Here is a 125,348-nt window from a genome sequence, read left to right on the forward strand (position 1 = left end):
GCGAATCACTCCCAGAGAGAATCCATCCAGGTGCGCGCGCCCGCGCTCCTGTCCCACAGTAGGAGAGGAGGAGCGCGCACCGTGCCAGTTTAAAGGGACAGATGAATGTATCGCTTCGCCAAGTAGATCACCACCATCCACAGAAAATGCAGGTGTCATTTTTGACCAGCCAAAAACCGCACAATTCAAGTGAACGTAAATTGCATTTTTTTAAAAGAAAATCGAAAAAGATTTTTAAAAGTTAGTGAAAAAAATTGCTACTCAACAACACCCTATTGAAAGTTGCATTTAACAAAACAACTATTTAGAATAATTTTTTAGACAATATTTAAGATATTAAATACATTCAAATGTGTTAAACAGTTTATAATAGACATTTTGGAGAAGTAATTGCATAAAGTTATAATAAATGCACTTTCTAATGTAAATTAATCACACAAGGTTGTTTTTTTCTCACACTGGTCATAAATGCGACCACTGATAAGTTTACATGTATTTTGAGCATGATTTATATGAGGCATGAGATAGATAGAGCAATCTTAATACACTAATAACAGACCCTTTAAATATATGTTCCAGAAATGGTAGTTGTATATATTATATGTTTCCTTTTATGGAATTTTGACATGGGCATGTGGGCACAAAGGCATGTGAAAATGAAAATGAAATATAGTTGTCAACAACTCTTTTTGCATCATTCAAACACAAATGTGGATGGATGGATGAATGGATGATTTTGGACCAGGAAAAATAAGAATATCAACAGACCACTTAGGTAACACAATGTAATTTGTTGTAAATACAGAATATTATGCTGCAGCGGATGATAAGAATAGCCTTTCTTCAGCTTTGGCCAGTTTTGTATAAAAAAAATGTAATGTTTCTTTTTGTTATATGCACTCGTGTAGAGAGTGTTTGTTTACAACAACCTTGCAGACAAATTCAAATAAAAACTCAGCGGTGTCTCTTGTGTAAACACTCACACTGAGTCCAAGCAGCAGCTCAGGCAAACATATCTCCTCAGCATTCATGGCTACTGTCTGAGCTCAGATGATTTTCTGCTCCAGTTGGAACCAGCTGTGGCCTCCGTGAGGGTCTGTGTCACTTTTCTCTCACGCCATTGCATGTTATTCTGTATCATTCGGTACATGGTAAAAACTTCACTGGATAACAAAAACATGGTCACATGTTCTGATACACATCAGAACTCTCAGTTGGAATCAAAAATGCACTGATACAATCAGAAAACAACATTGCAATAGCAAAGTTATGTGAAGTCTACGTTGGCATTATTGCACTTGGCATTATGCTTTAATGGTTGCTGACTCACATTCTGTGCTTATTAGCTTGCTTCATCCACACTGCATGTCTGCATGCATCTGAACATAGACTGCTGTCTTTAGAAGACAGCAAAACAGACTGGAAAATGACTTAAATATTCATACACTCCTTTAAATAATGCATCTCAGCCTCCATTTGCACACTTCCCTGACTTCACTGTCACCACCTGTCAGATCAGCAGAGCCACAGTCATGTTGAGTTAACACACTAAAAATATCTCAAAGTCCTGAGAAATGAATACAGCAATAATACAGTCCTAAACCGCAGCAAGAAGGATTGGTGATTAAAGTACTGAAAAGGTGAAAAGGCCCCCTTCTGCATTGCAGATGCATGCTTTGTATTTTTATTTACTAGTGTAGTGTTAAAAGCAGTCATGTGGAAGCACAGAAAAAAAACATTGTTTTAACAGATTCTCTTTTCTAGTGTTATTTTATGGTTTTATAACACCGTGTATTTAGCATAGTATTAAAAAAAGACTGATTATCTTGATTGTCAAACTGTTAATAAAAAGTTCATGTTCATGTTAGTTCACACTAGCTAATGTTACCAGACGCAACTTTCGGTACAAATATATTATTACATAACATTTACAAATATTCGTAAATGTTGAAATTAACATTGACTAAGATTAATCAGTAACACTTTACAATAAGGTTCATTAGTTAACATTAGTTAATGTATTAACTAACATGAACTAACAATGAGCAATACATTTGTTACAGTATTTATTCATCTTTGTTAATGTTAGTTAATAAAAACACAGCTGTTCATTGTTTGTTCATGTTAGTTCACAGTGCATTAACTAATGTTAACAAATACAACCTTTGGTTTTAATAATGTATTAGTAAATGTTGAAACTAATATTAACTAAGATTAATAAATGCTGTAGAAGTATTGTTTATTCTTAGTTCATGTTAACTAAGGTAGTTAACTAATGTTAACTAATTAAGCTTATTGTTAAGTGTACCGATTAATAAATGCAGTAGTAATACTGTTCGTGGTTAGTTCAAGTGAACAAATGAAACCGTATTGTAAAGTGTTACCAAATTACCTGAAGAGATTTTTCCTTGCCCTTATGACTAAAGATAAATGAATTATATGCATACAACACATCAGCAGTAAAATATACGTAAATGAAAGCGCAAACATTACACAATTTTGTATGGTTTTAATTTACTTTTCTCAATATATCACATAATCATCATAATAAAATGACATGATAATTTTATGTTAAGCACTCATCAGTAATTCCAACGACAGCACGTTCAAAAATCTGTCTGTAAATCTGTCAATCAAAATGCTATTGCAAGAAGCTGCCTATGTAACTTTTAAACCAATCTAACAGTATAATGGGGGGGGGGGGGTCTTGAAAATGTGTGTTAAAGAATGGTACATGCATGTGTGTACAGGTGTGAAATCTATGTTCCAGTAAACAGCTTATTATTATTATTATTATTATTATTATTATTATTATAGCCACGTCGCTATTGAGCTAGGATTGACTTTTTTTTTAATACAGTATATACTGTAGTCTTGATGCATCAAAGCATCTTAAACAGGTTTCAAGTCTATAATGAGTTCCTCATCCTGCACATGAACATTTCTGAGAATTACTGAAAATTAGAATACGTTTCAGAAAAACAGTTTTGATAAATCGAGTCAAGAGGAGTGTTGGTTTGGAGCCATTTTGGGATTTGGGGAGTTATTTTCTATGAGAGGTTAGAGAATGCTGAGGCCTCTAGGGCTAAATGTTGTGGATGAATGACAGCTCTGAAGGGTTTTTGAGTTCGGGTCAGTGTTAGAGGCAGATAAATATTCAGTGTGTGTCCAGTATTGTGCTCTGACTCAACGCCATCTAAGAACTTTGTGTCATTGTGCATTGAATGGTACACAGAGCTTAACGCTTCATGAAATGTGTCAGGTTTGAAGTCCATTGTTCGGTTTGCTACAGTATTTAATAAAATAAGCAGGATGTCATGTCAAGTTCATGATAAGTCTGGGTTGTGCACTGAAAATAAACATATGTGGGTTGGGTTGAAGCTGGTCTGACTTTATGTGATCTACAAATCATCAGTGGCAGGTGTGTTATAGCTCTTGAAGAGCGGCTGCGTAAAGAGGCCGAGGGTTCCTGTAACACACACTAAAACAAAGATCCAGAGAAACAGACGGTCAATCACCATAGCCACGTATTTCCAGTCCTCGACAATCTGTGAGAAAGATAGAATATGCACTGATTAATTTGAATTCATTTGTGAAATATATGTATCTGAAAAACTCAAAAGAAATTATCTGTATTGTTTAGTAGTGCCCATGTTATAGCGTTATATATACAGTATATCCAAACAGATGAATATATATATATATATATAGTATATATATATACTGTATATTATACATATAAACAGATTAATATACACTCACCGGCCACTTTATTAGGTACACCTGTCCAACTGCTCGTTAACACTTAATTTCTAAGCAGCCAATCACATGGCGGCAACTCAGTGCATTTAGGCATGTAGACATGGTCAAGACAATCTCCTGCAGTTCAAACCAAGCATCAGTATGGGGAAGAAAGTTGATTTGAGTGACTTTGAACGTGGCATAATTGTTGGTGCCAGAAGGGCTGGTCTGAGTATTTCAGAAACTGCTAATCTACTGGGATTTTCACGCACAACCATCTCTAGGGTTTACAGAGAATGGTCCGAAAAAGAAAAAACATCCAGTGAGCGGCAGTTCTGTGGGCGGAAATGCCTTGTTGATGCCAGAGGTCAGAGGAGAATGGCCAGACTGGTTCAAGCTGATAGAAGGGCAACAGTGACTGAAATAACCACTCGTTACAACCGAGGTATGCAGCAAAGCATTTGTGAAGCCACAACACGCACAACCTTGAGGCGGATGGGCTACAACAGCAGAAGACTCCACCGGGTACCACTCATCTCCACTACAAATAGGAAAAAGAGGCTACAATTTGCAAGAGCTCACCAAAATTGAACAGTTGAAGACTGGAAAAATGTTGCCTGGTCTGATGAGTCTCGATTTCTGTTGAGACATTCAGATGTTAGAGTCAGAATTTGGCGTAAACAGAATGAGAACATGAAACCATCATGCCTTGTTACCACTGTGCAGGCTGGTGGTGGTGGTGTAATGGTGTGTTTTCCTGGCACACTTTAGGCCCCTTAGTGCCAATTGGGCATCGTTTAAATGCCACGGCCTACCTGAGCATTGTTTCTGACCATGTCCATCCCTTTATGGCCACCATGTACCCATCCTCTGATGGCTACTTCCACCATGTCACAAAGCTCTAATCATTTCAAATTGGTTTCTTGAACATGACAATGAGTTCACTGTACTAAAATGGCCTCCACAGTCACCAGATCTCAACCCAATAGAGCATCTTTGGGATGTGGTGGAACGGGAGATTCGCATCATGGATGTGCAGCCGACAAATCTGTGGCAACTGTGTGATGCCATCATGTCAATATGGACCAAACTCCCTGAGGAATGCTTCCAGCACCTTGTTGAATCTATGCCACGAAGAATTGAGGCAGTTCTGAAGGCAAAAGGGGGTCCAACCCGTTACTAGCATGGGGTACCTAATAAAGTGGCCGGTGAGTGTATATATGTTTGTGTGTATATATATATATATATACACATACATGATATAATATAGAGAATAAAAAAATAGAATATATTGTTAAAAATATATTTTTATTTTACACATAAAATAATATATATATATATATATATATATATATATATATATATATATATATATATAAAGCGTGTGTATACATACATATATATTATTATTATTAGTTTAAATCGCTGAGAACAGATGTCCTCAATTTAATTTGGTCAATTGATCCTTTTTTTCTGTATATTTGAGTGAAAACCAATCCAGCACTCACCCCTTCATCATCATCCTCACTCTTCATCTTGTCAGCAATGTATCGGACTCCCTTCACAGCCTCCTCTATGTCCACAGGGCACTTTACTGCCATTCGCTTACGAAACTCTATGTTTTCCTGCAACTCTCCAGGTCTCCAACCAATGTGTTTGGCAGAATCTTCATTGACAAAGAAGGTAGAATCAGTCTCATCAGTCTCACTTTTTGCTGGGAGATCAGATGAAGAGCACTGCTCGTGCTTCATGCGAAATTTCTCTCGTTTGTTGGACTCTCCTGGTCGTCGCATGAAGAGGAAATCAGGCAAACGGCTCAGGAAGTAGTATTTGACCCACTTGGGCATATTGTGTGTGCTTGGGGACCGATGGTGCACATTTAGCACACACACACTTGTAACAATTGAAAAAGTCACCAACACCATTGCAAACATCAAGTACTTTCCAATGAGGGGCACAGCGAGTGAGGTCGGAGGTACGATTTTGGAAATCAGTAAGAGGAACACAGTTAAGGCCAGAAGAACAGAAATACACAAAGTCATTTTCTCCCCACAGTCTGATGGTAGGTAAAAAACTAAGATGGCCAGTGAAGTGATAAGAACACAGGGGATGATTAGGTTAATTGTGTAGAACAGAGGTTTGCGTCTGATGATAAAATCGTAAGTTATATCCAAATACGTGATGTCATTAGGGTCTTCGTTTTTGCGACCAGGCAAGGAGACAATATCCCACTCACCGCTTGGCTTGAAGTCATCTCGGCTGGCAAAGTCTGACAGCAAGATGAGGTCGATTTCTGTGTGGTCATAAGTCCATGAGCGGAACTTGAGTGTGCAGTTTTGCTGGTCAAAGGGAAAGTCCCGGACCTCAATTTTACAGGCACTCTTATAAATGGCTGGTGGTAGCCAGGCAACCTCACCGTTATTTGACACGACTGCATTGGAGTAGAAAGACACTTCATATGTCCCATCAGCACTAAAAATGACAAACACTTTGTTTTAAATTTGTTGTTTTAAATAAAAATAAAAAAAAGCTAAGTATCCTATTTTGCCTTTGTGAATGATAAAGTGCATAATAAAGGTGAAACTCAAAGCTGATACTATTATCCCGAGTGCCAGCTCATCATCATGCAAAAAACTCTGTCATTCTAATCTCTGTCTCAGTTCCTGAGATTAAAGCAATAACTGTCCTTGGAAAAAATTAAACCCTGCCCAAATCCTGCGTCAATACAGCATTGTAAAAATATTACAAAATAAATCACCTGCTGCCACCTGTATTTTTTTATAAGGATTCAACCTTTGCATAAATAAAACCTCTTCTAAATTATTTAAAGAGATAGTTCAGCAGCACACAACAGATGTTTTGAAAATGACTTCTTTTTTTTTTGCCCAAACAAATGAAAGTCAATGAGGTCCAGTGTGGTTTTTGACCCCACTGACTTTAGGGGTTTTCACAATTTAAATAGTTAACCCTGGGTCTATAAAGGTAAGAATGAAACGGTCTCTTCTTCAGTCCAATTGTCATGTTTTCTGTCGCCATTTTTCCCCTCAAACTACTGTTTATGCAGCATGCTATGTTTCCCTGACTGTCCACAGCACATGAATAACACCACAAAAGCAGTGCTAACACTACTTTGGAGCAGGGTTTCATAACCCAGGGTAAAAAGCGGTGCTAACCCCATTTCTAAATTACAATTGTGAAACGTTATACTTTATCCGGGCTTAAAGGCAGTTTATAAACCAACAATAACTCGGGATCAAGTGCCATGTGAAAAAATTTCAACAGTTTGTTTTTCACAGAAGAAACTCATTCAGGTTTGGAATGACATGAGTGTAAAGTAAATTTCATTTTTGGGTGAATTGTCCCTCTAACCCTTTAAGTGCTAGAAAGTTTCTCACTTGTTGTACAGGACAATGTCAGGCAGCCATATATGCTGGGAAGGAAGGCGGACTTTCCTGATCCCTTCATACTCCTCTGGATCCCACATCAACCGGTAATCATTCCATACCTGCAAAAGACACACGCCTTAGAAAGACTTTTATTTTGAAAAACAAATACTACCCAAACACAAAAAGTTCCACTGCTTATACCTGAGTTAGCCAACAGTTGGTGGTCATGATCTGCTCTCTTTCATTCTGAAATACAAACATTAACATATGGTATAACATTGATATAATCAAATAAGCAATGTGAGGCAGCTTTTCACGTTTCAACCCACCACACTGATGAGCTGGGCAAGAGACACTTGGATTGCAATGGTGACCTGCTGGCTCTTGTTGATCGCCGGCCGTATCAGCTTGTTGTATCGGTCAGGGGAGAGTAAATAGTTTATCAACCGCTCCTCCACCTCTGCACAGCATACAGCTGAAAATCACAGACATAAACCGTTTTTTTTTTTTATGTTTTTCTAAAAGAGGTGTTGAATTTGAAATGTAAATAATTGTTTATTTGGGATTTATCTAAATAACCTACACATACGCATGTAATAACCACAGAATTTCAAACACCATCAATATATTATACTCTACCGGTATAAGATTAAGATTTTTTTCTATATTTTTAATCACAATAAAAACAAAAACAAAAAACTCCAAATAACAGCAAATTAAATTCATGGTCATATGTATAGAATTATAATTTAGGGAAATAATATGAAAAATAGTTTGATGGCAAATAAAAACTTATGACTGATAGATTTTCTAAATGTACCCATTATTAGCAGATGTACCAAAAGGGTCATTTTAAACACTATGTTACACTTTATTTTAAGGTGTTCTTGTTACAGTGTAATTATCCATTTAAAGTCCCACTGCAGTCAATAATTTTATCCCATAAAACTCCAACACCAAAATTACATATTTAAAAGTTTTTACCTTGGAAAAAAAAATCTTCATGCTTTAAAATAACTCTACACCCCTTGCCTAATTTAGTACGCAGTTCTATGAATATGCAAATTAACCAGCTTGGAGATCACCTCGTTGACGATCACACATGGATGTGATTGGTTAAAAGGTCATTTGCGACGTCAAAATTTTGAGTATGTACTGTCTTTGGTTCACTGCAGTTTTAAGGAGAAAATACTCCGCAATGGTGTTGAGTTGTGAATTTGTAACAATGGTTTGTCTTAAAGGATATTAAAAACACCACATAGACATATAAACAACATTAAAAGCTTGATTTTCACCACAGGGGGACTTTAAGTACTAAATACTCATTAAAGGTGCCCTAGAATGTGTTGAAATAATATTTTAATTTTGTCTCTGATATCTACATAGAGGGTGTGGCTTATTTAAGGGCATTTCAAATGTCCAGATATGGTTTTACAGGTCCATTTTCAACTCTAGAAATTGGTCTGTTTTTACCTTATTTGGAGGGGTCATGAATAGTAATGAGGAAACAGTGAAACAAATGGACTAATGTTAGATGCCGTGTCAAATAAATATAGCTTCAACTTATGTGGTGGAGAATGTGACGTTAGCTAGAAGGATCAAGCGAGCTAACACTATCGGTGAGCAACTAAACTAACATAGTTAGCCCCTGACGTATTGTTGATGAAAGACGAAAGTAAAATTATTTGACAAAAGGGAATTTACATATGTATCTACAGTATTATTTTGTAGATTTATATGAAAACACAGGCAAGAAATATTAACCTCAGCATAAATACTTTGTCATACTATTTAGTTATGTATGCTCGTTACTTGGAGTTTGCTATTTGTTACTGATCTTGCGCTGGATCTAGATAACACAGTGTAAATTACCGATAATAAAATCACTAGTTTACCGCTTGCGGGAATATAGTTGGAATTGCCCCCTTCTTCAGTATGAGACGCTGAGAGAAGCCTGCTTGATATTGTCCCAGGTTAGAAAATAAGTCCGTGGTGAAATGGGCAGAGCAAACTAACAACTTCGAATTAAACTGTTGCGGTAACGTTATCCGATCAACCACGCCTGTTGACATTCCTTTTCTGTGGGAAGGGTATGAAAAGTCCTCACATCCCCTGCACAGCCTGGAACATAACATTTGTTTCCATGATCTGCTATTTTCCCTAAGATCCTCGCTTGTTTCTTCACCTGCAGAACTTCAGATGATTCGGCTGTGCAGTTTCGCCTGGCATTGAACATGGGCTGGCATATGCAAATTTTTGGAGGCGTACATACTAATGATCCCGACTGTTGCGTCACAGTCGATGTTATGTGGAGATTCGCCTATTTTTTCATGCATTTTTTCATGCATTTACTATAGGCCCTAGGATTAGACTAGGTTTGGATTAGGGCTAGTTGCTTGCAATTATGCATTATTTACATGTAACGTGTAACAAAGACTGTAAAATAAAATAAAAATGTTACCGGACACTATATGCACATCAAAATAGGGAGGCCAAAAAGTAAGTTTCAGAAAGAAGCAAAAGAGAACGCCCAAAACTCTACTGGTGTTGCTGTACCACTGTCTCTAAGGGACAGCAAGTCAGGACAAATGACATCACTCTGCGGACAAGCAGTGCGCTGTGGGGACAACGAGTACAGACACTACAAGATTAAAGTTGACAGAAGAAGCACTGGGGCAGCAGTCAGCATTCAACACACAATCACCCAGCCTGTGCTCAGCGAGACATACTCCATCTGACTAATAGCTCAACAAGTACAGCTGAAACATGCGAGAAATTAAATGAACACCATAGGCAATTTTGGGAGCCATGTGCAAACGAAGCAGAACCTCTGAAACTCTCCTAGAATATCTCAAAAATGAGAGTAAAAATGATCTTAGTCAACCATCTTTTGAGAACACTTTTTTTATGTTGTTGAAATGCCAAAGGCCCCAGACTGCATATGTTCAGATAAATTAACTATTTTAACCCTTGGCTTTCACACGTAAGTTTAAAATATTCGAACTGACCCCCCAGCGTGAGTTTTCAAGGCGACCGTTATTTAGAACTTGTCACTTTAATGTTTCCATGGTGACGCGTCATTGCTTGTCACGTGACACAGCGCAACACAACACAGAATGAATGATGATCTGCTTTTATGTCATTTTTCCTTTTTTATTAAAAATATTCACAAATGTATTAGCTATAGCATGAAACACTGATATTCCGATTGTCAAATATGTGCAAGTGGATGGGTTTTGTTGTTTAAACATCTGTATAACGATCGCGTTAGTTGAGCTGTATGCACAATGGGCGGCGCCATTTTAGTTTGTTTTACAGTTCAGAGAATCGGATCTGTTGGATTTACAGCACGTCAATTCCTCCACTTCTCACAAAACACATGAAAGTAAGTGGCCGGTGAACTGGGAGAAGAATAGGGTCAAATGTAAAGCTATTTACACAATGTGTATCTGATATGAATAAAACGTGTGGTCTTATTATAATGGAAAGGATTATTATTGCCGCTTCCATAGACATCAGTGTGTATTTTACAAACTCAAAATCATTGTTTTCCTAGTACTTATGTGTATTTAAATCTCTGAAACCTAAAATAAACATTATGTGGTTGAAAACACTCAATAGTTGTCATATATATCAGCACAGAGGGCGTCTATCTCTGGCTCAGCGCCAGCCAACGCGCGAAAGCACCTTTGAATTTAGCAGTTGATCACGTGATGCACTGACCGTTCTAATCACACCGGTGTGATCGTACACGTGAAAGGGTTAACTACTAAAGACACAATATTTTTTTCAATGCTTTATGGCTTGTCTTAAAGCCAGGGATACTCTACTGGTTTTTCATATTAAACTATGTTATTCCCTTAACTAAGACGAGTTGATACGTAACCTCTCTCATCTCAGTGTGTGCACTACATCGCTGTCTTGCGGCGAAACTTTGTTAGATCTTATCTCAGCCCTGTTCATTCAATACGTGCCAAGAAGAGAAGCGACCAAACACCTCCACGTTTTCCCTATTTAAAAACAGTTACTAGAGTAGTGTAACTCGACCAAGAACGGTGAAACAAAATAAAACGTTGTGCTTTTCTAAGCGTGTAAAATGGATAATGTATGGCAGAATACCATAAAGTGCTTGGGAGCACTTCGACTCGGCGCAGTGATATCATCACTTGTGAAAAATCCTCTCCCCCCGCTCCCTCTCCTCCTCCCTCTCATTTCAACGGGAGCGGACTTTTCACGAGTGATGATATTACTACTTCTCTTCTTGGCACGTATTGAATGAACAGGGCTGAGATAAGATCTAACGAAGTTTCGCCGCAAGACAGCGATGTAGTGCACGCACTGAGACGAGAGAGGTATGTATCAACTCGTCTTAGTTAAGGGAATAACACTTTAATATGAAAAACCAGTAGAGTATCCCTTTAATAATGTATTTAGCTTCTGTATTTCTTCTCAGCAAATAGTGACATATGAAATGATTATATACATGGGCCGATGGGCGTCAGTTTGGTTTGAAATGTGCTGGGGTTTTGGTTCCGGTTTGTTGTCAGTTGAGGTCATGGGTCGGTAGGGAATTTTTTTTTTTTTTTTTTTTTTTTTTTTTTTTTTTCAGTGGCAGCAAGGGATAGGTAGGAAATTATTCAGGGCTCGACCTTAAGCCTTTTCATGTGCTTGCCCTCCGAACAAGTAAATCTGTCATTCACATCAAAAAAGTTGCTTGTCCAGATTTTTTTTAATTTTATTTATTTATTCTGAAGCAATATTCTCATCAGTGTTCAATCAGCTTTGATATTTAAATTGGCATATTGTAATATCTGCACCTTTGAAGGGCATCCCCTCCCCCAATCTTATTAAATGCCCTATAGTGTCGTCTTATTCTAAATAATTGAATTTATTGATCAAATTTAGGAATTTAAAATGAAAGATGAAGCATACTGTTACCCTAGGTAGGGCTGATCAAATTAAATAATTTACACTGAAAAATTACAATTGCATAAAATAATGTTATGAAATTGATTTAAATGTACAAATAAGAAACATTGGAAAGAAGTAGGCTACTTATAAACATAACAATAAACTGCCAATAGGTGGCGGCAGGCGGCCGTATTAATGAGTGAGTCATTGATTCATTCATTCAAATGATTCGTTTAAACGGTTGATTCATTCAAGAATGAGACAGATGTTAATGAATGGGTCATTGAATCTCTGACTCAACCGATTCGGTCAAAATGCTGAATCATTCAGTAATGAAAACAGGTCGAGTGTTCCTGTGATGTGCCGTGGTTCTGCTGTGATTTTTGTTTGGAACTATTTTCGCTGCTGAAACAGAACAAAAACAGCCAATATTCATTGCATCTAAAATGTAAGTGACTTATTTTAACTGTTTATTGAACTGTTGTAGGAAATCAATGTCACATTTTCAATCGTGATATGGTATTCGGGAAAAATAATTGAGGCTGCTTAAAATATAGAAAGTCCAGATTTTTTAGAGGCAGTATGTTGTTAACTGTGTGTGTGTGTGTGTGTGTGTGTGTGTGTGTGTGTGTGTGTGTGTGTGTGTGTGTGTGTGTGTGTGTGTGTGTGTGTGTGTGTGTGTGTGTGTGTGTGTGTGTGTGGCCTGGTAAACCCTACGTTATGGGGACAAAATGTCCCCACAAGGATGGCAATATCCGAAATCCTTGTTCGTGTGGGGACATTTTTTGGTCCCCATGAGGAAATCAGCTTATAAATCATACTAAGTGATGTTGTTTGAAAATGTAAAAATGCAGAATCTTTCCTGTGATGGGTAGGTTTAGGGATAGGGGCAGTGTAAGGGAATAGAATATACAGTCTGTACAGTATAAAAATCATTATGTCTATTGTGTGTGTGTGTGTGCTGCGCTCATGTGTGTAGATTTCTCCTCGAGAGGCTGCGCGAGCGTCAACAGCGCAACCTCACCGTCAGCATGATCGCAACTTACAATAAATGTAATAAAATCAGAATCATTCTCTCGGTTTAGTGATTCCCTAGTTATTTTTTTGTTTGTTATTGTTGTTCTAATCAGGCTACTTGTCCGTTCGGGCAATTAAAATTCTCTTTTACTTGTCCTTCTAAAATCCATTTGTCCCGGACAAGCGGACAAGTTAGACGGGCTCTGGAGATACGAAGTGCGGCAGGTTAGAGTGTTTTGGATTGCATAAAATAATAAAAGAAACGAACAAATACATGGCGAAAGAAGTGGTAGACAGCAGAAGAGGGTATTGGGATTTGGGATGATTTTTAATGAAACTCGGGAGGCGGATGGAGGTTACTCTTTAACGCATCATGTGGTGTGTGCGTGCCTATGAATGCATACATTTGTATGTGTGCGTAATGCGTATATGAATAAAAGTGTCCTAAATGACACCAAAAAAAAAAGACTTGTGTATGTATTATTGTTCAGTTTGACGAACGATGTGTGAACGACCATGTAGCTGCCTCGTTTGTTTTGCTGGAGGACAAGCATCTTGCATCGCGTGCTATAAAAATACGGTGCTGTACAAAAACGTAAATTATAGTTCGCCTCAAAGTTTTGTATTTGTGTATTTATTTAATTTTTATTATTTCTTCCCCAAGCTCATAAAATAAATTTGGGTCGCACATAAATTGACAGGGTCGGTCGGAAACCGGAACGAAACTAAAAAAAGTTTCGTTCCGGTTTCCGACCGGAACGAAACCCCCCCCCCCCCCCCTAACTTTGATGATCCAAAAAATAGGCTACTTGTAAAAACAACCCGCAAGCTTCTCAAAACAGTGAACTAAACGATTCATTTACCAAAAGTGAACAATTTAATTTTTATTAAAGCCCCTCCCCCCTGCCCCTCAAATAGTACGTTCCTGATTCAAACGTACAGAGCGGCGTTCGCTCAGTCTGGCTCACACACACAGCGAGTCTGCTTCGGTGCGCTGGCCCTGCAACCCGACTGGAGAGACTGAGGTGCCTCAGAGCCTCTGAAGGTGAAGTGAGTTTCCCCAGGTGTAGTTAAACACACGTTTAACTTAAAGTTACATTTGTTATGAATGTATTGTAGGCCTATGCTAAAGACGATTCAGTATCAGCAAAAACAGCGAGTCTGTTACGTTAGCCAAAATCAGCGGTCAAATCGCTCCCTCGTGATTTGTAAGAGCACTCCCTTTGATTAGCCTAATTTTGATTTTAGTAAAGACAAGAACAGCTTAATAAAAAATATAAATTGTTTGTATCCATAACGTTTACTGAAGGGCGCCGTTATGCCGACGTTACGTTACAACACACAATACAGTGCCGGAGATAGATCATTTGATTAGCTAAGCAAATCCAATTCCTCTCAGGTAACACAGCAATGAAATCAGTCTTACAACTGGAGAAATAACAAATACAATTAGGATTATTATATTAAGTAGCCTACTCTAAACATAACTGGTCTGTGTGTATGTGATAAATCTTTCTGATTTTATATTTGTTATATAGGCTACTTGTAATGTAATACAAGGATAACCAGAGGTTTTCACATATTTACTTTTGCAGGCAAGAGTAGTTGAAGAAAGTAGCTGAAGCCTAACCATTAAAAGTCCTTGGACACAATTATTGTACTTTTTTATATTTTCATTTTGCTTTTTATACTTGGTAACAATTTACTTGAAGGGGTGTGCATAAGACTGACATGACACCTTCATAATCATGACATGACACAAGTCATGAATATGAAGTAGGGTTTATGCATGTTTATGACAACTGTCATTAAGTGTCTTTCGCTCAATAATGACATTTTGAATGCAAATATGACATTGTTTAAGATGTCTTTGTAATGACATCTTGACATAACCATAACATCATAACCTAGTGTCTTTGTCATGACAACTTGACATTAAATTAAGTTAGACTGTCATGTGGTTGGTTTTGACATTGGCTGTCATGAGGCCATTATAACTGTGTCATGAATATTTTTCGTGACCTCAACTACCAACTACAGTGGTACAAATTGAATTTGTCATTAAAAAGTTATAATGGCTTCATGACAGCCTATGTCAAAACCAACCGCCTGACAGTTTAATGTAATGTTAACCATAAAGTGGTTTCTTAAGTTTGATAATTAATCTGCTATGTCATGTTTATGACAGGTTGTGTTGTCTAAGTAATGTCAGGTTGTCATGACAAAGACACTGACAGGTTATGATGTATTGGTTTATGTCAAGGTGTCATAACAAAGACATCTCAAACAATCTCATATTTGCATTAAAAATGTCATAATTGAGCGAATGACACTTAATGACAGTTGTCATAAACATGCATAAAACTTCCTTCATATTCATAACATGTGTCATGTCATGATTATGAAGGTGTCATGTCAGTCTTATGCACACCCCTTCAAGTAAAGTGTTACCCTAAAAACCTTTGTAGTGTGTAAGGGCATGATTAAACTAACTACTGTGTTTTTGTGTTTGTAAGGGATTCCCACCGTCTACCCCTGCCACCCTGCCAAGACCTCTTGCCACCTCTTTGCCCCCCCCCCCCCCCCCCATGTAAAATTTTCTAGATCCGCCACTGCAAAGAAGTGATGATGTCCGACCAAAAATGTGATGGGTGGGGGGGTTAAATAGTAGACTATACTTTGGGTTTAATTGGTCGTACAATGAGATCTAATATGTTGTTAGTGTCAATGTATGTATGTACTGTAATGGTCCAGTGGGAGAATTTTTGCCAAGCGTGTCGGAGGTTCTGGGTTCTAATCCGCACTCGAATAGTTTTTTTTTCCCCTCATAAAAACCGATAATGTTTATCAGTGGTTGTATATCAAGCAGGGACGCGTTTGTTTGCATTTTGTTTTGCGATTTCACCGGAACGAATAGAGAATCTCCGGATTGAAGCGCGCGTCCGAGTGAAGACATTGCGGCGCGTGCGCGAGCCACAACAGAACACTGTATCCGCGCCACTGATCACAGAGGCAACAAGCACATGATCACTTGATTAAAAAACAACACATGTTAGCGCTAGATCGCCTCTTATTTAACAAACGAACGAAACGAATGCTCTGCTATTTAACTGGAGATGTTTTACTTGTATTGGTACATCCGTACCACGAGATGTTTCAAAAGTGGTGGGGACAAAATCGACCCTGGCAAATAGTGGTGGGGACATGTCCCCCCCGTCCCCCCGTAAATGACGCCTATGATTATATAATTAATTATCAATTGACAGCTCTATTAGAAACATATCTCCAAAAACAAGGCAATAACAATCTGTTTTATGAATCTCTCTAAGCGCATGTTGATGCTACCTGTGATAAATGTCTCTTTAAAATGTCAAATTACATTACCCCCTCAAAAGAACTGACACATCCAATATGAATCCAGACAGTTACATAATGAGCCCCATTCATTTGTAAATAAGATGCACAGAAGCAACAATCCTTGTGATTCATGGACAGCTTGCAGAGGGTCATAGAAGCCCTATGCCACATCACTCATTAAGACCCTATGGGGACGACCATTCTTTAATGCCAAACATGAGTCAGCAGTTCAGCCCATCACTGCCCCATCAGCACACATTCTCTTTATCACAAGCTCTCATATTACAGCATATGAAAGCAGAGTCTGACAGTAATTATCATAATGAGGGGTTAGTGAGCAAAATGGCATGACCATAAATGAACACTACAAACAAAGCAGTAACCATGTTAGTTTTTGTTTTCAGTTGCATCATCTTATGCATTATGGGAAACATACTGGAACAGCTTAGTCAATAGTAAATATCAGATTACTATAAGATATTTAAATATTTTTTTTAAAGTTTTGAAGTAAGTGACATCAAGTAAAAGATTTTCATTGTGAATTTGAATGTAAATCAATACCTTCTCTTAATTGTTTTGTGTTTGTTTGTTTGTTTGTTTGTTTACTTATCTTGCATCAAAATATAAATATAATATAACCTAATAAGCCTTAGTGTAGTCCAAAATATTGATATTTCGATATGTATCGATACTGAAATATCTGAAACGGTTCCAATACTCCTTTTCTGCAGTATCGATACACAGATACGAGCAGCGCATTCTCACCCTCTCTTCTCTCAAACGCGAATAGACACAAAACCGCCTCCTCTCCCTCACTCGTCTCATTCACTCCAGTTGAATTGTGCTTGTAGTGCACATAATTTTAGTCATTCTCGCAGGTTTCACGCTTAAACCAAAAGTGCATGCACCACTGATCTACGTATATACAAGTGGAGATCTCATAAAGCCACCTTTCGAACAGCTCACGGGTACCAAATTGACTACGGTCAAATTACTTAAACATTCAAATACACTGAACAAAATTATAAACGCAACACTTTTGTTTTTGCCCCCATTTTTCATGAGCTGAACTCAAAGATCTAAGACTTTTTCTATGTACACAAAAGACCTATTTCTCTCAAATATTGTTCACAAATCTGTCTAAATCGGTGTTAGTGAGCACTTCTCCTTTGCCGAGATTATCCATCCACCTCACAGGTGTGGCATATCAAGATGCTGATTAGACAGCATGATTATTGCACAGGTGTGCCTTAGGCTGGCCACAATAAAAGGCCACTCTAAAATGTGCAGTTTTACTGTATTTGGGGGGGTCCGAAAACCATTTGCCTCACGCAGTGCAATACATCTCCTTCACATAGAGTTGATCAGGTTGTTGATTGTGGCCTGTGGAATGTTGGTCCACTCCTCTTCAATGGCAGTGCGAAGTTGCTGGATATTGGCAGGACCTGGAACACCCTGTCGTATACGCCGATCCAGAGCATCCCAAACATGCTCAATGGGTGACATGTCCGGTGAGTATGCTGGCCATGCAAGAACTGGGATGTTTTCAGCTTCCAGGAATTGTGTACAGATCCTTGCAAAATGGGGCCATGCATTATCATGCTGCAACATGAGGTGATGGTCGTGGATGAATGGCACAACAATGGGCCTCAGGATCTCGTCACGGTATCTCTGTGCATTCAAAATGCCACCAATAAAATGCACCTGTGTTCGTTGTCCATAGCATACGCCTGCCCATACCATAACCCCACCGCCACTATGGGCCACTCGATTCACAACGTTGACATCAGCAAACCGCTCACCCACACGACGCCATACACGCTGTCTGCCATCTGTCCTGTGCAGTGAAAACCGAGATTCATCCGTGAGAGAACACCTCTCCAAAGTGCCAGATACCATTGAATATGAGCATTTGCCCACTTAAGTCGGTTATGACGACAGACTGCAGTCAGGTCGAGACCCCGATGAGGTCGACGAGCATGCAGATGAGCTTCCCTGAGACGGCTTTTAGAGTGGCCTTTTATTGTGGCCAGCCTGAGGCACACCTGTGCAATAATCATGCTGTCTAATTAGCATCGTGATATGCCACACCTGTGAGGTGGATGGATTATCTCAGCAAAGGAGAAGTGCTCACTAACACAGATTTAGACAGATTTGTGAACAATATTTGAGAGAAATAGGTATTTTGTGTACATAGAAAAAGTCTTAGTCAAAAAGTCAGTTCTTCAGCTACCCAGATCTGAAGGGGGTTTAGCTCTGCCAAATTTTCGATACTACTTTTGGGCATGTAACATTCACAAATTACTATATTGGGTTGGCCTTAAAAGTTGTGCCTGGGTGCATATAGAGATATCTTCCTTTTGTTATTTACTTTCTAATATCTGCTCCCAGCTTCCCCTTGGGGTACACAGAATCTAGAGCAATCCAATAGTTATTAATACTATTAAGATTTGGCATCAATTAAGAAAACAATTTGGTCTACATAGAGCATCGATTCATATGCCAATTTCAAATAATCACTTATTTTCCCCGTCCCTTGCAGACAGTTTCTTTGATATTTGGGCAGCTAAGGGTCTCTCTACTCTAAACGACCTGTATGAAAACGAAGTCTTCTCCTCTTTCTCTTCTTTATCAGCTAAATTTAACCTTCCTAATTGTCATATTTTGTTTTTTTTCCAAGTGAGGCACTTTATTCAAAAGTTATTTTCCCAATCGTCCACCCAAATCAAAAATCAGAAATTGATTCAATTCTCACTTTCGACTCTGGTCAAAGACGACTGATTTCAACCATTTATGGTAAAAAAAAAATCTCCTTAACCCCTTCTCCGATTGACTCCCTTAAGCTAACGTGGAAGCAAGATTTGGGCATTGACATTTCCGAGGACCAGTGGAAAAACATTCTCAGTTTAGTTCACTCTTCATCTATTTGTGCTAGACATGCCCTAATACAATGTAAAGTGCTTCACAGAGCCCATTTCACTAATGCCAGACTGGCTAAAAATGTTACTAACAGAAGTGATGCCTGTAACAGATGCAGACAATCCCCAGCCGATCATATTTACATGTTCTGGTCGTGCCCGGTGCTATCAGACTATTGGTCCGACATTTTCAGGCTCTCACAGGCCCTCAATTACACTTTTGTCCCTAATTCCTTGACTGTCCTGTTCGGCCTTTCCCCAATCACATGTATACCAGCTACAGCGCACCGTCATTGCCTTTACTACTTTGCTGGCCAGGTGTGCCATCCTCCTTAAATGGAAGCATGCTTCTCCTCAATCACATGACGGTTGGATAAGAGAGGTATTGCAATGCATCCACCTTGAAAAAATTAGACATTCTCTTAAAGGTTCGCTGAGATCATTTCATAAAACTTGGCGCCCTGTACTGACTACTATTGAAGGCCTTATCGGGATGTCAGGACCTCCTGGTCAGACTTCTGTGGGGAGGGGGAGACTTTTCTTCTTTTGTTTACTGTCTTATAATTTTTTTTTATTTATCTACTTTGAGGTGATTGGTGAGGGTCTATATTGATGTTTGGAACTGTTCTGTTGATTTTCTTTTTCTTTCAGACACCCTGTTTCATTTTACATCTTTTGTAACACCCTTTATATGTCTGCAGAAAACTTTAAAAAAAGAAATTAGAAAAAGTCTTAGATCTTTGAGTTCAGCTCATGAAAAATGGGGGCAAAAACAAAAGTGTTGCGTTTATAATTTTGTTCAGTGTACATACAAAATTGTGTCAAAATGCCCGTCTTGCCGAGTATTCATGTAAATACAGTCAGTTTTGGAATGGAAATAGTTGAGAGGAAACGCATGTTGTGTAACAGTATATTGGATCTGTGCATATTATAAGCTATTAAAGTTATAACAACTTCAACTCTTCATAAAATGGTTGAATCATTATAACAAGGGGAGTTGACTATTGTTTCCTTTTACTCTTGATCAAAACCACTTCACAAAAGCAGCATGATTGCAAAGACAGCAAAGTCCCCAAAAAACATTGTATTGAAAATATAAAGGCAACTTAGACGCACACAAAAACATAACATAAAGCTGTTGACTCTTTGTATAAAACTCAAAGAAAATAGTCCATATAGAGAAAGTTCAAGAGTAGTAAGTCCGTGCAAGCAAAATATAAATAACAAAGACAATACTCAACAGTCCTGTCTCAGTCCTTTTCTGCTTTGGGGTAGGTAGGCAAATTAAAGTCCGGATAAAAAAAACAATGTCCCCAAAAAGAGGAAAAAGTATAAATCCACTGGTTCAAGGCCCCACAAAAAAACAGGTTATCCTCCACCTGGAAAAAAGTCCCCAAAGTATAGTCCACCACGTATATCCCAGACCAGAGCGTGCGCAGATGAAACAGTTCCAACGTCTAATACACCAAGACACTCCTTTTTGGGCCACCTTTTAGTGAGCTAGGTTAGCCCAAAAAGATAACCTGCCACCTCATCAAAAAAACACCTTTCAAAATGGCCACCCCTTCCTTTACCCTAGGCTCCTCATAATAAGAGTCCAACAAAAGTTCCCCCTATTCCCCCTCCAACAAAAAAACATAGGCAAATGCTCAAAATCAACATACAGGCAAATTAGAAAAAATAAAAGATAAACATTTTGGCATGGCACATATACATACAGTTTACAATATATATATTATATATATTAACTTAAAGCAACACCAAGGAACTTTTCCTCAGCGGTCGCCCTACAGGTTGGAAGCGGAATTGTCCATTACCGCTGTCGTAAATAATTTAGCCTACCGCAGCCTACGGTCGCACGCGCACGCTCGCTGTTTATCCAGCACCGGCTTTGGAATCAACAATGGCAGACATCCCAACCTGCAAGAAGTCATTTCAGGGAGGTATATCTTGACTGGATTGTTGACGGGGGGGGCGGCGGGTGACGGGTGGCGGGTTGACTAGCTTTCGTGAGGCACACTCGCAAGGTCTCTCGCTCTCTCCCTCTCTGCCGTACTCGCGCTATATATGTTATGCGCGCAGTATGTTTTGTCTCGCATGCGCGCTCTAGATTACGGGAGATTTGAACTAATTTTCGGGCATCAGGGAGATGCTATCAATATACGGGAGACTCCCGGGAGACTTGGGATGTCTGCAATGGCCACAGACAATTTGAGGAAGTGGTGGGGGAAGTGACGTATGCCATAAAGCAGTCGAATTTTGTAGTTCTTTTTGTGCACGGGTTCCTACCCGAAACCCGAAGTTACATAGTGCCAGTAAAAGCGATACAGACCATCAGGCTATGGCAGACGTGTCATTTAACTTATTTTAAGTCGATGAACCATCACAAGGGTCTTGGAAATATATTATGAAGGTTGAAAAACTACTTAGTGTTACTTTAAGTGAGCATCGTGCAGGGCTTTACTGTGGCAGTGTCACAGAGTGACAGCAGCCTAATAAACCTGCTGACATCTGTCATGTTAATCAAAGAACAAAAGACAACGAGAAAATCACTGCGCTTGACTGAATAACTTTTGTAACTTTAATTGTAAGCATTAATCTGCATTTAATTTTGATAATGGAAACTATCCAGTTTTATTTTATATTTGATTACTTTAGTATTTCTTACCGGAATACTGTTTGACCCACCTGAAAAACTTAAAGCCATGTTTATTTCATTGGTCTCTTTATTCTATTATATATATTTGTGCTATCGTTTGCAATTTGTTTATTTATTCTTATTTTATTACTGACTGTTTACTTGTCTTTTTTTTTTGTATTGTAGTTCAACGATAGTAGTTAAAGCTTCCCTGTGCTGTGTGTAAGTTATTACAAACAATTAGGGCTGGGCGGTATGACGGTATATCGTTACCGCGGTAGAAAATGTCAACAGTAACAGATTTTTTTATTACGTGTATACCGACATGTAAATAAGTGGGCGTGGTTAACTCGCGTGAAGCGTGCGTGAGACTGAGACACTGAGATTTGTCAAAGAAACATGGAGAAAGCAGATCAAGAGGATCCACAAAGGAATTACATTTTCTAAAGGGTTGTTGTTTAATACAAACTTGCCAACCTTGAGACCTCAGAATTAGGGAGATATTCAAAAGAACGGGGGGGGGGGGGATATGTAATTCATTCATTTATTTTACAAATTCAATTCCTTAAGGCCTCTCCTCAGGAGGTTAGACCCTTTTTTTTAACAATATTTTTTGTATATATATATATATATATATATATATGTATTGTATTATGGTCTTATAAAATAATTATGAGTTACAATTTGCAAATAATTTTACTTTTAAATTTAAATTTTTTAAAATATTTAAAATTCTTAAATATAACGTTGACGTTAGAATATAATGCTCGCATGAGCAATCGTCGATTAAAATAGTGTATAGACGCTTATACAACAAAGTTATGAAGATTAATATGATTATTTTACCAACTTATAGTTGTTAAAATGTATGCGTTTTATATTAGAAATGACTCCTCCTTAACTGTCCGAAACACAGTGAGTAGAAGGAAGGCATCCCCAGAGACAGACGAGCCAATCAGGTTTATCTTTCCGCGGAATGATATCTTACGGGACGTTTTACTGTGCAAAGTGTCCGGAATACAGTGAGTCTACGTTAGCAATATTGTTGACCGGGTGGAAATCGTGAGAAATTCAGGAGAAAGGTCGGTCCGGGAGATTTTCGGGAGGGGCTTTGAAATTCGGGAGTCTCCCGGAAAAATCGGGAGGGTTGGCATGTGTGGTTTAATATATTTAGCTATCAAAATAGTTTACCAAAGAAACAATTTACCAAATAAGAGAAAAAGAAAACAATGTGAAGTACGTGAATTAGAATTTTGGCCATACCACCCACCCCTACAAACAATTACCCAAATGATAAAAAAATTATGAGATAACAAATTATCTGTAAGGCGGTATATATCCATGGTATCGAAAATGGTATTGAATATCAATATTTTTCAAGGTATCGTATCGAAATTGTAAATTCCAGTATCGTGACAACACTAAGTAATGTAACAGTTAGAGATTACACCATCCTCAGCATAAATACAATAACTTGACATGACTATTCATTGTGGATGATGCTGTCTACAGTGGTGACTAATATCTATGGAAAACCCTATGAAAAAAGTGTTACAAAAACACTTGACTTGCTCAGACAAGCCCCGTGTCCTGCTTCAGGGCTCTTCCCAAAAATACACACACTCCTAAACAACCGAGGCAGGACAGGCCATGGCCTTGGAAAGAAACACAAACTTGCACCATTTTAAGATTATACAAAACACACACACACACAGTTGCATGCACTGAGCTTTTCCACCCTGGTGCACTTCAGCTTCGTGAATAATTCAGCTGCACTAAAATAAAACCTGCCTCATCACACAGACAGCAACAACAGATACACACACCAACACAGACAAACGCACACAGACCTAGTCTAACTCTCAGAATACTTTACTGGGCATAGCATAGCATTCACATAATGCGCATAAACACTTCCCAATCTGAGTTAAAAAAAATACAGTTCAATACAGTGCTCTATGACAGGGTGGTGCTTAACCAGTGTGTATCAGCAAATGTGTTATTGTTTGAATGGCATAAATATCCACCAACTAAATTATTAAAAGCTACTCCATCTTTACTGCATCAAACAACTTACACGTGCATTTATACACATATTCAGTAGCTGTGGCCCTACAGTTGCCCTAGTGCCGCAGTTTATGGAAGTGGCTTGGGCAGTGTGTGAGTGTCAATTCCACTTCATGCTACCCTTTAACTCTAAAAGAGAGCGTTTTGAGCTTTCTCTCACTCTCGATCAGACGCTTTCTTTCTGCTGAAGGCTTTTCCCCACATTTCAGTTTACATTAAGAATCTGAGTCTATGTGGGGGTTTAAGTATGTGTCACACATTTTCTGCAATAACAGAATATATTTTCTCAATTCCAACAGATAAGAGATTATAACCTGACCAAATTGTAGAAAACCTGGTTCAGGTAACCTGACTTCCATTTATTGGGCAAAGCATGTGGTTTCAAGCCTTTCTAAGGTGTTAATAGACTAATTGACAGGTCATTGTTGCATTAAAAACAACTTTAGATGACTAGTAAAAGGAATTTCCCTACATGACAGCCAAACAAAATGTTTTTATATTTTATATAATATATTGTTGTTATTATCACTTTATCTTTTTAACTACCATAATAACTACACTTTTACAACTAATGTTTGGCATATATATATATATATATATATATATATATATATATATATATATATATACACAGTATATAAGTCAACATTTGAAGTGGATCAAAAAAGTTCATCAATCCTCCTAAGGCAAGAACGGGTATTGTTCAAAACCCATGTATAACTTTGATGAAAGGTTTTGATCCACTTCAAATGTTGAATACTGTATGTGTATATAATATACACACTAAAATTCAAAGTATGAGGTCACTAAGTCTTTTTTTTTTCAAAAGGGATTAATACATTAAAATGATAAAAGTGATAGTAAATACATTGAATCTGTTAAAAACATTACTATATATAAATGCTGTTTGTTTAAACTTTCTCTTCATCAAAGAATTCTGAAAAATTGTTGGTTTCCACAAAAATATTAAGCAGCACAACGGTTTTCAACAGTTAATAATAAGAATGTTTTGAGCACCAAATCAATATATGATCCTTCCGAATCAGAAATCATTCTATTGTGACTGAAGACCGGAGTAATGGCTGCTGAAATTCAGCTGTGACGTCACAGAAATAAATGACATATAAAAATATATGAATTCTTAAAATATTTGAAACTACTTTATATATAAAAATATATTTTTTTTAAACATATGTATTAATGCATGTGTGCGTTTTCTCATATCATGACCTTGATAGCCTCTGTGTAATTGACCCACTGCTTAATGAGTGGAAATACTTCAGCAATAAAAATCATTAATGGGAGCACTGATACAGTGATCAATACTGCTAATGGCAATCACAACAGATGGAAATGGAGCCCAGTCCTTATCCATAGCTTATGCAAGGGCTTAGTTTACTTTTTGTTAGAATGCAATGCCTAATACATAATTAATCATTATTAGAGTTCAGTTAAGACACTGCCTCTTCACCATCACCACAAAAAAAAACATCTCTTCTTAGTTCAGCCAGTCAAAATAACAGTGTGTACAACTGTGGGGTTTGATCATACAAGCCCAAATCAAGAAAAGTTGGGACATTTGGTAAAATGCAATAAAATCTGTGATTTGTTAATTCTTTCAACTTTATTTAACTGACAAAAGTAAGAAAAGATTTCCAATGTTTTTACTGAACAACTTAACTGTATTTTGTAAATATGAAAGTTTTTTCTTTATTTTGATGGCTGCAACACACTCCAAAAAAGTTGTGACAGAGGCATGTTTACCACTGTGTCTCATCACCTTTCCTTTTAATTACACCATTTAATATTTTGGGAATTAGGGATACTAATTGTTGCAGTTTTACAAGTGGATTTTTTGCACAATATCGCCTGATAAGACGAAGTCACCCATTGCATTTGCACTATACATCCCCATTCCGTTACAGAGGCTTGCTTATACCTGTCGCTGATGAAAGTCTGGATGGTCACTTTCGACTTTGAGACTGAAAACTCAATATCTGTTTTTCCCCAAAAACAGCTGAAACGTGAACTCATCTGACCACAGCACACTGTGTCACACTGTTTCCACTGTGTTTTGGATCATCTGAGATGAACTCAGGCACAGAGAACTCGTCGGCATCTCTGCATAAAACTGATGTATAGATTTCTCCTTGCGTAACAGATTCAAGAGGCATTTCTTGATGCAGCGTCAGACTGTGTTCAGTGACAGCAGTTATTCAAAGTCCTCCTGAGCACATGTGGCTGTATTTAACAGAGCAGCATGATGGTTTCTCATGCAATGCCATGTGACGACTAAAACGGTCAAGCACATTCATCAGAGGTCTCCTGCATTGCACAGACTGAGATTGGTAGATGGTGAAAGACCTAAATTCGTTGCAATCTTCCATTGAGAAATGTGATTTTTGAATTGACAATTCTCTCATGATATTTGGCACAAAGTGATGAGCCATGACCATCTTTGCTTGCAAAGACTGAGATGCTCCTTTTACACTCAATCACAATCCCCTCACAATTCAGCTGCTTATTGTGGACGGTTTCAAAAAAGTTTAACTTGGATATTCTATAAGCTTTTCACTTTTATTTTCCCTCTATCCCATCTTTTTTAGAGTGTGTAGCAGCCATCATATATATATATATATATATATATATATATATATATATATATATATATATATATATTTACAAAATACAATAAAGCTGTTCAGTGAAAACATCGGAAATGTTTTCTTTATACTTTAATCAGTTAAAGTTGAAAGAGAATTAACAACTCACAGATTCTTGATTTTATTTTACAAAATGTCCCAACTTTTCTGGATTTGGGGTTGTACATGGAATGTTTAAGCAATAAAGCAAGTCAATTCAGGCATTTAATGACAAAATACATTCAAAGAAGTTTTGTTCATAGTGCATGTGGAAAGAAAGCAGCGCAAGAAATGCATTCAAAACAAGCGGTCCACAGAAACAAGCTGTTCTGAAGTTCTGTTCTCTATGTGTGTGTACGCGCATTCATGAACACGTTTAAGAGACCCTCTGCAACTCTGACTCACTGAGCAAAAGATCTAATCAGAGTTATGACAGAGTTAGCATGCCTCAAGAACCAAAACACACACACACACACACACATATACACATGCTATTACCATGCATGCCCTGAAACTGCCTGAAAAAGACACTCTAATACTGAATTGTACATTTGCTCAAGTTTACCTGCACTATTGTGGATCATGCAAATGCATGATGACCATGTAATCTTTTGGTGGCAACCTAACTGTAAATAATCATTATTTAATGTTCAGTGTGAGCCTGATCGATGATTTTAAATGATTAAAAGTCAAGACTTCATCATTCGTACTCGATGAAACATGATGCACTCACAAAAGACTGCTGTGTGGGCACTGTGATACCTTTCACAGTTGGAAACGGATATGTGAGTGAACTGAGTATGGGGCACAGAGAACGTGTGGACTGACCCAATTTAACCCCTTTAATCCCACTGTTTACAGATCTAAAGACACTTGCTGATTTAATTTGCAAAGAGTTGTCAACTATAAATGAAAGCAGACTGTTTTGAAAAGTCATGTGAATCTTTTACATGTCTGGTGTAAATAGTCACAAACCCAGAGCCATTTAATTCTTGTTTTCCCTTCTGAAAAAAATATGTCTGTCAAAACTTCACAAAAGAAAGCAATACCTACCTGTCCTGCCAACTAGCGTCATATAATATTATGTAAGGTCTATTATTAATTCAATATAAAAATAGATCTATATTCGTCATGCCCATAATACATACAAATTTCATTTCACTATTTGTGACAAGTGGGAAAACAGTCAACTGAGTGATTCTTTTTTGCATTTTCCACATAGTTGCTTGTTATAAAATATATTTAAATATTACAAAATAATGTGCTAAATTATTGTTCTCAATTCTCTTATGGGCAATTTTTGACCGACAAATTTTGACCAGAAAAAAAAAACACGCTTTCACTAACCATATTAAAAAACTTAAATACAAAAAATGTTGCACATTTAAAACTTCATCGTAACCATATAAAATAGAGGTTACGAGCGTACATTTTAATGATAATGCATTTGACCATTGAAAGTAACACACACCAATGGAAAAAAGAGCTGCTTGCTTACTCGCCACGGTGAGCGCGACAAACCAAAGTCCTGAAGCCATCGGAACTGCCATCTCACGAGCCTCCCCGTCCACACTTACGTCAACTGACAGACAAAGATCGTGCCTTTTAAAGATCCATTTTCCCCGTACACTACACGACAGTCCCTCCGAACAGATTTGGATACGAGACAATGAGGAATCCAGGCTTGTTATGCGCTCAGAGTGGCGCTTCTTACGCCGGAAGAGTTGTCCTGTTCCTTTTCAGTGATAATCGCCCACAAACACGTGCGTAATGATAAAAGATCTTTGGGATTTTCTTTTCTGCACGCGAACTGACTCACGCGCTCTCGGCAGACTGTGCGCTTCTCTTGCGCGCGCGGGAGACTTGACATCCGCAAACGCAATCAAGTCATGAACTTATGAGATAACAAGGCTTCTAAAACTTAAATACATTTCACAGTCCGTTTGTTTTCCCCATATGTCCAATGTCATTGATTTTAATGTCGTTTTAAATATTATAGCCAAGCATTTAGAGAGAGAGAGCAAGTGTTGGTGGCCTGGTGCGGTAATATAAGTTATGGTAATTACTCAACTGCACATGTTAAAAGGACTATAAATTGCCATGGTGTCTTGCATGGGCAATTGGCTAAGTGTGCGTCACGGGGGAGGAGAGTTTACTGGTTGTGTGTTCTGCACCATGAAGCATAAGACAACACTTCATTAAATAGCCTACATATAGTTGGTTGTTCACTTTGTCACATTATGGAAGACACTGGCATCCAAACTTTCCAATATCATATTTTTTTGCTATATCTGCTGAGTAAACAGGAAAAACCATAAACCCACAATGTCATACATTCAGACAGGAGTCAACTAAACAAGGTAGGCCTACTTCTATGAGCAGTTTGTCACACGAGTTTTATAAGTTGCAGGTCAAAACATTCGTTCAATATTTTTCACTGTTATTTTTGCCGTTTCATTCTGCATTTCATAATTGTTTTCCTTTTTAAATGTTGCTGAATTGCCTATAATAGACTGTTTAATAGCAGGTTGTTATAGTGACAACTTACCCCATGTAGTGTGACGCTAGTCAACATGTCAAATAAACAGCATCATTTTGGTGGCCAATAACGAAGGAAATAATCCCAAAAATTGTAGTCAAGACTTTAATATGCCACTACAGAAACTGACTTTCAGTTTGCAGCTAAATTAAAGTTTTATTTGCAAGTACTGATAGTGTGCGGGAGTTCCTGTTTGTAGAATTAAACCTAAGAAATCACTGTAAAAGAGTGATTGCCCAATTCTTGCCAGTCACTTTTTTGTGTCTCTGGTTAATTGTTGTCTTCATCCATAGACGAGAGCTTAGTGTCAAGTTCCGAATGAGGAGAGCTTATTGCAGTTTACTGCAGTTTTTCATAAAATAGCTGCTCTCTTCAAAGGATAAATATATAGCTAGACAAGCATTGTTTCCTTAATTAACTTTCGATGAACTTAATTAACCATGAAAACCCCAATCACGCAGGCAAATTAATCTCTCACACATAAAATCTCACGGGGAAAGACATCACACAAAACGGCGCAAAGCAGTGGACCCTTGAAGCGAGATATAAGGCAGAGACCTGACGTTATAGTCCTAGCACAGGACAAAATAGGACTCCTGTTTTCCCACAAACCCTGTGCAGTGTGAGAGAAATCAAGAAAGCATGAGAAGAATGAGGGAAAGGACAAGGGAGATTTGTTTGTGTGGAGGCAAAAGGAGGCTTTAAGGACAGTGTTTCTACAAAGTGCATGGCTATGATCTTTAAACTCCCTAGCCGTGCATGCATGCACAAACACATACTTCAAGGCTCTCTCACTCAGCCATGACCAAATGTTACAGCCATCAGTGTTGGGCAAATGGCTGTTAATTTAATTTAGTCTGAGTGAAAGAGGATCTCACATAATGTTACCTGATACAAACAGAAATAATTAAATACACAAACAATGCACAGCCTTTCTTTTGTTTAAGGACATATATCAGAGATGTATTTTCTGGGACCGACAGTAACAATGTAAAACAGCTTCTCGAACAAGAACAAGAAAATGTAGGGCTAGACTTGATTTTCTCCTATGGGAATTGATTGGATCGTTGTGGTTTACTATTGCTGTCATATAATGTGAGTGACAGGTTGTAAATGCATGTGTCTGCATACACATAAATATACCTACACAGACATTCACTGCTATATTGCCCTTTACTGACTGTCTGCAGCACTGTGTGGTTAGCCATCCCGCTCATGCTCCAATTCCCCCATTGGAAGGTGTTTGGGGACTGAAGCAGACTGCAGTATAAAGATTTAAACGCTAAACTGACATTAGCTCACCATTCTGATGCCTTATGTTTACACATCAAAAGCACTCATCCATGGACTTTCAACATGTTCCAACTTCCAACACAGCATTTACTATACCACATATCCAAGATAAACCACTTTACTCTTCAGCATCTGTTGGCTGATGGTTACTCACTTCAGTCATCTGATCTCCAGTGGGTGAAATTTGCTCCATTCATTCTCTGCTTGGGCTGAAATACTAGCCAAACGTATCAGTCTGAGAAGAAAAAAAATATATTTAAAATAGTCTCTACATAATATTAAAATGAATTGCACACAAACCTTTCAAACACAGTGTAAACAAATATTGTTGGTTTAACTTAAGTTAATACAACGAAGGAGATTAGTTTAATCAACAGAAACTCAAAAGATATGATCTGAACCACATTAATTATCTAAGTTGATTTGACAAAAGAAAAAAAGTGATAAATCATGAAGATATATTTTTTTTTACAGTGTAGCCACATGAAATAAACAAATAAATACTCACTTACATATACTTGCTTGTTTGAAAATCGAACTGAACAATGTAGGCTACAATGATGATTGCAGTTTAAAGTTCATTCCTCACTTTTAGTCTTGGAGGCTTACACATTCTTGCCAATAACCAGGCCAAACATTTACCAGCCGTAGATCACTATTCAATCAAAACAATCTTAGCAACTATCATTGTAAGAAATCTAATGCTAGCCTCTAACCCTTTTGTAACAGGTCAACTATTTTTTAGTTGGGAGCTAAAAACATACCAAGTGTAAGATCTGCTAATAATAACCAAACCATGACATGTGAATAATGTGCCTGATTTGGAAGACTGCTACAGGCAATTATGAAAGACACGGGGGAAAGAAAAATCTACCTAAAGCGTGATAAAACAACATAATATGGATTTTTACGAAGAAGACGAATTTCTGCACAATCATAAGCAATTAATTTAACTTGCACGCGGTCACATCATTGCGTGGCACATTCACGTCTTTGTCTTATAGCGCCACCTTGTGGTGAAACGTTGTTACACTGTCCCTGACCAAAACTTCCTTCCAACGAATTGAACGAAAAAAATATTATTATTATTTTTTAATTCTTCATTTCCCAGACAGTGAGGATAAACAAGGATTTAGATTTTGTTCTTAACATCCTGCTGCTGTCACTTGGGAAGTTTTTAGATACGTGCAGATGCTTTGAATTTAAGCCCAACTTTAACCAGTGGGAGAGTTAGCCTAACTTAGTAAAATCACTGAAACTTATTAAAGACGAGAAAGCCCTTAAGTTGATTTCACTTTTGGATAAGTATAAGCTCATTTGAAAATGGGCCACCATTTATTTATTTGTTTGTTTGTTTGTTTGTCCTTCAACATATTTCAACCGGATAGAGATGATTTATTTATATTTTAGATGTAGCATGCATTTGTTTGTTAATTTTTAAAGAATTTGATTTAAAACAAAATAATTCCAATCAAATATTTAACATTAAAAACTATTCAAGTAACAATAAATACTACCTCCATTGATAAAACTCTTTTTGCTATGCTGTTATGCGTATACTTTGTTTTATTGCTTGTTCCACAATGACTTTTGTTTAGCCTACTGCGTGAACCCTTTAGAGTAATTTGCAAGTATTTAAGTTTTATCAGAATCAATTCAAACGGACTAAACGGAGAACAATATTTTTTCCTCTATTTTTTTTTTTTTTTTTACTTTTATATATGTATGTCCATTTAAATGTTATATTTATAGCTTTCCCAGACTAGATGCCAGTCCTTTATCTTGGTATCGGGACTTCCTGTCGGGAAAAGACTCCACTGCACCATCCTCACCCTTCAGTTCACAAAACTTTGCCAACTCGCAGTCTCGCACTCCAATCAGCAACTTTTCCTTCAGCACTCTACATCGAAAAATCCTGTCGCCAGCCAGATCCGCTGGGAAAACAAAAGCAGAAATGTCCCCTCCATCCGAACGTTTGCAAACCAAACCCGTGATAACGTGTCTGAAGACATTTCTCATCTCGTACAGTCTTATTTTCTGGGTGAGTTTGTGTTTTCATCAGCTTTGCGTTAGCTTGAGGCGGCTACATCTGCACAGCTAACGTTAACTCTGAACAATGGGCTCAGCCAACTAACAAGTCTTACTCTTAGTTTGATCCTAATTTAGACTTTAACTAGATACGTTTTTCTTTTACAAAAACAAGATGCCATTCTAGGTTTTAATTAGTTGTTTATTTACTTCTGATTAGCAAAAGACTTTGCATAAATCCAGTCGACGACCTTTTATTGTTTACCGGCTTGTTTAAGATGTGTCGATTAATTGTATGTTTTTCCTGCATTTTACATTTTATATATCAAAAGTATAGAGTAAAACATAATTTTAGGAAACAAGTTATAATTTATTCCAGAGGAAGATCTATGAAACTTCAGCCTTTTTGTACTTTGGGAAGTAACGTAACGTTAACGGTCACAGCTGTTTTGATCGATCTTCAAATATATTGATCTATTAAAATGTTCAATAAGGAAACTGATACAAATAATAGTTAATCAAACGTGTCCCAAATGGGTGCGAACTAGTCCGATGCAGCACTTTTATCTCGCCTATTTATTGCTTATCACGGTGATTTTCAGCAGGCAGGGGACAGATGGTCATGTTTACAACCCCCGCTGAGAAAGGAAAGTGGATAAAGAAAAGTAGACGCAATCAGTTGCTTACGGTCGAAAATTTAACCCCATTTTTTTCTATGCATTATAAAACTATATTTTTAGCCAAATACATAAAGTGTATTCACGTTAAGAAACTATATACTAACAAATCTCAAGTGCTTGATTGTTTATAATCGCAAAATGTAAACTTTATCACACAGCACTCTATATAAGGTTGGGTATAAAAGTTTACCCACACACAATATATGTACATAACGCAATGTATAGCAAATCTCGACGGCTTGATTTGTTTATAGTGTTGCAAAATGTATAACTATTATAGGCAAGCTCTAATCTGCTAAATGTGACATTAATACCAACATCATGATTTTTATCAAGAAAAGCACTACCCAATACATTTTTACTTTACTTGGCTTTTATTTATTTTGACCAGTTTCTAAATAGGTCAAGGAGGCTTATATTTGCTAACAACAGTTGTCAGGGATCTTGAGCATTCCCAGATTCCCTGTTTTTATTTAATTAAGCTGAAATTACAAGGTTGCAAGGGTGTTATCAAGAATCAGGATGTGCAAGACACAGTGCCGTAATCCCTCGGGCAAATCCATAAACACGTTTTGAATATGTCTAAGAGTTTTTAACTTTATTTGTAGTTCACAGGAGTGATCCTGTTGGCTGTTGGAGTATGGGGAAAGGTTAATTTGGAGTTCGACCTCCTGCTGAGTTCAGACAAGGGCACTAATGCACCATATGTCCTCATTGGGACCGGAGCCATCATCATTATCTTCGGATTGTTCGGTTGCTTCGCGACCTGCCGTGGAAGTCCATGGATGCTAAAGCTGGTACGTTCTAAAATAAATAAAACAAGTTTCATATATGTGAAAAAAGTTGGAGCACATTTTATGAATAGGGTACACTTTGATGGCTTAAGTGATAATTCTCTTATATGACATAAAATTGACCTACCAAGAAAAATGCACGTAATGTCCCCTTTAAATGGTCACTTCAACCTACAAACCTGTTAAAAAAAACTTTTTTCTTTTTTTATTACTGCCTGCAGACCATAGACTGAAGAAAAGAAAAACTTCCACTTCCTTCCACTATAGAAAAATGAAGCCAAAACATTCCATAAATAACCGTTGACATGTTGCACTGATTACATCATTTGGAGCCTGAGTCTGCGCAGTAGTGATCCTGAGGTGGAGCCGCGGTATCAAGGTCCCGCACATACTCCCCCTCCCACAGATTCAATCACAAGCACAGCTGTAAATTGTTACACCTGGTTTTTATAACATTACTTACTAAATCGAACACTTGAACATGCGTCAGCGTGATACTACCTAAAATGACAGAAACCGTCTTTAGAAGAAAATATTTGAAGTGTAAATATTTTTTTTTGGTCTCATTCAATTACATGGAGAGGGCTGGGTTTATGACCTATATTGCAGCCAACCACCAGAGGGCGATCAAAATGTTTTGGCTTCACTTTTCCAGATGTGTGCAGAGACCAACATTTTTTTTTTTTACAGTCTATGGTGGGTGAACGTGATTTCACCAAGTACCACATGTTCCGGGATCAACATCTTTGTTGATCCTGGATCAACTTTCCAATCAACCAAGCAGATTTGAGGGACAAGTTTACAGTTTATGTCAAGTTTAGGCTTAGAACCCGGGTGAAGTACTTAAACATCAGTGCTATTCACCTTTCATTACCCTCTGATTTTAGGGAAAAGTTATGGGTAGGGTTAGGTTTAGGGGTAGGGATTGGGTAAGGACTACATTTTGGGACAGGAATGTTGATCCAGGATCAACAAAATATGTTGATCCAGGACCATGTCTTACTTGGCAAAATCACGGTGACTGTCTAGGGTGCAGACCAACATTTGGTCACAGACTAGCTAGCCCTACTGAGTGACAGCTTAATTTAGTGTTTATATATATATATATATAAATTATGGTTTTGTCTGTCCTGAGACCCTGCGGCCTCTTATGAGGACATTACATTTTTGCCTCTTGACACAATGATAGTCAAATTTGTAAATCTTAGACATGTTGGCCACATTTAGGGGCACTGCCCACACCATCTTGTAGTGATATCACAACATTACACCAATGTCAGTGAGAAGAAAATGACCCTAACCCTAACACTTCTACACCAGTTCCCGAAAGAAAAATGACCCAGGTAAAAAATCTATTCAAATTATATGAATGAAACAAATGTATCTATGTACAATACTGTCTCTATCATCATATGGGGATTAAAATTTGACATATTTTAGTAATAGTAGCACTCTAGGACATCAGTGAATATGAAGTACTCGTTTGAGGACATTGGGACTATATTACGTTATCCCCTTAAGTTAAGTGTCACCGTCCCACGTGGGACGTTTGCCCATATATATTTAGAACAATAATATCTTAGTAAAAACCTAAAGTAATATTGACAAACTAAATATCATTTGAAAGCTTACAATCTCTAGTTTTCATATTTGGTGGCTGTTTTTTAAAATAAATTACAGAATAGCAGTAATTTATCAATTTGCAACAAGAATATTTCATATTCATTAGGCGTGTTTAGGCCTTTATTTTGAAATAGAAAAAAAAACATGAAAAATCATGAAAGATTGGTAGAAACCTCAGTTTGTTTTCATGCCAAGAGTTCAAAAGATAACACTAATTAAATGTTATGAGAAAAAAAGGTCTGAATTTTTAGAATATAAAGAAATATATTACGATTTCTCGATTTGTGATGCAGCAGCGAGCTATAATGCACATATGTGCTCTTTTTATGTTTATTAGAGGTTGAAATCAAATCAAATACTGCCAAAACACCCATACTATTTCTGAATAGGATGTATACTTAATAAATTGTATGAAATTATGGAAAGACATGGTTCAGATCACTCAAAACATATGAAAATGGAGACACCCTTATATGGTCAGTAAGGAAGCTGGCTGTCCATCTAGTGAAAAAGTTTGGTACTACGCCCAAATAAAATCTTACTGAAAGCTCATTTTCTGAGATATCAACCTAAAATTTGGAACACAACTTGTTTAGATTTTTGGCTTTAATTTTCTAGCAGTTTTAGAGTAAAATATATTTTATAATATATATATTTTATATAAAATATAAATAATTATATTTTTACATTCTATATTTTCATAAACTCAAACTTATATAACTTTTTTTCTGTTTCACTTTCATAATTTATTTCACTTCTACAATAATCTGGCAAATGTCTTCTTAAAAACAAGACCAACCATATGTCTATATTCCAAAGCATTCTTGAATTACAACCATTTTACAACCACAAGTTTTTTTTTTTATTGCTAGTACTGTGTCCTCACACGAGGACATCATATGGTAAATCATAGACCCACTGTCCTCACATGAGGACATCATTTTCTGCAAAAACTACTTCCTGTACAAAAACAAATTTTAGTTATTATATTTATTAGGTCCTACTTATCCCAAATAGCAAGAACAATTATAAAATGCACACCAGGCAAACTCTCGGGTCTCAGGAGGTTAACTTTGGTAAAAGAGGTGGAAAAATTTCAAGCCTCGTATAAAATGAATAGAAATCAAAACGGTGTATTTAGTTTGACGATTGACATTTTCTGAAAGATCTGAATATTTTTAGATATCCAGGCTGTATTTTGTTGAAATTCTATTTATTGAAAGTGCATTGTGTTTTCAATCAACATTATTGTTAATTGTTTTTAAGCATGTTCCCTTTCTCCCTCCTCTCTTGTAGTATGCTATGTTCCTGATTCTTGTGTTCTTAGCCGAAATAGTGGCAGGTATATCTGGCTTTATTTTCAGACATGAGGTAATTAATTTTTTTTACCTTTACATATTCATATGCCATCTGTTATCTACAGCCAAATAATTTTTGTACTCTTTTTAGATTAAAGCAGTGCTTAAAGATGGCTATAAACGTGCTGAATTAACCTACACTGGTAAAGACACTGAAGATCTGGACCGGATCCAGAGAACAGTAAGCATGTATTACTGGAAGCAGTACAAAATTAGGAATTGTTCGATACCACTTTTTCATGTAACCATGAGTATAGATGCCTATCTCATACCAGTACTATATATATATGTGTGTGTGAGAGATATAAAGTCATAACAAAAAATAGTTCACAATTACCTATCATACCTATTAATGTGATTTAAAATAAAATCACATTAAGCTATATCTGATTTGTTTATTTTTTTAAACTTATTGCTTATTGTTTATTGTTTATTGTTCCAGTGAAAATCTTATATCCAGCAATAATCTTGTACAATAAAAATTAAGTGAATGTGAGTTTACATTTTTACATGTGGTAAAAATCTTAATTTAAAAAAAAAAAATACTATTACAAATTCAAATTACTATTTGTGCTACATGTATGAAAAATCCTATGAACAATTTATTTGTGATGGTTATTACTACATGAATTTACATATTATAAAAAGCATTTCTTTGGAATGTATGGCACAGAAATAAGACAACAGACATGATAGAACCAATATATGGGCTACACATGAACAAATATATAGGCTACACATGAAAGTCTTCAATGCAGAGCGGCACAAAATCACTTTTGTGCATTCTGGCCTCATGATGATGCTTAAAGCAAACCTAAGTGTACATACATGTACCATTTACGGTGAAAGCATGTAAAAGCACATTTATGGTGCTTTTATAATACTTACAACCAAAACAGTAACAACCATTATGCACAGTATTGAATTTGGATTGGTCCCATGGTCTGACCGATACCCGATTCAACAAAAAAAAAAGGTCTGTGTCAGATTGGCACGTCTCTATACAAAACATCAGGACTAACATAAAACTTCCCTAATCTGCTTAAATGTTTTGAGGAGCGTAATTCAACATTTTGTTCTTCGTAGCTGCAATGCTGTGGAGAGAAGAACTACACCAGCTGGGAAAACACTGATTACTTCAAAATACACGGCATCCCCAAAAGCTGCTGTAACGTGACTGCTGGTGTAAACTGTACATCTGCAGAACTTACAGATCTTAAAACAGCTGCATCAGTGGTATATCAGCGGGTAAGAACTGTTTCTGAATACTCCTAAATCAACAAAATCATTAGCCTTATTTGCAATTCTGGAATAAAAAAAAATGCCTCCTGTTGTTAGGGCTGCTTCGCTCTGATGACTACAACGATGGAGGCCAATCTTGGTATTATTGCTGGAATTTCTTTTGGAATTGCATTCTTCCAGGTACTAGACAAGCCCAGTTATTGTTTTAAATGTTTCTGGTCTGTAATGCACCTAATAATGTCTTTTATGTGACATTCAATTCCTCAGCTCATTGGGATATTCTTGGCATGCTGCCTGTCTCGCTATATCACCAACAACCAATATGAGATGGTGTAGCGATTCTCCTCCACAGGTACATTTTCTTACTCTTCCCTGTAGGGTGTTCTTTTTGAAATGCCACAATTTTGTGTTCTATTACATGTCATTTTAGTAATTATTATTATTGAACAAAATGCATTACTAGGTTATTATCTAGGGGTTCTTATTCTCACTTCTGTCTGTTTACAGGGTATCATCTGCAGATCACAGAGGGCTGAACATGACACAAAGGGAAACCATTTAGTTTCAGTGTTTTGTATGTGTGCCTTAGCTAAACATTTCATTTTAGAGGATTTGTGACTGCTTTTTAAAGAATATTTCTTGTTGGTTATTACATTGAAGGGAAATGACCCATTCCAAAGGGATAAGATTGTTTTGCATTTGTGTTGCCCGAGTGTAAATGTAATAGTGTTTAGATATACAGATGTTTGTAGAAAGTGCATATGTTTTAAACCAGTGTTAAACCAGGAACACACAGTCAGTTATGAAGTAAACAGTGTGTTGTACACCTTGACTTTTGTTTCATTGGAATTAACACATGCTAAAACTTTGCATCTAGTAAACACATTTGTAACCTTTCTTGCATACAACCTTAAAGTTCAACATTTTCCAAAAAGGATGTTTTGAAAATGACCTGATAGTAATTTGGGTCATTAAGGTGTTATCCACTTCACATGTTACATATGGAGTTCTGTTTATCATCACCAGTTCATTTTCAAGAACTAGTTTTAATACATGTATGTCCATTTCTATTTGGACTGCTTTGAAAATTATGTGTTTTTTTGCAATTTCTTTGCTGTCTTTATTAATGTAGCAGTGATAGTGTTTATTATAAGGTTGTTGAAAGTCATGGCTGTAATGCGCTGAACAGAAAATGTGGAGTGTCTCTTTAACTTTGTCTGTGAAATGTGAAATCTGTTGTCGCTCTGGTTGATCAGGTAACAATATTTAACATGTACATAAAAGGCTACTACAACTATCAAAATTATCCATGCCAGGGTTGAAAAGTATTTAAATCATCCTTGCATTTGTAAGGAAAGTAAGGTAATGTATAATCCAGATTATGTTTGGAACTATTCTTTTCTCAGCATATGTCAGCATATTCATGCTCATTCATTTTTGTCATAAGTCAGAGAAACCACCCTCTGCGCTTTGTCAGTTAGTGGATTTATTTTTGAGCATGTGCACGTCAAATACTAAAGATATTTATATCTTTGTAAGACAACATTTTCAACAGCCTTTTCGTATGTTTGTTTTTTTATTTTTCATTTTTGCAAAGCAAACTGTATAATGCATAGGAATAATAAACTCTTTTTATATGCGCATAGGCTTCAGACGTAGAGTCACTAGATGACGCTATTGGTTTGTTTTTTTAACCTGTACTCTGCATGCATGGTTCAGAAGAACAGAGGAAGACTTTAATATAAAGAAATGTTAGTAGCTAGCTAGCCTATTACTATCACTAATAATGAAAACACAGCAAAGTTACTGTAGTAGAAATAGTATTTTTAAAAGAAGGTCGCATTCTTGATGAACGACTATACTGGGGAAATATTAGTTTGTGGGTTATCTCACTATTTCTTTAATCACCACGAGCAATTTTAAATTAAAACTGTTCACTGCGTTAAGAGTACTACATGTAAAGAGGTTGTATTTTGTAAAAGATAACGACAAACATGGATGTGGATGAAAAGCAGGCGCTTGATTGGTTCGATGCCCTGTCAATCACTTGCATCGCGGTATAATCATTGGACATGAGGCTTCCCCGCCTGACGTCAACAGTATAAAGTTTGTCGGTCTCCCCCTGCACCCGCAGAAGAAGGGAACTTTCTTCTCTATTGGAACGATATAAAGCGTTGGGAACTTAGTCAGTCTTTTGTAGTTTATTATTGGGCTATACCAGTCAATTACCAGGTTTCAATCAGGTAAGTCAATTGCATCCTTTTTTAGATTTATTGTCTTTGCAAGGTCGGTGAAGCGATGCTTGTCTCCTGTAACGTTAAAATTTGAAACGCAAGGTTCTTTAGTAGTGTTGCGTTGTTCTGTACTAACTTACCGGTTTAATATCTGAAAATCTACAATATCAATGCAATATGTCCATCTGCACTAGCGACGCGAATAACTAAAACTAATTTTTATTTAGAGAACGAATCGTTCATTTTAGATCGCTGTTTTACAATGACTCGATTGAACCGCTTAAACCCGGAACGAAATGGTCGCTCTGAATCTTTCTGCGTGGTTCTCTGGTGAAAATACGCCGAGTTGGTTTCATTTAAATCGCGCTTTATTCAAACGTTTTAACGCCTTTCTACTGAAACGTAAATTAATTCGTGTTTAAAATAAATGCAAATTAGATTTCATATTTCGAGCTGCATCATGGCTGCAACAAACTGAACTAGGGCCCGTTAAACTACAATAAACTGCTTTATTGTACTGTTTTAGAGCATTTAATGGGCAATACTGGTATGTCAGGGACAATGTCATGCCGTAACTTTATGACCTAAAAGAATCAGTTTATCACACGTCGATTTATAATGGTTTTAGTTGCAAGAGATTATAGCATTGAGTTTACACTTCGTGCATCGCAATGCGTTTTGAAGTTCTGAATGTTTCACCTTTTAATTTCAGCTTTGCCATGATGCAGCTCAGCAACGACACACACTGCAACAAGCACTCGCTGCTCAACGTCATGAACCGGTTCATCGCCGCTGCCAACAACATGGACGAGACCATCATGGTGCCAAGCTTACTGCGGGACGTGCCTCTGGAGGACCAGGACAGCCAAGCCTCTGTTAGCCACAACAACAACGACCCCCCTTTCCCCAGCAAACAGAGGGATATGTATGAGCACTACCTGCTGGTGAAGTCTCTTAAGAACGACATGGAATGGGGCCTGCTGAAGAGGGAGATGGGTGGTGGTGCCAGCTTTCTAGAGATGGCAGTGAAGCAAGAAGAGCCACCACAGGTGAACGGAGGAGCCGCGGAGGAGGGCTCCGATCTGGAGGGCCAGTTCCACTACCACCTCCATGGACTGTTTGCTGTTCTGTCCAAGCTCACGGTCCAGGCTGACCATCTCACAAGTCGTTACAAGAGAGAAATTGGCGGAGGTAGCCTTTTGCGATAGGATTGATTCGTTAACATCTAATGGACAATTTATGAACTGTTGGACTGGGAAGTGAATGTGCAGCAGAGGACTTAAAGGGCTCTAGATTCCCCTCTGCCATCAAAAGGGGTTTTACCCAAATTAGTTGTCACGTTGCTTGTTTTGGCAGTCTCTGGTGCTTTCAGGAAGTTTCCACTGGAAGTTAAAGGGCTATGAGAGTAAGGTTGTTTTTTTTGTTTGTTTTTGTTTTTTAACTTAACATTTCAGCATCGTGAATCTATTCCAGCTAGTTTTGGGTTTCGTTTTTTTTAAATCTCTGTATGCCAAGTCAGAAAGCCCTTGACATTTGTCATTTTGAAGCTGTAGAAGAATGTGAATGCTGGTAATTCAGTTCTTCATATTAGCCAATTTGCCTTTTTAATGAGGGGGGTTTTATGCATTGATGCTGCTCTTGTGCACTTGTCCATGTGTCATGGCGTGCCTTCTGTCTTCACTTCCCACTTGTGCTGTTCAAGTATGTGTGCTTGTCATGCATTGTTTCCTTTTGAACAGGACCTATTTGAGTCCGTAATGCCACTGGTTTTGTTTTTTGTTCTAAAAGATTTCAAGTTTTATATTGTGCTGTTCTGTAATATAGTGACTTATAAATAAAGTATTAACTTAAACTGTCTCAATGCACTGTCTTCCTCCGTGGCTTCTCTCAAGTGCAATAAGATGCCAACATTTACCAGCGGGCTGGGTCAAATATCTAATCCTGAATGGAGTTAGTGAGTGTCTGCTAATCTGGTTTCGTAAGAGTTGCATTGTGTGACGACTGTTTTGCAAAGGCAGGTTTGAGCTTGATTTCATTAAAGGTGTTCTCTTGTTTGTAACGTCTTGAGGGGGTGGTAAATTCTGCTACTCAAATTTGCAAAAGGAGTGTAAACCAACAGTTTTTGGTTACTGACTTTTTGTCTGTATGGATATTACCAAAATTTCTCAAGTTCTATAGAAGTCAAACAAGTTTATAACTAAATGAATGTGAGTGATAATTCATTTTTGGCCAAAGTATCTTATTCTCCATTCTCAACCGTTTTGACTCCCCTTAAAATACATGAAAACCAGTGTCGTAAACGCTAATGCAGACAATTCCTTGAGACATGACATAATTCTTATTGGTTCAAAGTGTATTAGACCCATATAAAAATGTCTGATTGAGCTTATCAGTTCATGACCTTAATCGAATTAGGAATGTATATCTAGTCCTTTAAGACAGTTTTAATCTTCAGTTCTCATATGTTTTGAGTGTTTGAAACTCAATTACATCTCAAAAGATGTAAGCCTTGGTTTCACAGGCAGGGCTTCGATTAAGCCAGGATTAGGCCTTAGTTCAATTATGACATTTAGGTAGCATGTCTTTGAAAAAGAAACCATTACTGGTGTCCATCTTGAGACAAAACAATGGCACTGACATGTTTTAAGATATGTCTGTGCAAGTTGCTTTTAGTTAAAACAGCTCAAATATGTGTTTTAGACTGGGGCTAGGCCTAGGCATAAGCCTTGTCTGAAACCTAGGGGGTGATGTTTAAGAAGTTATTTTTGCATTTCCCTATCATGCATTTTATATTCCTGACTTTATCCTTTGTGATTGGATATTGACTTTCTGATTTTGAAAACCCTCTCACCTTTCTTAACCAAAGTTGTGTTTTCATCTTATACTAAACATTCACTGAGCCATGAACAATACAATAATCTAACCGCCCAAGCCACAATCATGGTAGCACCCATCCTTTGAAGTAATGTAGGTGCATAGAAACAAAGAATAGACAAAAGCAAAGCAAATCTGAGAATCGCCGTATATATTAAATATCAAAATGGCTGCTGTAGCTACAGAGGGGCATTATGGTATGTCAGACCAAGTGTAGTCCAACGATCTGACCATTCATGTGAAATAGGTCAGCGTGAGATGCGCAAACTGCCAGGCGGTCAAAGGAACAAATCTGCATGATGCATAAACTAGCAACTAAATAAGGGATTTGCAGTTGTCTTAAAATGTCATTTTGAGGCTTGAACGAACATGTAACATTTTTTAAAAAGGCATTTATGTCGTTTCATCCACCCAGAGAGCATATTTACAGGATCCACATACTCATGTATAATAGAGAATGTAAAGGTTATTATGCTGTGGAAAAACGTTATCTAGCCTATATATGATAGTGCTGTCAAAGCAATTAATCGTATCTAACTTAAAAGTTTGTGTTTATATAATATGTGTGTATATATATATGTGTGTGTGTATATACTGTACATATACACACACATGTATTATATAAACAGAATTTTTATATATATATATATATATATATATATATATATGTTAAATTTGCTTAAACAAGATTTCCTTTTTGATGTGCACAAACTGTTTTATCAGGGATATGCAACCGTGACAGACTGGCATGACGATAAAACCATCATAAATCATAAAGGGACTCGTAAAAGCATAAATCAGTTTCTAAATGTTTGGCTGGATCAGCTCTTCCCCATGCCATGGTGCATTGAGCGACTACGTGATAAGGCAATCCAGACTTGGCCGGGCACATCCAGTCTTCTGGATGATATCTAGCAGCTGCCCTTTTACGTGGTCCAGAGCGTCTTGGAACCCGCAAGGGAACGTTGCTAAACAAATCTAATGCTGGTGATCAGATTTATGGTATGGGTCAAACTGATTTAAACAGATTATTTATATATATATATATTTATTTAAAGGCTGACAAGCTAAAAACTTGAATCAATCAAAATTGATATTAAAATGATAATAAAATTAAATAATACATTTAAACCTTTCCCGTATGAGAGAGAACCACTTGGGACGAACCGATTCAGTGGAATGAATCAGACTTGTAATTGTACACGTAAGAGAGGACCGTTTATGATGAACCAATTCACTAGAATTAATCAAACTTTTCAACAAGAGATCGAGGTTAATTTAGATGAGCATGTCTACTTGTTACAGCTATACACTTTTAAGGCCAATTCACACTGCACAGACAAACGCCAACAAATCAGGTTTTGTCGGATCAGTGTGTTACCCCTATCGGCGTCTGTTGCCGTTGGTCGGGGTTTGTTTTCACCTGACTGAACATGTTCAATCAGCATTTGTCTCTTCCTGTTGGCGCAGTGTGAACATGACAGTTCTTTTTCAAAAAATTCTAAATCCAATGGCCAACTTGTTTGTTGGCGTTTGTCTGTGCCGTGTGAATTGGCCTTTAAAAATAAAGGTTCTTTTTTTGGCATTTAAGGTTCCATGAAGAACCTTTAGAATCCATGGAACCTTTCCATTGCAAAAGGTTCTTTAGAGTGGAAATGGGTTCTTTAGATTATTAAAATGTTCTCTACACTAAGAAAAAAATGGGCTTTTTAAGAACCTTTCACTGAAAAGGTATTTGGGGAACTAAAAATGGTTCTTCTATGGCATAGCTGAGAAAACCCCTTTTTGGAACCTTCATTTTTAAGAATGTAGCATTTAATCAAGCTACTCAATGAAAAAAGAAGCATGTTACTTGACAAGGTACACTAAACAGTTTAAATGAATAGTTCAGCCATGAAACTCTATTCGATTTCTCTATTTGATTTTCCACAGACAGACAAACAATTTTACATATCTATTACTACTTCCCTTTATAACCACGATGTATCCAAAAGAATGCACTCTGCAGGCTATGCAAATTCTTGTTCTAGTCCTCCGCCTCCCCAGCACCACCTGCCTAGATCTGCTATGGGGGTCCCCCTCTCTCTAGCAGCAGGAGCTTGTTTCCATTCATTTTATGTTCTGAGCATTTAGCGGAAGCAAGCTGTACTTGCTCTGCAACAGCAGTACAATAGCTATAGTCCACCAAGACCAAATCTATGTACATTCCATTTAAATTAATAAAATGTTTATAAAGAGAGTCATGAAAAAACTACTGTCGTAAGTGAAAGGCGTAGTAACTGTACAGTTGTAGTCAAAATTATTCAACCCCCATTGCGAATCAGGCTTATTGGCAAAATTTACAGACTTTCAGTTGTTTGCAATGAACAAATCAAACAAAAGTCATTAAAATAGCTCAACACAACAAATGCCTCAAGTGGTTTGCCCAAATTCAACTGAAAATGCTACTTTTAATGACTTCTGCAGGTTAAAAATTATTCAACCCCTTCATGGCAAGCATCTTTAGTACTTAGTAGAACACCCTTTTGCTATTATGACCTGCTGCAAACGAGATGTATAAGCAGACACCAGCTTCTGACAGCGTTTCTGAGGAATCTTAGCCCATTTCTCATGAGCAATGGCCTCCAGCTCAGTAATATTCTTGAGTTTGCGTGCGGCACCCGCCCACCTTCAAAACCCACCAGAGATTTTCTATGGGGTTCAAGTCAGGTGACTGTGATGGCCACTGTAGTATCTTCCAGGACTTCTTCTGCAATCAAACCTTGGTGGAATTTGAGGTATGCTTGGGGTCATTGTCCTGTTGGAAGGTCCAATGATGCCCAAGCTTCCGCATTCCTCACTGACTGCAGGACGTTTTCTCCTAGGATTTCCTGATATAGAAAAATTAACCCATCTTGCTGCAGGTTTCCGGTGCCAGAGGATGCAAAGCAGCCCCAGAGCATCACAGAGCCACCATGCTTAAGGCCGCGTGTCCACCAAAGCGTTTTTTTATGCGCCTGGTGTATTTTTTTCAATAGTTTTTAATGGGAGCGCCGCGTTTTTAAAACGCCATGAGCGTAATGAGGCGCTGAGCATTTTTTTCACGCTGAAGCTCTGAGCGCTGTATGAAACAGTAAGTATGAAACAAATTATCTGTGAAATCAGTTACAAGTAAACTGTACTGCGGATATTCTGCATCATAGCAAAGAAGCATCTCAACTGAAACGCTGCGCTGCCAAAACGCTCTCAAGCGCTCACAGCTAGGCGTTTTCAGCTGGCTAAAAACGCTTTGGTGGACACACGGCTAACTGTAGGCAGAGTGTTCTTTTCAGCATATGCTTCATTCTTCTTCCTCCAGACATACCGCTGATCCATAGGGCTGAAAAGTTCCACGTTTTGTTTCATCGCTCCACAGAACAGAATCCCCACTTCTGTGACTTATTTATATGATTTTGAGCAAATTGGAGCCAACTTTTCTTGTGCTTTTGGCTCAGTAGTGGTGTACGTCTTGGAGTTCTGGCATGGAAACTGCATGCGTTTAGTACGCGCCTTACTGTGCAAGCTGAAACCTCAGTGCCTGTTGCCACCAAGTCTTGCTGCAGGTCTTTTGCAGTCACTCGAGGGTTTTTCTGAACCTGCCTAAATCTGGTTGCAGCCGTTGAATAGTTTCCTTTTTCTGCCCCGTCCAAGTGTAACTGCTGTCTCTTTAACTTTGAACTTGCAAACTATCCTTCCAATGGTGTCTCTAGGAGCATTTAGTGCCTTTGCTATCTTTTTGTATCCTGTTGCTTGTTTGTGAAGGGAGATAATATCTTCTCTTAAAAAATTTTTGGACTATTCTTTTTACTTTAGCCATATTTCTAACATGCAGTCAAACGTGACTCAACAAACCTAGCCAGTTCAGATATTTCATGTGTTCTAGCTCAAGCACATCTGGTGCAACTAATGAAGCCCTTGATGAAGACCTGTTTTGCAGATTTGTGCTGTTGTGAGAGATTCTGTCCAGGGGGTTGAATAATTTTGAGACTGCATAAGTGATTAAAAGTTGAATTTTCAGTTGAATTTGGGGAAACCACTTGAAACATTTGTTGTGTTGAGCTATTTCGATTACTTTTGTTTGATTTGTTCATTGCAAACAGCTGAAAGTCTGTAAATTTTGCCAATAAACCTGATTTGCTACGGGAGTTGAATAGTTTTGATTACAACTGTACGTTAATAATGTCGCTACACTACTATTCAATGTTGTGGTCCTGGATAATTTGTTAATGGCATAATGTTGGGTGGCTGATAGCTGTTAGTGATGCTATGGTTAGATGATCAGCTGGGTAAGGAGATGCTCACCCCACTCAGCCTTACAATACTAAGCCTTGTGTTATATAATGAGAGCCTGTGTGCTCCATTAAAGCATTACCAATCTCTCTCTGTTTGCGACCTCTCAGTGCTAGAGGCCGAGCTTTCACACCATTCACGTAGCACAAAATTCAGCTAGGGATATGCCTTATGGTACTGTTTTTTCATTGTGATTTTTAGGAGATGCATGACAGTTGTGTGGCAATATCTCTTGTGTCTGCAAGTAGCATGTCCCTGACAGAGCAATAGAGGTATGATTTCATAAAAATGCAATAAAGCAACAGTTCCTAAGCAATAGTTCCGTTTTTATTGTGCCCTATTTCTTAAGAAGTCAGTGTAAAATCAGAGTTGGTAGATAAACTCTTAGGTGTGATGCGTTGCTCTGTAATTTGAGTAGCCTATGTAAAATACACAGCATTATGTTTCTATGGAAGCCCATTTCTGAGTTGGAACACAATATAAATGTTTATTGTGACTCTAAATCTCACACTGATTGGAGTGAAAGCCAATGTCATTAGGTTCTATGGAAGCCCATTCATTCCATGGGTTCTATGGAAGCCCCAAATATTGTATTGTTTATATATTAATATAATATGTATTCATTATATGAGTTATAGCTTTTATTTTGATATACAGTGTTCAGTTTAAGTCATTGTCATTTTCATTTTTTTTTTATATATATATTTCTATTTACAGTAGCTTTATTTTTATTTACATTTTAGTTTTAGTAATCAACGCTGTCTCACAGTTGTGACTTTATTTATTACTTTAAACTCTATCTCACTACTATATATATATTTTTTTTAATTGTCTGAAGAAGAAACAGGCTTCCATGCGTTTCCCACCTTATATCTTAATATATTTATGAGCAGTGCTAAAACAAGTTTCATGACACTTTAACTAATTCGGATGCTTATATAATGACCTTCAGACTGCAGACTATTTTTTTTCCTCTGATATATTTATCGAGTTTTTTTGTGCATGCATGGTGCAAGGCTGAAGTGCAAACCCTTCCTCTATCTTTCACAGGAAACAGAGCCTGCAGAAAGTGCAAAGGTGTATGTTAACAAACAATCAGCAAAGAATAAGTGTTTAGTGACCCTTAAAAACTTCTAATGTTGACATTGCATTGAATGCAAGCTATCTTATCATGGAATGTTTGTTCTCTTCGTGCCGCACTGCAACACTGCAAATGAAAGATTATGTGAAAAAATATTAGACATGCTGTCATTCAACAGAGTCAGAGAGGGCAAAGAATTCATCCTGCAGCTGTCTTGGTGTACATGATCAGCTCATGCAGACAGGGTGCTCTGTGGAAAACGTGGAGCTGTAAGAATGTTCAGGGCAGCTGAGGTTACATAACACGGTAGGTGTGGCGCTTAGCTGGAACGTTTTCAACCTGACAGGGAGTGTTGCATTGGTTCCCTCCACCCATACAGCCAATAACTCATGCAGATCTGCTATTACTTAGAATAATCAGCATATCTGTTAAGTTCACTCTCTGGTAAAATGAGTGTGCTCACCCATTCACTGGAACACATTCCTTTTTTGTGATTATTCTTTGTCTGTTGGGATTTTGGGAAATGCATTTCTTGTGCATTTATACAAAATATTCAAGAAAAAGATTGACTATTTACTCTTCTCAGCCTGTTATCCTCATAAATTGAATGGTATGTCATCAGAAAGGGTCGAGCTGACTCCTTCACTTGCTTTAATCTAATCTGAAAGACAAGAGGAACATTAGGTATTGTCAGTCATGTCCTACAATGCTACGTTATATGAAACTTTTAATTCAAGGATTCAACTTTTAATAATTGAACTCAAGCACTGAAATTGTATCTCTTTAAAATACATGTGTATACACACCCTATGCTGCTATATGGCTGCCATATATTTCCCACTTTTATGTCCCAGGGGTTTATTATTATTTTCGTTTTATTATTTTATTTTATTTTATTTTGTTTATTTTTTTGTTATATGAGGGTCACATTAAAACTGTCTTGGAAAAATGTTATTATGCTTTTGTAATTTATTTTTGCTTTATTTCAAATGACTTTAATGTATAGATTTGATTGCTTTACTCTAGTCCCAAACTCAGACTTTATGAAACCATTATAAAAATAGAAATTATCGTGTGATTAAAACTACACTCATCGGCCACTTTATTAGGTACCCCATGCTAGTAACGGGTTGGACCCCCTTTTGCCTTCAGAACTGCCTCAATTCTTCGTGGCATAGATTCAACAAGGTGCTGGAAGCATTCCTCAGGGAGTTTGGTCCATATTGACATGATGGCATCACACAGTTGCCGCAGATTTGTCGGCTGCACATCCATGATGCGAATCTCCCGTTCCACCACATCCCAAAGATGCTCTATTGGGTTGAGATCTGGTGACTGTGGAGGCCATTTTAGTACAGTGAACTCATTGTCATGTTCAAGAAACCAATTTGAAATGATTAGAGCTTTGTGACATGGTGGAAGTAGCCATCAGAGGATGGGTACATGGTGGCCATAAAGGGATGGACATGGTCAGAAACAATGCTCAGGTAGGCCGTGGCATTTAAACAATGCCCAATTGGCACTAAGGGGCCTAAAGTGTGCCAGGAAAACATCCCCCACACCATTACACCACCACCACCAGCCTGCACAGTGGTAACAAGGCATGATGGTTCCATGTTCTCATTCTGTTTACGCCAAATTCTGACTCTAACATCTGAATGTCTCAACAGAAATCGAGACTCATCAGACCAGGCAACATTTTTCCAGTCTTCAACTGTTCAATTTTGGTGAGCTCTTGCAAATTGTAGCCTCTTTTTCCTATTTGTAGTGGAGATGAGTGGTACCCGGTGGAGTCTTCTGCTGTTGTAGCCCATCCGCCTCAAGGTTGTGCGTGTTGTGGCTTCACAAATGCTTTGCTGCATACCTCGGTTGTAACGAGTGGTTATTTCAGTCACTGTTGCCCTTCTATCAGCTCGAACCAGTCTGGCCATTCTCCTCTGACCTCTGGCATCAACAAGGCATTTCCGCCCACAGAACTGCCGCTCACTGGATGTTTTTTCTTTTTCGGACCATTCTCTGTAAACCCTAGAGATGGTTGTGCGTGAAAATCCCAGTAGATTAGCAGTTTCTGAAATACTCAGACCAGCCCTTCTGGCACCAACAATCATGCCACGTTCAAAGTCACTCAAATCAACTTTCTTCCCCATACTGATGCTCGGTTTGAACTGCAGGAGATTGTCTTGACCATGTCTACATGCCTAAATGCACTGAGTTGCCGCCATGTGATTGGCTGCTTAGAAATTAAGTGTTAACGAGCAGTTGGACAGGTGTACCTAATAAAGTGGCCGGTGAGTGTATAAGATAACATAAACAAGGAGTGGCATCAACACAGTACATTTCAATATTGTTTAAAATATATGTGCTTATTTTTATTTTATAGATTCAATATTTCCACACACAAAAAGCTGTCCCTAGTTGTTAGTTTCCACAACAAACATTTTTACCAAGGAGTTAACAATGTCAATATGGAGCGTATTTGAGATTAAATTAGAGATTTGTCAAGAAAATAAAGTAAACTCAAGTTAAATATCAATATTTTTATTGTGCATCATTTCCAAACAAGCTCTAATTTTGTGAACGTATGCAAAGAATATGAAAATAATATTGTGGATTTAGGATAAATATCTAGGATGCTAGGTTTGAAATCTGCCATTTTTATAGCATAATTGAGGAAACACCTGTATATTGCACCAAACCTCGTGAACTGGCAGTGTGAAAGTTTGCACATGGTCACACTATTCATGTGTGTGATCTGTGCGTGATCAGTGATCTTGATTCACAAGGGCAACATGTCATGATGTTTGAATGACACTCTATACTTAACATCCAGGAATATTTGTCCCTGGCAGAGATGAGTCAATTCAGAATAGCAACAGATTAAGGAGCCATGCAAGGCTATAAATAATTATAAAGAATGGAATTAGCAGCACTGATCAGTGACGGTATTGCTCAGTCATTACTCAGCATGTCTGGAGAGCTAAACTAATACCAGGTCAGCTCTAACATCTGTTTAAGATACATAAGAACAGAGTGTTCCTAAGTGAATAGATCTCTGCGCATTGCTTTAAAATACTGTAAACCCTGATGAAACTGAATCTGGGTTAACCAGGGCAAGGAGAAAGGGTATCTTAATTAACATGTAAGCAGTGCCCGCAGGTTGTCTGGCTTCTCTAACTGTTGCTGTTTCTCTATAAAAGTAGAATGCTAAAAGGGAAGTTCCCTGGTGGTGTTTCAGAGAAGCAAAGCTGGCAGGACCGCCTCTTTGTGGGAAAGCTCTTACATAATCTCAGTTTGAACAAAGGCGAAAACTTCTTGTCCCCCTGTACGCAGATATTTAAGATGGGAGGATAAACCACTAATGTAATCAAGTGACTTTTAGACTGTAGTGTTGGTCAGTTGTTTCAAGGTTTATCTGATGAGTAACTTTGCCATTAGCTCACTCCAGCTGAGTTTAGCTGATATTTAGTCAATGCATTTAGTCAAAGACGTGGATTATTTTATTATTTTAATAAATAATACTGTATTAGGGAAAAATAAATACCGCATTAGGCTGGTTTGAAACAATTTTCCTTTAGTTATGTTATTTTTAACACTGCAGTTACTTTCATATGTCCGCATGTGCATACATAACTGTCAGTATGTCTTGTCAAGACGTGCCCTAGATTTAGACCAATCACGGTTTAGCTCCAAAAGGGCCAACCAATGGCAGGTAGTAGATCTTGTGGGTTTGGTAAAGGAGTGGCTCTGAAATCTGAGTCCACATATGATGCAATTGGGCTTGTAAGAGAAAAAGACATGACTGGTCATTTTGGTTAATTCTAACACACTTTAATATCATGTCAATAAGCCAAGGTTTGGAACGATAAAGTGGAAGTCGGTTTTATAATAACTATGTGTGACACCAGTGAACTGTAGTAACCTCCAGTAGTTAATTTGCTTTGCTTTGTAAAGCAATCCCAGAAGGTTTGCATGCATGTTTTTGTGAACTAAAACTATTAAAAATCATTTTAGGTAACTGAAATAAATCTGAAATGAAATAAAATATAAATATGAGAAATTAGAAAATTATAAACTTAAACTTGAAAAACTTAAATTAAAAAAATAATAAAGGTTGCCTTGGCAACTAACTGAAATAAATAGCCTATGTTTAAAGGTACAATGAATATTTTTTTTATGGAATATTGTAGAGTTTAGTATACACGATGTACACGTGCACATCATTATTTTAAAAAAAACATGTACCTTCTTAATCTTTACTCAAAATAACTCTTGATTACGACTCTTCTCTGATGACGAGTCTTCTGACGCGAGGGCAGGACAACGTGTCTCTCACAGCAATAGCAAACTACAATGAGCCAACAATCTAATCAAATTGATGGACAAAAAAGCCAGCCCTGCCCTAAGAAAAGACTATAGGCTTGTTCAACTTCGTACAGCGCTGCGCAGACCGATCAGTGTCTGAAATTTTGTCTGATTTGAGACAGTGCCGATGGCACGACTGTGACGTATGGCATCAAAGTACCACTAGAGCGATTCGAGAGCAGACGGTTGACTCAGCCGCCGCAGCTTCTCAAGAGCCGCACAAGCTCTGATGACGACACAACACAGCCGTTTCACGATTGGCTGGATTCACCGCATGAGAACGATCACGTGTTTCGTGTTCATTCAGTTCACCCTCAGTTGCTCAATTATCTGCATTTTTTATAACATGCAGTAAAAGCTCTTTTCATGTGGTCACAATGTTATATTGTGTCATGTTTATCAAAATAAAACTGAAAAAAACGTGACTCCACTTCATTGGTAGACTATTTAAATAGAATAGGCTTATGTAGAACTTTATTCTTGTACAAACAGATGCTGTATCAAGCAGTAGGCCTACATAAAGAATTCAATGAAAACGTCTCTGAAACTTCTGTGTATTTGATAATTATTGCATTTATTCCACTTTAGCTGTGATAAAGTATGCAAACAGCGCAAGCGTCACTATGGGAAGCAGAAAGTGTCCGACTTCACGTCTCTGTTTTCAGCTCCTCGCCCGATGGGTTACATCCAGCTGTAGACGATGTCGAATGCACCTTTCGTTTAGTAGACACCCAGCGAGGATGAGTGAATGTAATTTGGGCCTAATGGGTGGAGCTAGAATATTCACACACCCTAACCCTACCCACAACTCTATCCTTCCAGCCCGCGAACTTCAGGCGTGTGCATGTGATTGTAACGTGCGCGAGGGGTGGCGTGTGCCCGATCTGTGATTGACAGTCAGATGATCTCACACCCCCCTGCGCTGATTGGACATGATGAACCGGGAGCTGTGGATTTTTGCAAAACAAATAACACGCTCCAGGTGGAGTAGCTCGGGTTTTTTTCTAAAACCACTTTATTTATGTTGTTCTGTCAGATTATAGTGTCGATTTCACTGAATATGATCAAAAAAAATTTGCCGACGGCAGCTTTAAAGGCACACTGTGGAACTTTTCAACCTTTATAATATATTACCAAAACCCATTGAGATGGTACATCGACTTACAATAGGTTGAATGACACGTCTGCCGAAGCCTGAAGGTGTCTGTATCGCTTTTACCAGCACTATGTAACTTCGGGTTTCGGGTAGGAACCCGAGCACAAAAAGAACTACAAAATTCGACCGCTTTACGGCATACGTCACTTCCCCCACCACCCCAACTTCCTAACGTGAGAGCTCAACTCGCGTTTGATTGCCGGCGTCTGTATGTTGTCGTCATGGCTGAATCAACAGCTACTCGGAAGAAAGCGAAGAAAGCAAAGATTTTGTCAGAGGAGACCAAAAAAAGAAAAAGGGAGAGTTTAAAATAAACATCGGCATAAAAGTGTATATATAATGTAATATTTACTGCGAATTCGTGTAACAAAACTGATATAAGTCACAACATACTGCCGTATACAAATGTAAATGTTTTTTTTTTCCTTTCAGCTCATATATGTTTGTATTTGTGTAAAAGGAAAAACAAACTGAAGACTACAAATAACAGAAATATGTAGTGAGTTATATCAGTTTTGTTACACGATTTCCCGACTACTCGATTTCATCTCCAACCCATTGCAAAGAGATCCTGAAGACGTTAATTGTTTGCTTCAGGTGTGTTTAATTAGGGTTGGAGATGAAGTGTGCAGGACAGACGATCGGCAGGAGCAGGATTGGGCAACCCGGATGTTTTTTCCCTCAAAGCTACGGAGAGCAGTCGGTGTTTGTGTTTGAAAGCTCCGTCGAATCAATTCATTAATCCTTGATTTTCTTTTTTACCACTCATTTATAAACAAGCACTTTCTATTTTTATATCATGGGAACTTATCCTCGATACTATTCCTTATAAAAAACAATCGGATTGCTTTGATATCGCTACTTAGACCCAACTTTGCGAATCTCGGCTACTAGCCTTTAGTCCGCTAGCATTTCACGCGTGGCCTCGCGCCTATTGACCGTCTGATTTTACACCCGTTTCACTGAAAGGATACAGGTTATATCCAGCATTTCAGTCCTAAATTACTAGTGATATTGGTAGTATCACTACTAATCTACTGTTCATCTGTTATGGCGAACATATCAGATGTGTGTCTAACGTTACCTCTGAGTGCAGGTGAGGACACATTCGAACTCATTTCGGTACGATTGGAGCTTGAATCAGTGGAGAAACAGATCCGTGGTCTGCTAGAGAGGCAAGCCGAGCTGCGGGATCGGCGATCAGCGCTTGAAACGTCACGCGCCGATGCACACAAGTCAGTGGTTAGTAACTTTTTGACTCCGACTTCGTCCACTCCGTGCGTTTCTCTGCCCAGGAGGACGCGATCATCTCTGGCATCATTCACTCCGGCACCAACCCAACACAATGGACCCTGGGTGATCCCACAGCGGAAGACACGAGCCAGGACCAGAGCAAGAACCTCTCCGCCCCTCCCGGTCTTCGAGATCTCCACCCGGAACCGCTTCTCCCCTCTTCGCGAGTCGGAACGCGACGACGCCGTGATCATCGGCACTTCCATGGTCCGTCATGTCCGCGCTACCTCAGGTAAGGGTAAGGTGCGCACTCACTGCCTTCCTGGTGCTCGTGTTCTTGATGTCGCCGCACAGGTTCCCGAAATCCTGAACGGTGACGAGCGCGTCGGAGCTGTGGTGCTTCACGCTGGAACAAACGATATCAGGCTGCGGCAGACGGAGGTTCTGAAGAAGGACTACAGGAGCCTGATCGAAACGGTACGCAGCACAGCGCCTGAGGCAACGATCATCGTGTCTGGACCGCTTCCCACGTACCGACAAGGACAGGAAAGGTTCAGTAGATTATTTGCACTTAATGAATGGTTAATGTCATTGTGTAATGAACAAAAACTGCTCTTTGTAAATAATTGGAATCTGTTCTGGGAGCGACCTAGGCTCTACCGTGCTGATGGCCTGCACCCCAGCAGAGCCGGAGCGGCTGTTCTGTCGGACAATATCTCCAAGACGTTACACACCGTATGACTAGAAAATCAAATTCCAAATCACAGTCTTTGCTGTGCCAATTTAATTGATATAAGTAGTGTAGAATATTATATAGAAACTGTGTCTATTCCTCGTTTAGTGAGGCCAAATAATAAATCCACTGTAGGATCCAGGAAAAATCTTATTGTAATTAAACCTGAAAATCTAAATATCAGTGAACAAAAACAATTTCTAAAACTAGGTCTTCTAAACATTAGATCGCTCACACCGAAGGCGGTTATTGTAAATGAAATGGTCACAGATAATAGCTTCGATGTACTTTGCCTTACTGAAACCTGGCTTAAACCAAACGAGTATTTCGGTCTAAATGAGTCTACTCCACCAGGATACTGTTATAAGCATGAGCCCCGTCTGATCGGTCGTGGCGGCGGTGTTGCAACAATCTATAGAGATATTCTTAATGTAACTCAGAAAACAGGTCACAGGTTTAATTCCTTTGAGGTACTTGTGCTAAACGTTGCGCTCTTAGATGTAAGAAATAAATCCCTATTATCTCTAGCCTTGGCTACTGTATATAGACCTCCAGGACCATATGCTGATTTCCTAAAAGAGTTTGCAGACTTTCTCTCAGATCTATTGGTCAATGCCGATAAAGCAATAATTGTTGGAGATTTTAACATACACGTAGATAACACAAACGATGCGTTAGGGACTGCGTTTACAGATTTATTAAACTCCTTTGGGGTCAAGCAGAATGTCAGTGGTCCCACTCATCGTCTAAATCATACACTAGATTTAATTATATCATACGGAACCAATCCAACCGATATAGATATTATACCGCAAAGTGACGATCTCACCGATCATCACATGGTAACTTGTATAATACGCACTGCTGAAATTTGTCATGTTGCGCCACGTTATAGACCAGGCAGAACAATCCTTCCAACCACTATAGATAGATTCTCAAATAGCTTACCTGATCTATCTCAGCTGCTCAGTGAACCCAAACAAACAGATGAACTAGAGGAAATGACTAGCAGTTTGAGCACCATTTTCTCTAGTACATTAGATATTGTTGCACCAATTAGATCAAAAAAGGTTAGAGAGAAAACTAAAGCACCATGGTACAACAGTGCTACGCATGCTATCAAGAGAGAAACTCGTAACCTAGAGCGTAAATGGAAACAAACTAATTTAGAGGTCTTTAGAATCGCGTGGAAAGACAGTATGTCTCGTTATAAAAAAGCTCTAAAAGCAGCCAGGGCTGAGCATCTCCGCAAACTAATAGAAAATAACCAAAATAATCCAAGGTTTTTATTTAACACCGTGGCTAGACTAACAAATAAACAGACATCACCCGAGCAAATTATTCCGTTACAGTATAGCTGTAATGATTTTATGAACTACTTCAATGAGAAAATAGAAAGCATCCGAAACACAATTGTAAATGTACAATCCTCTATGGTGTCTTATGATTCAGCCTCAACTATCGCCCCTCAAGAACAACTACACCGCTTTACAACTATAGGACAGGAAGAGCTAAATAAACTTATCATTGCATCTAAACCAACAACATGTTTATTAGATCCAATACCAACTAAATTTCTGAAAGAAGTGTTACCTGTAGTGGAAGAGCCTCTTCTTAATATTATTAACTCGTCTTTATCTTTAGGTCATGTTCCAAAAATATTCAAGCTGGCAGTAATAAAACCTCTCATTAAGAAACCGCAATTAGATCCAAATAACTTAGCAAATTACAGACCGATTTCAAATCTTCCATTTATGTCTAAAATACTAGAAAAGACTGTGTCCGCTCAATTGTGCTCTTTCATGCAAGAAAATGAGATATATGAAAAATTTCAGTCAGGATTCAGACCGCATCATAGCACAGAAACTGCGCTAGTTAAAATTACAAATGATTTACTTTTAGCTTCTGACCAAGGCTGTATCTCAATACTAGTTCTACTCGATCTTAGTGCTGCGTTTGACACTATCGATCATAAAATACTCTTGGATCGACTACAAAACTACACTGGTGTTCAGGGACAGGCATTAAGCTGGTTCAGATCGTATTTATCAGACCGTTACCATTTTGTTTGTTTAAATGGGGAAAAATCGAAGATAACGTCAGTAGACTATGGAGTGCCGCAAGGATCGGTGTTAGGCCCTCTGCTATTCTCAATATATATGCTGCCACTTGGTAATATTATAAGAAAACATGGAATTAATTTCCACTGTTATGCCGATGACACTCAATTATATATTTCATCACGGCCAGATGAAAACACTAACTCATCAAAATTGACAGAGTGTCTTAAAGATATAAAATGCTGGATGACGCATAATTTCCTGCTACTAAATCCAGATAAAACGGAGGTATTACTTGTTGGTCCAAAAAACTATCCACAAAACCACTTACAATACAACTTTAATATAGAAGGATGTCCTGTTACTTTATCCTCTACGGTAAAAGACCTGGGAGTTATACTAGACCACAACTTGTCTTTCGAAAATCATATTTCATATGTTACAAGAACGGCCTTTTTCCATCTTAGAAACATTGCTAAATTACGTAACATGCTATCTGTTTCCGATGCAGAAAAGTTAGTTCATGCATTCATGACCTCGAGACTAGATTACTGTAATGCTTTATTAGCCGGTTGTCCTGCATCCTCAATAAACAAGCTACAGTTAGTGCAAAATGCAGCTGCTAGAGTTCTTACTAGGTCAAGAAAATATGATCATATAACACCAATTTTATCATCTCTACACTGGTTACCTATCAAGTTCCGTATCAATTACAAAGTACTATTACTGACCTATAAAGCCCTAAATGGTCTAGCTCCTGTGTATTTAATGGACCTTCTATCGCCCTACAATCCATCGCGTTCTTTAAGATCACTAAATTCGAGGCTTCTAGTCATTCCTAGGATATCTAAGTCCACTAAAGGAGGGAGGGCGTTCTCACATTTAGCTCCTAAACTCTGGAATAGCCTTCCTGATATTGTTCGAGGCTCTGACTCGCTGTCCCAGTTTAAAACTAGATTAAAGACGCATCTTTTTAGCCAAGCATTTACATAATGCTTACCTTTTATTATACTGCTGAATCAGGTCAAATGCATTTAATACTATAAAACTTGAAGAGACTGTAGGTTATCTGTATAGGTTGCATAGTATTTGCAGTCATTACGTTCCTGTGTATATTGCGTGAATGACGGGTGGTTGGGCAGATATTGTGTTGCGGTAGGTAGTATGCCATACGGAACCGTTGTCCACTGAAACTGCCTATTCACGCACCAGTGGGGCTCGACAGCCTTAGTCAACGGGTTGGCGCGTATGGTTGGGTTGCGGAGAGATTGTGAGATTGTGGTTAGGTCTCAGCAGCAGGAGGGACGTAGAGGTCAGTAAGCTGGGCTGAGTTGAGTGGGGGACGGAGGGGGGTGATTTTGGGACGCAAGAGTCACTGTATTCATGTTTTGTCTTTTACGCCTGTGTTATGGAAATCATCATTATGAACAGCAGCTACGCTAATTATTTTCCCTTTGCTTTTCTGCTGTTATCTCGGGACGCGAGTCCCGAGAAAATGGCGTTCGTCAGCTCCAGTTTGTATCCAGCCTCTCACGGAGACTTCAGATGCTCCAATCACAAAGCCTATGAAGTGACGACTTAACACGGGCGATATGGACTCTCTATGGTGGACGCCACTGATCCTCAACAACTCGTCTTAAGACCGGCGTGCATACTTGGACTTCCAAAAAATACTCTAAATGTTCCGATCCAATCTGACTTGTAATGCTGCCCGAATCATGCACTGTTCCTTCGTTGGCCAGAGGAGAACTGGCCCCCCGACTGAGTCTGGTTTCTCCCAAGGTTTTTTTCTCCATTCTGTCACCTGATGGAGTTTTGGTTCCTTGCCACTGTTGCCTTGGCTTTTGGCTTGCTTAGTTGGGGACATTTAACATTTAATATTCAATAATATTATTGATCTGCCTTACTTAAGGTGGACGTTGACGCAATTTCTTTTAGAAACAAACTTTGTTATATTGTTATATTGTTTTTGTTATATTGTTTTCATGTTATCACTGTGAAGCGCTTTGATACAATCTGTATTGTAAAAAGCGCTATATAAATAAAGGTGACTTGACTTGACTTGACTTGTCAATGCGACTTACCTGATCAGACATTGTTTTCTGCGTATGGTACTTTTATTCAATTTGTTTTCTTTATAGGATTTATATTATTCATCTTATATTTATATTATTATTTTGGTCAGTAGTGAATCGATTAACTTTCTCCAACATACAAATCAAATGCCGTCTGCACACAAATAAAGACACTGGAGGTTGACCGGTTGACTGTTTGTTGACTTCTGCGACAATGCTGCGGCGCTTGTGGCCTCTAGGGGCACTAGACGTGAAAATTACAGGTCGAGCGCACCCTAGTGGCCAAAAATTCCACAGTGTGCCTTTAAGTTGCAGTTAATTAAAATAAAGATGATCTGAATAGAAATTAAAAAAGGAAAATTACAAAAGTATAACAAAAAAAATGTATTAACTTAAATGAAAGCTGAAAATCTAAAACTAAAGATAATGATGCATATTCATTAATATATAATAAATAGCAGCCTATAAATAACATTTTTTATTATTATTATTTAAGATTACAGAACAGTAGGCCTACAAATCTGTTAAGTGACTTAAGGATTCTGAAGAAATCTGACTGACTGACTGACTGAATGAATGAATGGACGTTTCGTTTTCCATGAGGCGCCGATACAGAGTTACAGTCGAGGTGTTAATTGAAGCATGTCGTCATTTCGTTGCATTCTGCTTTAATTCGGTCTCAGCCTGTCCCCAGCGGCATCCTTAACTCATCTTCCTCATGATGACTCTCCCACACACCTCACCGGTGTACCGTGCTGCGATTTCTATTCGCTCTTTTGCATATAAATGGCCCCCAGCCACTCAGCATTCTCTTCCATCCCACTGCTTCAATTCAGCACCAGGCAACCAAACGAACCGACAGCTGAGTTAGGCTACGCAGTTGCGCATGTTATTTAGCATTTTCTGTGGTTTTTAAAGGTGAGGGCATATAAAGAAGCACTGATACATTCCAAACTTACCGACTCATAAGCTGAGAAATATATGAGGGTGAACGAAGTTATTTTATGGAGGATTGACTTGAAATTAATCAAGCTAAACATGGCATTCGACTTAATTTGTGTGATTCATTTAGGCATGCTGCCTGCGACTGCGTTATCTGTTAACTCTCGGATATAAAACGTAGATAGCGTAAGAGAGGTAATATTACAGGACTGTTTTATTATTTAATTACTTTTTATAACAGTAAAGCATGTGGCCCTGCTGCAGAAAAGCCTGACTCAAGAATTATCTGACTTCCTCACCTCAGCATAACCCGGTCTCCTGAGGCCATAGTCTACGCAGACAACTCTCATTTCTAAATGCTGTCTCGTCTCTTTCCCCATGAGTAGGCTACTACAGTGCACTAGTTTCTCAACAAATTGATTGTCCCTTCCTCCAAAAACCAGCATCACCTACTTTGACTGACCTTTTACCGCAGCGAACTGCCCTCCAAACATTTGAATTGCGTGTAGGCAACTTGAAAGAAATCTTTTGCTCACATAGAGTGAATACAGTAAACCTACAGTAAAACATTGTGAATATTAGCCTATAATTTTAAATAATTGTTTCTACTTATCTTTTAAAATGTAGGCTAATTTATTCCTGTGATGGCAAAGCTGAATTTTCAGCATCATTACACTCTTCAGTGTCACACGATCCTTCAGAAATCATTGATTTGGTGCTCAAGAAACATTTTCTTATTATTCTCAATGTTGAAAACAGTTGTGCTGCTTAGTATTTGTGTGGAAAACGTGATTCAAAGAATTCAAATGATTAAAATGTTTTTTATTTGAGATATACATCTTTTGTAGCCTTCTTTTGATCAATTTAATGCATCCATGCTGAATAATGAATTCCTTTTAAGAAACGGTCCCAGAAACGTAGTGCATCGTGTTAAAATAGGTAAATATATAGCTTATTTCATATTTATGTAATAATTTAAACGATTTAATTAAACAAAATCAATTAAAATTAAATGAATCTTCAGTTTAAAACGTGCACTTTGATTCCCCTCTCAGATCATAGCGCGTTTAAGTAATGTTGTTAGTAACTAGTGCCCCCTTGAGGACAGTGCTCTTTTTGATATCGATGTTTTCTTTTCCAAAATGATTAAATTACATATTAATGGTTGGCGACATAATTTCTAATATGCAGTGTGGGTAAAATCTATATGAATGATTTTTATTAATATAGATTAATACAGAATTTGACTGTAAAAAGCTAAACATCACTTCTGATTTGTATTAATACATTAAATTACTGATATTTGTCATCTTTCATCATATTGGTCTTAAATCATAATGCAAAACATGCAAACTTACTACAAGTAAGAGTGGAAACTTCACCTTATCCGGTGTTACAAACACACAGCAGATCACAAGCAAGACTTGACAATCATGCTTTATTCTGGTTGATTTCTTAAAAAAAAAGAATCAAATAAACAGCTCTCCTCTTTGAACAGAGATCACTGAAGCAATATGCCTTCTTTAATCAAAACCCAAGTACTTTCTTCATGTCTCGTGGTATTTCCATAAGTAGTGAAACTAAACTCTATCTTTACATCTCTGTCTCTTCATTTAAATATTTATTGGTTTCAGTTCAAACAAAACTTCATTGATTGTCAACACAAAATCTAGCTTAGCACCAGTACAATAAAACTGTACTTTAGCCTGTTAAAATACTGTTCGCAGTGTGGGAAAACAAAACAACCTCAGGATAAAGGGATCATTATTTGTACACTGTCAAATAAAGCACCAACCATACAAAGCAATTTTCATATATCATTTGTCTGATACACACAAAAAAGGTCAAATATATTAATGACTATTAAATTAAGCACAAACAACAATCAGTGTAAATAAAACACACCACGCGCCACAAAGCACGCTGGAATCTGGTACACCAGGAAAACCTTGGAGAGGACCCCTTCCAGAAGCACTGGAAAGCAGTTCAAGACGGATTCTAGAAAAACAGCTCTAGAAAAACCTTTTAAAAAAACACACTCCACAGGCTCTTTTTTTGTTTACCACTTAACTGTCAAGGTTGATATCGGCTGATTCTGCTGATATCTTAAAATAAATAAACCAGCGGATAAAACCAACAGCTCATTAACCTGCCGATTTCCAAAGCAAAAAACGAAGCGACGTCGGATGTCACAGGAACACAATCCCGTGCCTGCTACGTCACAAACGAAATAAAGAGAAGGTGTAATGGTCCTGGCAGAGTAATGGCAGAGCTGCAGTGGTGCTGAGGTAAAGAGGGCCGGGGATGAGGAACATATGCTGTAGGTTAGGGGGCTTCTGGGAGCCGAGAGAGGCTCGATGGTTTACACAGGAACCATCTGGCCCAAAGGCATTCCTGCCACTGTTAGCTTGATGTAAGCCTCTTAGCTACACACATGTATTTTACCAAGATAAAAAAAGACTCGGATTACCACTCCTTCTAAAGGACAGTCAATAATAAGTGAACATAAAAACATGTTAATGATAAGTTACAACCAGTTGCGTTCACCCTGATGTCAAGATATACATATATATTTACTTATACATATAGGTTTATTTAAAAAAAAAAAAAAAAAAATTTGAATACTGAAAAAACAAAACCCTACAGAGGGAACCTGAAAGCTGCTTCCCAGTGGAGTCAGTCCCCAGCCTTTCTCCCTGGGGTGAGGGCATGGAAAAGTCGCTCCCTAGGGCCCCTTTCACTGCTCAGGGCGTCTGTGAGAAGAGTGTCTGTGAGGAAATAGGACCTTTCTGGCTGATTCTGAACATACAAAGTGCTGGTACTGGTAACAGGCCATCGGTTGCAATGGACCTCGCACGACTGCGGACGGCACCTCGCTGTAGGGCAGGAGTCGCTATCGACTGCAGGGTCTGGTGTTGACCTCTGAATTGTCGTCATCATCTTCTTGAAGGATCTGTATGGTGGAGCCTAGCTGCCCCTGTAACTCTGGCACGCAGCGCACCAGCTCCACGGTCTCCTCTCCGTCTTCATCGTCGCCCGGCTGGAGCTCGTCCGAAGCGGTGCACGTTTGACTGACGGAGATCTGCTTCCACAGCTCTGCCTGAGCGATGCTGGCCACCTCGAACTGAGGGTATCGAGCCCGGAAAATGCGTGCCGACATCTTTAGGCGCTTCAGCACGTCTGCCAGCAAGAACCAGTTACAAAAACTGTGGAGAGGAAACAAATAGATTAGGTGTTGTCATGATCATGTTGAAAAAACTATTTCCGCTGCCACTTACCCCTGCGTTAGTGATACTTGGACATGGTAGCAGGGTAGGAGGGGCTCAGAGGAAAACTCGAACAGAAGACAGTCAGTGTCAGCGTCTCTCTCCTTCACCTGCTCGCTCAAGCTGTCCCCACCTTCTTCCTCACGCTGAGACAACAGGAAGTCCCAGCAAGGTTCCTTTTCTGTCTCTGTATAAGTTTATAACAAATAGAGACAAAAGCCAACCTCTAGTCACAAGACCTCACCACAGCGTGTTTATAGTGCTTCTGCTACCCTCTAGTGGACAGCTACGTCACTGAAAACCTGGATCACTTCCAGCTTGAATTAGGGGACGCTTGGACAATCGATTGTGCTTACTTGTTACACCACCATTATTGAGCGATTTTGAGAAAAGATTATTAAAAAATTAAATACAATAATGTCTGAGACCATATTAAAATCTGGGATCCAAAATTGAAACTAAAATTACATTTATTTATTTATTTTTTCTTGATATTATGTATTGTGAATAAGAAATATTTAATATGCTGCATTATTCATTGGTACTAATCAAAACTATTGCTGGACATTGAACAAAATAGGTCAGATTTTCTTGTTTCTATTCTCAAATCATCAGAGCGATACCAGTTAAAGCCAATACTGAACCAAACTGATGTAAATTTTTCAAATAAACTTTACTTACATTTTTATGCTGCTGATGGTAACAAAAAAAATATTTTTGCAAATTAAATCGCAAAAATGAAATAAAAGCTTTTCACGAGTGGTCTCTGACTTTAAATCCACTACACATTACCATTCAAAAATACAATTAAATTCAAATAAATTAAATTCGACTTTTTTAATTGTTTTTGAAAGAAGTCTCTCATGCTCGCCAAGGCTGCATTTATTTGATCACAAATACAGTAAAAATACAGTTTAATGTTTTATATTTTAAAACTATTTATTCCTGTGATGCAAAGCTGTATTTTCAGCATCATTAATCCAGTCTTCAGTGTCACGTGATCCTTCAGGAATCCTATTAACATGCTGATATGGTGCTCAAGAAACTTTTCTTATGTTGTAAACAGTGCTGATTAATATTTTTGTGGAAACCATGATACTTTTTTTTCAGGTTCTTGAACCGAATGTTCAAAAGAAAAGCATTTATTTGCAATTTAATTTTATTCTGCAATTTAGATTGTTAGACCAAATGTTCAAAATACTAGTTTATTTTATTTTTACTTACTAACCCCAAACTTTTGAACAGTAGTGTATTTAATTTGAATTTCTTACCAAATACAGAGCTACTGTAGAAATCCCAATGTAGACTAGGATCTTGGTCTACCCGTCCCTCTAAATCAGAGAAGTACTCTGTGGATAAACAATCACAAAGACAGTTTAAATCTAAACAATGTTCCAGAAGGATTTTTGAGATAATGCTGCAAAAATTGTTTGAAAATGAAGCGGCTTTACCTTTGAGGAACGTTTTCATCCCGGGACTCTGGGCTAGTTTAACTGCGGTCTGACCAGAGTAGGTTGCCAGTGTGGGATCTGCTCCATGATTTAACAGCATCCAGACTGCTGCCAGATTGTCAGCTGCTACAGCATCATGAATTGGGCTACAAAGGTTTGAAAGACAAGTCAGTACATAATATACTGAATTCCCTATCTAAAATTAAGCTTATTGTTACTGCAGATGGGCTGCCATGATGAAGAAAGCATGGAAAAGCAAACTCGGACATGGCAAAACTCTTAGAGGAAGTGGTAGGAGGAAGCATAGTTTCATACAGTATGGTTATTGGACACAGTTTGTTGGACACATTGTAGCTGTGGGTGGACAAATATAATCTTAGTTTGTAGAGTCTGATTCTAAAAATACTCTCCCAAATCTGACATGGCCCATTAGCTACCTATCTCAAAACTGTCATTATACAACTAAAAAAGGAGTAGCCCAAAGCTGAATTTGGTGCCCTTCAGTGGCATTAGGTACTTTTAATGAATATTTCAAGCAATAAATAAAGCGCTGATTCTATCTGTATCATCCTATCATATCCTGACTGTAACCTGCTGCTCACCGCGTTCCGTCCTGTGCGCTGCAGTTAACATCTGCGCCGTGCTTCAGCAGCACCTGCACAATGTGCGTCCAGCCACGTGCACAGGCCTCATGCAGTGCCGTGTATCCCGCATTGTCACGACGGTTCACCTCTCGCACATCCTTTTCCAAGCAATATAAAACCACATCCTGAAAATAAACATTTATATAAATAATGATTGATTGATCCAAAATTCATATTTTTAGGGATGTAAAGCAAATTATTTACATAAGCGTTTCCCAAACTGTGACCTGCAAGGGGTTTATGAACTGATGAAAAGCTAATAATTAATTAAATCATAAAAATGTAAAATTAAAATAAACATTTAAAAATAACAAAAAATAAGAAATAAAACAATTACTAAAAAGGTAAATGTGTTTATCTGCATGTCACGTGACCATAAATCGACATCAGCGAACAGTCAACTTGCAAATTTGTTGTTAAATTACTGAAATATTAACTTAAAATAAGTTCGGCTCACAAAAAATGAATTGAATATAATGAATTGAATCACACTGGATTCACTTTTTTAATTGATAGAACTTTTCTGAAATTTACAATAAATATGAATATATTTAATAATAAACATTACAATGTCAGCTAACAACCAAAAGGGTTGCTTTACCTGGTAACCTAATCTAGCAGCTCTCTGCAACAGCGTCTCTCCTGCATTCTTATTCACAATCAATCGACGGACTTCTGGAGGCACTGGACGGCTTGGAGTAGTTTCAGGGATTCCTGTTTTCCCAGCTGTTCCTTTTTTACCAGACAGTGGAGAGTTTGACTGCTTGGGAGTAGTATAAGAAAGAGTTGGGGTTTTCTTGGCGGCTGGACTGTCCTCATCTGGCATGAGGGGCCCTGTGCGTTTGCCCAAGCTGCCTTTCTTAGTCTTGAGCTGAAACAAAGACATAAAGACAAAGAGAGTCATGCATGAGGGATGTGACATTGTGGGGAGGGCAACAGTTACATGGTCCCAATAAAAACAGCTGCTGTAGGAAAGTGCTTTAGTGACTCAAAATGCCACTAGGGGGCAGCATAAGACTAATTGAAAATAGGTATACCTTTGCAATGGAAAAAAAAAAACCTTGATATCACAATTTTCAGTTGAATTGGTCTAGTTTCAAAATGCTTCAAAGTTTGATAAGATGCTTCAGCTAACCTTTTTCTGCTCGTCTGTGTCACATAAGTGTTTACTTTTGAACTTCCTCTTCCCTGAGGGTTTGTCATTAGTATGTGTGGCGGGAGGACACTCTTGAGGTCGTGCCGAGCCAGAACGTGTGAATTGGGTCCGCTTAGGGCTGATGTCTGGACTGGGCACTTCGCTGGTCAGCGTGGCACTGAGACAAGGGTACACACCCATCTTCTCATCTGCAATGGCATAGACTGACATTTTTATTACATAATTCCTAAAGCAGTATAGATAAACAAAGTCTATCCAAATTGTGACATATCCGAGTGAACCGACTTCTCGAATGAGAAAAAAAAGCCAGGGCAGGACTTGATTTTGTCCTTCGGGAATTGATTGGATCGTTGTCATTTGCTATTGCTGCGATCTCATGTGAGTGACAGGTTGCTGGAGAGGAGAGGTTTTTGTCCTGCCCTCGTGCTAGTGAACACATCATCAGAGCAGAGATGTCGTAGTAAGGGGAAGTGGATGGTATATTTATTAAATATTATGTTGGCACATGAATAAAAAAAAATGAGGATGTGCAAGGGAAAAAAATTACAATAAACATTCCAATATTTCATAAAAAAACAAGAATTGTCCATTTTGATTTTGTGGTAACTTTAAATAAATCGCTTTCAATAATAAGCAATTATCAAAAATAAACTTTAGCTAAATAACCAAAACATGCCTACCTCAGCCCTATTCAAACAGGACTATTTTTTTTTCCTGAGAAGGTCAGGTAAATTTGTAATTCACAGACATACAGACCTTTGGTAACGCCCACATTCAGACATTGGACACTCCTATTTTAGTAATAGCTACACCGATCTATCTTATTCCCAGTACGTGAACATCTTCACATTCAATAACAGTCAATAATTGTAACTTAAAGGTTTTTTTGAAAGTTTGAATCATGCTAGGTATTGCTCCCCAACGGAATTTCTTTTTGACATTTTAATTATGCTACCCTCAGCTGCAGCCCATGGACTAAATATCAAGACCAGGGAAATTACAGAATGACGTTCTCAGCAAAATGTTCACCAAGCCTCAGACATCTTTACTCAATAGTGGCCTTACCATCTTCCACGCCCAGCTTCTCCTCCTCTCCATCTGCCACCTTATCCTTCTCTGTGATGTATTCCCCGTTCTGATATTTACGATTCTTGCAGCGTTTCCTTTTCTTTATTGAAGAGGTGTCTCCACCCTCAGTGGGCCTGTCCTTGTCCGCATCCACCTCCTCAGGCAGAGGATTGATTCGAGGCCTGCCGCGCGGCCGGCGGACTGGTACAGTGGGTGGTGGGGTAGGGGGTGGTGTAGAGGGGGGATCGAGAGGGGGAGGAGTAGGTGGAGTAGCAAAGCTCCAGTCTCGGAGCAACGCTTCATCAGTCCGTCTGCGCCCTCGCCTCAGCCGTGGAGAGGCCTCCTCTTGGGAGTCTGATTCCTTACTAGGCCAGGCCGGACTGCTGAAAGAGCCCGAATCTCTGTCAACCTGAGGACTTCTGCATGGACTGCTCTCTGATTCGGTGATAAACCCTGGTGACAATTCACAATTATCCATGAGAAATACTTTGGTATCTGAAAAACCATCCCACTGTCTTAAATATGACAAAAGAGCAAAAACATCTTTTTAAGTATTAAATCACCCCAAAATGTCGATTCAGTCATTTCTTACTCACTCTTGTCATTTCAAACCTGTATGTTGTTATATTGTGGTGGAATCTTTAACACAGGTCTTTTCCATACATGTTTATAGTGACCACAGCTTTTGCTAAGCTTTAAAAAATGACAATACAAAAAACACCAATTTTTACACTAGTTGTTCACTGTATTCCAGATCTTATGCAGCCGATCGAGTTAGAAAGTAGAACTAGATCAGTGCATTAATTGTTCTTTTGAGCTGGTTCTTGTCAATGATCTAGTTGATCCAGCTCACACATCGGGCTGAAAAATTTATTTATTTCTCTTGTCACTTAACAGCCAAGGTCACCATCACTGTTAGAAAAATATCATTTTCTTTAATACAGAAGATAGGCCTAGGTATGGAAAGACATAAGAGTGAGTAAATGATGACGAGGTGCCCCATGGGTGAACTACCCTTTAACTACGAGCTGGGTCAGTACCTATTTTGTTTGGATCCGAGTGTTCCATATTAGCTGGACAGATTTTCCCTTTGCGAGTCTTTCCCCCTACTTTGGGGGCTGCGCCTGTTCCATCTTTCAGCACATATTTTCCCACTCCAGGCAATGCATCTTTCTTCTGATAAAGTACAACACAATGGTTTAAAAAAAAAAATCATAAAGCATTTTGTCTGTCAATAACACATGCATATTTGTAATTTAGATTAATGGCTATTTAAACAAAGCAAAAATGTAATTGTCTATAAACCCATCACTGGCTCATAATGGTAATGCTATCATCTCTCAGCTTTCACAGGGCTTAGACACATGCAGCTCATTTGCCCAGCAGAACACACGTCACTAGGCTACTCCCGCAATAATCTCACGAGAACTATTTTAATTTCCTTCCAGAATTCCCCCAAAATGTTCTTTGATGTAGCTGAATTGTGTAGGTCTAAATTTTGGGGGAAACCTGATTTGGATTGATACCCTGGTTTTGATTGAGGTAAAATATTGTTTTAAAAAATGTTCAAAAAACATACATAATTATTTTAGATCATGAATATGCTTTCACTCTGTCACTGACTAGATATATTTAAAATAATGTAGGGCACTTTTTCTGGTAACAGAAGACATTTGGCATTATCAGGACACAAATATTCCCCCATTGCATTTATTATGCATTATATTCAACATTATATATAGTTGTTTAATGTAGTGCTGACACTAAAACGTTGTAAACTTGGAATTTTTTCCTCACACTGTAATTATCATTTTGGGTGAACTATAGAACACATATTACAAAACAAAGTATAACCACAAAACTTTAACATTGTATGATAAAATTGCTTACTAAACTCCAGTTGTGACCATATACCACAGACTGTCTACATGGGGAAAGAACACCCATAGGAATTACATTGTAACTCATGATGAGAATAACACCACCAGTACAATTTAGACAGATCAAATGAAAAAAAGAATAATTAATATAAACTCTTATAATTAACTAAACCACAAGCTTCCTATTTATGTTTTAAAATCCTCTAAGATGTCTTGTCAACTCTAAAAGCCCGTTTACACCAAGAACAATAACTACAAAGATTACAATAACCATAACTGTATTAGTGTTCACACCAGCGGGCGATATAGTTCTGTTTATTAGAAGCACCGCTGGAGTTTTGTCATCTGCCACTTTAAATGTTGGTGCTCTTAAAACAGAATGGATTTTGATTGGTGATTCCAACGATATAATTTCTCAGTGCCATTATCGTTATAGTTGTGGTGTGGATTTCACTATTTTTTTATATTTAGAACAATTTTTAGAACTATATCTTTATCGTTATAGTTGTTGTTCTTGATGTGAACAGGCCTTACGAAAAAACTGACTGACAAATCAAAATGATTTTGTTAATACATATTAATTTATTTTGAACACAAAACAATCCTAAAGGAGAGTTGACTCAATTTTTACTATGAAGGGTCAAAAAATAGAATTTGACCGAGGACCATGGGCTGAAAGTAAATGTTGCATTATCTCAAACTTTATTATTTTAACAATTACATTTAAAAAAAATCTAATTTACTTATATTCTCTACATTTCAATGCAAACATAAAACAAAAAGTTAAAACAAAAAGATGAGTCTTTTGTTTTGAACTCAAATGTTAATTAAAGTTGTTTTTCATTGACACAGTTTGCATCTTTTCCATCAAGGTTCAAATAAAAAGAGAAAATAATCAAATGAGATAAAGCACATTTCATTTTTCAAGTATTTAATTTACTAGATGATAAACCGACATTATCACATGTTTTTAAACCATTCTTGGCTGAATGTCTAGCAGAAATGACTATTTTGTCATATACTTTTCTTGCGACAAAATCACTAATGCTGTAATATCAGATTTTGCTCATACTCTCACCCTTAAGGTCCTTTCACACTGGACGCGATTTTGACGCACGAATAATTCGCGCGATGGTTTTATTTTTTGATCAGCTGTTTGTGTAATGAGTGCTTCCACACCGAACACGAATGTGCTGCGGCGGGAAAACGACTTTTATTTTTTTCGCTTCGATGTTGATTTTTTTTTTACTTTTGCGGCGACAGAAAAGGCTTGAGCCAATCACACACAAGGAAACAAAGGTGACGTCACAGCAACAATGACGCATCTTCTTCTTACTAATGGATTGTTTATTTTATTGCAATGTAAACGTAGCCCCTGATGATTTTAAGAGGACAGCTCACTACTGTACGTTCACACCGCCGCCGACTTGAGCGGCAAAGAAGCTCTGGCCGCTCTGTCGAGGACGCTTGTCAAAAAGTACGGGGAAGCTTGTTGACGCTTTGGCCTCTCTGACATAGCAGCATTATGTTCGAGAGAAGAGAAGTGTCACAACATGAAATGTAAACAAAAAACAAGCAATACATTGAAACTAGAAACCTTTTATAATGACATCATTTTTATATTGCCTATTCCGCATCTCAACGCACGCATAAAGCTTGCCACAAAAAACCAGCCAAAGTAAGGATTATGCATTAAACATTTGAATTGTTTATTAATAAACTAGGGTTTTTTGTCAGTTTTCGGTTCATTTATGGGACACTCCAGTTCACGCGCCGACGCCTCCGTGTCCTAATTATATTGTATACTATATTTAATTATTATTTATTAATCCAGGCAATTTGTTGACGAAACATTGTTTAAAATTAAGATACAGTTTATACAAAACGAAATTCACTTTAAAGAAAGGCTTTCTACAAAACAAAACTTAAAAAGTGGTCAAAATTATGTCTGACCCATTCCAAATGTTTTCGATATATTGGTCATCTTATGATCCTATCTTTCTCATCTCATGCGGTTCCCTTTTCATATAGGTAATCAATGAAATAAAAAAAATAACATTATATTATTTAAACATATATATGAAACGTATGTTTAAGTTTTTTAACTTATATTTAAGCGTCACACTGCTCTGCTTTACTCACATGCTCTGGTGTGTGGCCTATACATGCATGCAAAAATAATATGAAACACAACCATGAATGTTGAAAATATTCTAAATCAATTATTTCCCTAGTCAAAAATATTATAAATCATCAGCACACACTTCATCAACTCAACAGAGACACCAACTATCCCAGCTATTTTATCCCATGCCTCGTTCTTTTGTAACTGGTCAAACGTCATGTCATAGGCTAAATGATAGGAAAAGCCAGCTTCCCTTCCAATGAAAATGTATGACTTCCGGTAGCTTTGGAAGCTCAAGTCAGCGGCGGTGTGAACATACAGTAAGCAGACTGCCAGACGCTGCTCCGGATCGATTGGTTCCCTGAAGTTTGTGTCTGAAGCCAAGAGCTCCCCAAATTGTCCCACAGACATCCGAAAGTAAGTGCGGAAAAAACGCCATGACAAAGTTTTAACTCCTGTACAAGATTAGCATACTCCCCTTCAGACTCTCTGTTCTTTAAGATTGGGTGCACCCAACCTTCTTTTCTGTCTTTTAAAGAAAATGAAAAGCTCGTCTTCACTGGATGATGATGATGAAGTGTCCATGTTTTCTCAGCTGTCGACACGAAAGTTTTGGAATGTTGAAGCTCTGAACGTCGCAAATTCGCGTCGCGCATGATGTGAATGGTTTTGACGCGAACTATTCGCTTTTTCGTTACGCGTGCGCGTGCGGTGTGAAAGGGCCTTTAGACTGAATTAAGGGGATAATTCACCCAAATATGAAAATCCTTTCACTCACAAAAATTCATAGAGGCTAATAACAACTTGAGGGTGAGTAAATTATGACATACGACAGAATTTAAATTTTTGAGTGAACTATCCCTTTAAGGTACATTTTAACGTAATCACTAATCAGTCATGGGTTATGCAATTGTTGACAATATTACACACACGAGCTATAATAAAAATGAACCACTAAATTGATCAGAGTAAAATAAATCTTACCTTTTTATGGTAGGGACCTTGCTTGACTGATGGTCTGTCTTTATCTTTTTGCTTTTTAGTTACTGTAATAGTCTTTTTTTGAGCTTCAGAAGGTGTCTTCTCCTTGGCAGGCTTTTTCAGCTTCTTCTGTTTGGTGGTGGATACTTTGCCTTTGGAAGGTATCTCCTCTTTGGCTCCATTCATTTTTGCCTCTCCTTCTGCTTCTACAGTCTGGCTCTGAAGGAGGGAAAAGGCTTTTCCTTCTACCTTAACATGAGAAGCCTTCCTCTCTGATGCTTTCTCCTCTTTTGTCGTCTCATCCTCTAACTGTTGAGACAATTTCCTTTTAAAACTGGGAGCAGTCCTTTTACTAGGGGTAGTAGATTTCTTTTTTTGTCTACCATCAGACACTAGATTTTCTGTCTCTTTTGCCTTTTTTTCTCGTCCCTTATTCTTGGTCACAGGAGCGGTTGTGATCTCCGGTCTGCTCAGAGCTGCTGTAGCATCTGTTTGTGGAGAGGTTCTGTCTGACTTGTTGACCTGTTCTTCTATGGCCCTAAATGGAGAACCAGTTGTAAGAGTCTGCTGCAACGTGGAGTCCTGACACCTGTTCTGCATGCTGGCTACCTCAGGTCTCTTGGATCCCACACAAGACAGATTACAGTAGTTCTCACCAGTAAGTGCAGTGGTCTCAAGAGTTTTCTGCTTCACTATCGACTCCAGGTTGGACAGGGGGGATTTGGCTTTCTCCCACTTTTCATCCTCTACTTTAATTGGGCTTAAATGGGACTTATGGAACAGGGCTCTCTCACAACCAAGGGTGCTCTTAGTCTTTGGGACCTGAGTCTGACTTGGCCTCTTCTGCAGAGATGATCCTTGGGAAAGAACACAAGGTGGCTGCCACAAGGATTTAACAGGAGGTGTAAACAGGGTCCCTTCTTTTCCACCAACAGACTTTCGGTGGGCCTGTGAATTTGCTGTAGTAGATAATTGGGTAGATAAAAAACCTTGTTGAGTTCCTGTCGAGAGCTTGCCTCCCTTATTATGCTTATCCTTATTAACAACAAATGGTGCTTTCCTCTCTCTACAAACCGGCTGTTCTCCTTGGTCAATGATGGAGATGGTTTCCTGTTTGGCAAACGTCTGAAAATCTTCAACAAAAGCAGCACTTTTTCCATCTTTGCTACGTAAAGTAGATGCTAGAATGGGGCTTGCCACTCCAACATATGTACCAGGGAGAATATTTAAGGAACCAGGAGATGAGCCTTTGGCCCAGGATGTGTTGGGTTCCAAAGCATGGTGATTCGTTAGTTTTGAAGATGATTTTTGTGTTGCACCATTTCTATGGGTGTCATATGTACTGGATGACCCAAAAGAAGCAGAATTAATTTTTTTAGAACCAGCAACGTTTTTCTGATGAGAGTCAGCAGAATGCTGTTCCGTGGCCAATGATGGGTGGTTCTGGGTATCTTTAATGTTTTTTTGTCGCTTGGACTTTGCAGACAGATCAAGGGGCACATCCCTTGACTCAACGGGGCAGGAAACATTATGCTCCTCTGGAGTGGACAGAGTTTTTGGTTTCAGATACGCTAAAGAGGTCTTTTCAGCACCTCGGTACGTCGAACCTTTTTCTACAAGGCTAAGCAGCCGACTTTGAGTGGTGATATTTGCCAGAGCTGGGCTGCAGCAGATGGCAGCAGAGGGAGAAATGGTATAATGGGTTTGTGGAGCTGAGCCCTGTGTGGCTTGCTGTACTGGAAGGGCTAGAGCTGGGGCAGCTACAGAAGACATTGTGGCTTTATGCTCAGATCCACCTTGAAAGCCCTTGGACAAAGAGTCACACCTGACTTTGGATCCTGAAGACTGAGGCTTCTTCTCAACGCCGGGTCCTCTCCCTACCGAAAAGTGATACGGGTATGTTTTAAGCATAGGTGTCGTGCTCGAACAAGAGCTTTGCGCTGGGCAGTCCTTTTGAAACTGGCTAGCAGTGGCTTCTCGCAGTGCTGCAATCTGACCTAACCCTGGTGGCAGTGTGATCTTACAGAGAGGAGAAGAAAAATTGGAAGGGGGAAGGAAAGCAACAGGCTGGCCGGGTTTAAACAGCGTGGAGCACTGGAACCCTAAAGGAACGCTTATCACAGGCTGGGTGGGTGCTGGTGCGTTAGTCTTCTTGTTTAGGTTTATACTAGAATGAACAGAGTTCACAGGGTCCTCTGCGGTGACCTTTTTATCACAAGGCCACTGATGAGTCGAGTAGATGCCAGCACTGTCAACCTTGCCTTTGGAAACCTCAGTCCGATCAGGCAACGGTGTGCTCACGGGATCAGTGCTAAACACATTGCTGTGGGGTTGAACTTGGGGACAATGATTTGAATTGCTGGATTCTGAGCAGACGTCGGGTGTTTTACAGTCTGTGGTCGCCCTCAACTTGTTCTGCTGACTTTGAGGTATGTCACCTCTAAGTTCAAGAGGCAGTGTCTGCTGTGGATTTCCCACCATGCTCTCAGACACGTGGGTAGGGGCACTGCTCTCTCTGCTCACCGTCCCTCCATCCCCTACATTCATTGGTGAGGGATCCACCTGAGCAAAGAAACAGGAAAGAAAGTTTGACTTAGGGGGAAAGTGAAAAAACAAAAAACATGAAAGAGACAGAGGGGAGACTATAACAATGAAATATATGTTACCTGCATAGGCGTTTTCTCAACACATTACTCAGTGTGTGTGGACAAGTGACTCTTTATGGGATTCTCCTCTGGGTAGTTTGCAGTTCTGTAGTAGAATTAGATCATTTAAAAAACAGCTTTAAAAAGTGCACAAATTGAGTATGTAAAATTATATCAAATGAAAAGTTACAATTTGGAACATAAAAAATAGCACTTTTTTAAAATAAAGATAAATCATTCATTGATCAGTTAATAATCTGCTGCTATTGGACAACATTCTGACCCTTTCAAATTATGTTTGCTTCATCAGACAGAAAAAGTATAGCTAAGCCATACTGTTGATTTTTCACTCATTTTCACTTCATTCTTTTTTTTAATGTACCTATAACTGATTGCAGAGGATAAATGTTGTGTAGTTCAGCCAAGGTCAACTCAGACCTCATTAACTAAAGCAAATGTAAAATAGATCACTGCACTCTCTACATTACACATTGGAAACAGGGATTTGAACTATAAGGCAACTAAACTCTTGTTAGCACATTCATTAAAAATGGTTTAGCCTAGTTGGTTATACTTTCCCCTAACATTCTTACAACTGTTACACCCTATTAGTAGTGCAGAACTACATGTATCATGCACATTACTTTCAAGAACTTTTCAATTATTTTGAGAGATATGAAATATTTCTAGTCATCCTTCTCATTTGTCAGAAATAAAATAAAAGCAAGCAACTCCACTCAAAATGACTAAAATAAACACTTCTATAATTTTAACAAAAGATGGACATGGATTAGCTTTAATGTTTTAAGTCTCTTTCCCTGTAATCCGAAAAAAATGACACTCTAACCATGAGGCCACAACATCACTTCTCTTGTTACTGTCAGTGATATGAGACAGGCTGGAAACTTCCTGTGAGTAACAGAGGTTTCCTTAGTCAAGATGTCACAATTTCCTTAAGACCACGGCTTGAGGAGGAATAGATATTAAACTTATAGCATTCAGATTTAAATAATGGATTTGAAAAGAATGCAATGATCTCTGAACTGTCTACCAGCGATTTACATTTTTAATTATAAGTTTGCAAATACATGGTCATCTTCTGCTGTAGGAGAGACCAATGAGATGAAAAACGCTGAGTTTGACCCATTTGACTCTCTCTGAGATTGTGAGCAAATCAATTTCAAGTACACAAACATAAACACCAAAAACTCAGTTGAAACAGAGAAGAGTAAAAACCTCAGCTTCCACAGCTGAGGGGACAGTTTTTACTGCAACAACATCCTCTTAACCCACATTGCACATGGTCTAAGTCTGCATCCTCTAATTACCCCCTTTTTAAAGAAGCAAAGCACCCTACTGATCAGATCCCAAACCCTCACACAGCTCAATGGAGGGGAATGGTCGAGTGCACGACAGGCCACAAATGCCAGGGGTTGAGGATAAAGGATGCAGGGCCATGCGATAGTTGATGCAGGTTTTACTGCCTCATTACCTCAGTGGGACAAACTGCAGTAGATCAAGACAACATCAACAGTGCAGATAGAACAGAGCAACCATTAATGTGACGCTGTGCCTAACACAGGCGCTTTACTCTTTACAGGCATTAGATAAAGGCGAAGCAACTCATGTCCACAGTCACAGAGTGTGCATTACTAAAATGTTTACTCATAATGAGGTGGTCAAGCTGTGATTGAATCTAATTCTAACAGTGCTGTGGGGCCTTGCAAAACTCCTATCAGAGCCCAACAGTTCAAATCAATATAGGGTTCCCTTCCCACACTTTTTGACAAATTCATTTAAGTAACCTTTTCAGTTATGCATAATTAGTGAATAGGGATTTTTAAATCATTTTAAAAACTGTGATGGTAGATTTCGATTTCTACTTCACATAATAGCTTTTCAAATTATCATAATTATTTGTCTCTATAACAAAACGGTAAATTCTGGTTTTACTAAATATAAAGGCAATGCAATATAGAGCAGAGCATAAAATGGATTTTTGGATTTCCATGCAGGTGGGAATCAAACCGAATGTTGTGAGCTCGAAATGAAGTTGCACCTTGTTGCATTCGAGACGAAATCATCCAAATCTATCTCTCGAGGTTGTGTTGTTAATTGAAAAAAAAAAAGCCATGAATAAGACCGGATATTACTTAGGAAAATCAAACGACATACATAACCACCACAAATAACCAAAACAAAACACCGGAGTAGTCCCATATGCAAACAACATGAACGCCGTAAACTCGCATCAGAATGCAGGTGAGCGCAGCAGTCGCACCACGTTGACGATACAGGTGACAGCTGTCTTAAAATATGAACTGCTTATCTTTCTGACTTAAAATGAGATCAAACTGATGTCGGTAACTTGCACTTAAAGTGTCTCTATGGCATAACCAAGCCGTATAGGCCTTTAGCAAAAGTCTGATAATTGGAAAGTTTATGATGTGTTTTATGCGTGATTATATCTGCTGCTAAAGATAGAACCGATCATTTTCGTTGGGACATTTTTCATCTTAAGGCATCTCAATTATTGAAAACACAGGATCAGTGGGAGCGGGAGCCCGTGTTTTCTTCAGCCCTCGTTCTTTTGAATGGGGTTACCAGCGCAATGATAAACGGAGACGAGGAAATAAGCATCGTCTCTCCTCTCTAGACTGGAGCTCAGCACACTCGCGGTCTCCCGGTCAGTCCGTCGTCGGAGCTCCGCAGCCCGGAGCTTAACGTTATAGATGCACAAAGGATGATGCAGAAAAGCAGTCGATGATCAGCCAATGTCACGTATCCACAGCCAGCTTAATATTAGGGCAGAGCATCGTCCTAAAACAGACCAAAATATTTGTTTCTCTGGCCAACCCACTCGCTCGTTCTAGCTGGAGCTAACGTACTAAAAACCGTATCACACAATACAAGAGACTCTCAGGTGACACGAAGCGCCTCGCGTGCTGAAATGGGAGTCAGTGATAAATAACGCCGCTGTTTAAACACAAAAACAACAAAATGTTGGTCCCGCGAGCTGGGATTAGCCGAAAAAGACGTTTCCTTCGGATAAAGAATCGAAAGCCTACACAGTTCGTGTGGCCACAATGTAGCCCAACTAACCGACGCGTTCGTACTGGCCGAATCCTGTCAAACTATAAAGTGACCGTTGGTTTTTCGCTAAGCGCGAGCCGAGCTATGACGTCTGAATTAGAACTCGACAAAAAATACACGGGCAAAGAAATGTCACGCGCACATTTAGGTTGGATGATATATCCTTCACGAGGAAACATCGTACTTTGGCTGTCTCTCTCCACATTGCCCTCGAAAGAGTGTTTGGAAACTAATAGGGTCACCGAGTTTTCCATTCGCTCCTTATTATTATCGTCACTTGTGCTGCGTGACACGCGGGGAGAGCGTTATTTAGTACGGAGCAAGGTGTACGAAACTGAAGGAGCGATTTTCAGATCCCTGCGCAGCGAAGTCTCCCCTCTAACAACTCGGTCTGCATTACTCTGCCACCGTACGACATGAAATGTTTCCATTGCGAAGCAGCTCCAACAATCAAAGTGTTATGACATGCCACAGCCCCAGAACCGACTCCTTCGTCTATACAACCCTGAATAATTCCAAAAGGCAATTAGCGAGCCAAATAACGATGTCAGATTGTACAAACGTGCACCAACCCGTTTGACCGACATTTGGAAGATGTTTGCGCATCAAGATAAGGGCTTTAATCCGGTCTTCCGTTCTTGTCTCTCGCAGTTCACTAATCTCGACGATTTTCGGTTCTGAAAGTCCGGGGGGTTCGTACCGTATCTCTCTGTCTCTGGTCTGGTGGGAGAGAGAGAGGGGCAGATGGAGTCGAGCTCGTGTGGGAGTTGTAGTGCTCCGACATCCACGCCCTGACCGCGTTCGCCCTGAGAAGGGAGGAGCGAGGACTGCAGGTCCCAGCATGCACCGCGAGAATCCAGCCGCTCAAGGGGAAAGGGGATCGCAACGGTGCGCTAAACTGCAAACCATACCCGAGCAACAAAGTGAAAATACACCCTCTCTCTCAATTATACCGTTGTTCTCGGACGCAACACGCGAGGGTCGCGGAGTAGCACTTGCATGTTTGTATAATCTCGTTTTCAGATTCGCACACGTGGGCCGTCACAAAAAGAGTTGAGACAAACATTGCAGCGGAATTAATAAAAACCCTGCTGGGTCTCGAACTATTTCAGTAGAGCCACGAGACCGATGTCTACTACCGGACACCCAGGGAACGATCATCAATAGTAGAGGCACGTGAAGATCCACACTGATGTGTTTATTTATATGTTCAACCTAAATGAAACAGATTCTTCTCAGTAGGCTACGAGAAACCTTTTTTTTTTTTTTTTGTAAAAACATGCTGCGCAATTAGGCTACATCCCCATGCCTAAGAGCTTTTACACGCAAGTTAAATAAAACACCATCATGAGGCCTAACCAAATCTCTTTTAGGTGAACAGGAATCATGCTTAAAGAATTAAAACTGGGATCCTCAGGTGGATTTACCCTTCTTAATTTCTAAAAAAAAAAAAAAAAAAAGCCCACCACTGACCTTAACATTTTAGTTTTTTTTTTTTTTAGTTTTTTTTTTTTGCCAGGTGACAACTAGCATCAGCTGTTGCAAAATATCTCTGAAGCTTCACTTTATGTTTCAACTGTGCTGGACTGTTACTAGGTTACTCTTCAGTTGCTGTTGAACAAAATATATTGCTATTTTTATTGAATCTGCGAATCCAGCTGAGCAATTTCCCTCATTTGAAGGCTAAATCATGTCACTTATAAGATCAAGCAGTAAAGTTTTTCTGTTTCAGGGATTTAATGCAAACAAGACCTGGAGACGATACAAAAACAACCTTGTCATTAGATTTGGTGCAGCTCATTACAATGGCTATCTATTTTGACATTAAAACAGGAGGAATTCAAAAGGAATTTAGCATTATTATGCCATTCTTTAATAATTCATGTTTAATGAAGTGTTTGGAAACAAGAAAACTGGTCATATTTGTTTTCCTGTAAGAATATGATGATAACTAAATAATACAAACATACAATTCTCCTGTGAATCTAAAGTCTGTTCTCGCCATATTTTTTTAATTGGGTGAATGCTTATTTTTTCTGCCTGTCATGTTTATCTTTAAATAATCAGTCACTTTTTCAGCAGTGAGACAAACAATCTGGGGTTATCTTCCTTGTATCAAGACAAGAAAATGATGATAGCTAAATCAGGTCCATCAGCTGTCCAGTATCCATTCGCTGTATGGCTTCTTTGATCTCAGGTTTAACAAGCAACCCTTACTTTTCAGCCTCAGACACTGTGCATTGTAAACATGTCAGCCAAACACTCTTTATTACATCCTAACAGCCTGCTATTCAACATTATCGCAAAATCTTCACTCTTTTTTAATGCACCAACATCATGAACCTGCAAACATATACCACAATTTGACCTTATCTACCACCAAACGAAACAATAACATCTCTCCAACAGGTTGAAGCATCACTGACTTAAGAGTCTTCATTATTTGTGGTACAACTTTTTTTCTGTTTTTGCCTGATCTTCTGTAAATCACAATGACCATTTAGACATCATGCTCAGCAACCACTGTATAAAAAATATCTCAAGACCAAATCAGTGTCACTGTCCCATTCAGCCATTTCTTCAGATGAAGTCTTACGGAGTAGACCAGCACAAGATCACACACTGACACACATTGTGTATTCATATAAGTTGGGACGCTCATACTTTTGATGATTAGCGATATAGGCTTTTATTCCGACAGAAAAATGACACTGCATCATCATCATCGGACGATATGCAATATCGCACAAATTTCCCGTTTTGTCCCTCCTGAAAAACATCAACGTAAACAGAAATGTAACATCTTTGAGCCGGTGACCTATTTTTGTCATAACTGCTCCGATGCAAACTGACCCCATAGACTGCGCTGAGAGCATCACGTCTTCTCAAAGCTCTAACACTGATGCTGCCGTAAAAATACATATAGCAGGGTATTAACTGTGACTGCACCAGATACGAGTACAACAATCATATCAGACAGACAGTCACTGCAACGAGGACTAACTGCATTATTAAAAGCTAAAATATCACAAACCAGACGAACGTGCCACAATGCTCATCTACACGTGAACCCATCTATCTATCTATCTATCTATCTATCTATCTATCTATCTATCTATCTATCTATCTATCTATCTATCTATCTATCTATCTATCTATCTATCAGCATGAAGGCTGGCTGACACATTATTACGTTAACTGTAAGAAAGGAGATTCTGGAAAGTTTGACTTGATAGTGTCAAATCGCCACCATTAGCCTAAACAGGCCTGAGGTGGCTGCAAATGAGCGTCACCGCTTGGGCAACATTTACAACTTAGTTTCAAAACACAATTAAAAAGAACTGGCAAGGGAAATGACAACAGAAAGGCCGTGCAACAGTGCAAACTGAGGTGTCTGACCGGTGCATGCTCCACTGCATGATGACTGAGGTAATGTCGCAAGGGTGGAAGTGGGCAGGTTGAGGGGATGCAAACGATATCCAAACTTATTGCACCGTGAATTAACGCGCATTTGCGCGATGCATCACTTTCCTAGGCCGTAACGCACGTGATGACATTGGCTCTTGTGATCGCGTGCGGTCAGTTTAGGACACAACATTATCCATATATTTTCAAATGTTGCCGCATGTTGTCTTTGCACTGTATTAATACATCCAACCGTTTCAGATAGTTAGATCTCGTCATGACATGATGTTAGGACTTTGATGCACTCATGTACAAGTGCAAAGTTTAGAGAGTTGACTGTCGCCCTCCATTGCGTTGTGCAATGCCCCCTTTAATGCCCCCTCGCTCGCCAGTAGGCTATAGCGCCTTTGTTATTAATCGCATGGAATCGCGCCGCCTTACCTTAACGGCCCCAAACTGTTTTCCTATGCATCTGAACTTGACGTATGCATCCACATGCAAGAGGAAGTGTCTGTGCCTGTTGTTTTCGTTACCGTCCGATAGTATGATTCAGTGGAGGATTTAACACTGTGAATTTTGGGTTTCTCCTCGCGATCTTCCCTCATCGCCGCAGCAGCTGGAGAGGAAAATCGCGCACGCTGGGTCCTAAAGCCGGCTGCGTTCCCACAGGTGACCAGGCTCCGTTGCCGCGTGCATTGGTTACAAGCCACGCTCTCCTTCCTCCGAAGTCCTACCTGGTCGGAGCTCGTGCAGATAGGTGAGCAGACTGAGATACAAGGCTAGACAAGATTTTTGGGTTATACTGCGTACGATTTTCATGTGCATCTATTTGTAAAATAATAAAGGCTTTCATGTTTGGTTTGGTCCCTTTTGTTCGTTTAACCAACGGATGCTGTAGATTGTGTACTGGGCCAACGGGCCCCAGGCTGTCAGGGGCCTCCAGCTGAGCTATGTAGAAATACAACACATAGACAATGTGAAATAAATATGTTCACTTTATTGTAGCTTTGATGTTATCGTGTTATTGTTGTCTCTTTTGTAATATTATATATTATGCGTTCATTTTGCAGCTTTATTTCTCACATTTGCAGTGTAATTTCACATTATTTGGAAATTAGCTACATCTTGGAACTGCAACAAGAGGGGGCTTCCACAGAGATTTGTTATAATGGAAGGGGTGTTTCCTCCGAGGAGGCATGGGAGACAGGGCCTCCTCCGAAATTTGGATGAGAAAATAATCCATTTTGCAAAAATAAAAATGCATTACAAAATGTGACATTAAAAAGTGTATTTTTCTATTAGAAAATAACAAAAAGCTGGTTTCAAGATTGGAACCTATGGACGTATGCAAGCATTCAAGAACCATTCATCAATACATTAAACAAAAATGGGAGAAAGAGTCTGACTCACAAATAACAGATGAAGACTGGACAGATATATGTGATACGGGCAAATAAATTCAAGATCCTGGAGGGAGTTTGGATGGAAGAATTTAGTAAGATTTTTTACTATCTCCCAAATTAACAGCACTCACACAGAGCCGTGGCTTTTGCTGGAGGCAATGTAAAACTCCGATGGCTAATCGTTACCATATTTTCTGGGCCTGCCCAAAAATAAAATTCTTTTGGCAAGAAGTAGTGGCCGAGATTGGGAAAATAATGGGAGTAGAGGTTGATTTTTCGTTCACTACATTATATTTAGGTAAAATACCAGGAAATGTTTTAGACAAGGATATACTTATTAAAAATATTGTTAGCAAAATCAATAACCTGTAAATGGTTGCAGGTTGACCCTCCAACAAAGGATCAATGGCTATAGGGATCGTAAATGAAATATACAGTATGGAGAGACTTACATTTATATTAAGGCTCAAATTTGAAAAATGTAACAAGGTTTGGAAAAAATGGATTATGTAGGCTACATAAACCATTGAGGAAAGTGGGATATTGTATATCAATATGTTGGAAATATTTTGTGTACTGATATTGTAGCATCCATGATAACTCTGTGTTCTTTGTTCCAATAAAGAAAAAGTAAAAAATAAAATTACAGGTTTTCTCAGTCGCTTTGGTACATTTCTCAGATCAGAATTGAAATTCTCAAAACTACCTGTTCAATCTTCACAGCACTTGTGCACATCAAAAAAGCTGTTTCTCATTTCTTTGAACAAGTTGCATATGCTTTGGTACATCCATGCAAATGATTACATAATTCTCTGCTGTTTCTTACATTATCAATTGCTTATGTCATGTTGATCAAAATGTATTATAATGGGTCTCTGTTGAATAGTCTCACCCCCCACAACATTTAGGCATTAGTTCATAGCATAAGTCTTTACATACAAAATGATCGAACAAGTTGTCATAATATGCATGTACAGTTTTCCCTATAAGGAGATGTTCACATTTCCACTTTTTTTTTCTTTGTGCTATGCAGTGCTTTCTTTCCTTTCTGTATTGCAATGACATGGTCTGTCAACAAATTACAGTACAAACAGTAAAAGCGTAAATGTGAATCTTGTCCAGTCTCTTGCAATCAAACTCCCACATAGACTAAGGTGTAACCTACAATTTACAATAATTGTCATCAAAACTTTATCCACAGTTTACATCAGAACATCCCTCCAGAGTGCACTGTTATATTGACAACATGACTAAGCAATTTGACTGTCTTATCCGTACACAATGACACAAGGACTTGCCATTCTGATGGCACTGACATGTTCATTGACAGATATTTACTTCTGAGAGATGAACTAAGGATTTTGAGCAAGAGACTGGCTTTTGCAGGTAATCCATGGTGTTTTGCTATTTGTACGAATTGTTTTGAGAAATGCACTTACTGTTTTGCAAATTTCGAGGATGATTCGAGAAATGTGCCAAAGCAACTGAGAAAAACTGTAAAAAAAAGTGTATTTTTCTAAAGTAACACTATCCAACAGAGACACTAAGGTAAAGTTACAGCAGGACACCCCCTCTCTCTTGCCTCCCCTGAGCCCTGTCAGTTTTAACAGACCCCCTAAAGTGTGCGCTGGGTTTGATGGGGGTTAACTGAGAATGAATGGAAAGTCAGGTGAGAGGAAGTAATGCCTCCATGGCGCTGTGATTAGATATGATTGGGTTGTGCGAAAAATCCCGCCTCTTGTTTTCATGCTCTTGCGAATTGGTGTGAATTAACAAAATTATGTCCTTAAGGGGAAGTTAAAAAGTAGGCGAAGTAAACAACTCTGCCACTTAGATATAACCGCTTTATGCCTCGTCAAAATAATAACATGATGACTGTGGGTTTTTTTTAGTGAGCAATCAGCTTGGTGAAATTAAAGGTATAAGCTACGTGTTTACCAGACTAATAAAAATAAGTTAACTATTAAAAAGAACAGGTGAACATCAGTTAACAAATGAAATATATTGTTTAAATTGCTATTGCCTGTAGTTACTATTTTGGAATAAATGTTTAAAATGCTTAACACTTTGATGACATTTATACTTGGTAATAAAAAAGAACATTAATTACATAGTATAGCCTATGAATACAAAATAGAATTGTATTTGTGTGTTTTTTATGCAATGTTTATTTAACCAGGAAATATGACAACATTAGTGTAAGTGTAACTGGGACTTGAATTTACATTTGACGTATATTTTTAAAAAAAAAAAACGAAACTGCGAGGACCTCCTCATTTCAGAACACCACTGCACACCACTGAACTTTACCTGCTGTTGAAGAGGTTATACATAAACCCCAGTACCAATTAAAACAATGCAGTTATTTACTTATAATTAACAATGGTAGAGACTTAACTTACAGGGGGGAGCAATTACTGAGAGCATTCAGAGAGCATTATAGGGAGTGAAACCAAGGAGAAAACTTTGCACATTACAGGTGGTAAAAAATGCTGGGTTATTTCGACCCATATTTGACCCAAATATGGAAACAACCCAGCATTTTCTAAAGTGTAATTGCTTTCAGAAACTGAGAGACGTTAAAGAATTCAAACACTACGTTAAAGAAATTGCCTTGACAGTGACTGTCTTTTCTTCACTCTGGTCTACCAAGCTTTTCACAAAAGCTTGGTAACATGAGGAACTGTGATGTGATTTTAATTAAAAAGTGCATCAAGCTTTATGCACCCATTTTGCCTGAAGCAATATAATGAAGAGAATATATTGAGATGTTAACCTGCACACTGTCTCTGAAAAATACATCATATCTGTATATTTTTATATAAACTGATATTTTCACTTACTGATTCATCCTGATAGATAGACAGACAGACAGACAGACAGACAGACAGGCAGATAAACAGACAGACAGGCAGATAAACAGACAGACAGGCGGATAAACAGACAGACAGATAGATAGACAGACAAGACAGACAGACAGACAGACAGACAGACAGATAGACAGACAGACAGACAGACAGATAGATAGACAGATAGATAGATAGATAGATAGATAGATAGATAGATAGATAGATAGATAGATAGATAGATAGATAGATAGATAGATAGATAGATAGATAGATAGATAGATAGAAACAAAGATCTTTTAAATGCGATGTGTAATCCAGCCAATTTGTCGGCCTGTCTGTTTTGTGTTGCTCTCACGAGCAATGCGCTTACAAGTGGTTCCATAGTGTAGTGGTTATCACGTCTGCTTTACACGCAGAAGGTCCTGGGTTCGAGCCCCAGTGGAACCAAGCATTTTACGTGTGACAGAATGCAAAAATGTGCCCCTCTGAGTTTGAACGACGTCGCGGCTTCTATAAACCAACGTAGTGTTTCCTGGTGAACTGTGGTTTCGAACAACAACAATATATGCTGCAAATTCCAGGCTGTTTGAATAAGGCCGGTGGAAATCAGAGTGCTATACATAATATTAGTATCATTTGGTGGAAAAATTAATCAAATGGCAACGCCATTAGCTCAACTGTAAATAAAATCCTTTGGTAATGACGGCGACAGGCGACATACTAGCGGCGTGCTAGCGTGAAGTCAAGAATAGTGTTTGTGCGACCCCTACTGTTAACTTTAATGATAGCCCAGCATCACACATTTGTGCTTGACTTTCCTACACATTCAGCCACCGATGAATTAATGCAACTTGCCCCAGTGCTACACTTATAACTTAACTTGTAGGGCATGGTGCTAGCTAGCAATGCCATTATCATAGGTTTTAATCAGGGAAAAATACAAACTGATCAAATATAGGCTATGAATGCACTGTAAGATACTTTGGATAAAAGTGTCCGACAACAAGCCTCTGTTTATATTTTCAACAGAGTGAGACCATTTTGGCAGTTTATTGTTGTACCAGGAAAACCAGGAAATCCTAAAAATGCAATTTCCTGCCTGGAAAAGTTAGAAAAATTAATTAATCTTTTTTTAAAGCATGTTTAAAATGGTTTAGTATAGTGAACATAAATAGCCTTGCTAAATTGTTATGCTCAGCTCTAAAATGTGTTATCAGCTGAAAATCTCTAATAACCACTGGGGGGAAATGGCTGGAAATAAAATCATGGAAATTAATTGGCGGAGATGATTGTTTAATTCTGAATGCACAGGCAAATGCACATTCACTTACATTTATATAAATACATTTTTATTTTATTAGTACTAATGACATACAATGAACATGAAGCTGATACTGAATATTTGTAATGCCAAAGTTGAGTTTGTTCAAATGACCTTGTATGCTATGTGCATTCATTTACAGTAGACGAATATGAATCCTTCTACATGTGTCAATTCGCAACTGACAAAAAGCTTTCTGGCAAGAAATTTCTGGCAAATGAGGCTTGTCTTGTTCCAGACGTCTTTTATGCCAAAAAATAAGCTAAAGTAAACAATCTAACATGCAGATATCACTTCTGGAAAGAGGTTAGGCTACTCTAATCCACATTTGTAGGCACTACAGCTATAAATGTTGTCATAAATTCATATATAATAATATCAAATTTCCACTCTCTATAATGATGCGCAAAATAAACGGTGAACCATAAACAATTTTCTGCCTTTCATTTGTACTTTATAGAATAAAGAGGACATAAGGTTGACCTCACTGAACAGATTTACTGAAATATAGTTAAATATAGCTTATCATGTCATTGCAATACTTGATTTAATGTCAGCGTTGGAGCTGTCCAAGGTTCTGAAGGAACATATTACATGATTTACTATAAATAATAAACAAAACAACTATCATCATGCTCTTGATTAATTGATCTTTTATAAGATAAATTGTTTTAAAAAATTAGCTGATTCTAATTAACTAGAACTGTGTGAACTCACACAAAACACAAGACTCCCAAAGGCTGTTTGATGCTCACAATCGAATGTCTAAATTTACAGTATTACAAGAACCAATCAAAATTCTCGGTCACAACATAAATGCAAGTAGTGTGATTCATTTTTCATTTCACAAACAATATTTAACGGAGAGTTTTAACTAGTTCATCAGTATCAGATTTATTTAATGTTGGTTTCTTTTTTTTAAAAAGCACCCAAAAAATAAAATAAAAAATAAAATAGATTCTTTATTTCAGTGCCTCTCAAACAGAGTGCATGCCATGATTCACTGATTCACATGATTCACTCAGTAACCATCGAAAGGGGCCATAGGATGTCTCAGAGAGAAAGTTTAACCACAAAATAAAATTCTGACATTATGGAAGTAAACTCATTTTCCTGACTTCTTTTGTGCAACACAAAAGGAGATGTTTTGAATTTTGTTTTGAATTTCTGCTATTTCATTAAACTGAAATTAGGAACCAGGGGCTGTCAGGCTGCAAAAAGAATACAACAGTATTATAAAAGCATTATTAAGAGAAGACTCATGGACTATATTCCAAGTCTTCTGATGAAAATAAAATAAAAATGAAAAGAAATATAGTGTCAAACAACCCCTCAGTGGGCAAGCTAAAGGCTTGAGAAAAATCTAAGATAAAAACCCTAAGATATTTAGGTTGATAAATTGTCTGTGAAAACATTTGTACTGACATTATGAGGTTTTTCTCACGCTTAAGAGATAATATTCATGTTGTGTTTTCTTTAAAAAGTACTTGGTTTTCTGCATTCAATGAACCTGTGGCATCAAGAATCGGCTGTTTCATATTTTGTTTTCATTCACTAAAATTGAACAATTCTTGCATGTAAAAAAAAACATAACAAAAAAAAACCTTTTAGGCTATTAGAAGACCCACACCCGAGGACATCACAAATTCTATTTTAAGGAAGATTTTTTTAAAAATCGGATTAATTGAATTCATGTTAGTATGGGCTAAATTACATAAACCCCAACCAGGCACATTGGTATTAGAGATTCTATAAATAAAAAAGCCCTAAATAATTGATTGTGAGTTTTACAAAGTTTTTTATTTTAATCATTTATGTAGCCTAGTAGTCTACTTTATACTGTATGCATTTCTACTTTATATGCTATGCATTTTTGTCTTCATTTTTTCACACTATTTTTTTGTTTCTTTCTCTTGATCGTTTATGATGTTGGTATCTTATTGCGAAGGGGAAAAGGCGCATGCTCGGACTCTTATTTTGAAATATCAATGTATCGGTTGTGTAGCACCATCTATATTTTCCCCACATGGTCTCCGGCTTCTCATCGGTCTATTCTGATGCTTTGGTCGTGTTTACTGTGACTTTATCATTGAACATATGGCGAATTTAGCACTTGCCGCCGCAGCAGCCGCAGCTGCCAGGGATCCTGCCGTGGACCGCTCGTTGCGTTCGGTTTTCGGTATGTGTGAAGAGATTGGATTAGTTTGTTTCTTGTATTTACCATTCTGTTTCATTAGCCGCTAAGCTAAACCTCACTAACGTTAACCTACAACCTGTCTTAAATTATGTACCACTTTATCTGACTGTCTGCTAGACTCCTACATTATTATTAGAATTCATATTGTTGCATACATGTTCACGTATACACATAATTAGTTGTAAAACTACTGCATGCATATCATACGCTCCCTCTACTGTTTTGCACTGGACGGAATGAGTCAATGGTGTAAGAGGTAAAAAGGGATAAAACATAAATTGAACAGATGCTGCAACAGTAAACCAGTGTGCATGTGCAACATGATTTCTTATTTCCCTCGTTTTTTTTGTTTTTTCGTTTTTTCTTTTGACAGTGGGAAACATCCCATATGAGGCCACAGAGGAGCAACTGAAAGACATCTTCTCAGAGGTTGGACTTGTCGTCAGTTTTAGGTATGCACAATAAAGCTTGAAACAACAACATGCTCTGGTCACTTTGAGGAAACCTGGCGCTGATCTAGAATAAAAAATAAAAAACATCTTGCAGGTTGGTGTATGACAGAGAAACAGGTAAGCCAAAGGGATATGGCTTTTGTGAGTACCAGGATCAGGAGACGGCGCTCAGTGCCATGCGCAACCTGAACGGCAGAGAGTTCAGTGGCAGAGCCCTCCGCGTCGACAATGCTGCTAGTGAGAAGAATAAAGAGGAGCTCAAAAGTAAGTTTCAGTACTTTTTAAGTGTAATATTCCACCCAAACAGAGTTTGGACTTTTGATTAATAAATCTTGAGTAATAAAAATGGCTATTTTGTTTAAGCTGCATGCTTGTTTCCTCAGGTTTGGGTACTGGTGCCCCTATTATTGAGTCCCCTTATGGAGACGGCTGCACAACAGAAGAAGCTCCAGAGTCCATCAGCAGGGCAGTAGCCAGCCTGCCCCCTGAGCAGATGTTTGAGCTTATGAAACAGATGAAGGTGACTTTTGGAAAGTGGCCTGTTGAATTTAAAGGGCTCCTATGATGCTATTTTAAAAGATCATTATTTAGTTTTTTGGGTGTAATAGAAAAGGTTAACATGCTTTAATGTCTGTCTGAAACGTGCTGATTTCTCCAAAGCCCCTCGTTACTAAAAGTTCGTAGTGCTTTGATTGGCCAGCAGACCCAGTGCGTTGCGATTGGCCAAACACCTCAAGCGTGTGTCGGAAATGTAACTTCACCATAATCCCAAGCTTCAGCTTTTTTTTCCATATGCCAGCATTGGGTGGTCATTATGCTAATATTTCACATTGTGACGTAGACGTTTAAGAAAGTAATATCAGTACTTTGATCGAGGCGTTTTGGATCTGTTAGATCCCTTTGTGGGAGAGCAAAAACTTTGCAACTTTGTGGATCATATTCATGCACAAACAGATACATTACAAACTAAAGAAAAAGGAAAACATTAAAAAGTATCATATGACCCCTTTAAGAGTGATGTTTCAGATAAAATGGGTCTAAAAATAGCTGGAGAAAGCAAGTTACTTAAATGAAGAGTTCACCCAAGAATTAAAATTCTGTAATTTACTCATGTCATTCTAAATTTATAAGACTTTTGTTCATCTTCAAAACATAAATATTTTTAATGAAGTCTGAGAGATCCATTCCAGCAAAATGTTGACGTTTCAGAAAGTTCATAAATATATCAATAAACATTGATCAACACAGAGATATATATATATATATATATATATATATATATATATATATATATATATATATATAAATATAATTTTTTTTTTTTTTTTTTTTTTTTTTTTTTTTAAGCCTAAAGTAAATCTTTTTATCTTAAAAATCTAATGTTTCTTTTCGGAAGAGTTGGATTAGACCGGATTAAATTTATGTGGATTAACTTTACTGTGTATTTATAAACTTTTTGAAGTGCGAAATTTATGGACTTCCAATGAAGGGACAGATATCTCTCAGGTTTCATTAAAAATATCTTCATTTGTATTTCGAAAATTAGCCAAAGTCATACAGGTTTGAACGACATAAGGGGCGACTGATTTTTTTTTCCGAGAGAACCATTTAATTGCTATTTATTATATATTTAATTTTATTGTTACAAGTAATTTGATTTAAAATGAATTGTTGTTTGAAGTGATTGTTATAATTCTGATCCTGTTTTTGCTTGTACAGCTCTGTGTGCAGAACAGTCCCCAGGAGGCCAGGAACATGCTCTTGCAGAACCCTCAGCTAGCTTATGCCTTGCTGCAGGCTCAGGTGGTCATGAGGATTGTGGATCCGGAAATCGCTCTGGTAAGATCATTAAAGAGGAGTGAGCTACATAGAAGAATGGAAAGTGTCTTAGTACATGGATTGGACAGACTTGGGAATGTCTTAATAACCTTCTTAAATAAGCACTCTTATAAATATCAAGGAATTTGAAAGTGTTTTTACCCAAATGTTTAGTATGTGTCATTTTGAAATATATGATAATCAATAGAAAAATCATCTCTTACAGAAAATGCTTCACCGTCCGGCTGTGGTTCAGCCTATAAACCCGAGCCCTCAGCCTGGGCCGGTGCCGGTACCTAACCAGCCCCTCCCTCAGCCCAATGTCCCTGTCTCTCAGCCACAACCAATGGTCAGTATTACATCTTTCACCGCTTTCTGAACACTTGTATCACGAGATACATTAAATCGTAGTGCTTGTCTGTTATGATACACTACCATTCAAAGTTTGGGGGTTTTAATGCTTAAAAAAAAAGAAAAGGTTATTATGCTCATCAAGGTTGCATTTTAATCGAAAGTAAAAAATTGTAATACTGTGCAATATTACAATAAAAAACTTTTTCTATTTTAATGTATTTTAAATTAATTTATTCCTGTGATTGATTTCATATCACATGATACTTCAGAAATCATTCTAATATGCTTATTTAGTGCTCAAGTAACATTTCTGATCATTAACAACGTATAATTGAAAACAGTTGTGCTGCTTAATATTTTTGTTGAAACAATCATGTTTTTTCAGGATTCTTTGATAAATAGAAAGTAAAATAAATAAATACTTTTATTTTTTTATTTTATTTTTTATGTCAATACTGTCAATTTTTTATTAATTTAATGCATCCCTTCTGAATAAAAGTCTTGCTGGCCCCAACTTTTGAACCTTTTTGTGCTTTTACATGGACAATCTTTCACTGATTATGCTTAGTACACCAACGATTTGTTAGGGCGTGTACATGTTATAACAGTTTAAAGCTACAGTCTGTAACTTTTGGCGCTCTAGTGGTTAATAAACAGAACTGAATGTGTCTTGCAGAAGAACATTGTAGCCGGAGCTACTTCTCTCTGTTTATGTCTATGACGAGTCACGCAGGTACTGGGCTACTCCGGAGCGGTGCCGACCCGAACCTGTCTAAAATAGTCCGAATATAGACATTTATTATAGGTGTACCTTAGTGATTCAGGATAAGACAAAAACACTGTTTGGAAAATGGATTCATGATGTACTCATTATATAATTTCTGTAAACTAAAAAAAAAAAAAAAAAAAGTTACGAACTGCAGCTTTAAATAAAACCCAATAAATGCACTTAGATATTTTCCTCCTGAAACTCAGTTTTGCTTGGCATGTACTTTGTATGAGAGAAATAGAAAGTCTTACTGTTATTTTGATGTAAATACTGAAAACATTTCAAAATCTCAAGTTAGTGTTTTTATTCCATTGTGATTTAAATAGTTTATTCATAATAACCTGATAGTCATCAGAATTTGTTCTACGTATAAAATAATGTTCTTCTTCATTGTCAGATATGCTCAAGTCTTTCAGTGAACGAAAAAAGCTCATGGTTGATATTTGAAAAAGTTTCAGTTGGGTTCATGGACAGTTAAACCGTTCTCTACATTCATGGCTCTAATGAGTCATTTTCTATTGATCCTGTGACTCACAGCCAGGTATGCATGTGAACGGAGCCCCTCAAATGATGCAGCCTCCACAGATGAGTGGTGGAGGACCTGGACCAATGCCAGGACAGGGACCCATGGGACCAGCTGGTAAGCCCAGTTGTCCTTGTAGTACTTTGGCGCTTGTGTATCTGTGTGCATGGATAGCAGTTTACCTCTGTTCCCTCCCTCTACAGGTGGGATGCAGCCTCAGATAGGGATCCCTTCAGGAGGCCCTGTGCCCATGGATAGGGGACCAGGTACTCATTTTAGGCATTACCAGTGCATTACTCATTTAGGATATTATCAGTCATAGTGAGAAAATGATCAAATCGCTACATGATTTATTTGTACCTCCTGAACACCATTACCAAACCTGTCCACAAGTGAGCAGTATTGGGCAAGCTTTTATGTTGATTTTTCATTTTCATTCTCATCTCTTCAAGGTGAAGTGTGTGATTTCTTCTACGTTGTTGGTGTCACCTAATGGAGTTACAAAAACATCTTTTATCTAAAATTCTGTTTTCAATTGGTCAGAAAGTCCTGTACCAAACTCTCAACATTTGGTTGAGTCAGTGTTGAGTCTTAAATATTTTAATTGCACTAAAGTGCTTAAAATTGGGAAATTACACACTTCACCTTTATAATCACCATTTTAGGATGATTGCCATCAGCCGATGACTGTGCATGATAGACAGAAGTGGAATTTCCCGCTTACGTCAGATCCAAAATTAAAGCCTATACACCGGTATATGTTAGGGATGCACGATACCACTTTTTCCAGAACGAGTCTGATACCGATACTCCCATGTTTGGTACTCGCCGATACCGAGAACCGATACCTGTATTTTCACTGCATTTCTAATTTTTACATATATTAGAAGATAAACCAAAAGAATATAAATCATATTAGTTGGCTTAATTTGTTCATCAAATATATATTTCCTTCAGTTATTTTCATGCTTAATTAAGCCTGCTAAAATGCATTGTATGAGCTTCTGTTACTTTCACTGTTCCTTATATTGCTCTATCATATTTTATCTTTCATTTAATAGCACATCACATATTTAGAGCAGCTCCAGAAGGGCTCAGTGCTGAGGATTGGGTCAGTGGTACAAATGTTTAGACACCGGTGAAATATCAATTCTTTATTTCATTTTTAATACTACAAAAACTACCAGCCTAATTTAAGAGGCACTTGGCAACTATTTCAACTTAATAAAACCGTTTAGAAATCATTTGAATGGTTTAATACGCTGATTTCACGCAGCCGCCATTTTGAAATCGCTCCGGTGGGAAGAAAACCGGAAGTGTCGCTTTTAATCATAGGAGAGTCGCGAATGCGACGGCGTATTGTTGTGTTTAATGTAGAAATTAGTTATTCTAAAAATGTACGTACATTTATTTAATACTTTAGACTATATACAGTGAAATTCATTTATAAATAAAACATTTTTTTATATATAATTCAGAACGGAAAAAAAAGAAGCAGGAACGAACTATATACATACCCTATATTGGATATTAACATCCAATAGTGTAAATCGCGGCAGCAGCTTCAGGTTGGTAGTCCAAGCATTGTTGTCTATCTGTACTTCCGGGGTTCTTCCCACCGGAGCCTCGCTTTCGATTTCAAAATGGCGGCAACGTGAAATCAGCGTATAACCTGTTCTGGAGAGAATGGTGACTTTCCCCGCTCCCCCCAGCGTCCCCAGGCGGAAAACCAACCTTCCAACATCGCGACTAACATCCCGGTAAGTTGGAAATAGAAGTCTCGTGAGAACGAGCGAGAAACACAAACACTCTCTCTCGTCAGTTAACGTTATAAGCTGCATGCCTCGTTTTACTTTCTTTGCCATCCGACTGAACTACAAACTTTCCACTGACGTCTGTGAAAAAGGGATGCGCTCGACCAGCTCGCACGCGTCTCACCAGCTCACAATCGACTGCTCGTTTTTCTCTTATCAGCTATATTGGCGTTACTATATTTCGTTTAATATTCCAAATAAGATACATTTACTTCATAGACAGCCTTCTTTTTTTACCCCCATTATACCCTCTGTTGTCATTGTTTCTTTGTCTGGACACAAACACTGTTTACACGCTGCCTGGTATCGGTTGTTGGTATCGGAGCATTTTTACGAACACCAGTACATGAGCTCGATATCGGTGCATCCATATGTGTACTTTAAAATATTTTTTGTAAATGAAAAAAGTTTTTAATTTGATCCATTTTGGGTAAATGGTTTTATATAATGTATTCTACTGTTAAAAATTTGAATGTCAGTAAAATGTATTTATTATTATTATTTTTTACGTTTATTTGTCAAGGATGCATTAAATGAATTAAAAATACAAAAAAAACGTTTCCACAAAAATATTAAGCAGCACAACCATTTTAAAATGTGTTTAATAAGAAGAAATGACCAAATCAGTGACACTGAATACTGGAGTAATGGCTGCTGAAAATTCACAGGAATAAGTTAAAATAGAAAAGTTCCTTTAAATTTGTGGTAATATTACACAATTTTTCTGTATTTTTGGTCAAATAGATGCATCCTTGGTGAACAAAAGACTTCTTTAAAAAAAAAACGTACTGACCTCAAATTTATATAAGACATCGATCTTGATTTCTTGATGTTTATATAGTACCTGCATTAGCCAATTAAAACCACATATCGACCCCTGCTTTAACCCATGTCCATAAACATCAGTACAAGCATCCCTGGGTAATATCAGTAAGTGCTATCGTGCGCTGTCTCAGTTCTCTCTCCTGTTCTCTTCACTTAATGCTGACCCAGGAACCCTTCAGGACTCTTCTGTGGGAGCAGCTGGGCAGGCTGCTATCGAGCGGCCTCAAGGTATTATGGGTATAACTCTGGTCTGCTCAAAACAGGGATGTCAAGACTGTCACCTGCTCATTATCTTACCCCTATGTGCACCTTTTGGAGTGCACTCCTTCTCTTGGCATACCCCTAAACACCACGTCTGAATTGACAGCAGTATGTGAACTTCGTGACAGTTTGCAATTAATAAAGTGCAACTTCCAATCATGTCAAAGAGAGAGAATGACCCAATCATGTCAAAGAGAGAGAATGACCCCAAAACATTGTAAAAATAAATAGTGTTGAAACATAGGTGTGTTTTGCTTTGTCTCTGTTTACAATGCGTCAAACACTTTTGTTTCAGTTTTGACTTTTTAGTGTCCAAATCCAAAACATGAACAATGAAGGCTTGTTACCTAATGGAATGTGCCAGTGTAGCAGAATAGAGATTAGTATTGACGAGTTTTACTTTCTAAAGATGTTGAAACCCTCTGTTATCAAAGTCACTGTGACGGGTAAAACAGTATCCTTTTGTTCGTGAAGTAGAACCTTTTTTGTTTCCTTTAGTTTAATTTCCTTGACACTTGAGGAAATGCCCTGGTGTATCATAACAGTGTCATACCTTGGAAATTTGTGCTTGACAATTCAACAACATTATTCATTTCTTTATTTGCATAAAAGGACATGTCCATGTTTTGAAATGTTTGTGTAATGCACTTTGACACTAGTTTCTTTCATAATTTTGATTCTGTAGACCGTTCTCTTTTAGAGTCTTGTCAGAGTTACAAAGGATGCACTTTTTTAAAAATCATAATTGTTCTTTCTTTTCAGTGCCAATAGTAGACCCACGTGCCCCAATGCGAGGGGCCCCGCAAGGCCCTCCAGGGATCCCACCCAGAGGCCTTCTTGGTGATGGTCCGAACGACCCGCGAGGTGGATCTTTGGTCAATGTTACTGGAGACGTGGTGGAGCCAGGGTAACGCCTTCTAAAAACTGTTGCAGTGACATTTAGAATAGATGATCACAGGTTATTAGTTTTGTTAGCTTAATTTTTTTCCCCCTTTATGCATTTGTTATTAACCCTGTAAAGTCTGAAAAATGAAATAATGGTCAGGTAATCAAATAATAAAAAAAATTTTCAATTATATTTTAAAGTCACTGTTTATAGAACCTTGACAAAATAAAATTTATTTAGAAAATTATTAGTTTGGTGTTTTTAAGGTTCTTGAAAATAGTCTTATGGTCACCAAGCCTGCATTTACATACAGTAAAAACAGTTATATAGTGAAATATTACACTTTAAAATAAGATGTTTTCTAAAATGTGAAACATTTTTAGCACCAATTACTCCAGTCTTCAGTGTCTCATGGTCCTTCAGAAATCATTCTATTGTGTTGATTTGGTGCTCAAGAAACATTTCTTCTTATAAATGTTAAAAACAGTTGTATTGCTTAATATTTTTGTGGTAATTGTGATACATTATGTTTCAGGATTCTTTGAATAGACAGTTCAAAAGAACCACATTTATTTGAAATGGAAGTCTTTTGTAACAATACCTTTACGGTCTCTTTTGATCAATTGAATGCGTCCTTGCTTTCTTTAAAACAAAACTGAGCCTAAACTATTGAATGGCAGTGTACATCAGACTTGTATGGCAATTTATTGACCACTAAATATTTTTTATTGCTTTTATAGTTTAAGTTAATAATAAAAGCTTATTATTTTGCTTATTGCTCACGTACAGGCGTGGTTACATTGGAGGCCCTCCGCAACATCAGGGGCCGCCCATGCATATGGCTCCCCCAGACATGCGTGGCCCTCATGAAATGAGAGGAGGACCCATGATGGGAGAACCTAGAGGCCCTATGATGGACCAGCGTGGTCCACCCATGGAGGCAAGAGGTACTTGAAGATGTGGTTTCACTTCATTTGTTGACTTGGTTTGTATATCTGTAATACTGGTTTTGCTCCTTACTGAAAGAAAACTGATTGAAGGATTTCTCTTACAAATAAGATTTTTAGACATTTTCTTAATTCCTCAAGGTCGTGATCCAAGAGCTGTTGATGCTCGGGGTCCGATATCTGGCCAGAGGGTGCCTGTTGCTGGTGGAATGCAGGGTCCTCCCCCCCACGGCATGGGACAAAGTGCACCTCCAGCAGCGAGACCAGTAAGATCTCCACACTCCTATAGTTTGCTCCTATAGTTAATTTAATCATAGCCTTGTGAGGGACCCCCTTCCTAAAATATAAAGGCAGCTATGTGTTCAAGTCAACAGAACCTGTGTTTGTTGTACTAAACGTGATTATTTAAGGAAAGCAGGTTTGCTAAATTTATTCGCTTTTATTTGTCATTGTACTAAAGACAAAAACAAATGATTAAAAATGATCTGGAAAATATTTACTGTGTATTAGGTTATAAGCTTTTTTCCCCATTCAGTATTAAATTATTAGAGAAACAGTGTATTGAGTTCATATTTATATGAATATGACTTTTCACAATAAATATAGTTTTACAGCAGCTTTACTGAAAATAGTACTAAACACAATTATTAAGAAAATCCAAGTCCTTAAAAAGTTGCAAATAAAACAAAAGTTATTATTAATGTTGAAAAAAAAGTTGTGCTGTTAAATGTTTGTGAAAACAATGATACATTTTTTTCAGGAATCTTTGATTTAATATAAAGTACATAAGAACAGCATTTATATCAAATATATATTTGCATATAGTCTTTTACTGTCACTTTTAATCAGTTTAATATCTTCTTGCTGAATAAAAATATTAATTGTTTAAAAAAAGTCTGCCTGACCCAAAACTGTTGAATGGTTTTCATTACAAAGGAAAAATAATGATTTCCCCCAAAAATCATATATTCATTTCAATTTTTTCCACTGACCCTCTTTGCAGCCCCTCTCTCAGGGAGCAGTGTTCAGCTTGCAGTACTTAATTCAAATATCTGCATGTTTCAATCCTGTCTGTCTTTTAACAGGGTCCTACGTCAGATGTGTCATCACAAGACCACGAGAAGGTGGGTCATTTATTTATTTTTCCCCACACACTTTTCAGATCTGCAGCACTGCATCCTTTTAAGTGTTTCACTCACCAGATTTTCCAGAATTACTTGTTGGCATGTTGATTTAAAAGTTCACAGGTTAACCACGCTTCAATTTGAATCTTTCATGATGTAACAAGGCTTCTGTCCTGTAGATACTAATCTATGTGCTGTGTTTCCACATTCCCAGGCTGCCTTGATTATGCAGGTTTTGCAGCTGACCCCAGAACAGATCGCCATGTTGCCACCAGAACAGAGACAGAGTATCCTGATACTGAAGGAGCAGATTCAGAAGACAGCAGGCGCCCCCTGAAGACGACTCATGTGATGTGAGCGCTTTTGTTTCCTTCTCATCTGTCCTATTATTATAGCTTATTATGATAATTACAGGCTCTGTGACAAAGTGGAACGTGTTTTTTTATGTAAAAGAATGAGACATGGTTAATTTGGGTAAGTGCAAGTGTGAAAATCTGACTCTACAACTCATGTGATTACAGGAACATACACATCCCATCGGACAACCCATCACCTGGATACTTTTGTTTTGGTTTGCAAGAGTTCCACATCTGTAACTTCGTTGTTGTTTTTGTTTTCTAGTGATATTTTCTTATTTTAAGTGAAATCAGTTGTTTATTAATAGTAGTGTTTCACAATCTACTGCTAATGAAAAAAATAAAGAACTGGATTTTGAAATAAACTGGAAATATTTTTTTATATACAAAGAATATATAATATTTATAATGTACAGTATTTAAAAAAACTCTTGTATGATTACACAACCAGTGACTAACCAAATGTGACATGCTAGATCAGATAATGTGTGGTTCTTTTTCACTTTTACAAGGAGCTAAAATTTCCAAAAGCTCAGTAGCTTCTTGCCATGCTAATTTTAGAGCTGTGCATGTATTTACACAAGGAGGCATTTATTAACACAATACATTCTGGTGTAGTAGGTCTTATTTCCCTCATTCTTGGTGATTCATTTCTAACCAGGAACTTGAAAAGCCAAACCTTGAAAAAAAGAAATACAATGAGGGGACTTTTCACCCAGATGTGGAATTAGTCCCTTCCAGCAAGTTGTTTACTTTCCAGCAGGAAGGTTGTCCCTTTTCACGTAATGTCACAGTAACGGAGAAAGATTTGAGAAATGACAAATCATGATACTGCTGAAGAACACAATCCCTAGTGCGCAAGTCTTTCACGAGAATTCGGTTTCCTGTAAAATATTTCCTCAGAAGTTCTCTTTGTTGAAGTAAAACTTGGTTCTCCGTGGATCCACGTCCGAATACTTCACACATTTCTTCTCCAAGACCTCCGCTAAGGCTTGTGGGCCACACAAGAATGTTCCAACCACAGACCTATTGATATTTAAAATGAAATGTTAGTGTTGGGAAATTTTATGAGCATCATATGTAAGAAGCAATAACATGATGAAAAAGTTTAAAACGTACGACGGGTTCTCTTGCCGAACTTGCTCAAATTCTCTATCCCAGTTCGGTCGGCCATAATGAGTCTTCTGCTTTAAGCCGGTGATGATATCTGTATCCTTATCGAAATGCACCATTGCATGGTCTGCCTGTAAACGCAAGATTAGATGTTCTGTGACATGCGCACATTACTCATACTTCAAGTTAATCTTACTGTTCATATCACAGGAGATTTATTTTTTTGCACTTACATGACTCTGGTCCCATCCGGTGAGATAGAGCTTATATGTGAGGAAGTCCCTCATTCCTCGTTCCTCCATTTCTTTCTCAAGGACTTGTAGGAGATCTGCAAACCACTCAAAGGCATGTGTCTCCCTACAGAGCCAGTAGAAGTAAATCTAAACACAAAGGTCAGAAATGGTAAGGAAACTGAGTTTCAAGAAATGCCGGACTTTGTTATCTAGGGCATAAAGACCTTTGTAATATAACAGCGACAACAGGAGTTGTTGTACTTGACCTTTGCACTAACTTCCTTATTTACGTCCCAAATGTTCTTACCCTCTTTGTTCGTAGTTTGGGGTCGGAGTCTTTAAACTTATACCAGATGGACTTCAGGATAGAGGCAAATGGGGTCACTCCAATCCCAGCACCCACCAGCATGCTGACCTCGTAATGAAATACATCCTCGCTCGCGGTTCCAAACGGACCGTCCACACCCATCCTGACACAAAAATAAAAGATCCATACATTATTCTTGATATTTTGTTTATCACACTTCACCAAGAAATCAAAATGGACAATTCTTCATTTTTTATGGAATAGTCAGTGTTTATTATAAATGACTTATTTATCCATGCACATCTTTTTTTTTTTTTTAAATCTGTGTGCCCTCATGATTGATGTTCAAAATAACTTCCCCCTCCCTCTGTCACTCACATGAGATCACAGCAATAGCAAACAACAATCATCCAAATATTTTCTGATAGAGGAAAATCAAGCCGCGCCCTACATTCTTGTTTCACTCAGACATGCGTTACAATAGGGAAGGGAAGGCTATTGCAACTCCTGTTTCATGCATATTTTAAAGTTGAAATTAAACCGCAGTTTGAAGATTGCATGAATATGTTGTGCCCAGAGAATAAGTAAAATGGCAAAGAGTACATACTTAGGTCCTTGCCCACCCTCTGGTAGGTTTTGGACCATACTGATGAGCTTTTCAGTCCAGTCTCCAACTGAGCGGATGTGCACACTAAAGAAGTCTTCCTCCGGGGCTGATGTCATGGTGAATGGGTGCCACTCCAGCTGAGAGATGGCTGGGCAATTGAGGAACACATACTGGCCGACTTCCATCTTGAATCCAGACTTAACCAGCTGTAGTTCCAACACTTTGGATGGGCGGATTACAATCTAGTATACAAGCATGAATACAGTTTCTGATTACAGAGCAATCGTGATGGGGTTCAGATGAACTATATATTTGTAGTTTTGTCAAAACGTTCGCGACAACACACCTTTCTATAACCGACAGGCTGCATGTAGCGAATGAAACGTAGCAGCCGCTCACAAAGGTAAATGATCATCGGTCCAATCACCCACATCCAGGTCTGCAACAGAGGATTCAGCCAATTGAAATCAGCCACCACCAAAAATAAATCTATCATTTGTAAATTTGACAACTTTTACCTGAGGAAACCCTCCGGCAAACTGTGGCATTGGACATTCGGGAATTTTCCCCCAGTTCTCTGGCTGGTCTTCACAGAAGGAATTATTGTGAGGTGGATCGGTCTCTTGCTGACTTCGCACAATTCGTCTGGACATAAACCAAACCGCATGTTTTACTTGCTCTTAATAATCTACTATAAATTAGTTTTAAAATTGGCCTCAACCAGTAAATAGTCCTTACCCTGCACCGTGGAAAACCAAGCCAGCAAAGAAAATGATGAAGAGGTGATGCGTATACCAAAAGACCTCAAAGTAGCTTCTGCGAATGACTTCCATAGAGGAAGTGATAATAAGGATGAGGGCAAGAGTTATGACGACACCTGTGAGACCCGCGATAGTGGTGAATACAAAAACCGTTGGAGTCTGGAGAAGAAGGAAACAAGATTAGAGCAGGCATATCACACCTCAGAAAAAAATACAGTATAGAACTCAGTTGTAATGTACCGTTCATAAGTTTGGGGTTGGTAAGTGCTTTTTAAAAATGTTTTAGAAAGAAGTAAAAAAAAAAAACAAGGCTGCATTTATTTGATCAAAAATACATTAAAACTAGTAATATTGTGAAATATTGATTTAAAATAAATGCATTATGTTTTAATATATTTTAAAATGTAATTTATGCCTGTGATGGCAAAGCTGAATTTTCAGCAGCCATCACGCCAGTCACATGATCTTTCAGATATAATTATAATAGGATGAATAGGCTCAATGAACATTACTTTTTATGATCAGCACAACCGGTTTTGCTGCTTAATATTTTAGCGGAAACATGATAGTTTTTTTCCAGGATTGTTTGATGAATAGAAAGTTAAAAAGAACAGCATTTATTTGAAATAGAAGTCTTTTTAAACATTATAAATGTCTACTGTCACTTTTGATCAATTTGATGCATCCTTGCTGAAAAAAAAAAGTATAAATAAAAAAGAAATTTTATTGAACCCCAATTTTTTGAAAGGGTGTATATCAAAAACCTTAATAAAAGCAATGAAAAGTACAGCAACTCACCGTAGAACTGGAGCGAATTGGATTAAGGTAAGTAGTATTTAATTGACGGGAGTCGTCGAGCATGGACAGATTCCCGGCGACAAGCCCATATCGACCATCTAAGCTGTTGCTGTACCACTCCACGTTAAGCAAATGAGCGACAGTGTGAACCGCTGCATTAAAGAGGCATTTCATAAGGTCAAAATCAGATACCATGTCAAAGTAAAAATGTAAAAACATAAAATGGATGTTACAACAATTCTAATTTTTGTTTATTAAAATAGTTTACTGGCAAATCTGAAATTAAGTTTGAAAATATGATTAAGTTGAATATGATTTATATATCCATGCAGAACCCCTGAGTACCTCTTGCTCTAACTCATGAAGTTGTTTAATAGAACTTAAAATACAGCATTTTGGACAAAAACTTTTTTAGTTGTTTTCTTTCTTTCTTTTCTGATCTGTCTTTTCACATTGACATGTGATAGCATAAAAAAAAACCTGGCATGTCCTGATGGATAAAACATATATTTCTTTAGCCAGACACAAACGTGTTAAATACTACAGTCAGCTTCTTACAAAATCAAAACTTTGTCAATGTTTATCCAGATTTGGCCTAGAAGAATAACACTGCCTGCAATGCTATAGGCAGGGTTATCAGGGGTCAAATACTCAGACTACCACTCAGGCTGTGATTGATGTGTTGTTAACAATGAGAAAATGTTTGATTATGTATCCTGTTGTTGCATCACAGCATAAAAAAAAATGCCAGTGTGAATGTTCTGAATAGCTATCATGAGAGCACTTTCTTGTAAAACATACTCCAGGTGAGAGTCTAGCCTACTTTATGCACAACGATTTCCTATTAAGTTTTCAAGGACATGTTGCTTACCTGTCATTAGGGCAATCATGTAAGCGACCAATTTGTGGAAAGTAAGGTTTTTGTCCAGCTGTTTCCTCACTGTTCGTCCACAGCACTAAAAAAATAGACAGGAGGGCAAATACTTACAGAGGGTCTCATATCTCAAACACAAAGGTGCAAGTGTGCAGCAGCAACTCACCATGAAAGAGCCACGGATAAGAGACAGCAGGTTGCGGCAAACTGGCAAAAGAATCAGCATGCAGTTGAAGTTGAGTACAGCAGCTGGAGCTCTGGCCCAGGCCAATGCAGGCTAAAAGAAACAGTCCCTTTAAATACTTTCACTCTGCTTATCTATTTTTACTGTAAAAATATGTTATTAAATACATCATTTATTTCCTTAATGTAGGCTACTATTTTCTCTTAGAGAATGCTTTTTTTCTGTCAAACTTACCCCTAAAAGTTCACGAGTGTATTCAAATTGTGGTCCCTGATCATAGAATAAGTAGAAGTGGACAAACAGAAAGATGTTGATGGCCATCCACACCACCTACAAATAAAGATAAAAAGATCGACTTATTTTAACCTCAGGTTAACTGCATTATCCTTTTTTTATTCAAATAGCAATCAAAACAATGCCTCAATACCACGATGAAAGCGCCCAGCCCGTGATTGATTATCCAGTTGGCCATCTTTACTCTCTAACGCTGTATAAACGAATGAACACTCCTCGCAGATGAGTGCTATATTACTCACCTGTCCCGTTCAAGACACCGCCCTCTAATGTCATCACTGACCAGGAAATAGGCTGTGGAATAATGATTTTGTTGCATTGCACGTCTGAAGAAATTCCCGAGAGGAAGCTTAGCTACCTGAACTTGTCTGTGCGTCTTATTTGACTGGAAATGGTTACATAAAGAAAGGCTCGGCCGTTACAAAATGTCAGCCGATTTTATTTTCACAAAAGAAGGGGGAAAAAAGAAGAACGAGCGTATCACACGTAGGCCTATGTATAGAAAATGAAGTTTTTGTTTTTATAAAGATTTGTTTTTTAGTTTGGGCACAAATTGGCACATTTGCCCTTCACATTAAATGCGTTAAGACATTTTTCTTTAACGTTTTACTTTACATTATGCTCAGTCATTATTCTCATTACTATTTGTATTACAATAAATAAAAAAAGTGTGATACAATGTTTTTATATAATAAACAGCACAACAAACACCATTATATTATATAGGCAAAATATTTGACCATTTACATTATGCATTACATTTAGTCTAGCAGGCTAATGTATTTTTTTCTTCCAGCATTACAACATAAGCTATGCAAATTTTTTCAATTGAAAATTGACCCTGATATATTCAGTTTCATATTTCAGGTTTCATATGATTCACCTAAAAAATCTATTATGAACCACAATCACAATTATCAGGCATGATTCAAATATTCAATGCATCTTTATTCATATATTCCAACTCAGTACTTAAGAGGCACATAATTCAGGCAAACACAGGCAAAAATATTTCCATACAAAATAAACAAACAGACATCTTTTTTTTGCCAGTGGAAAATTAAGAACATGAGTCTATTCAGGCACAAAATTACAATATCACACAATATTAAGGCAAATGAGAGTTCAATTACCAACATTAAAGAAGGCTCTCCAAATCTAGAGGTTTAATAAAAAGCACAGGGCTGCTGAGGCAAACCTAAGAAAATTTCAGAAGGCTCTTTGGCTAGTTGAGTCACAGTTTCCTGGAAAAAGTTAGTGCAGCAGGTACTAAAATGTTACTATTTTCATTCCTCCAAAATTGGCACATTTCCCACACACCTGGCCATGCAGCTCCCTAATGAAAGCTGCCTTTGTGAATCATCACAGCATAACTCAACCGAAGGCATTCTTTGGTCTTCAATGGCCAACAAGAAGAAATGGGTCAGTCTATGGTCAGCGCACTACAATTAATAAATTATGAGCTGCCCTCTCCACATAAATGTAATAAGGTTATCATGCTCTACATCTCCTTTTTTGGAGGAAAGCTCCAAATGACGTAAAACAAAATTCCTGAAGCTTTTAGGACCATATAAAATCAATTGTTCCTTCACCAAGTACAGTAGGTATAGCATAGTTCATCTCGAAATAATACTCCTGAGTCAGGATATGTGCAAATACGCCTAGCATGGCCCCAAACAGAGCTACAATAACAAACAGCCAACTTAATTCATGCTGCCTCCATGATATCATCCACAATATCGGTTTCTCTATCTGTCAGGTGGTTAGCGAGGTCAGGAGGTGCATGTTCCTGAAGACCTTCTGCACGGTCTGCAGGTAGCTCGAATTGCTTTTTCTTCCAGCAGCACGCACAACGTAGACAGTCCTCGACGTTGTAGTGGAAGAGTCTGCGGCACGGATGGCAGAACTGATGGAAGACCAGCATGAAGATCACAGCCAGGCTGTAGCACACGATAAGCTGCACCACCAGCAGTGGTGTGCACACGTATACGTAGAAGTCAGACTTGAAGTAGTACCACAAGACGATAAGGGTAACATTCTCCATAAAGCGAAAGGTGTAGTAAATTGCCAAGCATCTCCAGCGGGGCTGTTTCTCCACCAGGTCGTGGTCGGCCAGGTCCAGCTGCACGGCAGACCAGCAGAAAATATTAATGCAGGCATAGAGGAACGTGATCATGCAGAGCACCACGGTGGTGCCCAGCTTGCTGAAGTTCATCTCAATGTTCTCAGGCAGTGACGCCCTCCTGGCCCAGAACTCAACCCATGGTTGGAAGAAGAAGATCAACAGGTTGGTCAGGCCCACCAGGACCACCCAGAACGTGAGCGCTGAGCTGAAAAGCACCAAGGTGGTGATCCGTGTGGCGATCTCTAACCCTCGCCAGAGGATCATGCACAGGTAGGCGGCAGGTTTCATTCGCACTTTGTAGTCGTCGTACTTGATCTGTATGGCCAGAACACTGCAAACTAAAGCCCCGTATACGATTGATATCAAGGAAATGATCATCAGGGCAACTGTAAACACAAATAGGATGAGCATTAGTGTAAACAATATCCTAAACGGTTTCCATTTGTTGACATTAGTTAACTACTAAACATGAACTAACAATGAAAATACTTCTAAAGCATTTATTAATCTTAGTTGTGTTTATTTCAACATTTACTAGTATATTAAAATAATCTGTTGCATCTGTTAATATTATTTAATGGACATTTGTATTTTTTTTAACTAATGTTATTGTTAAAAGATTATCACAGCTCTCTGAAATGTTTGATTCTGATTGGTCAATCGCGACATTTCGGGGTCAGTTATTCTCCGATAATGACTGTCGTTAATAGCAACGCTGTATATTGGCCACTTATCTGGGTATTTTAGGCCGGCTCTTCTTTCATGTCTCCCGCTTTCTGGGAACTGTTTTTCTCGGTGAAAACTTCATATTTAATGAGCTAATTTTTTTTTTTTTACTGAAATCAATATTTTGTGTCTACCTATTTACTTATGTGGCAAGTAGCGGGATAATGTACATCAAACTGGTTGTTATCGCAAAATAAACCCCGACAGGGAGATCAGGATTGGGGTTTATTTAGCGATAACAACCAGTTTGATGTACATTATCCCTTTTTTATGCCCATTATCACTTATTTAACTAATAGGAATTTTTTGTACAGAGGGTAAAACTTTATTTTCCAGTGTCCTTGTTATACGTGGTACATGTAGTAATTATAGTAATAACTATAAATGATGCATAATTACATGCAACTAACCCTAAACAAAACCTTCATCATAACCCTTACCCAATAGTAAGTACATGTAGTTAATTATTATTACTCAGTACTTAAATGAATAATTACACTGCAACACATACACCTTCAAATAAAGTGTAACCGTTAAGTGCTACCAATATTACAATTGAAATCTGGTAAATAAATGAAACTCACGGCGCGGGGGAAGGACGTATTTTTCCTGAATGGTGGCGTAGAGCTGTAGAGTGAGCTGAGGAGTGGAGCCTAGGAAGGCCTGGATGACAGCTGTGCGCTTGAAGGCATTGCGGTGGACGGCTAGCTTGCGCTCAGAGTGTCCGATCTCACATTCGAGGGCTGAGCCTAAGCCTCTGCCATGCTTTAGCTTGATCTTTCTTGAAATCGTAACATATGGTTCCTCCTTTTTACCCGCCTGCCAGTAAACAACAAGAGCTTCAATGCACCTGTTCAAGGAAAGGAAAAAGGAATCAGTCAGATACTGAAAATAAAAAAAGCAAATTCTGCTGTTTACAATGGATTTTAAGGATATGACTACTGATTTATATACAACATAAAATAAACTTATTATTACTCTATTTACCAATTTGAACAAACACAGTAGAATTTTACTACTCATACACTTAGTTTCCACAAGGTGGCAGCATTATCTTAGCGATAAACCCTTTCAAACCAGTTTATCAGCTTGGCTGAAATAAGAGAAACGGGTGTTGCTCATTCTGGGTAAAAACTACACAACAGTGGTGTATGCATGTTCGGCGTGTGTACAACATTAAACCCTTAATTTGAATAAAGTATTGCCTTTAAACTTTAATCAAATTGAATTAATAAATAAATTTACTTTTACTCAGTAAGGGCACCTTAAATTGTTTAAAAGTGACATTAAAGACATTTATAATGTTACAAAATATTTATATTTCAAATAAATTCTGTTCTTTTAAAACGGCTATTCACCAATGATACTGAAGGAGGAAAAATGGATCATGTTTCCACCAAAATAAATGTACTGACCCTAAACTTTTGAACCAGTGCGTGTATGTATAATCAACTTTATACAAATTATTTGCTCTGTTTCTAGTGCCCAACAGGATGCATGAACACTAAAACATTGTGTAAATGGCTGTGTACAAACAATAAATAAAACCATTTAATAATGTTTTTGTGTCTTCACATGAATGAATTGATTGTGATTTACTATGTAAATCACAAAACATAACAGTATTATTCTTAAAGTTATAATTTACACAAAAATTGAAACCTGTATGAATTCATTTTGTGTGGTGAAACAAAAGAAGATATTTTGAGAAATGCCTCAGTGTAGGTTTTTTCTCCATACAAGATGGGAACCAAAACTGTTTAGTTACTAACATTCTTCAAAATATCTTCTTTCGTGTTCCACGGGAAAAAAAAACATTGTACAGGTTTGGAACGACACGAGTAAAAGATGTTAGAATTACATTTTTTGGGTGAACTATCCCTTTAAAGTCACTCACACTGATTGTGTGATTAAATTGTGTGAGGTTGTCACGTCTCTGTGTAGATAGTTGGTTGTTAGCACTACTTGTGCTCGACTGCTGAATGCAACATATCAGGTGACGGATCACATGAGCTTCACCCTGCTCACACTGTCGCCTCACCAAATGTCTCTCTTGCCCATGTTGCCTCAAATCTAACCCTAGCCCTAACTCAAAATTAAAATGAATGACTTCTGCTCATTTTATCACATCAAAGTCACTGTGAAAGCCTCTTTTGCTGTAAAACGAGAAGGATGATTTGAGCAAGAATTATAACACTTAGACACAACATGTGGAAGCGGCTGTTTCAGTTTGCATAAGTGGTCATGTTTATTCGAAAACATGTAAATAAAATGTACAACCCTAACTAATATTACATGTTTGATTTCAGTTTGTTCAACATGATGATACCTTTTAGTCATCTTTCACCACCTCAGTCATCTTTTGCAGTAAAATTCATGAAAAGCAGCACCTACAGATATTATTAAAAAAAAAAAGCTATTTAAGGCTTGTTACACTTTGGCATAATCTGATGCACAACATCTTAATCTAATAAATTGAGAGCTGTCTGCCATATTAGAATGCTTGGCCTGACTTGCACAAAGAAACCGGAGCCTGTTAAAAGGTTATTTAGAGCTTCGTAAAATGATTACTAAAGACAGCCTTTGGTTTCTACGAGGCAACTACAAAGCCTGTTATTATAGAAGGAGATGATGAAGGTGGCTATATTTGATCTTGATATTTAATACTTGCCAGCAGATGCTTTTTGTTTGTTTTTTTTTCATCCAAAGGATACAGTACTATAACAGGATTCAATATGCAACATCTGTGTTTGCAGCCCAAATTTAGCAAAACACAACAACCGTTCAAATATGTTATAACCATGCAGAATTGTATGACCAATACTAACAGGAGAAAATGTTCACATGACATAAATGCTTTCAAATTCATAAAGAGATTGTAAACCTAATCCATATGAATTGAGCGGTTTAGTCCAAATCTTCGGAAGAGACTCGATCGCTTTATGACGAACAGATTTAATTTAGGCTTTTATTCGAAAGTCTTACGAGTTTGGGACGGCATAAGGGTGAGTAATTAAAGACATTTTTGGGCGAACTATCCCTTTAAGAGTCATTCTTCAAAAGCTCTTCACTCAAGTAATACAGTAAGATGTTTACTGTGAAACAGGTTGACCTGAGTTTAGTCAGATAAGACATTTCCTATTCAAGGGAATGTTTTTATGACATTGTGTTAGATATTTATAGAGCTGACCCTGGCCCTCATCTGCTCTTTACAGTCTACTGACTGCTTACCGACCTCAGCTCAGCATACCAAAGAAGGAGTCAGTCCACAACTTAGGCCTGCACACTGCATTCATCTAATACTTTATCAGACTTGACAATAAGCGATGAAACAGATGTGCTATGTTGCCTGTAGTGTACAGTCAATAGTATAATATTTTATATAAATAAATAAACCTAAAAAATTCTAATTTCAATTTGATATGAAGCTCTTGCAGACCTGAAGGCTGAATGCTAAACCACATGCCTTTTCTTTGGCAAGAAATGATCTGCTAAGCAAATGCATTTTTATTTTAAACAATTTAATTTGGTGGTTGTTAAGAGAGTTGTAAATATACATTTTAAATACATAAAAAGCAAGTGTAGTGCCCTGATGAGAGTATAAATCTATTGCTTACACAAGTCGCAAGACTTGACATTGATTTCTACTGTACACAGGCAACAGCCTGAGCCTATAAAGAGATATTTGAATACGATATGACACCGGTCACGACCTAGATAGTATCTGTCTGTCCTTGTGGGATCAGCCACATATTCCTAAATTACAGTGTTGTTTAAACGGAGTAGAATAACTGAAGGAAGACTTTAAATTCCAACCAATAAGATTAAATCTCGCTGGGAACTTTTGGTTTTACTCTCTTTCACCTTGTAAACTCCCCAAACACCACCTTAATAACCCGGAAAACATGTTAGTATTTGCTCAACAAGACTAAACACATTTTGAAATTTGAAACGCACAGATGCCTGAAGCAATTGGAGTACTGTATCTGAAAGGTGTTTTGGGAGACTTCCAATATATCCAATATTTCTGTTGTACTGTGTGAATGTTATTATGCCATTGAATTATTATGCTAGTAAAAACAGTATGATAACCTTCTTTGAAAATATCACAGTATACAGCAGTACACAATTCGATTAAACATTGATTCATTTGTAAATATCTCAGGTTCTTAAAGAAAAAAAAAATTCTCTCCAAACTAATGCTGCAAACTTTACAGGGAACCCTCATTTAGTAGAATAATATTAAAGGTTAAAATTAATAACATTAACATAACCTATTATATTCAATTGCTTTAAAAAAAATATTGCTGACCCCAAACAATAGTGATTAGGCTATAGATACTACATATGAGGTCCAAAGTACTGTTCCTATACGAGATCCAAAAAATTACTTTTAGGGGAGCCCAAATAATGGTTTGATATGTTTACATTACAGTTGACATTTAAGATTTTATTGTTTTTAATTGTTTAATGTAAAAGTATAGCTGAAAGCCTATAATGCTTAATGTCAGTTTATATTGTGACAGCTTCTCATATTAGCGACATGGAACACATCTTGTACAATAACAATAATTCATGGCCAATAATGGAGGAAATACTCAATAGCTTTTTTTGTAGCCAATAGGGGTGCAACAATATATCGTGTCACATATCACAATACAAAAAATGCAATAATATGTAACGTGGATAATGACAATATGCGTTTAGTTCACCCAAAATGAAAATTACTACGTGATAAAAAAAAAAATCAAGTTTACAGTTTTAGTGTCAGCAGTCAGCACTACATTAAACTATCTATATTGTTGAATATAATGTATAATAATGCAATAAGAGGATATTTGTGGGTCCTGAAAATGCCAAATGTCATGTTTCCAGTAAAAAGTGTCCAACATCATTTTAAATATATCCAGTGAGTGACAGAGTGCAAGCATTCGTCTAAAATTCTGTATTTTCAGCTTCAGAATCATGACTATTTTTATTCTGGTGTCACCGTTGTCCTGTGCATTGGGTTACCAGCACCAGGTCCGAGCCTATTCATTTATACCCACAATGTAATACCAAATTTTGCTTTTTAAAGGTGCTCTAAGCGATGTCACGCGTTTTTTAGGCCAAAACATTTTGTCACATACAGGCTACAAACATCTCCTCACTATTGGCTAGCTGCCTGTCCCACTGTAAAAAACGCGGTCTCTATAGACACCCCAGGCTCCACAAACAGCAACAAAAACAAACTGGGCTAACGTTAAAGGACAAGTTCGGTATTTTACACTTAAAGCCCTGTTTTAAGATCGTTTCTGATAAAATAGAACGGTTAAGATTAAAATTTGGACACATGCTGCTGTCCCAAGAATTTTCGGTTTCTGTGGTAGCACCCCCCCCCCACCTCCACAATGGTTGCATAGAAACAATCCTTCCTAAAACATGAACCACTGAGCCACTGGGGGCGGCAGTGGCTCAGTTGTTCATGTTGGTTATCTACAAACCGGAAGGTTGGTGGTTCAATCCTCGGTTCCACTTGACCAAGTGTCGAGGTGTCCATGAGCAAGACACCTAACCCCAGCTGCTCCCGACGAGCTGGATGGCGCCTTGCATGGCTGCCGTCGCCCGTCGGTGTATGAATGAGTGAGTGAATGGGTGAATGTGAGGCAAATTGTAAAGCGCTTTGGTGGCCATTGGGTCTGTGAAAGCGCTATATAAATGCAGTCCATTTACCATAAAACGCATTAAACTTTAGTTTACAAAGACGTGAAACTCACCGAGTGGTCAGGGGTGTTCACTGATATGCTCACACAAAAATCGCTGCAATAATCCATAATCCATATGAATCGCTGTAGTTTTTGTCCCAAGTCAAGTCAATGGAGTCAACTCAATTGACTTGAGACAAAAACTATGATAAAAGGTGTGTGTGGGGGGGGGGGGGGGGGGAAACCGAAAATTCTCGGGACAGCAGCATGTGTCCAAATTTTAATCTTAACCGTTCTATTTCACCAGAAACGATCTTAAAACAGGGCTTTAATGGCGCTTTTCCACTACACAGTACCAGCTCGCCTCGGCTCGGCTCGGCTCGGCTCGGCTCGGCTCGACTCGACTCGACTCGACTCGACTCGACTCGACTCGACTCGACTCTGTTTGGTTTTCCACTGTGTAAAAGTTGTACCTGTACCTGCTTTCGGGTACTTTTTTTCGTACCACCTCCGGCGAGGTTCTAAGCGAGCTGAGGCGAGCTAAGCCGATACTAAAATGTGACGTGAAAACAATGCCGACTGCTGATTGGTCACAGAGAATCTGCGTCATCATTGCACGCGCCAGATGGAGTATTTTAAATAGGCCTAGTTTGGCCAGAGATAGTTTCTAAACTTACTACTATTATTATGGCAACTCGGAAGAATACGCCGTGGTCAAACGAGGAGGTGCAGACATTCCTTTGTTTGGTTGCCGAAGAGAGGATCCAGCGAGAGCTTGATGGGGCAACGAGGAACGAAATGCGTCGCTATGACGACCGGGTACTATTTGTGGCGGTAGTTTCTGCAATGGAAAACGGAGCGAAAACCGAGCTGAGTCGAGGCGAGCCAAGGCGAGTCGAGTCGAGTCGAGCTGGTACTGGTAATGGAAAAGCGCCATAAGTGTAAAATACCGAACTTGTCCTTTAACCCACACCACGAAACATAAACAGTGTTCCAGCCAATAACCAACAACAAGAAGGTTTTGGGGGGTTATGGCGCGTAGCGTACACATGAAGGGGGGTGTGCAGGAGAGAAGCATGAAGAGGGAAGTCAGAATTATATTCTCTTTAAGTTTGATATGGGCGACACACGACAAAAGAGACGACGTCCCGATGAACAAATTGCAAATAAGAGGGAAAAGGATAAGGAACGCGAAGTCCCGAATTTACATTGGAAAAGCCTTTGAAAGGTGGCAAGAACTCCGCCGGCATAAGGGCTTCCAATCCGACATTCGGGTAGCTCTGTTTTTGGTGGACAGGTAGGTAAATCCATTTCTTTTTTTGTTTTTCTAAATGCACGTTCATGTTCGACTAACCAACACAAGGGAGAGGGAGGGGGAGGGGACGGGATGAGGAGGAGGGAGGGTCTAGCTAGCCTCCGTTTTGTTTGAGTAGGAGGTCTCTGCGGAACAAAAGTGGGTATTTCTAAATTTGTGGGTGTTTTCAAACTGGTGGGTGTTTATAAACCATGCAATGAAAATTATGCCCTTCTCCCGACCCCACCCCTAAGACCTACCCACACTGTGACGTGGCAAATCAGGTAACACGGTTGAAAACGCCCCTATGTTTATGGCCTTGCCCACTGATCTGGTAACTCCACTGATCTAGAATGACATTATATAGATCAGTGGGTAACTCCTATTACCGTCTGCAGAGACCTCTATTTGTTTTGTTTGACAATACTTCGAATGTCAACAAGAAGTGACGACACCCAACATCGCTTAGAGCACCTTTAAGCTACATTTTTAGTTAACCTTTTACCATATGTCTTGGAGTAACGTTATCGCAATAATATCGTATCGAGAGTTCAGTGTCGTGATATCGTGACATGAGGGCATCGTTACACCCCTAGCCACGTGTTTCAAGTGAAACTGACTTTCAAAAATAAACATAGGCCTACCACGATACGTATTTACGGTATTTATCAATATTATGGTCATGTGATCATCAAGTACCATCATCTCTCATACCTTATGATAGGCCCCATCTGAAGCAGATGCATGAAGAGCACAAGGGGTCGGTCTCTCCCCAAGTCCCGGTGCACGAAGGTCAGTGTGAGTTGGGTCAGCACCGACGGAACCAGCATGAATGTAATAGTCAGTCCCATCCACACCACGTTCTCAGTGTCATGGTACCTGCTGCTGAGCACAGAGGCACATATAAACTCCGCGCAGTACAGGACCGTCGCCCACAGCACACTGAAGGGTGGTTGGACGTTACTGTGGCTGATCACCATCACGACACCGTTCTCACTCTTGTTCACGGCGGACTGCTGCGCCACCACCTCTGTGATGTCATGCTCGTTCGCCTTGTTGTTTTCCATCTTTCCCCACTTCTCGTGCGCTTAATATGTGTCGATCCTCGCAGCGTTAGTGTCATTGTTCATGAAACGTCATCGTCGACGTCGATGTTTCGGATCTCAATTGACCGTCTGCGTGGTCCATTTATGTGAACTCGGCTCATATGCACATTGCCACATATGCAATGCTGGGAAGGAAAGTAACATTAGTACCTAAATAGTATAACGTTAGTGATCTTCGGTGTTTAAAAACATGCTACGTACCGATCTAGACATTACGATGCCACCAACATCGATTAATTAAACTGTCAGATTATTTCCATTTCGAAGAGAGACTTTCAACGGAATTGTCTCTGATCAGAAAGCCAGGTGTGTCCCGAAATGCAGTGAGTGACTGAAAGCCTGCGCTGTTATTATTGCTGTCTCGAGCTGCTGGATTCCCACAGGTCCTAGTGCACACCGGATGTGGTTAAAGGCCCACTGAAGTGCCTTGAAACGCGCAGCATTATTCAATGTGTTGACGTATTTTCCACTGAAACAGGAAGACAGGGCGGGACATATCGAAAAGCTTCTCCCCTTTTTTAAAAATGTGTGATATAAAAGTGTTTATTTTATATCACAGCTCAGCCAGAGCCATTGAGCTCGGTAAAGCAGCAGTGCCCTCCTCCCTCTAACTGTTTCTTCTCCTAATCTCCTACATATGACTTTTAAAATATAGCATTCTGTGCATAAATCAAATGGGTCCGATAGGTTTTCTTGTATGCGCAGACTCTATCATATGATCCGTTCTGTGCTATCGAGCAGACTGTGCATGTTCGGGTGAAACCAGACTTCATTCACGTGCCATTCACCATGTAGAAAATAGTAAATTTGTGACTGATTCCAGCCACGGCTTCAGCGTATATTTTTAATGTAGGGGGCGGACGGTATGCTTCAGATTCTATAGCATTTGATTGGACAGAAAATCTGATGAAAAGCTGAAGTGCAGAGTGATGTCATCAAAAACATTGTTCCATTGGCGAAAGTGAGAGACTGTAAGTTTTGAATATCTTCTAAATGCGAATTTTGTCATTGTTTTGGAGCACACTAACTCATAGATGACAGATGACATAATTCATACTAAAAGCAAAAAACAAACAAAAATTGATTTCATGGGGACTTTAAACTAATTTTTTGTGCATTGCATGGATCTAATGTTATATTCTGTACGCCTTCTTTTTCTTTTCAATGCAGAAGAGAGGGCAAACTGATGGCAGCAAATTAAGAAACGTGAATTTAATTTATACAAAGATGGCACATCATGGCAGTATCTTTGAGGCCTTAAAATAACATGTATTTCTTTTTTTGGCTGTCTATTTATTCACATGAAATGCTAGGGCAGGGGACAGAAGAGAGGCTTTGATACTTCTCAGAGATTTAATGGACAAACTTCTAATAAAAGAAGAAAGCAGTAGTACAAATATAGCCAGCTGTACTCACCAGTATGTGTTCATAGTGAAATTCATGTGTTTAGAAAAGTTACCTGTACCAGACAGTTGATTTAGCAATACAATATTTCTATTACTTTCGCACCAGAGTCAGAATTTTGTCTTTTTGAATACATTTTAAGGACATTACCTATTTTTGAGGGCATATTTTCATTCTAACCATATACAACACACTTAGAGGGAATATATATATATATATATATATATATATATATATATATATATACTGTATATATACAATACTGTACATATTTCTGCTTAGAAAAACAATGTAAATGATTGTTTTTATATGTTCAGTTGCTCATGAGAAAATGATTTTAGCTTGCCATCAGTCCAGTTCTACAAAATACATTTGTATACTCAAGGATGCAATTGACCTTAGTCTCTGACCATGTTGAACTGAGACGCCACTGCAGGTGTTAAACTGATATACAGATGAACACTGCTTGCATTTGTGGCAGTACATATTGGCACAACATGGAATAAATTAATACATTATAAATATTATTTAGACCCTCTTCAGCACTAAAAAACACCTTACTTCATATTTGATTTTGTATAAGCCTATGGTACAATGGTGTTGCTTTTTCAATGTATTACACATGTGGTGTGTTCATTCTCGCAATTGCAACATTCTTGTACATTCCTGGTTTTTAGAAATTACAAATCAAGGACCTCACAGGACCATAAACCAATGCAAACAGGAGCAATTGACCAAGTCAGCCTCAGTAAAACATTTGAAAACACCTGCATCTTGGTTTTCCTGCTAAGGCATGAGATCAAACACCCCGCAATAAAACAATAACATTAATCTGGAGAGAAGATCTCAAAGAAAGAGCGTATAGGACACCGCCTTGCCCATACTTCTCTCCTCGCTTATCTATGCATCACTTTCCCTACCCCCCTTCACTCACCTTGGCTCAAGTCACTAAAAAGTTCACCAACAATGTCTATTCCACATAACATATCTTATGAATCTATTATTTTTTCTCTTTCATGTTTGGCATAATTTACAAGGTCTCAGTGAGATTGGTAAAATGGTCTAAATTTGACTGCAGTCACTCATATTATGTGAAAGATTGAAAACTTAGGAGAATTATGTTCTCCTTTTTGGGTGGTGTCTCTTCAAGACATCTGATAACAATGGCTCCTCACCCTTGAAACCAGGTGCATCCCTTTGGTGCAGATAGGCCCAACCAAATTCCAAAAATATATAGTAAATAGCCTACAATTCTTTTGTTCTGAGGCCTGTTTCGCGAAGCTAGTTGAACAAAAGAGTTCCAGAGTAGTTGACAAATCCATATGAATACAACCAGGTTTATATCAGGTTCAACGGGCTCGCAATGCTCAGTATAAGCTTTTTCTGTCAACTCTGGTTTAATCCAGAGTTTGCGATTAACTCTGAAAGTGTGACACATACGGAAAACAGCCAATCACACGGAACATGGAGAGCGTCAGTTTGATTCACTTCTTGTGAGAGAGGCGCGAAATTCACTTCTCTGAGAAGAGATAATTATAAAAAAAATATCATGAAATGAAATCCATTTACATGGCAGGAATAAACTGCTGCTGCAGACAGTGAAAGTTTGAGAGGGCAGCGGAAAGAAAAATCGGACTATTTCAAAGCAAGAGAATCAAACAAATAGGCCTTTATATAGTTTCACAAAGAGCTCAAAAGAATACACGTAAGCTTAATCAGTTTAAAAACTTATATATTAAAGCTTGTTTCATATGCTGCTCAAAAAAATGAAGGGAACATTCAATCATCACAGTGTATGGCCTGTTGCACAAAGCCAGTTTCAGTTTCTACAGATTATATCTAAGATTTTTAGCAAACTCTGGTTTTTCAGGCTCAATAAGGTGGATTGGTTTTTAGTGGGTTTCATTGATGGTAATTTACACTACACCGCTAAACAGGTTTTAGATCGTGGACCAACACTATCAGCTGTGAGTAAATATGCAATAAAGCCACTCCCCTGTATTTCTCACTCCAAATTTAAAGGCGTTTATAGTGAAAATATTTTAGAGACAAAATTGCTCATATTTTGCTGCTAATTATTTATTATATTTATATTATTATAAATGTATTATTTATGAATTATAATTATGGATAATTCATATAATATATTCATACAATTATTATATAAATTGACAATATTAAACTTTGCTTTTAAATTAAAATAAATATAATACATCCATTAATATATAAATCTTTAAAACAGATTAAATTTATGTGTATTCTGTTGAGCTCTTTGGGAAACTATGGTATGTAAATTATTAGGCCTATTTATTTGATTCACATGCATTGATATAGTTATACGCTGCATAGCATGCGACACACTTTCAGGTCCACGCGCTTCAGAGTAAATCGCACAGTGTTGAGTCGGTTGACAACGTTGTAAGGCCATTGAACCTGATCTAAACCAGGTTGGATTTATATGGATTTGTCAACACCAAACCTATTTTGAAACTCAGAGTTTGTTCAACTAGCTTCATGCAACAGGCCTCAAGTCAATTAAACGATATTAATCTGTCCAACTAGGAAACATAAGTGAATGTGAATCAGTTTCACCTGCTTTGATACAAATGAAAGATACAACAGGTGCAGTTGAGAGGCACCAGCAAGACAACCCCAAAAAAGGGAATCATTTTTGCAGGTGGTGGCCATAGAAAATTGCTCTCTCCATATTCTTCCTGACTGATTTGTCTAGTTTTGTTTGGGTCCTTGTCACTGTCTGTAACCCAATCTGGTTGCACAGGCAGTCCTGCTCCTCCAGGATGGCACATCCATACATGCTGTCGCAAGGGGGGTTGGTGTGTCTCCCAGCACAGTTTCAAGAGCATGGAGGATATACCAGGAAGACAGGCTGTTACACAAGGAGAGCTGGACAGGGACATAGATGGGCAACAACCTAGCAGCAGGACTGGTCTCTGCTCCTTTGTGTGAAGAGGAACAGGAGGAGCACTGCCAGAGGCCTACAAAATGACCTCTAGCAGGCTACCTATGTGCATGTGTCTGACCAAACTGTCAGAAAACGACTTCATGAGGGTGGCATGAGGGCCCGATGTCCTAGTGGGACCTGTGCTCACAGCTCAGCACTGCGCAGTTTGATCAGTGTTGGGCAGTAGCGTCGCTACAAGTAGTGACGCTACTAGTTTAACTACATTTCTCAGTAGCGTGGTGGTAGCGCCGCTGTTTTCTGAATCAAATAGCTTTCCAGTAGCGAAGCTCTTTTTTGATTAAGTAGTGCGGTAGCGTCCACACAAGCTACATTTCCCCAAGCATTTCTAAAGCTCAAGCTCAAATCGTAAAATACAACTACTAAGTATCATCACTGATGCATAAAGACGATTTAAAAAGGAATCATGCATGTCCTGCGTGTCTCTGTGAATGAATGGCTCAGACGCGCGGATTCATTTACCACACCTACATTTTAAATAAATTGGTCATTACAATTTAAACCATTAAAAAAAAAACATTTCATAGCTCTCTTAAAATGTAATTTATTTAAAAATTTTAATACATTAGTATTAAATTGTATACGTTTCATGATTTCAATTAATTACACGTTTTTGATTACTAAAATTTTATTTAACCATTAAAATGGGAGTCCAGAAAAATGAAAACAAAACAAAACTGAATTTGGAATGGGGGAATTTTTTTTTATTTTATTTTTTTTTATTTAAAAAATGAAAATTTCATAGGGCTCTACAAACCAGCTTTTTGGTGCATTACCACCTCCTTCTGCTCGTATGGTGTGACATCACGTACCAATATCAATCTTTGGGCTGACACGTGAGAAATGTACTTAATGGAAAAAGATGCACACGCTCTTGACACCTGGTTTTGTTATAGTTTTATATAGTTATATGGTTTTATGATATGTTTTTGTTTTTTTGTGTGCCAAATTGGTTTGGAACAGCTATTGAATAAACAATTGAACTGACAAATTCTCCCTGTCTATATTTGATTGACAGTTTTATTGATCACTGAGATCACACATTGACTTGGAATGAAGTATAAAAATAAAACATTTTATAAAATTTAAAAAAATAAAATAGCTTACATGTAGTAAACTACTTTTGCCATATCGCTGTAGCTTAGCTTGCTACATTTCCCAGGGTGGTAGCTTCAGTGTAGTGAAGCTACATTTAATGTAGAGCAACTGCTAGCTTAGCTCACTACATTTTCTAAGTAGCTTGCCCAACACTGAGTTTGATTAATATTTACCAGAGAACACCAGAATTGGCAAGTTCACCGTTGCTGCCCCGTTCTCTTCACAGATAAGAGCAGGTTCACACTGAGCACAGATGGGACAGATGTGAAAGAGTCTGGAGATGCCATGCAGCACTTTATTCTGGTGCATTGGGCCCTGGGTTCCTCCTGGTGCAAATACCCGGTCTCATGTGGCCAGAGTGTGTGTAGGCAGTTTTTAGATGACAAAGGCATTCACCAGACCTGAATCCAATTAAGAACCTCTGGGACATTATGTATCTAAGCCGGCAAGTAGCATCACAGACTGTCAAGATACTCACTGATGCCCTGGGAGGAGATCCCCCAGGACACCATCCGCCATCTCATCAGGAGTATGTCCAGACATTATCGTGAGTGCATACAGGCATGTGGGGGCCACACTTCAGACTTACATTATGAGTTGCTGTGATGAACTTCATGCAAGTTGGATCAGCCTGTAACTTCAGTTTTTTTCATACATTTTTGGTATGATTTTATCCAGCCCTCTGTATTGATCATTTTGGTTTTCATTGACTGTTAAATTATAGAATGTATAAATAAAGATTTTCAAGTTGAATATTTTATTCATTGAGATCCAATCTGTGATTTTTATATAAATATTTTATATGAATTATACATTACAATTCATATGTAAGGAACTTAGCTATAGGAAATATTAATAATCAATAATAACTTGTTATGATTAATTATGAATATTTTGGTCAGTTAATTGGATTAACTTGACATGGCTTAATTAATATTACAATCAATTAATCAGTTTGTCCAAGGAACTTGATTATTAATTTATTCTAAGAAAAGGGTATCTTCCATGGCCACAGAAGAAGAATTATTTCTTAGCATGTACAGCGCTTTGAGCATGTAGCAAGATCAAGATCGTAAAATAGACTTTGTTTGCAAGCAGTGAATCAGAACCAAATACATAAAGTGCACAAGTTTTATTAACTAAATCATAAACATGAATAAACTAAACAAACATAAATAAATACATGTGTAGGAAAAAGGAGTGAGAGATGGAATGATGTAACGATGGATAAGATCCATCTAACAATGAGAAGAACCAACAGCATTTCATTTTCACATTTCATTGAATTGAATACTTGCTTTTGTAGTGGGAGCAATTCTTGAAGTTGTGGAAAATTGAAGTCGTTGAGGGTTCTGGCAGTGGGAAGTGGAAGTTGTTTGAAAGTTATCTTTCTCCATGAGCGGATGGCTGGTTTGGTCAAGGCCTGGGGCCCTGGGCCCTGTTGAGGCCATGCCGAGCACCCAGGAGATGTGAGGAAGTCTGAAGAGTGGGTGATTGGAGTTGTTGTTGGTTGGAGTCGTTGTTCCAAAACTCCTGAGATTGTCCTTGGTTCTTTGTAAGAGAGTTTTTCTCTCTCCTGTATGAGCCCATATCTGGTTGGATCAAGGCCTGCTGGGCCCTGGGGCCCCCATGGAGGGGAAGGGGGTTCCCCAGTATCACCAGAAACAGTGTTGCGGCTGGATGAAAAAACTAAGAGAGGGAGGTCACATGTGGACTGTCTCTAATAAAGCCTGAGAAAGATCCAACCCCTAAGGGTTGACTGGACCAATAAGCAAGGTGAAATGTCCGAGTGGGAAGGTTGCTCTAGTTAATTTACGAGTCTTTGTCCCAAGCGTGGTTATACCTTCATTAATGCTCAGATAGATATAACACATCCAGACTGCATTCTAGAAGAAGGTGATGTACATCAAAGTGAGAGTCATTAAATGAGGATTAATTAGGTAGGAGGCATGATACAGGTGAGGTTACATTGATCGTTAGTTGGTGGTATAAGGTACATACCATAATATATACATAATAGTACACAAGACAGTAAATAATTTACACAATGCTATGAAGCATGTTCATTTATAGATCAGTTAGTCTATGATTAATGCAGCAAAGTCTGTTTTAAAGAGGGTTTCTGTCTTCCCATTGTCTCTCTCTTGTGCACGTGTCGTAAAATCTCCTTATCAGCCCTGTAACATGACACTGTTTCTGCCCTTGTGTTCGTTTCATTTGGGATGTTAGTTTTGGAGTTTCATAAACCTTTGTATATAATTAATAATTAGTGTCTGTCTGATGGGTCCAGACCCTGCACATATAATAATATAATAAATAATTAGCAGCATTTTTATTTTTTTAAAGATGTAAGAAAAAATGGTAACACTTTATTTTAAGGTGCTTGTAATAAGCATTAATTAACAGTTAATACGACACTTATAAGACCTTATAAGATGCATATAAGATGCATATAAGATGCATATAAGCATTAACTATACTTCATATAAGGGTTAATTAAAGGTCCAGGCCCTGAAGAGATCAGGGAAACTACTCCCTCTTGGGAAGATCCATTTTTAAGGGACTGGGAGTTTGTGTTACCATTTACGTTTGTCCGGCTGTTCTAAAAGTGCAATGTATTGATACTTGAGACATTTATTTTTTAATTTAATTTATTTATTATAATTAGTTAATGCTTATATGCATCTTATATGCATCTTATAAGGTCTTATAAGTGTCTTATTAACTGTTAATTACTGCTTATTACAAGCACCTTAAAATAAAGTGTTACCGAAAAAATTTGTTCACTCTAAACTGCTTTAATTTGGAGCGAGAGATACAGGGGGAGTGGCTTTATTGCATCAGAACATGGGTAG

At 38.1% G+C, this 125,348-nt stretch overlaps 8 protein-coding genes and 1 non-coding gene across 15 annotated transcripts in view; 4 read left to right on the top strand and 5 right to left on the bottom strand.

Moving 5' to 3' along the window:
• chrnb3b (cholinergic receptor nicotinic beta 3 subunit b) overlaps window positions 1–31 on the bottom strand; it is a 5,314-nt gene extending 5,283 nt beyond the window's left edge. For both annotated transcript variants that reach the window (XM_056270275.1, XM_056270274.1), the window contains exon 1: window positions 1–31. This exon is cut by the window's left edge and continues 191 nt beyond it. The gene's annotated coding sequence lies outside the window, so the exon portion shown is untranslated.
• A 2,978-nt stretch (window positions 32–3,009) lies between these two features.
• chrnb5b (cholinergic receptor, nicotinic, beta 5b) lies at window positions 3,010–28,731 on the bottom strand. Its single transcript, XM_056270313.1, has 6 exons — window positions 28,176–28,731; window positions 7,457–7,602; window positions 7,329–7,373; window positions 7,137–7,246; window positions 5,250–6,213; window positions 3,010–3,548 (listed from the first exon to the last, which is right to left on the bottom strand). The coding sequence occupies exons 1-6, from the start codon at window positions 28,225–28,227 to the stop codon at window positions 3,402–3,404; spliced, it is 1,464 nt and encodes a 487-aa protein (XP_056126288.1). The 5' UTR covers window positions 28,228–28,731; the 3' UTR covers window positions 3,010–3,401.
• Window positions 28,732–32,373: 3,642 nt separating this feature from the next.
• Window positions 32,374–39,883, top strand: tspan7 (tetraspanin 7). Of its 2 annotated transcripts, none has more exons than XM_056270317.1 (8): window positions 32,374–32,550; window positions 33,826–34,014; window positions 36,931–37,005; window positions 37,084–37,173; window positions 38,079–38,240; window positions 38,331–38,414; window positions 38,502–38,608; window positions 38,742–39,883. In XM_056270317.1, exons 1-7 carry the CDS (start codon window positions 32,464–32,466, stop codon window positions 38,568–38,570), a joined length of 756 nt encoding a protein of 251 aa, XP_056126292.1. In that variant the 5' UTR covers window positions 32,374–32,463; the 3' UTR covers window positions 38,571–38,608; window positions 38,742–39,883. The 2 variants fall into 2 exon arrangements, with proteins under 2 accessions (XP_056126292.1, XP_056126291.1); XM_056270316.1 differs by having other exon boundaries at window positions 38,502–38,586.
• A 437-nt stretch (window positions 39,884–40,320) lies between these two features.
• On the top strand, window positions 40,321–41,773 carry mid1ip1l (MID1 interacting protein 1, like). Its single transcript, XM_056270318.1, has 2 exons — window positions 40,321–40,477; window positions 41,181–41,773. The coding sequence occupies exon 2, from the start codon at window positions 41,188–41,190 to the stop codon at window positions 41,674–41,676; it is 489 nt and encodes a 162-aa protein (XP_056126293.1). The 5' UTR covers window positions 40,321–40,477; window positions 41,181–41,187; the 3' UTR covers window positions 41,677–41,773.
• Window positions 41,774–63,562: 21,789 nt separating this feature from the next.
• bcorl1 (BCL6 corepressor-like 1) lies at window positions 63,563–83,624 on the bottom strand. Of its 3 annotated transcripts, none has more exons than XM_056270271.1 (12): window positions 83,448–83,624; window positions 76,530–76,614; window positions 73,867–76,425; window positions 69,918–70,053; window positions 68,875–69,330; window positions 67,789–67,997; window positions 67,255–67,524; window positions 66,612–66,778; window positions 66,010–66,155; window positions 65,830–65,907; window positions 64,571–64,745; window positions 63,563–64,498 (listed from the first exon to the last, which is right to left on the bottom strand). In XM_056270271.1, the coding sequence occupies exons 2-12, from the start codon at window positions 76,533–76,535 to the stop codon at window positions 64,186–64,188; spliced, it is 4,515 nt and encodes a 1,504-aa protein (XP_056126246.1). In that variant the 5' UTR covers window positions 76,536–76,614; window positions 83,448–83,624; the 3' UTR covers window positions 63,563–64,185. The 3 variants fall into 3 exon arrangements, with proteins under 3 accessions (XP_056126246.1, XP_056126247.1, XP_056126245.1); XM_056270272.1 differs by lacking the exon at window positions 83,448–83,624 and adding an exon at window positions 80,302–80,438; XM_056270270.1 differs by lacking the exon at window positions 83,448–83,624 and adding an exon at window positions 80,174–80,438.
• Window positions 83,625–87,632: 4,008 nt separating this feature from the next.
• Window positions 87,633–87,705, top strand: trnav-uac (transfer RNA valine (anticodon UAC)). Its single transcript has one exon. It is a non-coding gene; the product is annotated as a tRNA-Val (tRNA).
• Window positions 87,706–90,600: 2,895 nt separating this feature from the next.
• On the top strand, window positions 90,601–101,096 carry cstf2 (cleavage stimulation factor, 3' pre-RNA, subunit 2). Of its 2 annotated transcripts, XM_056270314.1 has the most exons (15): window positions 90,601–90,758; window positions 91,150–91,228; window positions 91,323–91,492; window positions 91,612–91,748; window positions 92,948–93,067; window positions 93,273–93,395; window positions 94,707–94,809; window positions 94,896–94,958; window positions 97,500–97,559; window positions 98,355–98,499; window positions 99,268–99,425; window positions 99,567–99,691; window positions 100,511–100,549; window positions 100,764–100,902; window positions 101,071–101,096. In XM_056270314.1, the coding sequence occupies exons 1-14, from the start codon at window positions 90,677–90,679 to the stop codon at window positions 100,884–100,886; spliced, it is 1,527 nt and encodes a 508-aa protein (XP_056126289.1). In that variant the 5' UTR covers window positions 90,601–90,676; the 3' UTR covers window positions 100,887–100,902; window positions 101,071–101,096. The 2 variants fall into 2 exon arrangements, with proteins under 2 accessions (XP_056126289.1, XP_056126290.1); XM_056270315.1 differs by lacking the exon at window positions 97,500–97,559.
• A 616-nt stretch (window positions 101,097–101,712) lies between these two features.
• Window positions 101,713–106,314, bottom strand: nox1 (NADPH oxidase 1). Its single transcript, XM_056270319.1, has 13 exons — window positions 106,210–106,314; window positions 106,017–106,112; window positions 105,765–105,875; window positions 105,596–105,680; window positions 104,725–104,876; window positions 103,904–104,085; window positions 103,684–103,810; window positions 103,512–103,604; window positions 103,166–103,407; window positions 102,559–102,721; window positions 102,252–102,398; window positions 102,025–102,149; window positions 101,713–101,931 (listed from the first exon to the last, which is right to left on the bottom strand). The coding sequence occupies exons 1-13, from the start codon at window positions 106,252–106,254 to the stop codon at window positions 101,805–101,807; spliced, it is 1,695 nt and encodes a 564-aa protein (XP_056126294.1). The 5' UTR covers window positions 106,255–106,314; the 3' UTR covers window positions 101,713–101,804.
• Window positions 106,315–107,003: 689 nt separating this feature from the next.
• On the bottom strand, window positions 107,004–117,413 carry xkrx (XK related X-linked). 2 transcript variants are annotated; one of them, XM_056270309.1, is made up of 4 exons: window positions 117,213–117,413; window positions 116,620–117,136; window positions 109,512–109,777; window positions 107,004–108,587 (listed from the first exon to the last, which is right to left on the bottom strand). In XM_056270309.1, exons 2-4 carry the CDS (start codon window positions 116,970–116,972, stop codon window positions 107,785–107,787), a joined length of 1,422 nt encoding a protein of 473 aa, XP_056126284.1. In that variant the 5' UTR covers window positions 116,973–117,136; window positions 117,213–117,413; the 3' UTR covers window positions 107,004–107,784. The 2 variants fall into 2 exon arrangements, with proteins under 2 accessions (XP_056126284.1, XP_056126285.1); XM_056270310.1 differs by having other exon boundaries at window positions 117,209–117,413.
• Between the last annotated feature and the right edge of the window lie 7,935 nt (window positions 117,414–125,348).

The sequence above is a fragment of the Rhinichthys klamathensis genome, unplaced genomic scaffold (genome assembly GCF_029890125.1).
Source record: "Rhinichthys klamathensis goyatoka isolate OS25496 unplaced genomic scaffold, OSU_Roscu_1.1 h1tg000301l_1, whole genome shotgun sequence".
Taxonomy (NCBI): domain Eukaryota; kingdom Metazoa; phylum Chordata; class Actinopteri; order Cypriniformes; family Leuciscidae; genus Rhinichthys; species Rhinichthys klamathensis.

Excerpts from the sequence above, each read along its gene's own strand:
- chrnb5b (XM_056270313.1), bottom strand. The coding sequence starts at position 28,227 with ATGGCAGTTCCGATGGCTTCAGGACTTTGGTTTGTCGCGCTCACCGTG. Across the intron at positions 7,603-28,175 it reads TGTCGCGCTCACCGTGGCGA|CTGTATGCTGTGCAGAGGTG; the intron begins GTAAGCAAGCAG and ends TGTGATTTTCAG. Across the intron at positions 7,374-7,456 it reads TTGCCCAGCTCATCAGTGTG|AATGAAAGAGAGCAGATCAT; the intron begins GTGGGTTGAAAC and ends TTTGTATTTCAG.
- tspan7 (XM_056270317.1), top strand. The coding sequence starts at position 32,464 with ATGTCCCCTCCATCCGAACGTTTGCAAACCAAACCCGTGATAACGTGT. Across the intron at positions 37,174-38,078 it reads TGGACCGGATCCAGAGAACA|CTGCAATGCTGTGGAGAGAA; the intron begins GTAAGCATGTAT and ends TGTTCTTCGTAG. Across the intron at positions 38,415-38,501 it reads TTGGAATTGCATTCTTCCAG|CTCATTGGGATATTCTTGGC; the intron begins GTACTAGACAAG and ends TCAATTCCTCAG.
- mid1ip1l (XM_056270318.1), top strand. The coding sequence starts at position 41,188 with ATGATGCAGCTCAGCAACGACACACACTGCAACAAGCACTCGCTGCTC.
- bcorl1 (XM_056270271.1), bottom strand. Across the intron at positions 70,054-73,866 it reads AAGGTCCCTACCATAAAAAG|AAGAAAGATGCATTGCCTGG; the intron begins GTAAGATTTATT and ends GTACTTTATCAG. Across the intron at positions 66,779-67,254 it reads CTGCTAGATTAGGTTACCAG|GATGTGGTTTTATATTGCTT; the intron begins GTAAAGCAACCC and ends GTTTATTTTCAG.
- cstf2 (XM_056270314.1), top strand. The coding sequence starts at position 90,677 with ATGGCGAATTTAGCACTTGCCGCCGCAGCAGCCGCAGCTGCCAGGGAT. Across the intron at positions 98,500-99,267 it reads GGAGACGTGGTGGAGCCAGG|GCGTGGTTACATTGGAGGCC; the intron begins GTAACGCCTTCT and ends GCTCACGTACAG. Across the intron at positions 99,692-100,510 it reads CACCTCCAGCAGCGAGACCA|GGTCCTACGTCAGATGTGTC; the intron begins GTAAGATCTCCA and ends GTCTTTTAACAG.
- nox1 (XM_056270319.1), bottom strand. The coding sequence starts at position 106,254 with ATGGCCAACTGGATAATCAATCACGGGCTGGGCGCTTTCATCGTG. Across the intron at positions 103,408-103,511 it reads AGCCTGTCGGTTATAGAAAG|ATTGTAATCCGCCCATCCAA; the intron begins GTGTGTTGTCGC and ends CTTGTATACTAG. Across the intron at positions 102,150-102,251 it reads CCGGATGGGACCAGAGTCAT|GCAGACCATGCAATGGTGCA; the intron begins GTAAGTGCAAAA and ends TTGCGTTTACAG.
- xkrx (XM_056270309.1), bottom strand. The coding sequence starts at position 116,972 with ATGGAAAACAACAAGGCGAACGAGCATGACATCACAGAGGTGGTGGCG. Across the intron at positions 109,778-116,619 it reads CAGATGGGGCCTATCATAAG|GTGCATTGAAGCTCTTGTTG; the intron begins GTATGAGAGATG and ends TTCCTTGAACAG. Across the intron at positions 108,588-109,511 it reads ATACGTCCTTCCCCCGCGCC|TTGCCCTGATGATCATTTCC; the intron begins GTGAGTTTCATT and ends TTGTGTTTACAG.